The following is a 144,179-nucleotide window of genomic DNA, read 5'->3' on the forward strand; positions in this document are numbered from 1 at the left end:
CCAAAGCTGCCGAACATGTTTCTTTCTCTATTTCAATGGTATACTGCCTTGTATGACACACATTTACCACTCTAGTCTCCGTTAAATAAAGAATATAGGATTCATACAGTGTTTCATGTGATCTTAACCCGAATTTATGATTTCCAGGATCTTAGCTACCTTATCTACACTAAGAATTGACTTGAAGAATCTCTTTCAGCTGTTTTAAACGAGTTCTCATCTGTTTACAATCATTTTCTCTGAATTATCCATGTTTTCAGGCTGTTTCCTATATTCTGCCTTCTGGTAGGAGTATAATCTTTGCCCACTTGATCAAACAACTTCCTAAGCACTGTTATGAACAGAGGCAGCTCAGGAACATTGTCTCTCAACTGTGTTATAGAGTGTAGTACTACATTTCAGTGAAGTGTATGGCTTTCCAAAGCTGCCGAACGTGTTTCTTTCTCTATTTCAATAGTATACTGCCTTGTATGACACACATTTACCACTCTAGTCTCCTTTAAGTAAACAATATAGGATTCATACAGTGTTTCATGTGATCTTAACTCGAATTAAGCATTTCCCGGTTCTTAGCTACCTTTTCTACACTAAGAACTGATTTGGAGAATCTCTTTAAGCTGTTCTAAAAGAGTTCTCATCTGTTTACAGTCATTTTCTCTGAATTATTCATGTTTTCATGTAGTTTCCTATATTCTGCCTTCTTGTCCATGTACAGGCTTTGCCCACATATACAAACAACTTCCTACACATTGTTATGAACAGAGGCAGCTCAGGAACATTGTCTCTCAACTGTGTTATAGAGTGTAGTACCACATTTCAGTGAAGTGTATGGCTTTCCAAAGCTGCTGATCGTGTTTCTTTCTCTACTTCAATGGTATACTGCCTTGTATGACACACATTTACCACTCTAGTCTCCTTTAAGTAAAGAATATAGGATTCATAGAGTGTTTCATGTGATCTTAACTCGAATTAAGGATTTCCCGGATCTTAGCTACCTTTTCTACACTAAGAACTTACTTGGAGAATCTCTTTAAGCTGTTCTAAAAGAGTTCTCATCTGTTTACAGTCATTTTCTCTGAATTTTCCATGTTTTCAGGCTGTTTCCTATATTCTGCTTCTGGTACAAGTATAATCTTTGCCCACTTTATCAAACAACTTCCTACACACTGTTATGAACTGAGGCAGCTCAGGAACATTGTCTCTCAACTGTGTTATAGAGTGTAGTACTACATTTCAGTGAAGTGTAAGGTTTTCCAAAGCTGCCGAACGTGTTTCTTTCTCTATTTCAATGGTATTCTGCCTTGTATATCACACATTTACCACTCTAGTCTACTTTAAGTAAACAATTTAGGAATCATACAGTGTTTCATGTGATCTTAACTCGAAATAAGGATTTCCCGGATCTTAGCTCCCTTTTCTACACTAAGAACTTACTTGGAGAATCTCTTTAAGGTATTCTAAACGAGTTCTCATCTGTTTACAGAACTCGTCATTTTCTCTGAATTATTCATGTTTTCATGTACTTTCCTATATTTTGCCTTCTAGTCCATGTATAAGCTTTGCCCACATATACAAACAACTTCCTACACACTGTTATGAACAGAGGCAGCTCGGGAACATTGTCTTTCAACTGTGTTATAGAGTGTACTACTACATTTCAGTGAAGTGTATGGCTTTCCAAAGCTGCCGAACGTGTCTCTCTCTCTATTTCATTGGTATACTGCCTTGTATGACACACATTTACCATTCTAGTCTCCTTTAAGTAAAGAATATAGGATTCATACAGTGTTTCATGTGATCTTAACTCCAATTAAGGATTTCCCGGATCTTAGCTACCTTTTCTACACTAAGAACTGATTTGGAGAATGTCTTTAAGCTGTTCTAAACGAGTTCTCATCTGTTTACTGTCATTTTCTCTTAATTATTCATGTTTTCATGTAGTTTCCTATATTCTGCCTTCTAGTCCATGTATAAGCTTTGCCCACATATACAAACAACTTCCTACACACTGTTATGAACTGAGGCAGCTGGGGAACATTGTCTCTCAACTGTGTTATAGAGTGTAGTACTAAATTTCAGTGAAGTTTAAGGCTTCCCAAAGCTGCCGAACGTGTTTCTTTCTCTATTTCAATGATATTCTGCCTTGTATGACACACATTTACCACTCTAGTCTCCTTTAATTAAACAATACTGGATTCATACAGTGTTTCATGTGATCTTAACTCAAATGTTGGATTTCCCAGATCTTAGCTACCTTTTCTACACTAACAATTGACTTGGAGAATCTCTTTCAGCTCTTCTAAACCAGTTATCATCTGTTTACAATTATTTTCTCTGAATTATTCATGTTTTCATGTAGTTTCCTATATTCTGCCTTCTAGTCCATGTATAGGCTTTGCCCACATATACAAACAACTTCCTACACACTGTTATGAACAGAGGCAGCTCGGGAACATTGTCTCTCAACTGTGTTATAGAGTGCAGTACTACATTTCAGTGAAGTGTAAGGTTTTCCAAAGCTGCCGAACGTGTTTCTTTCTCTATTTCAATGGTATTCTGCCTTGTATATCACACATTTACCACTCTAGTCTACTTTAAGTAAACAATTTAGGAATCATACAGTGTTTCATGTGATCTTAACTCGAAATAAGGATTTCCCGGATCTTAGCTCCCTTTTCTACACTAAGAACTTACTTGGAGAATCTCTTTAAGGTATTCTAAACGAGTTCTCATCTGTTTACAGAACTCGTCATTTTCTCTGAATTATTCATGTTTTCATGTACTTTCCTATATTTTGCCCTCTAGTCCATGTATAAGCTTTGCCCACATATACAAACAACTTCCTACACACTGTTATGAACAGAGGCAGCTCGGGAACATTGTCTTTCAACTGTGTTATAGAGTGTACTACTACATTTCAGTGAAGTGTATGGCTTTCCAAAGCTGCCGAACGTGTCTCTCCCTCTATTTCATTGGTATACTGCCTTGTATGACACACATTTACCATTCTAGTCTCCTTTAAGTAAAGAATATAGGATTCATACAGTGTTTCATGTGATCTTAACTCCAATTAAGGATTTCCCGGATCTTAGCTACCTTTTCTACACTAAGAACTGATTTGGAGAATGTCTTTAAGCTGTTCTAAACGAGTTCTCATCTGTTTACTGTCATTTTCTCTTAATTATTCATGTTTTCATGTAGTTTCCTATATTCTGCCTTCTAGTCCATGTATAAGCTTTGCCCACATATACAAACAACTTCCTACACACTGTTATGAACTGAGGCAGCTGGGGAACATTGTCTCTCAACTGTGTTATAGAGTGTAGTACTAAATTTCAGTGAAGTTTAAGGCTTCCCAAAGCTGCCGAACGTGTTTCTTTCTCTATTTCAATGATATTCTGCCTTGTATGACACACATTTACCACTCTAGTCTCCTTTAAGTAAAGAATATAGGATTCATACAGTGTTTCATGTGATCTTAACTCGAATTAAGGATTTCCTGGATCTTAGCTACCTTTTCTACACTAAGAATTGACTTGGAGAATTTCTTTCAGCTGTTCTAAACGAGTTCTCATCTGTTTACAGTCATTTTCTCTGAATTATCCATGTTTTCATCCTGTTTCCTATATTCTGCCTTCTGGTACAAGTATAATCTTTGCCCACTTTATCAAACAACTTCCTACACATGGTTATGAACTGAGGCAGCTGGGGAACATTGTCTCTCAACTGTGTGATAGAGTGTAGTACTACATTACAGTGAAGTGTAAGGCTTTCCAAAGCTGCCGAACGTGTTTCTTTCTCTATTTCAATAGTATACTGCCTTGTATGACACACATTTACCACTCTAGTCTCCTTTAAGTAAACAATATAGGATTCATACAGTGTTTCATGTGATCTTAACTCGAATTAAGCATTTCCCGGTTCTTAGCTACCTTTTCTACACTAAGAACTGATTTGGAGAATCTCTTTAAGCTGTTCTAAAAGAGTTCTCATCTGTTTACAGTCATTTTCTCTGAATTATTCATGTTTTCATGTAGTTTCCTATATTCTGCCTTCTTGTCCATGTACAGGCTTTGCCCACATATACAAACAACTTCCTACACATTGTTATGAACAGAGGCAGCTCAGGAACATTGTCTCTCAACTGTGTTATAGAGTGTAGTACCACATTTCAGTGAAGTGTATGGCTTTCCAAAGCTGCTGATCGTGTTTCTTTCTCTACTTCAATGGTATACTGCCTTGTATGACACACATTTACCACTCTAGTCTCCTTTAAGTAAAGAATATAGGATTCATAGAGTGTTTCATGTGATCTTAACTCGAATTAAGGATTTCCCGGATCTTAGCTACCTTTTCTACACTAAGAACTTACTTGGAGAATCTCTTTAAGCTGTTCTAAAAGAGTTCTCATCTGTTTACAGTCATTTTCTCTGAATTTTCCATGTTTTCAGGCTGTTTCCTATATTCTGCTTCTGGTACAAGTATAATCTTTGCCCACTTTATCAAACAACTTCCTACACACTGTTATGAACTGAGGCAGCTCAGGAACATTGTCTCCCAACTGTGTTATAGAGTGTAGTACTACATTTCAGTGAAGTGTAAGGTTTTCCAAAGCTGCCGAACGTGTTTCTTTCTCTATTTCAATGGTATTCTGCCTTGTATATCACACATTTACCACTCTAGTCTCCTTTAAGTAAACAATTTAGGAATCATACAGTGTTTCATGTGATCTTATCTCGAAATAAGGTTTTCCCGGATCTTAGCTCCCTTTTCTACACTAAGAACTTACTTGGAGAATCTCTTTAAGGTATTCTAAACGAGTTCTCATCTGTTTACAGAACTCGTCATTTTCTCTGAATTATTCATGTTTTCATGTACTTTCCTATATTTTGCCTTCTAGTCCATGTATAAGCTTTGCCCACATATACAAACAACTTCCTACACACTGTTCTGAACAGAGGCAGCTCGGGAACATTGTCTTTCACCTGTGTTATAGAGTGTACTACTACATTTCAGTGAAGTGTATGGCTTTCCAAAGCTGCCGAACGTGTCTCTCTCTCTATTTCATTGGTATACTGCCTTGTATGACACACATTTACCATTCTAGTCTCCTTTAAGTAAAGAATATAGGATTCATACAGTGTTTCATGTGATCTTAACTCCAATTAAGGATTTCCCGGATCTTAGCTACCTTTTCTACACTAAGAACTGATTTGGAGAATGTCTTTAAGCTGTTCTAAACGAGTTCTCATCTGTTTACTGTCATTTTCTTTTAATTATTCATGTTTTCATGTAGTTTCCTATATTCTGCCTTCTAGTCCATGTATAAGCTTTGCCCACATATACAAACAACTTCCTACACACTGTTATGAACTGAGGCAGCTGGGGAACATTGTCTCTCAACTGTGTGATAGAGTGTAGTACTACATTACAGTGAAGTGTAAGGCTTTCCAAAGCTGCCAAACGTCTTTCTTATTCTATTTCAATGATATTCTGACTTGTATATCACACATTTAACACTCTAGTCTCCTTTAAGTAAACAATATAGGATTCATACAGTGTTTCATGTGATCTTAACTCGAATTAAGCATTTCCCGGTCTTAGCTCCCTTTTCTACACTAAGAACTGATTTTGAGAATCTCTTTAAGGTATTCTAAACGAGTTCTCATCTGTTTACAGTCGTTTTCTCTGAATTATTCATGTTTTCCTGTACTTTCCTATATTTTGCCTTCTGATACAAGTAAAATCTTTGCCAACTTTATCAAACAACTTCCTACACACTGTTATGAACTGAGGCTGCTGGGGAACATTGTCTCTCAACCGTGTTATAGAGTGTAGTACTACATTTCAGTGAAGTGTAAGGCTTTCCAAAGCTGCCGAACATGTTTCTTTCTCTATTTCAATGGTATTCTGCCTTGTATATCACACATTTACAAATCTAGTCTAATTTAAGTAAACAATATAGGAATCATACAGTCTTTCATGTGATCTTAACTCGAATGTAGAATTTCCCGGATCTTAGCTACCTTTTCTACACTAACAAATGACCTGCAGAATCTCTTTCAACTGTTCTAAACGAGTTCTCATCTGTTTACAGTCATTTTCTCTGAATTATCCATGTTTTCACGCTTTTTCCTATATTCTGCTTCTGCTACAAGTATAATCTTTGCCCACTTTATCAAACAACTTCCTACACACTGTTATGAACTGAGGCAGCTGGGGAACATTGTCTCTCAACTGTGTGATAGAGTGTAGTACTACATTACAGTGAAGTGTAAGGCTTTCCAAAGCTGCCAAACGTCTTTCTTATTCTATTTCAATGATATTCTGACTTGTATATCACACATTTACCACTCTAGTCTCCTTTAAGTAAACAATATAGGATTCATACAGTGTTTCATGTGATCTTAACTCGAATTAAGGATTTTCCGGATCTTAGCTACCTTTTCTACACTAAGAATTGCCTTGGAGAATCTCTTTCAGCTGTTCTAAACGAGTTCTCATCTATTTACAGTCATTTTCTCTGAATTATCCATGTTTTCACGGTTTTTCCTATATTCTGCTTCTGGTACAAGTATAATCTTTGCCCACTTTATCAAACAACTTACTACACACTGTTAGGAACTGAGGCAGCTGGGGAACGTTGTCTCTAAACTGTGTTATAGAGTGTAGTACTACATTTCAGCGAAGTGTAAGGCTTTCCAAAGCTGCCGAACGTGTTTCTTTCTCTATTTCAATGATATTCTGCCTTGTATATCACACATTTACCAGTCTAGTCTCCATTAAGTAAACAATATAGGATTCATACAGTGTTTCATGTGATCTTAACTCGAATTAAGGATTTCCCGGATCTTAGCTACCTTTTCTACACTAAGAACTGATTTGGAGAATCTCTTTTAGCTGTTCTAAAAGAGTTCTCATCTGTTTACAGCCATTTTCTCTGAATTATCCATGTTTTCACGCTTTTTCCTATATTCTGCTTCTGGTACAAGTATAATATTTGTCCACTTTTTAAAACAACTTCCTACACACTGTTATGAACTGAGGCAGCTCAGGAACATTGTCTCTCAACTGTGTTATAGAGTGTAGTACTACATTTCAGTGAAGTGTAAGGCTTTCCAAAGCTGCCGGAAGTGTTTCATTCTCTACTTCAATGGTATACTGCCATGTATGACACACATTTACCACTCTAGTCTCCTTTAAGTAAAGAATATAGGATTCATACAGTGTTTCATGTGATCTTAACTCGAATTAAGGATTTCCCTTATCGTAGCTACCTTTTCTACACTAAGAACTTACTTGGAGAGTCTCTTTAAGCTGTTCTAAACGAGTTCTCATCTGTTTACTGTCATTTTCTCTGAATTATCCATGTTTTCATGCAGTTTCCTATATTCTGGTTATGGTATAAATATAATCTTTGCCCACTTTATCAAACAACTTCCTACACACTGTTATGAACTGAGGCAGCTGGGGAACATTGTCTCTCAACTGTGTTATAGAGTGTAGTACTACATTTCAGTGAAGTGTAAGGCTTTCCAAAGCTGCCGAACGTGTTTCTTTCTCTATTTCAATGATATTCTGCCTTGTATATCACACATTTACCACTCTAGTCTCCTTTAATTAAACAATACTGGATTCATACAGTGTTTCATGTGATCTTAACTCAAATGTTGGATTTCCCAGATCTTAGCTACCTTTTCTACACTAACAATTGACTTGGAGAATCTCTTTCAGCTCTTCTAAACCAGTTATCATCTGTTTACAATTATTTTCTCTGAATTATTCATGTTTTCATGTAGTTTCCTATATTCTGCCTTCTAGTCCATGTATAGGCTTTGCCCACATATACAAACAACTTCCTACACACTGTTATGAACAGAGGCAGCTCGGGAACATTGTCTCTCAACTCTGTTATAGAGTGCAGTACTACATTTCAGTGAAGTGTATGGCTTTCCAAAGCTGCTGAATGTGTTTCTTTCTCTACTTCAATGGTATACTGCCTTGTATGACACACATTTACCACTCTAGTCTCCTTTAAGTAAAGTATATATTATTCATACAGTGTTTCATGTGATCTTAACTCGAATGTAATATTTCCCGGATCTTAGCTACTTTTTCTACACTTAGAATTGACTTGGAGAATCGCTTTTAGCTGTTCTAAAAGAGTTCTCATCTGTTTACAGTCATTTTCTCTGAATTATCCATGTTTTCATACTGTTTCCTATATTCTGCCTTCTGGTACAAGTATAATCTTTGCCCACTTTATCAAACAACTTCCTACACACTGTTAGGAACTGAGGCAGCTGGGGAACGTTGTCTCTAAACTGTGTTATAGAGTGTAGTACTACATTTCAGCGAAGTGTAAGGCTTTCCAAAGCTTCCGAACGTGTTTCTTTCTCTATTTCAATGATATTCTGCCTTGTATATCACACATTTACCACTCTAGTCTCCTTTAAGTAAACAATATTGGATTCATACAGTGTTTCATGTGATCTTAACTCAAATGTAGGATATCCCGGATCTTAGCTACATTTTCTATATTAACAATTGACTTGGAGAATCTCTTTCAGCTGTTTTAAAGGAGTTATCATCTGTTTACAATTATTTTCTCTGAATTATTCATATTTTCATGTAGTTTCCTATATTCTGCCTTCTAGTCCATGTATACGCTTTGCCCACATATACAAACAACTTCCTACACACTGTTATGAACAGAGGCAGCTCGGGAACTTTGTCTCTCAACTGTGTTATAGAGTGCAGTACTACATTTCAGTGAAGTGTATGGCTTTCCAAAGCTGCTGAACGTGTTTCTTTCTCTACTTCAATGGTATACTGCCTTGTATGACACACATTTACCACTCTAGTCTCCTTTAAGTAAAGTATATATTATTCATACAGTGTTTCATGTGATCTTAACTCGAATGTAATATTTCCCGGATCTTAGCTACCTTTTCTACACTAACAATTGACTTGGAGAATCTCTTTCAGCTGTTCTAAACGAGTTATCATCTGTTTACAATTATTTTCTCTGAATTATTCATGTTTTCATGTAGTTTCCTATATTCTGCCTTCTAGTCCATGTTTACGCTTTGCCCACATATACAAACAACTTCCTACACACTGTTATGAACAGAGGCAGCTCGGGATCATTGTCTCTCAACTGTGTTATAGAGTGTAGTACTACATTTCAGCGAAGTGTAAGGCTTTCCAAAGCTGCCGAACGTGTTTCTTTCTCTATTTCAATGATATTCTGCCTTGTATATCACATATTTACCAGTCTAGTCACCATTAAGTAAACAATATAGGATTCATACAGTGTTTCATGTGATCTTAACTCGAATTAAGGATTTCCCGGATCTTAGCTACCTTTTCTACACTAAGAATTGCCTTGGAGAATCTCTTTCAGCTGTTCTAAACGAGTTCTCATCTATTTACAGTCATTTTCTCTGAATTATCCATGTTTTCACGGTTTTTCCTATATTCTGCTTCTGGTACAAGTATAATCTTTGCCCACTTTATCAAACAACTTCCTACACACTGTTATGAACTGAGGCAGCTCGGGAACATTGTCTCTCAAGTGTGTTATAGAGTGTAGTACTACATTTCAGTGAAGTGTATGGCTTTCCAAATCTGCCGAACGTGTTTCTTTCTCTATTTCAATGGTATTCTGCCTTGTATATCACACATTTACTACTCTAGTCTCCTTTCAGTAAAGAATATAGGAATCAAACAGTGTTTCATGTGATCTTAACTCGAATTAAGGATTCCCCAGATCTTAGCTACCTTTAGTATACTAAGAACTTACTTGGAGAATCTCTTTAAGCTGTTCTAAAAGAATTCACATCTGTTTACAGTCATTTTCTCTGAATTATACATGTTTTCATGCAGTTTTATATATTCTACTTCTGGTACAAGTATAATCTTTGCCCAGTTTATCAAGCAACTTCCTACACACTGTTATCCACTGAGGCAGCTCGGGAACATTGTTTCTCAACTGTGTTTTACAGTGTAGTACTACATTTCAGTGAAGTGTAAGGCTTTCCAAAGCTGCCGAACGTGTTTCTTTCTCTATTTCAATGGTATTCTGCCTTGTATAACACACATTTACCACTCTAGTCTCCTTTAAGTAAAGAATATAGGATTCATACACTGTTTCATGTGATCTTAACTCGATTTAAGGATTTCCCGGATCTTAGCTTCCTTTTCTACACTAAGAACTGACTTGGAGAATCTCTTTCAACAGTTCTAAAGTAGTTCTCATGTTTACATTCATTTTCTCTGAATTATACATGTTTTCATGTAGTTTCCTATATTCTGCCTTTTTGTCCAGGCATAAGCTTTGCCCACTTTATCAAACCACTTCCTACACACTGTTATGAACAGAGGAAGCTCGGGAACATTGTCTCTCAACAGTGTTATAGAGTGTAGTACTACATTTCAGTGAAGTGTAAGGCTTTCCAAAGCTGCCGAACCTGTTTCTTTCTCTATTTCAATGATATTCTGCCTTGTATATCACACATTTACCACTCTAGTCTCCTTTAAGTAAACAATATAGGAATCATACAGTGTTTCATGTGATCTTAACTCAAATTAATGATTTCCCTTATCTTAGCTACCTTTTCTAAACTAAGAACTGATTTGGAGAATCTCTTTAAGCTGATCTAAAAGAGTTCTCATCTGTTTACTTTCATTTTCTATTAATTATAAATGTTTTCATGCAGTTTCCTATATTCTGGTTCTGGTACAAGTATAATCTTTGCCCGCTTTAACAAACAACTTCCTACACACTGTTATGAACTGAGGCAGCTCGGGAACATTGTCTCTCAACTGTGTTATAGAGTGTAGTACTACATTTCAGTGAAGTGTATGGCTTTCCAAAGCTGCTGAACGTGTTTCTTTCTCTATTTCAATGGAATACTGCATTGTATGACACACATTTACAACTCTAGTCTCCTTTAAGTAAAGAATATAGGATTCATACAGTGCTTCATGTGATCTAAACTCGAATTAATGATTTCCCGGATCTTAGCTACCTTTTCTACACTAAAAACTGACTTGGAGAATCTCTTTCAGCTGTTCTAAACGAGTTCACATTGGTTTACAGTCATTTTCTATGAATTATTCATGTTTTCATGTAGTTTCCTATATTCTGCCTTCTTGTCCATGTATAAGCTTTGCCCACATATACAAACTACTTCCTGAACACTGTTATGAACAGAGATAACTGAGGAACATTGTCTCTCAACTGTGTTATAGAGTGTAGTACTACATTTCTTTGAAGTGTATGGCTTTCCAAATCTGCCGAACGTGTTTCTTTCTCTATTTCAATGGTATTCTGCCTTGTATATCACACATTTACCACTCTAGTCTCCTTTAAGTAAAGAATATAGGAATCATACACTGTTTCATGTGATCTTATCTCAAATTAAGGATTTCCCAGATCTTAGCTACCTTTTCTACACTAAGAACTTACTTGAAGAATCTCTTTAAGATGTTCGAAAAGAGTTCTCATCTGTTTACAGTCATTTTCTCTGAATTATACATGTTTTCATGCAGTTTCCTATATTCTGCTGCTGGTACAAGATTAATCTTTGCACACTTTATCAAACAACTTCCTACACACTGTTATGAACAGAGGCAGCTCGGGAACATTGTCTCTCAACTGTGTTATAGAGTGTAGTACTACATTTCAGTGAAGTGTAAGGCTTTCCAAAGCTGCCGAACGTGTTTCTTTCTCTATTTCAATGGAATACTGCCTTGTATGACACACATTTACCACTCTAGTCTCCTTTAAGTAAAGAATATAGGATCATACAGTGTTTCATGTGATCTTAACTCAAATTAAGGATTTCCCAAATCTTAGCTACCTTTTCTACACTAAGAACTTACTTGAAGAATCTCTTTAAGGTGTTCGAAAAGAGTTCTCATCTGTTTACAGTCATTTTCTCTGAATTACACATGTTTTCATGCAGTTTCCTATATTCTGCTTCTGGTACAAGATTAATCTTTGCCCACTTTATCAAACAACTTCCTACACACTGTTATGAACAGAGGCAGCTCGGCAACATTGTCTATCAACTGTGTTATAGAGTGTAGTACTACATTTCAGTGAAGTGTAAGGTTTCCAAAGCTGCCGAACGTGTTTCTTTCTCTATTTCAACGGTATTCTGCCTTGTATATCACACATTTACCACTCTAGTCTCCTTTAAGTAAACAATATATGATTCATACACTGTTTCCTGTGACCTTAACTAGAATTAAGGATTTCCCGGATCTTAGCTACCTTTTCTACACCAAGAACTGATTTGGAGATTCTATTTAAGCTGTTCTAAACGAGTTCTCATCTGTTTACAGTCATTTTCTCTGAATTATTCATGTTTTCATGTAGTTTCCTATATTCTGCCTTCTTGTCCATGTATAAGCTTTGCCCACTTTATCAAACAACTTACTACACACTGTTATGAACTGAAGCAGCTGGGGAACATTGTCTCTCAACTGTGTTATAGAGTGTAGTACTACATTTCAGTGAAGCTTAACGCTTTCCAAAGCTGCCGAACGTGTTTCTTTCTCTATTTCAATGATATTCTGCATTGTATATCACACATTTACCACTCCAGTCTCCTTTAAGTAAACAATATAGGATTCATACAGTGTTTCATGTAAACTTAACTCGAATGAAGGATTTACCGGATCTTAGCTACCTTTTCTACACTAAGAACTCATTTGGAGAATCTCTTTAAGCTGTTCTAAAGGAGTTCTCATCAGTTTACAGTTATTTTCTCTGAATGATTCATGTTTTCATGTAGTTTTCTATATTCTGCCTTCTAGTCCATGTATAAGCTTTGCCCACATATACAAACAACTTCCTACACACTGTTATGAACTGAGGCAGCTCGGGAACATTTTCTCTCAACTGTGTTATAGACTGTAGTAGTACATTTCAGTGAAGTGTATGGATTTCCAAAGCTGCTGAATGTGTTTCTTTCTCTATTTCAACGGTATTTTGTCTTGTATATCATACATTTACCACTCTAGTCTCCTTTAAGTAAACAATATATGATTCATACAGTGTTTCCTGTGATCTTAACTCGAATTAAGGATTTCCCGGATCTTAGCTACCTTTTCTACACCAAGAACTGATTTGGAGAATCTATTTAAGCTGTTCTAAAGGAGTTCTCATCTGTTTACAGTCATTTTCTCTGAATTATTCATGTTTTCATGTAGTTTCCTATATTCTGCCTTCTTGTCCATGTATAAGCTTTGCCCACATATACAAACAACTTCCTACAAACTGTTATGAACTGAGGCAGCTGAAGAACATTGTCTCTTAACTGTGTTATAGAGTGTAGTACTACATTGCAGTGAACTGTAAGGTTTTCCAAAGCTGCTGAAGGTGTTTCTTTCTCTATTTCATTGGTATACTGCCTTGTATGACACACGTTTACCACTCTAGTCTCCTTTAAGTAAACAATATAGGATTCATACAGTGTTTCATGTGATCTTAACTCGAATGTAGGATTTCCCGGATCTTAGCTACATTTTCTACACTAAGAATTGCCTTGGAGAATCTCTTTTAACTGTTCTAAAAGAGTTCTCATCTCTTTACTGTCATTTTCTCTGAATTATCCATGTTTTCATGTAGTTTCCTATATTCTGGTTCTGGTACAAGTATAATCTTTGCCCACTTTATCAAACAACTTCCTACACAGTGTTATGAACTGAGGCAGCTGGGGAACATTGTCTCTCAACTGTGTTATAGAGTGTAGTACTACATTTCAGTGAAGTGTAAGGCTTTCCAAAGCTGCCGAACGAGTTTCTTTCTCTATTTCAATGATATTCTGCCTTGTATATCACATATTTACCACTCTAGTCTCCTTTCAGTAAACAATATAGGATTCATACAGTGTTTCATGTAAACTTAACTCGAATTAAGGATTTCCCGGATCTCAGCTTCCTTTTCTACACTAAGAACTGATTTTGAGAATTTCTTTAAGCTGTTCTAAACGAGTTCTCATGTGTTTACAGTCATTTTCTCTGAATTATTCATGTTTTCATGTAGTTTCCGATATTCTGCCTTCTAGTCCATGTATAAGCTTTGCCCACATATACAAACAACTTCCTACACACTGTTATGAACAGAGCCAGCTCTGGAACTTTGTGTCTCAACTGTGTTATAGACTGTAGTACTACATTTCAGTGAAGTGTATGGCTTTCCAAAGCTGCCGAAAGTGTTTCTTTCTCTATTTCAATGGTATACTGCTTTGTATGACACACATTTACCATTCTAGTCTCCATTAGGTAAACAATATAGGAATCATACAGTGTTTCATGTGATCTTAACTCGAATTAAGGATTGCCCGGATCTTAGCTACCTTTTCTACACTAAATACTTACTTGGAGAATCTCTTTCAGCTGTTCTAAAAGAGTCCTCATCTCTTTACAGTCATTTTCTGTGAATTATCCATGTTTTCATGCAGTTTCCTATATTCTGCTTCTGGTACAAGTATAATCTTTGCCCACTTTATCAAACAACTTCCTACACACTGTTATGAACTGAGGGAGCTCGGGAACATTGTCTCTCAACTGTGTTATAGAGTGTAGTACTACATTTCAGTGAAGTATATGCCTTTCCAAAGCTGCTGAACGTGTTTCTTTCTCTACTTCAATGGTATACTGCCTTTTATGACACACATGTACCACTCTAGTCTCCTTTAAGTAAACAATATAGGATTCATACAGTGTTTCATGTAAACTTAACTCGAATTAAGATTTCCGGGATCTTAGCTACCTTTTCTACACTAAGAACTGTTTTTGAGAATCTCTTTAAGCTGTTCTAAAAGAGTTCTCATCTGTTTACAGTCATTTTCTGTGAATTATCCATGTTTTCATGCAGTTTCCTATATTCTGCTTCTGGTACAAGTATAATCTTTGCCCACTTTATCAAACAACTTCCTACACACTGTTATGAACTGAGGCAGCTGGGGAACATTGTCTCTCAACTGTGTTATAGAGTCTAGTACTACATTTCAGTGAAGTGTATGGCTTTCCAAAGCTGCTGAACGTGTTTCTTTCTCTACTTCAATGGTATACTGCCTTGTATGACACACATTTACCCCTCTAGTCTCCTTTAAGTAAAGAATATAGGATTCATACAGTGTTTCATGTGATCTGAACTCGTATTAAGGATTTCCCGGATCTTAGCTACCTTTTCTACACTAAGAACTGATTTGGAGAATCTCTTTCAGCTGTTCTAAACGAGTTCTCCTGTGTTTACAGTCATTCTTTCTGAATTATTCATTTTTTCATGTATTTTCCTATATTCTGCCTTCTAGGCCATGTATAAGCTTTGCCCACATATACAAACAACTTCCTAAACACTGTTATGAACAGAGGAAGCTCGGGAACATTGTCTCTCAACTGTGTTATAGAGTGTAGTACTACATTTCATTGAAGTGTATGGCTTTCCAAAGCTGCCGAACGTGTTTCTTTCTCTATTTCAATGGTATACTGCCTTGTATGACACACATTTACCACTCTAGTCTCCTTTAAATAAACAATATAGGAATCATACAGTGTTTCATGTGATCTAAACTCGAATTTAGGATTTCCTGGATCTTAGCTACTTTTCTACACTGAGAATTGACTTGGAGAATCTCTTTCAGCTGTTTTAAACTAGTTCTCATCCGTTTACAGTCATTTTCTCGGAATTATCCTTGTTTTCAGGCAGTTTCCTATATTCTACTTCTGGTACAAGTATAATCTTTGCCCGCTTTACCAAACAACTTCCTACACACTGTTATGAACTGAGGCAGCTCGGGAACATTGTCTCTCATCTGTGTTATAGACTGTAGTACTACATCTCAGTGAAGTGCATGGCTTTCCAAATCTGCCGAACGTGTTTCTTTCTCTATTTCAATGGTATTCTGCTTTGTATATCACACATTTACTACTCTAGTCTCCTTTCAGTAAAGAATATAGGAATCAAACCGTGTTTCATGTGATCTTAACTCGAATTAAGGATTCCCCAGATCTTAGCTACCTTTAGTATACTAAGAACTTACTTGGAGAATCTCTTTAAGCTGTTCTAAAAGAATTCACATCTGTTTACAGTCATTTTCTCTGAATTATACATGTTTTCATGCAGTTTTATATATTCTACTTCTGGTACAAGTATAATCTTTGCCCAGTTTATCAAGCAACTTCCTACACACTGTTATCCACTGAGGCAGCTCGGGAACATTGTTTCTCAACTGTGTTATACAGTGTAGTACTACATTTCAGTGAAGTGTAAGGCTTTCCAAAGCTGCCGAACGTGTTTCTTTCTCTATTTCAATGGTATTCTGCCTTGTATAACACACATTTACCACTCTAGTCTCCTTTAAGTAAAGAATATAGGATTCATACAGTGTTTCATGTGATCTTAACTCGATTTAAGGATTTCCCGGATCTTAGCTACCTTTTCTACACTAAGAACTGACTTGGAGAATCTCTTTCAGCAGTTCTAAAGTAGTTCTCATGTTTACATTCATTTTCTCTGAATTATACATGTTTTCATGTAGTTTCCTATATTCTGCCTTTTTGTCCATGCATAAGCTTTGCCCACTTTATCAAACCACTTCCTACACACTGTTATGAACAGAGGAAGCTCGGGAACATTGTCTCTCAACAGTGTTATAGAGTGTAGTACTACATTTCAGTGAAGTGTAAGGCTTTCCAAAGCTGCCGAACCTGTTTCTTTCTCTATTTCAATGATATTCTGCCTTGTATATCACACATTTACCACTCTAGTCTCCTTTAAGTAAACAATATAGGAATCATACAGTGTTTCATGTGATCTTAACTCAAATTAATGATTTCCCTTATCTTAGCTACCTTTTCTAAACTAAGAACTGATTTGGAGAATCTCTTTAAGCTGATCTAAAAGAGTTCTCATCTGTTTACTTTCATTTTCTATTAATTATCCATGTTTTCATGCAGTTTCCTATATTCTGGTTCTGGTACAAGTATAATCTTTGCCCGTTTTAACAAACAACTTCCTACACACTGTTATGAACTGAGGCAGCTCGGAAACATTGTCTCTCAACTGTGTTATAGAGTGTAGTACTACATTTCAGTGAAGTGTGTGGCATTCCAAAGCTGCTGAACGTGTTTCTTTCTCTATTTCAATGGAATACTGCCTTGTATGACACACATTTACAACTCTAGTCTCCTTTAAGTAAACAATATAGGATTCATACAGTGCTTCATGTGATCTTAACTCGAATTAAGGATTTCCCGGATCTTGGCTACCTTTTCTACACTAAGAACTGACTTGGAGAATCTCTTTAAGGTGTTCTAAACGAGTTCTCATCTGTTTACAGTCATTTTCTCTGAATTATTCATGTTTTCATGTAGTTTCCTATATTCTGCCTTCTTGTCCATATATAAGCTTTGCCCACATATACAAACAACTTCCTACACACTGTTATGAACAGAGGCAGCTCGGGAACATTGTCGCTCAACTGTGTTATGGAGTGTAGTACTACATTTCAGTGAAGTGTAAGGCTTTCCAAAGCTGCCGAACGTGTTTCTTTCTCTATTTCAATGATATTCTGCCTTGTATATCACACATTTACCACTCTAAACTCCTTTCAGTAAAGAATATAGGAATCATACAGTGTTTCATGTGATCTTAACTCAAATTAAGGATTTCCCAGATCTTAGGTACCTTTTCTACACTAAGAACTTACTTGAAGAATCTCTTTAAGATGTTCGAAAAGAGTTCTCATCTGTTTACAGTCATTTTCTCTGAATTATACATGTTTTCATGCAGTTTCCTATATTCTGCTTCTGGTACAAGATTAATCTTTGCCCACTTTATCAAACAACTTTCTACACACTGTTATGAACTGAGGCAGCTCGGGCACATTGTCTCTCAACTGTGTTATAGAGTGTAGTACTACATTTCAGTGAAGTGTAAGGTTTCCAAAGCTGCCGAACGTGTTTCTTTCTCTATTTCAACGGTATTCTGCATTGTATATCACACATTTACCACTCTAGTCTCCTTTAAGTAAACAATATATGATTCATACAGTGTTTCCTGTGATCTTAACTCGAATTAAGGATTTCCCGGATCTTAGCTACCTTTTCTACACCAAGAACTGATTTGGAGAATCTATTTAAGCTGTTCTAAACGAGTTCTCATCTGTTTACAGTCATTTTCTCTGAATTATTCATGTTTTCATGTAGTTTCCTATATTCTGCCTTCTAGTCCCTGTATAAGCTTTGCCCACATATAAAAACAACTTCCTACACACTGTTATGAACAGAGGCAGCTCGGGAACATTGTCTCTCAACTGTGTTATAGACTGTACTACTACATGTCAGTGAAGTGTATGGCTTTCCAAAGCTGCCGAAATTGTTTCTTTCTCTATTTCAATGGTATACTGCTTTGTATGACACACATTTACCATTCTAGTCTCCTTTAAGTAAAGAATATAGGAATCATACAGTGTTTCCTGTGATCTTAACTCGAATTAAGGATTTCCCGGATCTTAGCTACTTTTATACACTAAGAATTGACTTGGAGAATCTCTTTCAGCTGTTCTAAAAGAGTTCTCATCTGTTTACAGTCATTTTCTCTGAATTATCCATGTTTTCATCCTCTTTCCTATATTCTGCCTTCTGGTACAAGTATAGTCTTTGCCCACTTTATCAAACAACTTACTACACACTGTTATGAACTGAGGCACCTGGGGAACATTGTCTCTTAACTGTGTTATAGAGTGTAGTACTACATTTCAGTGAAGTGTAACGCTTTCCAAAGCTACCGAACGTGTTTCTTTCTCTATTTCAATGATATTCTGCCTTGTATATCACACATTTACCACTCCAGTCTCCTTTAAGTAAACAATATAGGATTCATACAGTGTTTCATGTAAACTTAACTCGAATGAAGGAATTCCCGGATCTTAGCTACCTTTTCTACACTAAGAACTCATTTGGAGAATCTCTTTCAGCTGTTCTAAAGGAGTTCTCATCGGTTTACTGTCATTTTCTCTGAATTATCCATGTTTTCATCCTGTTTCCTATATTCTGCCTTCTGTTACAAGTATAATCTTTGGCCACTTTATCAAACAACTTCCTACACACTGTTATGATCTGAGGCAGCTGGGGAACATTGTCTCTCAACTGTGTTATAGAGGGTAGTACTACATTTCAGTGAAGTGTAAGGCTTTCCAAAGCTGCCGAACGTCTTTCTTTCTCTATTTCAATGATATTCTGCCTTGTATATCACACATTTACCACTCTAGTCTCCTTTAAGTAAACAATATAGGATTCATACAGTGTTTCATGTGATCTTAACTCGAATTAAGCATTTCCCGGATCTTAGCTACCTTTTCTACACTAAGAACTTACTTGGAGAATCTCTTTAAGCTGTTCTAAAAAAGTTCTCATCTGTTTACTGTCTTTTTCCCTGAATTATCCATGTTTTCATGCAGTTTCCTATATGCTGCTTCTGGTACAAGTATAGTCTTTGCCCACTTTATCAAACAACTTACTACACACTGTTATGAACTGAGGCAGCTGGGGAACATTGTCTCTTAACTGTGTTATAGAGTGTAGTACTACATTTCAGTGAAGTTTAAGGCTTTCCAAAGCTGCCGAACGTGTTTCTTTCTCTATTTCAATCATATTCTGTCTTGTATATCACACATTTACCACTCTAGTCTCCTTTAAGTGAACAATATAGGATTCATACAATGTTTCATGTGATCTTAACTCGAATTAATGATTTCCCGGATGTTAGCTACCTTTTCTACACTAAGAACTGATTTAGAGAATCTCTTTAAGCTGCTCTAAACGAGTTCTCATCTGTTTACAATTATTTTCTCTGAATTATTCATGTTTTCATGTAGTTTCCTATATTCTGCCTTCTAGTCCCTGTATAAGCTTTGCCCACATATACAAACAACTTCCTACACATTGTTATGAACAGAGGCAGCTCGGGAACATTGTCTCTCAACTGTGTTATAGACTGTAGTACTACATTTCAGTGAAGTGTATGGCGTTCCAAAGCTGCCGAAAGTGTTTCTTTCTCTATTTCAATGGTATACTGCTTTGTATGACACACATTTACCATTCTAGTCTCCTTTAAGTAAAGAATATAGGAATCATACAGTGTTTCATGTGATCTTAACTCGAATTAAGGATTTCCCGGATCTTAGCTACTTTTCTACACTAAAAATTGACTTGGAGAATCTCTTTCAGCTGTTCTAAAAGAGTTCTCATCTGTTTACAGACATTTTCTCTGAATTATCCATGTTTTCATCCTCTTTCCTATATTCTGCCTTCTGGTACAAGTATAGTCTTTGCCCACTTTATCAAACAACTTACTACACACTGTTATGAACTGAGGCAGCTGGGGAACATTGTCTCTTAACTGTGTTATAGAGTGTAGTACTGCATTTCAGTGAAGTGTAACGCTTTCCAAAGCTACCGAACGTGTTTCTTTCTCTATTTCAATGATATTCTGCCTTGTATATCACACATTTACCACTCTAGTCTCCTTTAAGTAAACAATATAGAATTCATACAGTGTTTCATGTGATCTTAACTCGAATTAAGGATTTCCCGGATCTTAGCTACCTTTTCTACACTAAGAACTGATTTGGAGAATCTCTTTAAGCTGCTCTAAATGAGTTCTCATCTGTTTACAATTATTTTCTCTGAATTATTCATGTTTTCATGTAGTTTCCTATATTCTGCCTTCTAGTCCATGTATAAGCTTTGCCCACATATACAAACAACTTCCTACACACTGTTATGAACAGAGGCAGCTCGGGAACATTGTCTCTCAACTGTGTTATAGACTGTAGTACTACATTTCAGTGAAGTGTATGGCTTTCCAAAGCTGCTGAAACTGTTTCTTTCTCTATTTCAATGGTATACTGCTTTGTATGACACACATTTACCATTCTAGTCTCCTTTAAGTAAAGAATATAGGAATCATACAGTGTTTCATGTGATCTTAACTCGAATTAAGGATTTCCCGGATCTTAGCTACTTTTCTACACTAAGAATTGACTTGGAGAATCTATTTAAGCTGTTCTAAACGAGTTCTCATCTGTTTACAGTCATTTTCTCTGAATTATTCATGTTTTCATGTAGTTTCCTATATTCTGCCTTCTAGTCCCTGTATAAGCTTTGCCCACATATAAAAACAACTTCCTACACACTGTTATGAACAGAGGCAGCTCGGGAACATTGTCTCTCAACTGTGTTATAGACTGTACTACTACATGTCAGTGAAGTGTATGGCTTTCCAAAGCTGCCGAAATTGTTTCTTTCTCTATTTCAATGGTATACTGCTTTGTATGACACACATTTACCATTCTAGTCTCCTTTAAGTAAAGAATATAGGAATCATACAGTGTTTCCTGTGATCTTAACTCGAATTAAGGATTTCCCGGATCTTAGCTACTTTTCTACACTAAGAATTGACTTGGAGAATCTCTTTCAGCTGTTCTAAAAGAGTTCTCATCTGTTTACAGTCATTTTCTCTGAATTATCCATGTTTTCATCCTCTTTCCTATATTCTGCCTTCTGGTACAAGTATAGTCTTTGCCCACTTTATCAAACAACTTACTACACACTGTTATGAACTGAGGCACCTGGGGAACATTGTCTCTTAACTGTGTTATAGAGTGTAGTACTACATTTCAGTGAAGTGTAACGCTTTCCAAAGCTACCGAACGTGTTTCTTTCTCTATTTCAATGATATTCTGCCTTGTATATCACACATTTACCACTCCAGTCTCCTTTAAGTAAACAATATAGGATTCATACAGTGTTTCATGTAAACTTAACTCGAATGAAGGAATTCCCGGATCTTAGCTACCTTTTCTACACTAAGAACTCATTTGGAGAATCTCTTTCAGCTGTTCTAAAGGAGTTCTCATCGGTTTACTGTCATTTTCTCTGAATTATCCATGTTTTCATCCTGTTTCCTATATTCTGCCTTCTGTTACAAGTATAATCTTTGGCCACTTTATCAAACAACTTCCTACACACTGTTATGATCTGAGGCAGCTGGGGAACATTGTCTCTCAACTGTGTTATAGAGGGTAGTACTACATTTCAGTGAAGTGTAAGGCTTTCCAAAGCTGCCGAACGTCTTTCTTTCTCTATTTCAATGATATTCTGCCTTGTATATCACACATTTACCACTCTAGTCTCCTTTAAGTAAACAATATAGGATTCATACAGTGTTTCATGTGATCTTAACTCGAATTAAGCATTTCCCGGATCTTAGCTACCTTTTCTACACTAAGAACTTACTTGGAGAATCTCTTTAAGCTGTTCTAAAAAAGTTCTCATCTGTTTACTGTCTTTTTCCCTGAATTATCCATGTTTTCATGCAGTTTCCTATATGCTGCTTCTGGTACAAGTATAGTCTTTGCCCACTTTATCAAACAACTTACTACACACTGTTATGAACTGAGGCAGCTGGGGAACATTGTCTCTTAACTGTGTTATAGAGTGTAGTACTACATTTCAGTGAAGTTTAAGGCTTTCCAAAGCTGCCGAACGTGTTTCTTTCTCTATTTCAATCATATTCTGTCTTGTATATCACACATTTACCACTCTAGTCTCCTTTAAGTGAACAATATAGGATTCATACAATGTTTCATGTGATCTTAACTCGAATTAATGATTTCCCGGATGTTAGCTACCTTTTCTACACTAAGAACTGATTTAGAGAATATCTTTAAGCTGCTCTAAACGAGTTCTCATCTGTTTACAATTATTTTCTCTGAATTATTCATGTTTTCATGTAGTTTCCTATATTCTGCCTTCTAGTCCCTGTATAAGCTTTGCCCACATATACAAACAACTTCCTACACATTGTTATGAACAGAGGCAGCTCGGGAACATTGTCTCTCAACTGTGTTATAGACTGTAGTACTACATTTCAGTGAAGTGTATGGCGTTCCAAAGCTGCCGAAAGTGTTTCTTTCTCTATTTCAATGGTATACTGCTTTGTATGACACACATTTACCATTCTAGTCTCCTTTAAGTAAAGAATATAGGAATCATACAGTGTTTCATGTGATCTTAACTCGAATTAAGGATTTCCCGGATCTTAGCTACTTTTCTACACTAAAAATTGACTTGGAGAATCTCTTTCAGCTGTTCTAAAAGAGTTCTCATCTGTTTACAGACATTTTCTCTGAATTATCCATGTTTTCATCCTCTTTCCTATATTCTGCCTTCTGGTACAAGTATAGTCTTTTCCCACTTTATCAAACAACTTACTACACACTGTTATGAACTGAGGCAGCTGGGGAACATTGTCTCTTAACTGTGTTATAGAGTGTAGTACTGCATTTCAGTGAAGTGTAACGCTTTCCAAAGCTACCGAACGTGTTTCTTTCTCTATTTCAATGATATTCTGCCTTGTATATCACACATTTACCACTCTAGTCTCCTTTAAGTAAACAATATAGAATTCATACAGTGTTTCATGTGATCTTAACTCGAATTAAGGATTTCCCGGATCTTAGCTACCTTTTCTACACTAAGAACTGATTTGGAGAATCTCTTTAAGCTGCTCTAAATGAGTTCTCATCTGTTTACAATTATTTTCTCTGAATTATTCATGTTTTCATGTAGTTTCCTATATTCTGCCTTCTAGTCCATGTATAAGCTTTGCCCACATATACAAACAACTTCCTACACACTGTTATGAACAGAGGCAGCTCGGGAACATTGTCTCTCAACTGTGTTATAGACTGTAGTACTACATTTCAGTGAAGTGTATGGCTTTCCAAAGCTGCTGAAACTGTTTCTTTCTCTATTTCAATGGTATACTGCTTTGTATGACACACATTTACCATTCTAGTCTCCTTTAAGTAAAGAATATAGGAATCATACAGTGATTCATGTGATCTTAACTCGAATTAAGTATTTCCCGGATCTTAGCTACTTTTCTACACTAAGAATTGACTTGGAGAATCTATTTAAGCTGTTCTAAACGAGTTCTCATCTGTTTACAGTCATTTTCTCTGAATTATTCATGTTTTCATGTAGTTTCCTATATTCTGCCTTCTAGTCCCTGTATAAGCTTTGCCCACATATAAAAACAACTTCCTACACACTGTTATGAACAGAGGCAGCTCGGGAACATTGTCTCTCAACTGTGTTATAGACTGTACTACTACATGTCAGTGAAGTGTATGGCTTTCCAAAGCTGCCGAAATTGTTTCTTTCTCTATTTCAATGGTATACTGCTTTGTATGACACACATTTACCATTCTAGTCTCCTTTAAGTAAAGAATATAGGAATCATACAGTGTTTCCTGTGATCTTAACTCGAATTAAGGATTTCCCGGATCTTAGCTACTTTTCTACACTAAGAATTGACTTGGAGAATCTCTTTCAGCTGTTCTAAAAGAGTTCTCATCTGTTTACAGTCATTTTCTCTGAATTATCCATGTTTTCATCCTCTTTCCTATATTCTGCCTTCTGGTACAAGTATAGTCTTTGCCCACTTTATCAAACAACTTACTACACACTGTTATGAACTGAGGCACCTGGGGAACATTGTCTCTTAACTGTGTTATAGAGTGTAGTACTACATTTCAGTGAAGTGTAAGGCTTTCCAAAGCTACCGAACGTGTTTCTTTCTCTATTTCAATGATATTCTGCCTTGTATATCACACATTTACCACTCCAGTCTCCTTTAAGTAAACAATATAGGATTCATACAGTGTTTCATGTAAACTTAACTCGAATGAAGGAATTCCCGGATCTTAGCTACCTTTTCTACACTAAGAACTCATTTGGAGAATCTCTTTCAGCTGTTCTAAAGGAGTTCTCATCGGTTTACTGTCATTTTCTCTGAATTATCCATGTTTTCATCCTGTTTCCTATATTCTGCCTTCTGTTACAAGTATAATCTTTGGCCACTTTATCAAACAACTTCCTACACACTGTTATGATCTGAGGCAGCTGGGGAACATTGTCTCTCAACTGTGTTATAGAGGGTAGTACTACATTTCAGTGAAGTGTAAGGCTTTCCAAAGCTGCCGAACGTCTTTCTTTCTCTATTTCAATGATATTCTGCCTTGTATATCACACATTTACCACTCTAGTCTCCTTTAAGTAAACAATATAGGATTCATACAGTGTTTCATGTGATCTTAACTCGAATTAAGCATTTCCCGGATCTTAGCTACCTTTTCTACACTAAGAACTTACTTGGAGAATCTCTTTAAGCTGTTCTAAAAAAGTTCTCATCTGTTTACTGTCTTTTTCCCTGAATTATCCATGTTTTCATGCAGTTTCCTATATGCTGCTTCTGGTACAAGTATAGTCTTTGCCCACTTTATCAAACAACTTACTACACACTGTTATGAACTGAGGCAGCTGGGGAACATTGTCTCTTAACTGTGTTATAGAGTGTAGTACTACATTTCAGTGAAGTTTAAGGCTTTCCAAAGCTGCCGAACGTGTTTCTTTCTCTATTTCAATCATATTCTGTCTTGTATATCACACATTTACCACTCTAGTCTCCTTTAAGTGAACAATATAGGATTCATACAATGTTTCATGTGATCTTAACTCGAATTAATGATTTCCCGGATGTTAGCTACCTTTTCTACACTAAGAACTGATTTAGAGAATCTCTTTAAGCTGCTCTAAACGAGTTCTCATCTGTTTACAATTATTTTCTCTGAATTATTCATGTTTTCATGTAGTTTCCTATATTCTGCCTTCTAGTCCCTGTATAAGCTTTGCCCACATATACAAACAACTTCCTACACATTGTTATGAACAGAGGCAGCTCGGGAACATTGTCTCTCAACTGTGTTATAGACTGTAGTACTACATTTCAGTGAAGTGTATGGCGTTCCAAAGCTGCCGAAAGTGTTTCTTTCTCTATTTCAATGGTATACTGCTTTGTATGACACACATTTACCATTCTAGTCTCCTTTAAGTAAAGAATATAGGAATCATACAGTGTTTCATGTGATCTTAACTCGAATTAAGGATTTCCCGGATCTTAGCTACTTTTCTACACTAAAAATTGACTTGGAGAATCTCTTTCAGCTGTTCTAAAAGAGTTCTCATCTGTTTACAGACATTTTCTCTGAATTATCCATGTTTTCATCCTCTTTCCTATATTCTGCCTTCTGGTACAAGTATAGTCTTTGCCCACTTTATCAAACAACTTACTACACACTGTTATGAACTGAGGCAGCTGGGGAACATTGTCTCTTAACTGTGTTATAGAGTGTAGTACTGCATTTCAGTGAAGTGTAACGCTTTCCAAAGCTACCGAACGTGTTTCTTTCTCTATTTCAATGATATTCTGCCTTGTATATCACACATTTACCACTCTAGTCTCCTTTAAGTAAACAATATAGAATTCATACAGTGTTTCATGTGATCTTAACTCGAATTAAGGATTTCCCGGATCTTAGCTACCTTTTCTACACTAAGAACTGATTTGGAGAATCTCTTTAAGCTGCTCTAAATGAGTTCTCATCTGTTTACAATTATTTTCTCTGAATTATTCATGTTTTCATGTAGTTTCCTATATTCTGCCTTCTAGTCCATGTATAGGCTTTGCCCACATATACAAACAACTTCCTACACACTGTTATGAACAGAGGCAGCTCGGGAACATTGTCTCTCAACTGTGTTATAGACTGTAGTACTACATTTCAGTGAAGTGTATGGCTTTCCAAAGCTGCTGAAACTGTTTCTTTCTCTATTTCAATGGTATACTGCTTTGTATGACACACATTTACCATTCTAGTCTCCTTTAAGTAAAGAATATAGGAATCATACAGTGTTTCATGTGATCTTAACTCGAATTAAGGATTTCCTGGATCTTAGCTACTTTTCTACACTAAGAATTGACTTGGAGAATCTATTTAAGCTGTTCTAAACGAGTTCTCATCTGTTTACAGTCATTTTCTCTGAATTATTCATGTTTTCATGTAGTTTCCTATATTCTGCCTTCTAGTCCCTGTATAAGCTTTGCCCACATATAAAAACAACTTCCTACACACTGTTATGAACAGAGGCAGCTCGGGAACATTGTCTCTCAACTGTGTTATAGACTGTACTACTACATGTCAGTGAAGTGTATGGCTTTCCAAAGCTGCCGAAATTGTTTCTTTCTCTATTTCAATGGTATACTGCTTTGTATGACACACATTTACCATTCTAGTCTCCTTTAAGTAAAGAATATAGGAATCATACAGTGTTTCCTGTGATCTTAACTCGAATTAAGGATTTCCCGGATCTTAGCTACTTTTCTACACTAAGAATTGACTTGGAGAATCTCTTTCAGCTGTTCTAAAAGAGTTCTCATCTGTTTACAGTCATTTTCTCTGAATTATCCATGTTTTCATCCTCTTTCCTATATTCTGCCTTCTGGTACAAGTATAGTCTTTGCCCACTTTATCAAACAACTTACTACACACTGTTATGAACTGAGGCACCTGGGGAACATTGTCTCTTAACTGTGTTATAGAGTGTAGTACTACATTTCAGTGAAGTGTAACGCTTTCCAAAGCTACCGAACGTGTTTCTTTCTCTATTTCAATGATATTCTGCCTTGTATATCACACATTTACCACTCCAGTCTCCTTTAAGTAAACAATATAGGATTCATACAGTGTTTCATGTAAACTTAACTCGAATGAAGGAATTCCCGGATCTTAGCTACCTTTTCTACACTAAGAACTCATTTGGAGAATCTCTTTCAGCTGTTCTAAAGGAGTTCTCATCGGTTTACTGTCATTTTCTCTGAATTATCCATGTTTTCATCCTGTTTCCTATATTCTGCCTTCTGTTACAAGTATAATCTTTGGCCACTTTATCAAACAACTTCCTACACACTGTTATGATCTGAGGCAGCTGGGGAACATTGTCTCTCAACTGTGTTATAGAGGGTAGTACTACATTTCAGTGAAGTGTAAGGCTTTCCAAAGCTGCCGAACGTCTTTCTTTCTCTATTTCAATGATATTCTGCCTTGTATATCACACATTTACCACTCTAGTCTCCTTTAAGTAAACAATATAGGATTCATACAGTGTTTCATGTGATCTTAACTCGAATTAAGCATTTCCCGGATCTTAGCTACCTTTTCTACACTAAGAACTTACTTGGAGAATCTCTTTAAGCTGTTCTAAAAAAGTTCTCATCTGTTTACTGTCTTTTTCCCTGAATTATCCATGTTTTCATGCAGTTTCCTATATGCTGCTTCTGGTACAAGTATAGTCTTTGCCCACTTTATCAAACAACTTACTACACACTGTTATGAACTGAGGCAGCTGGGGAACATTGTCTCTTAACTGTGTTATAGAGTGTAGTACTACATTTCAGTGAAGTTTAAGGCTTTCCAAAGCTGCCGAACGTGTTTCTTTCTCTATTTCAATCATATTCTGTCTTGTATATCACACATTTACCACTCTAGTCTCCTTTAAGTGAACAATATAGGATTCATACAATGTTTCATGTGATCTTAACTCGAATTAATGATTTCCCGGATGTTAGCTACCTTTTCTACACTAAGAACTGATTTAGAGAATATCTTTAAGCTGCTCTAAACGAGTTCTCATCTGTTTACAATTATTTTCTCTGAATTATTCATGTTTTCATGTAGTTTCCTATATTCTGCCTTCTAGTCCCTGTATAAGCTTTGCCCACATATACAAACAACTTCCTACACATTGTTATGAACAGAGGCAGCTCGGGAACATTGTCTCTCAACTGTGTTATAGACTGTAGTACTACATTTCAGTGAAGTGTATGGCGTTCCAAAGCTGCCGAAAGTGTTTCTTTCTCTATTTCAATGGTATACTGCTTTGTATGACACACATTTACCATTCTAGTCTCCTTTAAGTAAAGAATATAGGAATCATACAGTGTTTCATGTGATCTTAACTCGAATTAAGGATTTCCCGGATCTTAGCTACTTTTCTACACTAAAAATTGACTTGGAGAATCTCTTTCAGCTGTTCTAAAAGAGTTCTCATCTGTTTACAGACATTTTCTCTGAATTATCCATGTTTTCATCCTCTTTCCTATATTCTGCCTTCTGGTACAAGTATAGTCTTTTCCCACTTTATCAAACAACTTACTACACACTGTTATGAACTGAGGCAGCTGGGGAACATTGTCTCTTAACTGTGTTATAGAGTGTAGTACTGCATTTCAGTGAAGTGTAACGCTTTCCAAAGCTACCGAACGTGTTTCTTTCTCTATTTCAATGATATTCTGCCTTGTATATCACACATTTACCACTCTAGTCTCCTTTAAGTAAACAATATAGAATTCATACAGTGTTTCATGTGATCTTAACTCGAATTAAGGATTTCCCGGATCTTAGCTACCTTTTCTACACTAAGAACTGATTTGGAGAATCTCTTTAAGCTGCTCTAAATGAGTTCTCATCTGTTTACAATTATTTTCTCTGAATTATTCATGTTTTCATGTAGTTTCCTATATTCTGCCTTCTAGTCCATGTATAAGCTTTGCCCACATATACAAACAACTTCCTACACACTGTTATGAACAGAGGCAGCTCGGGAACATTGTCTCTCAACTGTGTTATAGACTGTAGTACTACATTTCAGTGAAGTGTATGGCTTTCCAAAGCTGCTGAAACTGTTTCTTTCTCTATTTCAATGGTATACTGCTTTGTATGACACACATTTACCATTCTAGTCTCCTTTAAGTAAAGAATATAGGAATCATACAGTGTTTCATGTGATCTTAACTCGAATTAAGTATTTCCCGGATCTTAGCTACTTTTCTACACTAAGAATTGACTTGGAGAATCTATTTAAGCTGTTCTAAACGAGTTCTCATCTGTTTACAGTCATTTTCTCTGAATTATTCATGTTTTCATGTAGTTTCCTATATTCTGCCTTCTAGTCCCTGTATAAGCTTTGCCCACATATAAAAACAACTTCCTACACACTGTTATGAACAGAGGCAGCTCGGGAACATTGTCTCTCAACTGTGTTATAGACTGTACTACTACATGTCAGTGAAGTGTATGGCTTTCCAAAGCTGCCGAAATTGTTTCTTTCTCTATTTCAATGGTATACTGCTTTGTATGACACACATTTACCATTCTAGTCTCCTTTAAGTAAAGAATATAGGAATCATACAGTGTTTCCTGTGATCTTAACTCGAATTAAGGATTTCCCGGATCTTAGCTACTTTTCTACACTAAGAATTGACTTGGAGAATCTCTTTCAGCTGTTCTAAAAGAGTTCTCATCTGTTTACAGTCATTTTCTCTGAATTATCCATGTTTTCATCCTCTTTCCTATATTCTGCCTTCTGGTACAAGTATAGTCTTTGCCCACTTTATCAAACAACTTACTACACACTGTTATGAACTGAGGCACCTGGGGAACATTGTCTCTTAACTGTGTTATAGAGTGTAGTACTACATTTCAGTGAAGTGTAAGGCTTTCCAAAGCTACCGAACGTGTTTCTTTCTCTATTTCAATGATATTCTGCCTTGTATATCACACATTTACCACTCCAGTCTCCTTTAAGTAAACAATATAGGATTCATACAGTGTTTCATGTAAACTTAACTCGAATGAAGGAATTCCCGGATCTTAGCTACCTTTTCTACACTAAGAACTCATTTGGAGAATCTCTTTCAGCTGTTCTAAAGGAGTTCTCATCGGTTTACTGTCATTTTCTCTGAATTATCCATGTTTTCATCCTGTTTCCTATATTCTGCCTTCTGTTACAAGTATAATCTTTGGCCACTTTATCAAACAACTTCCTACACACTGTTATGATCTGAGGCAGCTGGGGAACATTGTCTCTCAACTGTGTTATAGAGGGTAGTACTACATTTCAGTGAAGTGTAAGGCTTTCCAAAGCTGCCGAACGTCTTTCTTTCTCTATTTCAATGATATTCTGCCTTGTATATCACACATTTACCACTCTAGTCTCCTTTAAGTAAACAATATAGGATTCATACAGTGTTTCATGTGATCTTAACTCGAATTAAGCATTTCCCGGATCTTAGCTACCTTTTCTACACTAAGAACTTACTTGGAGAATCTCTTTAAGCTGTTCTAAAAAAGTTCTCATCTGTTTACTGTCTTTTTCCCTGAATTATCCATGTTTTCATGCAGTTTCCTATATGCTGCTTCTGGTACAAGTATAGTCTTTGCCCACTTTATCAAACAACTTACTACACACTGTTATGAACTGAGGCAGCTGGGGAACATTGTCTCTTAACTGTGTTATAGAGTGTAGTACTACATTTCAGTGAAGTTTAAGGCTTTCCAAAGCTGCCGAACGTGTTTCTTTCTCTATTTCAATCATATTCTGTCTTGTATATCACACATTTACCACTCTAGTCTCCTTTAAGTGAACAATATAGGATTCATACAATGTTTCATGTGATCTTAACTCGAATTAATGATTTCCCGGATGTTAGCTACCTTTTCTACACTAAGAACTGATTTAGAGAATCTCTTTAAGCTGCTCTAAACGAGTTCTCATCTGTTTACAATTATTTTCTCTGAATTATTCATGTTTTCATGTAGTTTCCTATATTCTGCCTTCTAGTCCCTGTATAAGCTTTGCCCACATATACAAACAACTTCCTACACATTGTTATGAACAGAGGCAGCTCGGGAACATTGTCTCTCAACTGTGTTATAGACTGTAGTACTACATTTCAGTGAAGTGTATGGCGTTCCAAAGCTGCCGAAAGTGTTTCTTTCTCTATTTCAATGGTATACTGCTTTGTATGACACACATTTACCATTCTAGTCTCCTTTAAGTAAAGAATATAGGAATCATACAGTGTTTCATGTGATCTTAACTCGAATTAAGGATTTCCCGGATCTTAGCTACTTTTCTACACTAAAAATTGACTTGGAGAATCTCTTTCAGCTGTTCTAAAAGAGTTCTCATCTGTTTACAGACATTTTCTCTGAATTATCCATGTTTTCATCCTCTTTCCTATATTCTGCCTTCTGGTACAAGTATAGTCTTTGCCCACTTTATCAAACAACTTACTACACACTGTTATGAACTGAGGCAGCTGGGGAACATTGTCTCTTAACTGTGTTATAGAGTGTAGTACTGCATTTCAGTGAAGTGTAACGCTTTCCAAAGCTACCGAACGTGTTTCTTTCTCTATTTCAATGATATTCTGCCTTGTATATCACACATTTACCACTCTAGTCTCCTTTAAGTAAACAATATAGAATTCATACAGTGTTTCATGTGATCTTAACTCGAATTAAGGATTTCCCGGATCTTAGCTACCTTTTCTACACTAAGAACTGATTTGGAGAATCTCTTTAAGCTGCTCTAAATGAGTTCTCATCTGTTTACAATTATTTTCTCTGAATTATTCATGTTTTCATGTAGTTTCCTATATTCTGCCTTCTAGTCCATGTATAGGCTTTGCCCACATATACAAACAACTTCCTACACACTGTTATGAACAGAGGCAGCTCGGGAACATTGTCTCTCAACTGTGTTATAGACTGTAGTACTACATTTCAGTGAAGTGTATGGCTTTCCAAAGCTGCTGAAACTGTTTCTTTCTCTATTTCAATGGTATACTGCTTTGTATGACACACATTTACCATTCTAGTCTCCTTTAAGTAAAGAATATAGGAATCATACAGTGTTTCATGTGATCTTAACTCGAATTAAGGATTTCCTGGATCTTAGCTACTTTTCTACACTAAGAATTGACTTGGAGAATCTCTTTCAGCTGGTCTAAACGAGTTCTCATCTGTTTACAGTCATTTTCTCTGAATTATCCATGTTTTCATCCTGTTTCCTATATTCTGCCTTCTGGTACAAGTATAATCTTTGCCCAATTTATCAAACAACTTCCTACACACTGTTATGAACTGAGGCAGCTGGGGAACATTGTCTCTCAACTGTGTTATAGAGTGTAGTACTACATTTCAGTGAAGTGTAAGGCTTTCCAAAGCTGCCGAACGTGTTTCTTTCTCTATTTCAATGATATTCTGCCTTGTATATCACACATTTACCAGTCTACTCTCCTTTAAGTAAACAATATAGGATTCATACAGTGTTTCATGTGATCTTAACTCGAATTAAGGATTTCCCGGATCTTAGCTACCTTTTCTACACTTAGAACTGATTTGGAGAATCTCTTTTAGCTGCTCTAAACGAGTTCTCATCTGTTTACAATTATTTCCTCTGAATTATTCATGTTTTCATGTAGTTTCCTATATTCTCCCTTCTAGTCCATGTATAAGCTTTGCCCACATATACAAACAACTTCCTACACACTGTTATGAACAGAGGCAGCTCGGGAACATTGTCTCTCAACTGTGTTAATAACTGTAGTACTACATTTCAGTGAAGTGTATGGCTTTCCAAAGCTGCCGAAAGTGTTTCTTTCTCTATTTCAATGGTATACTGCTTTGTATGACACACATTTACCATTCTAGTCTTTTTTAAGTAAAGAATATAGGAATCATACAGTGTTTCATGTGATCTTAACTCGAATTAAGGATTTCCCGGATCTTAGCTTCTTTTCTACACTAAGAATTGACTTGGAGAATCTCTTTCAGCTGTTCTAAAGGAGTTCTCATCAGTTTACAGTCATTTTCTCTGAATTATCCATGTTTTCATCCTGTTTCCTATATTCTGCCTTCTGTTACAACTATAATCTTTGCCCACTTTATCAAACAACTTCCTACACACTGTTATGATCTGAGGCAGCTGGGGAACATTGTCTCTCAACTGTGTTATAGAGGGTAGTACTACATTTCAGTGAAGTGTAAGGCTTTCCAAAGCTGCCGAACATCTTTCTTTCTCTATTTCAATGATATTCTGCCTTGTATATCACACATATACCACTCTAGTCTCCTTTAAGTAAACAATATAGGCTTCATACAGTGTTTCATGTGATGTTAACTCGAATTAAGCATTTCCCGGATCTTAGCTACCTTTTCTACACTAAGAACTTACTTGGAGAATCTCTTTAAGCTGTTCTAAAAAAGTTCTCATCTGTTTACTGTCTTTGTCCCTGAATTATCCATGTTTTCATGCAGTTTCCTATATGCTGCTTCTGGTACAAGTATAATCTTTGCCCACTTTATCAAACAACTTCCTACACACTCTTATGAACTGAGGCAGCTCAGGAACATTGTCTCTCAACTGTGTTATAGAGTCTAGTACTACATTTCAGTGAAGTGTATGGCTTTCCAAAGCTGCTGAACGTGTTTCTTTCTCTACTTCAATGGTATACTGCCTTGTATGACACACATTTACCCCTCTAGTCTCCTTTAAGTAAACAATATAGGATTCATACAGTGCTTCATGTGATCTTAACTCGAATTAAGGATTTCCCGGATCTTGGCTACCTTTTCTACACTAAGAACTGACTTGGAGAATCTCTTTAAGGTGTTCTAAACGAGTTCTCATCTGTTTACAGTCATTTTCTCTGAATTATTCATGTTTTCATGTAGTTTCCTATATTCTGCCTTCTTGTCCATATATAAGCTTTGCCCACATATACAAACAACTTCCTACACACTGTTATGAACAGAGGCAGCTCGGGAACATTGTCTCTCAACTGTGTTATAGACTGTAGTACTACATTTCAGTGAAGTGTATGGCGTTCCAAAGCTGCCGAAAGTGTTTCTTTCTCTATTTCAATGGTATACTGCTTTGTATGACACACATTTACCATTCTAGTCTCCTTTAAGTAAAGAATATAGGAATCATACAGTGTTTCATGTGATCTTAACTCGAATTAAGGATTTCCCGGATCTTAGCTACTTTTCTACACTAAAAATTGACTTGGAGAATCTCTTTCAGCTGTTCTAAAAGAGTTCTCATCTGTTTACAGACATTTTCTCTGAATTATCCATGTTTTCATCCTCTTTCCTATATTCTGCCTTCTGGTACAAGTATAGTCTTTGCCCACTTTATCAAACAACTTCCTACACACTGTTATGAACTGAGGCAGCTCGAGAACATTGTCTCTCAACTGTGTTATAGAGTGTAGTACTACATTTCAGTGAAATGTAAGGCTTTCCAAAGCTGCCGAACGTGTTTCTTTCTCTATTTCAATGGTATTCTTCCTTATATATCACGCATTTAACACTCTAGTCTCCTTTAAGTAAACAATATAGGAATCATACAGTGTTTCATGTGATCTTAACTCGAATTAAGGATTTCCCTTATCTTAGCTACCTTTTCTACACTAACAATTGACTTGCAGAATCTCTTTCAGCTGTTCTGAACGAGTTATCATCTGTTTACAGTCATTTTCTCTGAATTATCCATGTTTTCATGCAGTTTCCTATATTCTGCTTCTGGTACAAGGATAATCTTTGCCCACTTTATCAAACAACTTCCTTCACACTGTTATGTACTGAGGCAGCTCGGGAACATTGTCTCTCAACTGTGTTATAGTGTGTAGTAGTAAATTTCAGTGAAAAGTAAGGCTTTCCAAAGATGCCAAACGTGTTTCTTTCTCTATTTCAATGGTATTCTTCCTTATTATCACGCATTTAACACTCTAGTCTCCTTTAAGTAAACAATATAGGAATCATACAGTGTTTCATGTGATCTTAACTCGAATTAAGTATTTTTCGGATCTTAGCTACCTTTTCTACACTAAGAACTTACTTGGAGAATCTCTTTAAGCTGTCCTAAAAGAGTTCTCATCTGTTTACAGTCATTTTCTCTGAATTATCCATGTTTTCACGCTTTTTCCTATATTCTGCTTCTGGTACAAGTATAATATTTGCCCACTTTTTCCAACAACTTCCTACACACTGTTATGAACTGAGGCAGCTCGGGAACATTGTCTCTCAACTGTGTTATAGAGTGTAGTACCACATTTCAGTGAAGTGTAAGGCTTTCCAAAGCTGCCGAACGTGTTTCTTTCTCTACTTCAATGGTATACTGCCTTGTATGACACACATTTACCACTCTAGTCTCCTTTAAGTAAAGAATATAGGATTCATACAGTGTTTCATGTGATCTTAACTCGAATGCAGGATTTCCCGGATCTTAGCTACCTTTTTTACACTAAGAATTGCCTTGGAGAATCTCTTTCAGCTGTTCTAAACGAGTTCTCATCTGTTTACAGTCATTTTCGCTGAATTATCCGTGTTTTCATCCTGTTTCCTATATTCTGCCTTCTGGTACAAGTATAATCTTTGCCCAGTTTATCAAACAACTTCTTACACACTGTTATGAACTGAGGCAGCTGGGGAAAATTGTCTCTCAACGCTGTAATAGAGTGTAGTACTACATTTCAGTGAAGTGTAAGGCTTTCCAAAGCTGCTGAACGTGTTTCTTTCTCTATTTCAATGGTATACTGCCTTGTATGACAGACATTTACCACTCTAGTCTCCTTTAAGTAAACAATATAGGAATCATACAGTGTTTCATGTGATCTTAACTCGAATTAAGTATTTTTCGGATCTTAGCTACCTTTTTTACACTAAGAATTTACTTGGAGAATCGCTTTAAGCTGTTCTAAACGAGTTCTCATCTGTTTACAGTCATTTTCTCTGAATTATCCGTGTTTTCATCCTGTTTCCTATATTCTGCCTTCTGGTACAAGTATAATCTTTGCCCACTTTATCAAACAACTTCCTACACACTGTTATGAACTGAGGCAGCTCGAGAACATTGTCTCTCAACTGTGTTGTAGAGTGTAGTACTACATTTCAGTGAAATGTAAGGCTTTCCAAAGCTGCCGAACGTGTTTCTTTCTCTATTTCAATGGTATTCTTCCTTATATACCACGCATTTAACACTCTAGTCTCCTTTAAGTAAACAATATAGGAATCATACAGTGTTTCATGTAATCTTAACTCGAATTAAGTATTTTTCGGATCTTAGCTACCTTTTCTACACTAAGAACTTACTTGGAGAATCGCTTTAAGCTGTTCTAAAAGAGTTCTCATCTGTTTACAGTCATTTTCTCTGAATTATCCATGGTTCCACGCTTTTTCCTATATTCTGCTTCTGGTACAAGTATAATATTTGCCCACTTTTTCCAACAACTTCCTACACACTGTTATGAACTGAGGCAGCTCTGGAACATTGTCTCTCAACTGTGTTATAGAGTGTAGTAGTAAATTTCAGTGAAATGTAAGGCTTTCCAAAGATGCCAAACGTGTTTCTTTCTCTATTTCAATGGTATTCTTCCTTATTATCACGCATTTAACACTCTAGTCTCCTTTAAGTAAACAATATAGGAATCATACAGTGTTTCATGTGATCTTAACTCGAATTAAGTATTTTTCGGATCTTAGCTACCTTTTCTACACTAAGAACTTACTTGGAGAATCTCTTTAAGCTGTCCTAAAAGAGTTCTCATCTGTTTACAGTCATTTTCTCTGAATTATCCATGTTTTCACGCTTTTTCCTATATTCTGCTTCTGGTACAAGTATAATATTTGCCCACTTTTTCCAACAACTTCCTACACACTGTTATGAACTGAGGCAGCTCGGGAACATTGTCTCTCAACTGTGTTATAGAGTGTAGTACCACATTTCAGTGAAGTGTAAGGCTTTCCAAAGTTCCGAACGCGTTACTTTCTCTACTTCAATGGTATACTGCCTTGTATGACACACATTTACCACTCTAGTCTCCTTTAAGTAAAGAATATAGGATTCATACAGTGTTTCATGTGATCTTAACTCGAATGCAGGATTTCCCGGATCTTAGCTACCTTTTTTACACTAAGAATTGCCTTGGAGAATCTCATTCAGCTGTTCTAAACGAGTTCTCATCTGTTTACAGTCATTTTCGCTGAATTATCCGTGTTTTCATCCTGTTTCCTATATTCTGCCTTCTGGTACAAGTATAATCTTTGCCCAGTTTATCAAACAACTTCTTACACACTGTAATGAAATGAGGCAGCTGGGGAAAATTGTCTCTCAACGGTGTAATAGAGTGTAGTACTACATTTCAGCGAAGTGTAAGGCTTTCCAAAGCTGCCGAACGTGTTTCTTTCTCTATTTCAATGGTATTCTGCCTTGTATATCACACATTTACCACTCTAGTCTCCTTTAAGTAAACAATATAGGATTCATACAGTGTTTCATGTGATCGTAACTCGAATTAAGGATTTCCCGGATCTTTGCTACCTTTTCTACACTAAGAACTGATTTGGAGAATCTCTTTAAGCTGTTCTAAACGAGTTCTCATCTGTTTACAGTCATTTTCTCTGAATTATCCATGTTTTCATGCAGTTTCCTATATTCTGCTTCTGGTACAAGGATAATCTTTGCCCACTTTATCAAACAACTTCCTACACACTGTTATGAACTGAGGCAGCTCGAGAACATTGTCTCTCAACTGTGTTATAGAGTGTAGTACTACATTTCAGTGAAATGTAAGGCTTTCCAAAGCTGCCGAACGTGTTTCTTTCTCTATTTCAATGGTATTCTTCCTTATATATCACGCATTTAACACTCTAGTCTCCTTTAAGTAAACAATATAGGAATCATACAGTGTTTCATGTGATCTTAACTCGAATTAAGTATTTTTCGGATCTTAGCTACCTTTTTTACACTAAGAATTTACTTGGAGAATCGCTTTAAGCTGTTCTAAACGAGTTCTCATCTGTTTACAGTCATTTTCTCTGAATTATCCGTGTTTTCATCCTGTTTCCTATATTCTGCCTTCTGGTACAAGTATAATCTTTGCCCACTTTATCAAACAACTTCTTACACACTGTTATGAACTGAGGCAGCTGGGGAAAATTGTCTCTCAACCGTGTAATAGAGTGTAGTACTACATTTCAGTGAAGTGTAAGGCTTTCCAAAGCTGCTAAACGTGTTTCTTTCTCTATTTCAATGGTATACTGCCTTGTATGACAGCCATTTATCACTCTAGTCTCCTTTAAGTAAACAATATAGGATTCATACAGTGTTTCAGGTGATCTTAACTGGAATGTAGGATTTCCCGGATCTTAGCTACCTTTTCTACACTAACAATTGACTTGCAGAATCTCTTTCAGCTGTTCTGAACGAGTTCTCATCTGTTTACAGTCATTTTCTCTGAATTATCCATGTTTTCATTCAGTTTCCTATATTCTGCTTCTGGTACAAGGATAATCTTTGCCCACTTTATCAAACAACTTCCTACACACTGTTATGTACTGAGGCAGCTCGGGAACATTGTCTCTCAACTGTGTTATAGAGTGTAGTAGTAAATTTCAGTGAAATGTAAGGCTTTCCAAAGATGCCAAACGTGTTTCTTTCTCTATTTCAATGGTATTCTTCCTTATTATCACGCATTTAACACTCTAGTCTCCTTTAAGTAAACAATATAGGAATCATACAGTGTTTCATGTGATCTTAACTCGAATTAAGTATTTTTCGGATCTTAGCTACCTTTTCTACACTAAGAACTTACTTGGAGAATCTCTTTAAGCTGTCCTAAAAGAGTTCTCATCTGTTTACAGTCATTTTCTCTGAATTATCCATGTTTTCACGCTTTTTCCTATATTCTGCTTCTGGTACAAGTATAATATTTGCCCACTTTTTCCAACAACTTCCTACACACTGTTATGAACTGAGGCAGCTCGGGAACATTGTCTCTCAACTGTGTTATAGAGTGTAGTACCACATTTCAGTGAAGTGTAAGGCTTTCCAAAGCTGCCGAATGTGTTTCTTTCTCTATTTCAATGGTATACTGCCTTGTATGACACACATTTACCACTCTAGTCTCCTTTAAGTAAAGAATATAGGATTCATACAGTGTTTCATGTGATCTTAACTCGAATGCAGGATTTCCCGGATCTTAGCTACCTTTTCTACACTAAGAATTGCCTTGGAGAATCTCTTTCAGCTGTTCTAAACGAGTTCTCATCTGTTTACAGTCATTTTCTCTGAATTATCCGAGTTTTCATCCTGTTTCCTATATTCTGCCTTCTGGTACAAGTATAATCTTTGCCCACTTTATCAAACAACTTCTTACACACTGTAATGAAATGAGGCAGCTGGGGAAAATTGTCTCTCAACGGTGTAATAGAGTGTAGTACTACATTTCAGCGAAGTGTAAGGCTTTCCAAAGCTGCCGAACGTGTTTCTTTCTCTATTTCAATGGTATTCTGCCTTGTATATCACACATTTACCACTCTAGTCTCCTTTAAGTAAACAATATAGGATTCATACAGTGTTTCATGTGATCGTAACTCGAATTAAGGATTTCCCGGATCTTTGCTACCTTTTCTACACTAAGAACTGATTTGGAGAATCTCTTTAAGCTGTTCTAAACGAGTTCTCATCTGTTTACAGTCATTTTCTCTGAATTATCCATGTTTTCATGCAGTTTCCTATATTCTGCTTCTGGTACAAGGATAATCTTTGCCCACTTTATCAAACAACTTCCTACACACTGTTATGAACTGAGGCAGCTCGAGAACATTGTCTCTCAACTGTGTTGTAGAGTGTAGTACTACATTTCAGTGAAATGTAAGGCTTTCCAAAGCTGCCGAACGTGTTTCTTTCTCTATTTCAATGGTATTCTTCCTTATATACCACGCATTTAACACTCTAGTCTCCTTTAAGTAAACAATATAGGAATCATACAGTGTTTCATGTGATCTTAACTCGAATTAAGTATTTTTCGGATCTTAGCTACCTTTTCTACACTAAGAACTTACTTGGAGAATCGCTTTAAGCTGTTCTAAAAGAGTTCTCATCTGTTTACCGTCATTTTCTCTGAATTATCCATGGTTTCACGCTTTTTCCTATATTCTGCTTCTGGTACAAGTATAATATTTGCCCACTTTTTCCAACAACTTCCTACACACTGTTATGAACTGAGGCAGCTCGGGAACATTGTCTCTCAACTGTGTTATAGAGTGTAGTACTACATTTCAGTGAAGTGTAAGGCTTTCCAAAGCTGCCGAACGTGTTTCTTTCTCTACTTCAATGGTATACTGCCTTGTATGACACACATTTACCACTCTAGTCTCCTTTAAGTAAAGAATATAGGATTCATACAGTGTTTCATGTGATCTTAACTTGAATGCAGGATTTCCCGGATCTTAGCTACCTTTTCTACACTAAGAATTGCCTTGGAGAATCTCTTTCAGCTGTTCTAAACGAGTTCTCATCTGTTTACAGTCATTTTCTCTGAATTATCCGTGTTTTCATCCTGTTTCCCATATTCTCCCTTCTGGTACAAGTATAATCTTTGCCCACTTTATCGAACAACTTCTTACACACTGTTATGAACTGAGGCAGCTGGGGAAAATTGTCTCTCAACGGTGTAAGAGAGTGCATTACTACATTTCAGTGAAGTGTAAGGCTTTCCAAAGCTGCTGAACGTGTTTCTTTCTCTATTTCAATGGTATACTGCCTTGTATGACAGACATTTACCACTCTAGTCTCCTTTAAGTAAACAATATAGGATTCATACAGTGTTTCAGGCGATCTTAACTCGAATGTAAGATTTCCCGGATCTTAGCTACCTTTTCTACACTAACAATTGACTTGCAGAATCTCTTTCAGCTGTTCTAAACGAGTTCTCATCTGTTTACAGTCATTTTCTCTGAATTATCCATGTTTTCACGCTTTTTCCTATATTCTGCTTCTGGTACAAGTATAATATTTGCCCACTTTTTCCAACAACTTCCTACACACTGTTATGAACTGAGGCAGCTCGGGAACATTGTCTCTCAACTGTGTTATAGAGTGTAGTACTACATTTCAGTGAAGTGTAAGGCTTTCCAAAGCTGCCGAACGTGTTTCTTTCTCTACTTCAATGGTATACTGCCTTGTATGACACACATTTACCACTCTAGTCTCCTTTAAGTAAAGAATATAGGATTCATACAGTGTTTCATGTGATCTTAACTTGAATGCAGGATTTCCCGGATCTTAGCTACCTTTTCTACACTAAGAATTGCCTTGGAGAATCTCTTTCAGCTGTTCTAAACGAGTTCTCATCTGTTTACAGTCATTTTCTCTGAATTATCCGTGTTTTCATCCTGTTTCCCATATTCTCCCTTCTGGTACAAGTATAATCTTGGCCCACTTTATCGAACAACTTCTTACACACTGTTATGAACTGAGGCAGCTGGGGAAAATTGTCTCTCAACGGTGTAAGAGAGTGCATTACTACATTTCAGTGAAGTGTAAGGCTTTCCAAAGCTGCTGAACGTGTTTCTTTCTCTATTTCAATGGTATACTGCCTTGTATGACAGACATTTACCACTCTAGTCTCCTTTAAGTAAACAATATAGGATTCATACAGTGTTTCAGGCGATCTTAACTCGAATGTAAGATTTCCCGGATCTTAGCTACCTTTTCTACACTAACAATTGACTTGCAGAATCTCTTTCAGCTGTTCTAAACGAGTTCTCATCTGTTTACAGTCATTTTCTCTGAATTATCCGTGCTTTCATCCTGTTTCCTATATTCTGCCTTCTGGTACAAGTATAATCTTTGCCCAGTTTATCAAACAACTTCTTACACACTGTTATGAACTGAGGCAGCTGGGGAAAATTGTCTCTCAACGCTGTAATAGAGTGTAGTACTACATTTCAGTGAAGTGTAAGGCTTTCCAAAGCTGCTGAACATGTTTCTTTCTCTATTTCAATGGTATACTGCCTTGTATGACAGACATTTACCACTCTAGTCTCCTTTAAGTAAACAATATAGGATTCATACAGTGTTTCATGTGATCTTAACTCGAATGCAGGATTTCCCGGATCTTAGCTACCTTTTCTACACTAAGAATTGCCTTGGAGAATCTCTTTCAGCTGTTCTAAACGAGTTCTCATCTGTTTACAGTCATTTTCTCTGAATTATCCGTGTTTTCATCCTGTTTCCTATATTCTGCCTTCTGGTACAAGTATAATCTTTGCCCACTTTATCAAACAACTTCTTACACACTGTTATGAACTGAGGCAGCTGGGGAAAATTGTCTCTCAACGGTGTATTAGAGTGTAGTACTACATTTCAGTGAAGTGTAAGGCTTTCCAAAGCTGCTGAACGTGTTTCTTTCTCTATTTCAATGGTATACTGCCTTGTATGACAGCCATTTACCACTCTAGTCTCCTTTAAGTAAACAATATAGGATTCATACACTGTTTCAGGTGATCTTAACTCGAATGTAGGATTTCCCGGATCTTAGCTACCTTTTCTACACTAACAATTGACTTGCAGAATCTCTTTCAGCTGTTCTGAACGAGTTCTCATCTGTTTACAGTCATTTTCTCTGAATTATCCATGTTTTCATTCAGTTTCCTATATTCTGCTTCTGGTACAAGGATAATCTTTGCCCACTTTATCAAACAACTTCCTACACACTGTTATGAACTGAGGCAGCTCGGGAACATTGTCTCTCAACTGTGTTATAGAGTGTAGTAGTAAATTTCAGTGAAATGTAAGGCTTTCCAAAGCTGCCAAACGTGTTTCTTTCTCTATTTCAATGGTATTCTTCCTTATTATCACGCATTTAACACTCTAGTCTCCTTTAAGTAAACAATATAGGAATCATACAGTGTTTCATGTGATCTTAACTCGAATTAAGTATTTTTCGGATTTAGCTACCTTTTCTACACTAAGAACTTACTTGGAGAATCTCTTTAAGCTGTCCTAAAAGAGTTCTCATCTGTTTACAGTCATTTTCTCTGAATTATCCATGTTTTCACGCTTTTTCCTATATTCTGCTTCTGGTACAAGTATAATATTTGCCCACTTTTTCCAACAACTTCCTACACACTGTTATGAACTGAGGCAGCTCGGGAACATTGTCTCTCAACTGTGTTATAGAGTGTAGTACCACATTTCAGTGAAGTGTAAGGCTTTCCAAAGCTGCCGAACGTGTTTCTTTCTCTACTTCAATGGTATACTGCCTTGTATGACACACATTTACCACTCTAGTCTCCTTTAAGTAAAGAATATAGGATTCATACAGTATTTCCTGTGATCTTAACTCGAATGCAGGGTTTCCCGGACCTTAGCTACCTTTTCTACACTAAAAATTGCCTTGTAGAATCTCTTTCAGCTGTTCTAAACGAGTTCTCATCTGTTTACAGTCATTTTCTCTGAATTATCCGTGTTTTCATCCTGTTTCCTATATTCTGCCTTCTGGTACAAGTATAATCTTTGCCCAGTTTATCAAACAACTTCTTACACACTGTTATGAACTGAGGCAGCTGGGGAAAATTGTCTCTCAACGCTGTAATAGAGTGTAGTACTACATTTCAGTGAAGTGTAAGGCTTTCCAAAGCTGCTGAACGTGTTTCTTTCTCTATTTCAATGGTATACTGCCTTGTATGACAGACATTTACCACTCTAGTCTCCTTTAAGTAAACAATATAGGATTCATACAGTGTTTCAGGTGATCTTAATTCGAATGTAGGATTTCCCGGATCTTAGCTACCTTTTCTGCACTAACAATTGACTTGCAGAATCTCTTTCAGCTGTTCTAAACGAGTTCTCATCTGTTTACAGTCATTTTCTCTGAATTATCCGAGTTTTCATCCTGTTTCCTATATTCTGCCTTCTGGTACAAGTATAATCTTTGCCCACTTTATCAAACAACTTCTTACACACTGTAATGAAATGAGGCAGCTGGTGAAAATTGTCTCTCAACGGTGTAATAGAGTGTAGTACTACATTTCAGCGAAGTGTAAGGCTTTCCAAAGCTGCCAAACGTGTTTCTTTCTCTATTTCAATGGTATTCTGCCTTGTATATCACACATTTACCACTCTAGTCTCCTTTAAGTAAACAATATAGGATTCATACAGTGTTTCATGTGATCGTAACTCGAATTAAGGATTTCCCGGATCTTTGCTACCTTTTCTACACTAAGAACTGATTTGGAGAATCTCTTTAAGCTGTTCTAAACGAGTTCTCATCTGTTTACAGTCATTTTCTCTGAATTATCCATGTTTTCATGCAGTTTCCTATATTCTGCTTCTGGTACAAGGATAATCTTTGCCCACTTTATCAAACAACTTCCTACACACTGTTATGAACTGAGGCAGCTCGAGAACATTGTCTCTCAACTGTGTTATAGAGTGTAGTACTACATTTCAGTGAAGTGTATGGCTTTCCAAAGCTGCCGAACGTGTTTCTTTCTCTACTTCAATGGTATACTGCCTTGTATGACACACATTTACCACTCTAGTCCCCATTAAGTAAAGAATATAGGATTCATACAGTGTTTCATGTGATCTTAACTCGAATGCAGGATTTCCCGGATCTTAGCTACCTTTTCTACACTAAGAATTGCCTTGGAGAATCTCTTTCAGCTGTTCTAAACGAGTTCTCATCTGTTTACAGTCATTTTCTCTGAATTATCCGTGTTTTCATCTTGTTTCCTATATTCTGCCTTCTGGTACAAGTATAATCTTTGCCCACTTTATCAAACAACTTCTTACACACTGTTATGAACTGAGGCAGCTGGCGAAAATTGTCTCTCAACGGTGTAATAGAGTGTAGTACTACATTTCAGTGAAGTGTAAGGCTTTCCAAAGCTGCTGAAGGTGTTTCCTTCTCTATTTCAATGGTATACTGTCTTGTATGACAGCCATTTACCACTCTAGTCTCCTTTAAGTAAACTATATAGGAATCATACAGTGTTTCATGTGATCTTAACTGGAATGTAGGATTTCCCGGATCTTAGCTACCTTTTCTACACTAACAATTGACTTGGAGAATCTCTTTCAGCTGTTCTAAACGAGTTATCATCTGTTTACAATTATTTTCTCTGAATTATTCATGTTTTCATATAGTTTCCTATATTCTGCCTTCTAGTCCATGTATAAGCTTTGCCCACATATACAAACAACTTCCTACACACTGTTATGAACAGAGGCAGCTCGGGAACATTGTCTCTCAAGTGTGTTATAGAGTGTAGTACTACATTTCAGTGAAGTGTATGGCTTTCCAAAGCTGCTGAACGTGTTTCTTTCTCTACTTCAATGGTATACTGCCTTGTATGACACACATTTACCACTCTAGTCTCCTTTAAGTAAAGAATATAGGATTCATACAGTGTTTCATGTGATCTTAACTCGAATTAAGGATTTCCCGGATCTTAGCTACCTTTTCTACACTAAGAACTGATTTGGAGAATCTCTTTAAGCTGTTCTAAACGAGTTCGCATCTGTTTACAGTCATTTTCTCTGAATTATCCATGTTTTAATGCAGTTTCCTATATTCTGCTTCTGGTACAAGGATAATCTTTGCCCACTTTATCAAACAACTTCCTACACACTCTTATCAACTGAGGCAGCTCGGGAACATTGTCTCTCAAGTGTGTTATAGAGTGTGGTACTACATTTCAGTGAAGTGTAAGGCTTTCCAAAGCTGCCGAACGTGTTTCTTTCTCTATTTCAATGGTATTCTGCCTTGTATATCACACATTTCCACTCTAGTCTCCTTTAAGTAAACAATATAGGATTCATACAGTGTTTCATGTGATCTTAACTCGAATTAAGGATTTCCCTTATCTTAGCTACCTTTTATACACTACGAACTTACTTGGAGAATCTCTTTAAGCTGTTCTAAAAGAGTTCTCATCTGTTTACTGTCATTTTCTCTGAATTATCCATGTTTTCATGCAGTTTCCTATATTCTGGTTATGGTACAAGTATAATCTTTGCCCACTTTATCAAACAACTTCCTACACACTCTTATGAACTGAGGCAGCTGGGGAACATTGTCTCTCAACTGTGTTATAGAGTGTAGTACTAAATTTCAGTGAAGTGTAAGGCTTTCCAAAGCTGCCGAACGTGTTTCTTTCTGTATTTCTATGATATTCTGCCTTGTATATCACACATTTACCACTCTAGTCTCCTTTAAGTAAACAATATTGGATTCATACAGTGTTTCATGTGATCTTTACTCGAATGTAGGATTTCCCGGATCTTAGCTACCTTTTCTACACTAACAATTGACTTGGAGAATCTCTTTCAGCTGTTCTAAACGAGTTATCATCTGTTTACAATTATTTTCTCTGAATTATTCATATTTTCATGTAGTTTCCTATATTCTGCCTTCTAGTCCATGTATAAGCTTTGCCCACATATACAAACAACTTCCTACACACTGTTATGAACAGAGGCAGCTCGGGATCACTGTCTCTCAACTGTGTAATAGAGTGCAGTACTGCATTTCAGTAAAGTGTATGGCTTTCCAAAGCTGCTGAACGTGTTTCTTTCTCTACTTCAATGGTATACTGCCTTGTATGACAGACATTTACCACTCTAGTCTCCTTTAAGTAAAGAATATAGGATTCATACAGTGTTTCATGTGATCTTAACTCGAATGCAGGATTTCCCGGATCTTAGCTACCTTTTCTACACTAAGAATTGCCTTGGAGAATCTCTTTCAGCTGTTCTAAACGAGTTCTCATCTGTTTACAGTCATTTTCTCTGAATTATCCGTGTTTTCATCTTGTTTCCTATATTCTGCCTTCTGGTACAAGTATAATCTTTGCCCAATTTATCAAACAACTTCCGACACACTGTTATGAACTGAGGCAGCTCGGGAACATTGTCTCTCAAGTGTGTTATAGAGTGTGGTAATACATTTCACTGAAGTGTAAGGCTTTCCAAAGCTGTCGAACGTGTTTCTTTCTCTATTTCAATGGTATTCTGCCTTGTATATCACACATTTACCACTCTAGTGTCCTTTAAGTAAACAATATAGGATTCATACAGTGTTTCATGTGATCTTAACTCGAATTAAGGATTTCCCTTATCTTAGCTACCATTTCTACACTAAGAACTTACTTGGAGAATCTCTTTAAGCTGTTCTAAAAGAATTCTCATCTGTTTACGGTCATTTTCTCTGAATTATCCATGTTTTCATGCAGTTTCCTATATTCTGGTTATGGTACAAGTATAATCTTTGCCCACTTTATCAAACAACTTCCTACACACTCTTATGAACTGAGGCAGCTGGGGAACATTGTCTCTCAACTGTGTTATAGAGTGTAGTACTAAATTTCAGTGAAGTGTAAGGCTTTCCAAAGCTGCCGAACGTGTTTCTTTCTGTATTTCTATGATATTCTGCCTTGTATATCACACATTTACCACTCTAGTCTCCTTTAAGTAAACAATATTGGATTCATACAGTGTTTCATGTGATCTTTACTCGAATGTAGGATTTCCCGGATCTTAGCTACCTTTTCTACACTAACAATTGACTTGGAGAATCTCTTTCAGCTGTTCTAAACGAGTTATCATCTGTTTACAATTATTTTCTCTGAATTATTCATATTTTCATGTAGTTTCCTATATTCTGCCTTCTAGTCCATGTATAAGCTTTGCCCACATATACAAACAACTTCCTACACACTGTTATGAACAGAGGCAGCTCGGGATCACTGTCTCTCAACTGTGTAATAGAGTGCAGTACTGCATTTCAGTAAAGTGTATGGCTTTCCAAAGCTGCTGAACGTGTTTCTTTCTCTACTTCAATGGTATACTGCCTTGTATGACAGACATTTACCACTCTAGTCTCCTTTAAGTAAAGAATATAGGATTCATACAGTGTTTCATGTGATCTTAACTCGAATGCAGGATTTCCCGGATCTTAGCTACCTTTTCTACACTAAGAATTGCCTTGGAGAATCTCTTTCAGCTGTTCTAAACGAGTTCTCATCTGTTTACAGTCATTTTCTCTGAATTATCCGTGTTTTCATCTTGTTTCCTATATTCTGCCTTCTGGTACAAGTATAATCTTTGCCCAATTTATCAAACAACTTCCGACACACTGTTATGAACTGAGGCAGCTCGGGAACATTGTCTCTCAAGTGTGTTATAGAGTGTGGTAATACATTTCACTGAAGTGTAAGGCTTTCCAAAGCTGTCGAACGTGTTTCTTTCTCTATTTCAATGGTATTCTGCCTTGTATATCACACATTTACCACTCTAGTGTCCTTTAAGTAAACAATATAGGATTCATACAGTGTTTCATGTGATCTTAACTCGAATTAAGGATTTCCCTTATCTTAGCTACCATTTCTACACTAAGAACTTACTTGGAGAATCTCTTTAAGCTGTTCTAAAAGAATTCTCATCTGTTTACGGTCATTTTCTCTGAATTATCCATGTTTTCATGCAGTTTCCTATATTCTGGTTATGGTACAAGTATAATCTTTGCCCACTTTATCAAACAACTTCCTACACACTCTTATGAACTGAGGCAGCTGGGGAACATTGTCTCTCAACTGTGTTATAGAGTGTAGTACTAAATTTCAGTGAAGTGTAAGGCTTTCCAAAGCTGCCGAACGTGTTTCTTTCTCTATTTCTATGATATTCTGCCTTGTATATCACACATTTACCACTCTAGTCTCCTTTAAGTAAACAATATTGGATTCATACAGTGTTTCATGTGATCTTTACTGGAATGTAGGATTTCCCGGATCTTAGCTACCTTTTCTACACTAACAATTGACTTGGAGAATCTCTTTCAGCTGTTCTAAAGGAGTTATCATCTGTTTACAATTATTTTCTCTGAATTATTCATGTTTTCATGTAGTTTCCTATATTCTGCCTTCTAGTCCATGTATAAGCTTTGCCCACATATACAAACAACTTCCTACACACTGTTATGAAATGAGGCAGCTCGGGATCACTGTCTCTCAACTGTGTAATAGAGTGCAGTACTACATTTCAGTAAAGTGTATGGCTTTCCAAAGCTGCTGAACGTGTTTCTTTCTCTACTTCAATGGTATACTGCCTTGTATGACAGACATTTACCACTCTAGTCTCCTTTAAGTAAAGAATATAGGATTCATACAGTGTTTCATGTGATCTTAACTCGAATGCAGGATTTCCCGGATCTTAGCTACCTTTTCTACACTAAGAATTGCCTTGGAGAATCTCTTTCAGCTGTTCTAAACGAGTTCTCATCTGTTTACAGTCATTTTCTCTGAATTATCCGTGTTTTCATCTTGTTTCCTATATTCTGCCTTCTGGTACAAGTATAATCTTTGCCCAATTTATCAAACAACTTCCGACACACTGTTATGAACTGAGGCAGCTCGGGAACATTGTCTCTCAAGTGTGTTATAGAGTGTGGTAATACATTTCACTGAAGTGTAAGGCTTTCCAAAGCTGTCGAAGGTGATTCTTTCTCTATTTCAATGGTATTCTGCCTTGTATATCACACATTTACCACTCTAGTGTCCTTTAAGTAAACAATATAGGATTCATACAGTGTTTCATGTGATCTTAACTCGAATCAAGGATTTCCCTTATCTTAGCTACCATTTCTACACTAAGAACTTACTTGGAGAATCTCTTTAAGCTGTTCTAAAAGAATTCTCATCTGTTTACGGTCATTTTCTCTGAATTATCCATGTTTTCATGCAGTTTCCTATATTCTGGTTATGGTACAAGTATAATCTTTGCCCACTTTATCAAACAACTTCCTACACACTGTTATGAACTGAGGCAGCTCGAGAACATTGTCTCTCAACTGTGTTATAGAGTGTAGTACTACATTTCAGTGAAGTGTATGGCTTTCCAAAGCTGCCGAACGTGTTTCTTTCTCTACTTCAATGGTATACTGCCTTGTATGACACACATTTACCACTCTAGTCCCCATTAAGTAAAGAATATAGGATTCATACAGTGTTTCATGTGATCTTAACTCGAATGCAGGATTTCCCGGATCTTAGCTACCTTTTCTACACTAAGAATTGCCTTGGAGAATCTCTTTCAGCTGTTCTAAACGAGTTCTCATCTGTTTACAGTCATTTTCTCTGAATTATCCGTGTTTTCATCTTGTTTCCTATATTCTGCCTTCTGGTACAAGTATAATCTTTGCCCACTTTATCAAACAACTTCTTACACACTGTTATGAACTGAGGCAGCTGGCGAAAATTGTCTCTCAACGGTGTAATAGAGTGTAGTACTACATTTCAGTGAAGTGTAAGGCTTTCCAAAGCTGCTGAAGGTGTTTCTTTCTCTATTTCAATGGTATACTGTCTTGTATGACAGCCATTTACCACTCTAGTCTCCTTTAAGTAAACTATATAGGAATCATACAGTGTTTCATGTGATCTTAACTGGAATGTAGGATTTCCCGGATCTTAGCTACCTTTTCTACAATAACAATTGACTTGGAGAATCTCTTTCAGCTGTTCTAAACGAGTTATCATCTGTTTACAATTATTTTCTCTGAATTATTCATGTTTTCATATAGTTTCCTATATTCTGCCTTCTAGTCCATGTATAAGCTTTGCCCACATATACAAACAACTTCCTACACACTGTTATGAACAGAGGCAGCTCGGGAACATTGTCTCTCAAGTGTGTTATAGAGTGTAGTACTACATTTCAGTGAAGTGTATGGCTTTCCAAAGCTGCTGAACGTGTTTCTTTCTCTACTTCAATGGTATACTGCCTTGTATGACACACATTTACCACTCTAGTCTCCTTTAAGTAAAGAATATAGGATTCATACAGTGTTTCATGTGATCTTAACTCGAATTAAGGATTTCCCGGATCTTAGCTACCTTTTCTACACTAAGAACTGATTTGGAGAATCTCTTTAAGCTGTTCTAAACGAGTTCGCATCTGTTTACAGTCATTTTCTCTGAATTATCCATGTTTTAATGCAGTTTCCTATATTCTGCTTCTGGTACAAGGATAATCTTTGCCCACTTTATCAAACAACTTCCTACACACTCTTATCAACTGAGGCAGCTCGGGAACATTGTCTCTCAAGTGTGTTATAGAGTGTGGTACTACATTTCAGTGAAGTGTAAGGCTTTCCAAAGCTGCCGAACGTGTTTCTTTCTCTATTTCAATGGTATTCTGCCTTGTATATCACACATTTCCACTCTAGTCTCCTTTAAGTAAACAATATAGGATTCATACAGTGTTTCATGTGATCTTAACTCGAATTAAGGATTTCCCTTATCTTAGCTACCTTTTCTACACTACGAACTTACTTGGAGAATCTCTTTAAGCTGTTCTAAAAGAGTTCTCATCTGTTTACTGTCATTTTCTCTGAATTATCCATGTTTTCATGCAGTTTCCTATATTCTGGTTATGGTACAAGTATAATCTTTGCCCACTTTATCAAACAACTTCCTACACACTCTTATGAACTGAGGCAGCTGGGGAACATTGTCTCTCAACTGTGTTATAGAGTGTAGTACTAAATTTCAGTGAAGTGTAAGGCTTTCCAAAGCTGCCGAACGTGTTTCTTTCTCTATTTCTATGATATTCTGCCTTGTATATCACACATTTACCACTCTAGTCTCCTTTAAGTAAACAATATTGGATTCATACAGTGTTTCATGTGATCTTTACTCGAATGTAGGATTTCCCGGATCTTAGCTACCTTTTCTACACTAACAATTGACTTGGAGAATCTCTTTCAGCTGTTCTAAACGAGTTATCATCTGTTTACAATTATTTTCTCTGAATTATTCATATTTTCATGTAGTTTCCTATATTCTGCCTTCTAGTCCATGTATAAGCTTTGCCCACATATACAAACAACTTCCTACACACTGTTATGAACAGAGGCAGCTCGGGATCACTGTCTCTCAACTGTGTAATAGAGTGCAGTACTACATTTCAGTAAAGTGTATGGCTTTCCAAAGCTGCTGAACGTGTTTCTTTCTCTACTTCAATGGTATACTGCCTTGTATGACAGACATTTACCACTCTAGTCTCCTTTAAGTAAAGAATATAGGATTCATACAGTGTTTCATGTGATCTTAACTCGAATGCAGGATTTCCCGGATCTTAGCTACATTTTCTACACTAAGAATTGCCTTGGAGAATCTCTTTCAGCTGTTCTAAACGAGTTCTCATCTGTTTACAGTCATTTTCTCTGAATTATCCGTGTTTTCATCTTGTTTCCTATATTCTGCCTTCTGGTACAAGTATAATCTTTGCCCAATTTATCAAACAACTTCCGACACACTGTTATGAACTGAGGCAGCTCGGGAACATTGTCTCTCAAGTGTGTTATAGAGTGTGGTAATACATTTCACTGAAGTGTAAGGCTTTCCAAAGCTGTCGAACGTGTTTCTTTCTCTATTTCAATGGTATTCTGCCTTGTATATCACACATTTACCACTCTAGTGTCCTTTAAGTAAACAATATAGGATTCATACAGTGTTTCATGTGATCTTAACTCGAATTAAGGATTTCCCTTATCTTAGCTACCATTTCTACACTAAGAACTCACTTGGAGAATCTCTTTAAGCTGTTCTAAAAGAATTCTCATCTGTTTACGGTCATTTTCTCTGAATTATCCATGTTTTCATGCAGTTTCCTATATTCTGGTTATGGTACAAGTATAATCTTTGCCCACTTTATCAAACAACTTCCTACACACTCTTATGAACTGAGGCAGCTGGGGAACATTGTCTCTCAACTGTGTTATAGAGTGTAGTACTAAATTTCAGTGAAGTGTAAGGCTTTCCAAAGCTGCCGAACGTGTTTCTTTCTCTATTTCTATGATATTCTGCCTTGTATATCACACATTTACCACTCTAGTCTCCTTTAAGTAAACAATATTGGATTCATACAGTGTTTCATGTGATCTTTACTGGAATGTAGGATTTCCCGGATCTTAGCTACCTTTTCTACACTAACAATTGACTTGGAGAATCTCTTTCAGCTGTTCTAAAGGAGTTATCATCTGTTTACAATTATTTTCTCTGAATTATTCATGTTTTCATGTAGTTTCCTATATTCTGCCTTCTAGTCCATGTATAAGCTTTGCCCACATATACAAACAACTTCCTACACACTGTTATGAACAGAGGCAGCTCGGGATCACTGTCTCTCAACTGTGTAATAGAGTGCAGTACTACATTTCAGTAAAGTGTATGGCTTTCCAAAGCTGCTGAACGTGTTTCTTTCTCTACTTCAATGGTATACTGCCTTGTATGACAGACATTTACCACTCTAGTCTCCTTTAAGTAAAGAATATAGGATTCATACAGTGTTTCATGTGATCTTAACTCGAATGCAGGATTTCCCGGATCTTAGCTACCTTTTCTACACTAAGAATTGCCTTGGAGAATCTCTTTCAGCTGTTCTAAACGAGTTCTCATCTGTTTACAGTCATTTTCTCTGAATTATCCGTGTTTTCATCTTGTTTCCTATATTCTGCCTTCTGGTACAAGTATAATCTTTGCCCAATTTATCAAACAACTTCCGACACACTGTTATGAACTGAGGCAGCTCGCGAACATTGTCTCTCAAGTGTGTTATAGAGTGTGGTAATACATTTCACTGAAGTGTAAGGCTTTCCAAAGCTGTCGAACGTGTTTCTTTCTCTATTTCAATGGTATTCTGCCTTGTATATCACACATTTACCACTCTAGTGTCCTTTAAGTAAACAATATAGGATTCATACAGTGTTTCATGTGATCTTAACTCGAATTAAGGATTTCCCTTATCTTAGCTACCATTTCTACACTAAGAACTTACTTGGAGAATCTCTTTAAGCTGTTCTAAAAGAATTCTCATCTGTTTACGGTCATTTTCTCTGAATTATCCATGTTTTCATGCAGTTTCCTATATTCTGGTTATGGTACAAGTATAATCTTTGCCCACTTTATCAAACAACTTCCTACACACTCTTATGAACTGAGGCAGCTGGGGAACATTGTCTCTCAACTGTGTTATAGAGTGTAGTACTAAATTTCAGTGAAGTGTAAGGCTTTCCAAAGCTGCCGAACGTGTTTCTTTCTCTATTTCTATGATATTCTGCCTTGTATATCACACATTTACCACTCTAGTCTCCTTTAAGTAAACAATATTGGATTCATACAGTGTTTCATGTGATCTTTACTCGAATGTAGGATTTCCCGGATCTTAGCTACCTTTTCTACACTAACAATTGACTTGGAGAATCTCTTTCAGCTGTTCTAAACGAGTTATCATCTGTTTCCAATTATTTTCTCAGAATTATTCATGTTTTCATGTAGTTTCCTATATTCTGCCTTCTAGTCCATGTATAAGCTTTGCCCACATATACAAACAACTTCCTACACACTGTTATGAACAGAGGCAGCTCGGGATCACTGTCTCTCAACTGTGTAATAGAGTGCAGTACTACATTTCAGTAAAGTGTATGGCTTTCCAAAGCTGCTGAACATCTTTCTTTCTCTACTTCAATGGTATACTGCCTTGTATGACAGACATTTACCACTCTAGTCTCCTTTAAGTAAAGAATATAGGATTCATACAGTGTTTCATGTGATCTTAACTCGAATGCAGGATTTCCCGGATCTTAGCTACCTTTTCTACACTAAGAATTGCCTTGGAGAATCTCTTTCAGCTGTTCTAAACGAGTTCTCATCTGTTTACAGTCATTTTCTCTGAATTATCCGTGTTTTCATCTTGTTTCCTATATTCTGCCTTCTGGTACAAGTATAATCTTTGCCCACTTTATCAAACAACTTCTTACACACTGTTATGAACTGAGGCAGCTGGGGAAAATTGTCTCTCAACGGTGTAATAGAGTGTAGTACTACATTTCAGTGAAGTGTAAGGCTTTCCAAAGCTGCTGAAGGTGTTTCTTTCTCTATTTCAATGGTATACTGTCTTGTATGACAGCCATTTACCACTCTAGTCTCCTTTAAGTAAACAATATAGGATTCATACAGTGTTTCAGGTGATCTTAACTCGAATGTAGGATTTCCCGGATCTTAGCTACCTTTTCTACACTAACAATTGACTTGCAGAATCTCTTTCAGCTGTTCTAAACGAGTTCTAATCTGTTTACTGTCATTTTCTCTGAATTTTCCATGTTTTCACGCTTTTTCCTATATTCTGCTTCTGGTACAAGTATAATCTTTGCCCACTTTATCAAACAACTTCCTGCACACTCTTATGAACTGAGGCAGCTCGGGAACATTGTCTCTCAAGTGTGTTATAGAGTGTGGTACTACATTTCAGTGAAGTGTAAGGCTTTCCAAAGCTGCCGAACGTGTTTCTTTCTCTATTTCAATGGTATTCTGCCTTGTATATCACATATTTACCAGTCTAGTTTCCATTAAGTAAACAATATAGGATTCATACAGTGTTTCATGTGATCTTAACTCGAATTAAGGATTTCCCGGATCTTAGCTACCTTTTCTACAATAACAATTGACTTGGAGAATCTCTTTCAGCTGTTCTAAACGAGTTATCATCTGTTTACAATTATTTTCTCTGAATTATTCATGTTTTCATATAGTTTCCTATATTCTGCCTTCTAGTCCATGTATAAGCTTTGCCCACATATACAAACAACTTCCTACACACTGTTATGAACAGAGGCATCTCGGGAACATTGTCTCTCAAGTGTGTTATAGAGTGTAGTACTACATTTCAGTGAAGTGTATGGCTTTCCAAAGCTGCTGAACGTGTTTCTTTCTCTACTTCAATGGTATACTGCCTTGTATGACACACATTTACCACTCTAGTCTCCTTTAAGTAAAGAATATAGGATTCATACAGTGTTTCATGTGATCTTAACTCGAATGTAGGATTTCCCGGATCTTAGCTACCTTTTCTACACTAAGAATTGACTTGGGGAATCTCTTTTAGCTGTTCTAAAAGAGTTCTCATCTGTTTACAGTCATTTTCTCTGAATTATCCATGTTTTCATACTGTTTCCTATATTCTGCCTTCTGGTACAATTATAATCTTTGCCCACTTTATCAAACAACTTCCTACACACTGTTAGGAACTGAGGCAGCTGGGGAACGTTGTCTCTCAACTGTGTTATAGAGTGTAGTACTACATTTCAGCGAAGTGTAAGGCTTTCCAAAGCTGCCGAACGTGTTTCTTTCTCTATTTCAATGATATTCTGCCTTGTATATCACACATTTACCAGTCTAGTCTCCATTAAGTAAACAATATAGGATGCATACAGTGTTTCATGTGATCTTAACTCGAATTAAGGATTTCCCGGCCTTAGCTACCTTTTCTACACTAAGAACTGATTTGGAGAATCTCTTTAAGCTGTTCTAAACGAGTTCGCATCTGTTTACAGTCATTTTCTCTGAATTATCCATGTTTTAATGCAGTTTCCTATATTCTGCTTCTGGTACAAGGATAATCTTTGCCCACTTTATCAAACAACTTCCTACACACTCTTATCAACTGAGGCAGCTCGGGAACATTGTCTCTCAAGTGTGTTATAGAGTGTGGTACTACATTTCAGTGAAGTGTAAGGCTTTCCAAAGCTGCCGAACGTGTTTCTTTCTCTATTTCAATGGTATTCTGCCTTGTATATCACACATTTACCACTCTAGTGTGTTTTAAGTAAACAATAGAGGATTCATACAGTGTTTCATGTGATCTTAACTCGAATTAAGGATTTCCCTTATCTTAGCTACCATTTCTACACTAAGAACTTACTTGGAGAATCTCTTTAAGCTGTTCTAAAAGAATTCTCATCTGTTTACGGTCATTTTCTCTGAATTATCCATGTTTTCATGCAGTTTCCTATATTCTGGTTATGGTACAAGTATAATCTTTGCCCACTTTATCAAACAACTTCCTACACAATCTTATGAACTGAGGCAGCTGGGGAACATTGTCTCTCAACTGTGTTATAGAGTGTAGTACTAAATTTCAGTGAAGTGTAAGGCTTTCCAAAGCTGCCGAACGTGTTTCTTTCTCTATTTCTATGATATTCTGCCTTGTATATCACACATTTACCACTCTAGTCTCCTTTAAGTAAACAATATTGGATTCATACAGTGTTTCATGTGATCTTTACTCGAATGTAGGATTTCCCGGATCTTAGCTACCTTTTCTACACTAACAATTGACTTGGAGAATCTCTTTCAGCTGTTCTAAACGAGTTATCATCTGTTTCCAATTATTTTCTCAGAATTATTCATGTTTTCATGTAGTTTCCTATATTCTGCCTTCTAGTCCATGTATAAGCTTTGCCCACATATACAAACAACTTCCTACACACTGTTATGAACAGAGGCAGCTCGGGATCACTGTCTCTCAACTGTGTAATAGAGTGCAGTACTACATTTCAGTAAAGTGTATGGCTTTCCAAAGCTGCTGAACGTCTTTCTTTCTCTACTTCAATGGTATACTGCCTTGTATGACAGACATTTACCACTCTAGTCTCCTTTAAGTAAAGAATATAGGATTCATACAGTGTTTCATGTGATCTTAACTCGAATGCAGGATTTCCCGGATCTTAGCTACCTTTTCTACACTAAGAATTGCCTTGGAGAATCTCTTTCAGCTGTTCTAAACGAGTTCTCATCTCTTTACAGTCATTTTCTCTGAATTATCCGTGTTTTCATCTTGTTTCCTATATTCTGCCTTCTGGTACAAGTATAATCTTTGCCCACTTTATCAAACAACTTCTTACACACTGTTATGAACTGAGGCAGCTGGGGAAAATTGTCTCTCAACGGTGTAATAGAGTGTAGTACTACATTTCAGTGAAGTGTAAGGCTTTCCAAAGCTGCTGAAGGTGTTTCTTTCTCTATTTCAATGGTATACTGTCTTGTATGACAGCCATTTACCACTCTAGTCTCCTTTAAGTAAACAATATAGGATTCATACAGTGTTTCAGGTGATCTTAACTCAAATGTAGGATTTCCCGGATCTTAGCTACCTTTTCTACACTAACAATTGACTTGCAGAATCTCTTTCAGCTGTTCTAAACGAGTTCTTATCTGTTTACTGTCATTTTCTCTGAATTTTCCATGTTTTCACGCTTTTTCCTATATTCTGCTTCTGGTACAAGTATAATCTTTGCCCACTTTATCAAACAACTTCCTGCACACTCTTATGAACTGAGGCAGCTCGGGAACATTGTCTCTCAAGTGTGTTATAGAGTGTGGTACTACATTTCAGTGAAGTGTAAGGCTTTCCAAAGCTGCCGAACGTGTTTCTTTCTCTATTTCAATGGTATTCTGCCTTGTATATCACATATTTACCAGTCTAGTTTCCATTAAGTAAACAATATAGGATTCATACAGTGTTTCATGTGATCTTAACTCGAATTAAGGATTTCCCGGATCTTAGCTACCTTTTCTACACTAACAATTGACTTGGAGAATCTCTTTCAGCTGTTCTAAACGAGTTATCATCTGTTTACAATTATTTTCTCTGAATTATTCATGTTTTCATATAGTTTCCTATATTCTGCCTTCTAGTCCATGTATAAGCTTTGCCCACATATACAAACAACTTCCTACACACTGTTATGAACAGAGGCAGCTCGGGAACATTGTCTCTCAAGTGTGTTATAGAGTGTAGTACTACATTTCAGTGAAGTGTATGGCTTTCCAAAGCTGCTGAACGTGTTTCTTTCTCTACTTCAATGGTATACTGCCTTGTATGACACACATTTACCACTCTAGTCTCCTTTAAGTAAAGAATATAGGATTCATACAGTGTTTCATGTGATCTTAACTCGAATGTAGGATTTCCCGGATCTTAGCTACCTTTTCTACACTAAGAATTGACTTGGGGAATCTCTTTTAGCTGTTCTAAAAGAGTTCTCATCTGTTTACAGTCATTTTCTCTGAATTATCCATGTTTTCATACTGTTTCCTATATTCTGCCTTTTGGTACAATTATAATCTTAGCCCACTTTATCAAACAACTTCCTACACACTGTTAGGAACTGAGGCAGCTGCGGAACGTTGTCTCTCAACTGTGTTATAGAGTGTAGTACTACATTTCAGCGAAGTGTAAGGCTTTCCAAAGCTGCCGAACGTGTTTCTTTCTCTATTTCAATGATATTCTGCCTTGTATATCACACATTTACCAGTCTAGTCTCCATTAAGTAAACAATATAGGATGCATACAGTGTTTCATGTGATCTTAACTCGAATTAAGGATTTCCCGGATCTTAGCTACCTTTTCTACACTAAGAACTGATTTGGAGAATCTCTTTAAGCTGTTCTAAACGAGTTCGCATCTGTTTACAGTCATTTTCTCTGAATTATCCATGTTTTAATGCAGTTTCCTATATTCTGCTTCTGGTACAAGGATAATCTTTGCCCACTTTATCAAACAACTTCCTACACACTCTTATCAACTGAGGCAGCTCGGGAACATTGTCTCTCAAGTGTGTTATAGAGTGTGGTACTACATTTCAGTGAAGTGTAAGGCTTTCCAAAGCTGCCGAACGTGTTTCTTTCTCTATTTCAATGGTATTCTGCCTTGTATATCACACATTTACCACTCTAGTGTGTTTTAAGTAAACAATAGAGGATTCATACAGTGTTTCATGTGATCTTAACTCGAATTAAGGATTTCCCTTATCTTAGCTACCATTTCTACACTAAGAACTTACTTGGAGAATCTCTTTAAGCTGTTCTAAAAGAATTCTCATCTGTTTACGGTCATTTTCTCTGAATTATCCATGTTTTCATGCAGTTTCCTATATTCTGGTTATGGTACAAGTATAATCTTTGCCCACTTTATCAAACAACTTCCTACACAATCTTATGAACTGAGGCAGCTGGGGAACATTGTCTCTCAACTGTGTTATAGAGTGTAGTACTAAATTTCAGTGAAGTGTAAGGCTTTCCAAAGCTGCCGAACGTGTTTCTTTCTCTATTTCTATGATATTCTGCCTTGTATATCACACATTTACCACTCTAGTCTCCTTTAAGTAAACAATATTGGATTCATACAGTGTTTCATGTGATCTTTACTCGAATGTAGGATTTCCCGGATCTTAGCTACCTTTTCTACACTAACAATTGACTTGGAGAATCTCTTTCAGCTGTTCTAAACGAGTTATCATCTGTTTCCAATTATTTTCTCAGAATTATTCATGTTTTCATGTAGTTTCCTATATTCTGCCTTCTAGTCCATGTATAAGCTTTGCCCAGATATACAAACAACTTCCTACACACTGTTATGAACAGAGGCAGCTCGGGATCACTGTCTCTCAACTGTGTAATAGAGTGCAGTACTACATTTCAGTAAAGTGTATGGCTTTCCAAAGCTGCTGAACGTCTTTCTTTCTCTACTTCAATGGTATACTGCCTTGTATGACAGACATTTACCACTCTAGTCTCCTTTAAGTAAAGAATATAGGATTCATACAGTGTTTCATGTGATCTTAACTCGAATGCAGGATTTCCCGGATCTTAGCTACCTTTTCTACACTAAGAATTGCCTTGGAGAATCTCTTTCAGCTGTTCTAAACGAGTTCTCATCTCTTTACAGTCATTTTCTCTGAATTATCCGTGTTTTCATCTTGTTTCCTATATTCTGCCTTCTGGTACAAGTATAATCTTTGCCCACTTTATCAAACAACTTCTTACACACTGTTATGAACTGAGGCAGCAGGGGAAAATTGTCTCTCAACGGTGTAATAGAGTGTAGTACTACATTTCAGTGAAGTGTAAGGCTTTCCAAAGCTGCTGAAGGTGTTTCTTTCTCTATTTCAATGGTATACTGTCTTGTATGACAGCCATTTACCACTCTAGTCTCCTTTAAGTAAACAATATAGGATTCATACAGTGTTTCAGGTGATCTTAACTCGAATGTAGGATTTCCCGGATCTTAGCTACCTTTTCTACACTAACAATTGACTTGCAGAATCTCTTTCAGCTGTTCTAAACGAGTTCTAATCTGTTTACTGTCATTTTCTCTGAATTTTCCATGTTTTCACGCTTTTTCCTATATTCTGCTTCTGGTACAAGTATAATCTTTGCCCACTTTATCAAACAACTTCCTGCACACTCTTATGAACTGAGGCAGCTCGGGAACATTGTCTCTCAAGTGTGTTATAGAGTGTGGTACTACATTTCAGTGAAGTGTAAGGCTTTCCAAAGCTGCCGAACGTGTTTCTTTCTCTATTTCAATGGTATTCTGCCTTGTATATCACATATTTACCAGTCTAGTTTCCATTAAGTAAACAATATAGGATTCATACAGTGTTTCATGTGATCTTAACTCGAATTAAGGATTTCCCGGATCTTAGCTACCTTTTCTACACTAACAATTGACTTGGAGAATCTCTTTCAGCTGTTCTAAACGAGTTATCATCTGTTTACAATTATTTTCTCTGAATTATTCATGTTTTCATATAGTTTCCTATATTCTGCCTTCTAGTCCATGTATAAGCTTTGCCCACATATACAAACAACTTCCTACACACTGTTATGAACAGAGGCAGCTCGGGAACATTGTCTCTCAAGTGTGTTATAGAGTGTAGTACTACATTTCAGTGAAGTGTATGGCTTTCCAAAGCTGCTGAACGTGTTTCTTTCTCTACTTCAATGGTATACTGCCTTGTATGACACACATTTACCACTCTAGTCTCCTTTAAGTAAAGAATATAGGATTCATACAGTGTTTCATGTGATCTTAACTCGAATGTAGGATTTCCCGGATCTTAGCTACCTTTTCTACACTAAGAATTGACTTGGGGAATCTCTTTTAGCTGTTCTAAAAGAGTTCTCATCTGTTTACAGTCATTTTCTCTGAATTATCCATGTTTTCATACTGTTTCCTATATTCTGCCTTCTGGTACAATTATAATCTTTGCCCACTTTATCAAACAACTTCCTACACACTGTTAGGAACTGAGGCAGCTGGGGAACGTTGTCTCTCAACTGTGTTATAGAGTGTAGTACTACATTTCAGCGAAGTGTAAGGCTTTCCAAAGCTGCCGAACGTGTTTCTTTCTCTATTTCAATGATATTCTGCCTTGTATATCACACATTTACCAGTCTAGTCTCCATTAAGTAAACAATATAGGATGCATACAGTGTTTCATGTGATCTTAACTCGAATTAAGGATTTCCCGGATCTTAGCTACCTTTTCTACACTAAGAACTGATTTGGAGAATCTCTTTAAGCTGTTCTAAACGAGTTCGCATCTGTTTACAGTCATTTTCTCTGAATTATCCATGTTTTAATGCAGTGTCCTATATTCTGCTTCTGGTACAAGGATAATCTTTGCCCACTTTATCAAACAACTTCCTACACACTCTTATCAACTGAGGCAGCTCGGGAACATTGTCTCTCAAGTGTGTTATAGAGTGTGGTACTACATTTCAGTGAAGTGTAAGGCTTTCCAAAGCTGCCGAACGTGTTTCTTTCTCTATTTCAATGGTATTCTGCCTTGTATATCACACATTTCCACTCTAGTCTCCTTTAAGTAAACAATAGAGGATTCATACAGTGTTTCATGTGATCTTAACTCGAATTAAGGATTTCCCTTATCTTAGCTACCTTTTCTACACTACGAACTTACTTGGAGAATCTCTTTAAGCTGTTCTAAAAGAGTTCTCATCTGTTTACTGTCATTTTCTCTGAATTATCCATGTTTTCATGCAGTTTCCTATATTCTGGTTATGGTACAAGTATAATCTTTGCCCACTTTATCAAACAACTTCCTACACACTCTTATGAACTGAGGCAGCTGGGGAACATTGTCTCTCAACTGTGTTATAGAGTGTAGTACTAAATTTCAGTGAAGTGTAAGGCTTTCCAAAGCTGCCGAACGTGTTTCTTTCTCTATTTCTATGATATTCTGCCTTGTATATCACACATTTACCACTCTAGTCTCCTTTAAGTAAACAATATTGGATTCATACAGTGTTTCATGTGATCTTTACTCGAATGTAGGATTTCCCGGATCTTAGCTACCTTTTCTACACTAACAATTGACTTGGAGAATCTCTTTCAGCTGTTCTAAACGAGTTATCATCTGTTTACAATTATTTTCTCTGAATTATTCATATTTTCATGTAGTTTCCTATATTCTGCCTTCTAGTCCATGTATAAGCTTTGCCCACATATACAAACAACTTCCTACACACTGTTATGAACAGAGGCAGCTCGGGATCACTGTCTCTCAACTGTGTAATAGAGTGCAGTACTACATTTCAGTAAAGTGTATGGCTTTCCAAAGCTGCTGAACGTGTTTCTTTCTCTACTTCAATGGTATACTGCCTTGTATGACAGACATTTACCACTCTAGTCTCCTTTAAGTAAAGAATATAGGATTCATACAGTGTTTCATGTGATCTTAACTCGAATGCAGGATTTCCCGGATCTTAGCTACATTTTCTACACTAAGAATTGCCTTGGAGAATCTCTTTCAGCTGTTCTAAACGAGTTCTCATCTGTTTACAGTCATTTTCTCTGAATTATCCGTGTTTTCATCTTGTTTCCTATATTCTGCCTTCTGGTACAAGTATAATCTTTGCCCAATTTATCAAACAACTTCCGACACACTGTTATGAACTGAGGCAGCTCGGGAACATTGTCTCTCAAGTGTGTTATAGAGTGTGGTAATACATTTCACTGAAGTGTAAGGCTTTCCAAAGCTGTCGAACGTGTTTCTTTCTCTATTTCAATGGTATTCTGCCTTGTATATCACACATTTACCACTCTAGTGTCCTTTAAGTAAACAATATAGGATTCATACAGTGTTTCATGTGATCTTAACTCGAATTAAGGATTTCCCTTATCTTAGCTACCATTTCTACACTAAGAACTCACTTGGAGAATCTCTTTAAGCTGTTCTAAAAGAATTCTCATCTGTTTACGGTCATTTTCTCTGAATTATCCATGTTTTCATGCAGTTTCCTATATTCTGGTTATGGTACAAGTATAATCTTTGCCCACTTTATCAAACAACTTCCTACACACTCTTATGAACTGAGGCAGCTGGGGAACATTGTCTCTCAACTGTGTTATAGAGTGTAGTACTAAATTTCAGTGAAGTGTAAGGCTTTCCAAAGCTGCCGAACGTGTTTCTTTCTCTATTTCTATGATATTCTGCCTTGTATATCACAAATTTACCACTCTAGTCTCCTTTAAGTAAACAATATTGGATTCATACAGTGTTTCATGTGATCTTTACTGGAATGTAGGATTTCCCGGATCTTAGCTACCTTTTCTACACTAACAATTGACTTGGAGAATCTCTTTCAGCTGTTCTAAAGGAGTTATCATCTGTTTACAATTATTTTCTCTGAATTATTCATGTTTTCATGTAGTTTCCTATATTCTGCCTTCTAGTCCATGTATAAGCTTTGCCCACATATACAAACAACTTCCTACACACTGTTATGAACAGAGGCAGCTCGGGATCACTGTCTCTCAACTGTGTAATAGAGTGCAGTACTACATTTCAGTAAAGTGTATGGCTTTCCAAAGCTGCTGAACGTGTTTCTTTCTCTACTTCAATGGTATACTGCCTTGTATGACAGACATTTACCACTCTAGTCTCCTTTAAGTAAAGAATATAGGATTCATACAGTGTTTCATGTGATCTTAACTCGAATGCAGGATTTCCCGGATCTTAGCTACCTTTTCTACACTAAGAATTGCCTTGGAGAATCTCTTTCAGCTGTTCTAAACGAGTTCTCATCTGTTTACAGTCATTTTCTCTGAATTATCCGTGTTTTCATCTTGTTTCCTATATTCTGCCTTCTGGTACAAGTATAATCTTTGCCCAATTTATCAAACAACTTCCGACACACTGTTATGAACTGAGGCAGCTCGCGAACATTGTCTCTCAAGTGTGTTATAGAGTGTGGTAATACATTTCACTGAAGTGTAAGGCTTTCCAAAGCTGTCGAACGTGTTTCTTTCTCTATTTCAATGGTATTCTGCCTTGTATATCACACATTTACCACTCTAGTGTCCTTTAAGTAAACAATATAGGATTCATACAGTGTTTCATGTGATCTTAACTCGAATTAAGGATTTCCCTTATCTTAGCTACCATTTCTACACTAAGAACTTACTTGGAGAATCTCTTTAAGCTGTTCTAAAAGAATTCTCATCTGTTTACGGTCATTTTCTCTGAATTATCCATGTTTTCATGCAGTTTCCTATATTCTGGTTATGGTACAAGTATAATCTTTGCCCACTTTATCAAACAACTTCCTACACACTCTTATGAACTGAGGCAGCTGGGGAACATTGTCTCTCAACTGTGTTATAGAGTGTAGTACTAAATTTCAGTGAAGTGTAAGGCTTTCCAAAGCTGCCGAACGTGTTTCTTTCTCTATTTCTATGATATTCTGCCTTGTATATCACACATTTACCACTCTAGTCTCCTTTAAGTAAACAATATTGGATTCATACAGTGTTTCATGTGATCTTTACTCGAATGTAGGATTTCCCGGATCTTAGCTACCTTTTCTACACTAACAATTGACTTGGAGAATCTCTTTCAGCTGTTCTAAACGAGTTATCATCTGTTTCCAATTATTTTCTCAGAATTATTCATGTTTTCATGTAGTTTCCTATATTCTGCCTTCTAGTCCATGTATAAGCTTTGCCCACATATACAAACAACTTCCTACACACTGTTATGAACAGAGGCAGCTCGGGATCACTGTCTCTCAACTGTGTAATAGAGTGCAGTACTACATTTCAGTAAAGTGTATGGCTTTCCAAAGCTGCTGAACATCTTTCTTTCTCTACTTCAATGGTATACTGCCTTGTATGACAGACATTTACCACTCTAGTCTCCTTTAAGTAAAGAATATAGGATTCATACAGTGTTTCATGTGATCTTAACTCGAATGCAGGATTTCCCGGATCTTAGCTACCTTTTCTACACTAAGAATTGCCTTGGAGAATCTCTTTCAGCTGTTCTAAACGAGTTCTCATCTGTTTACAGTCATTTTCTCTGAATTATCCGTGTTTTCATCTTGTTTCCTATATTCTGCCTTCTGGTACAAGTATAATCTTTGCCCACTTTATCAAACAACTTCTTACACACTGTTATGAACTGAGGCAGCTGGGGAAAATTGTCTCTCAACGGTGTAATAGAGTGTAGTACTACATTTCAGTGAAGTGTAAGGCTTTCCAAAGCTGCTGAAGGTGTTTCTTTCTCTATTTCAATGGTATACTGTCTTGTATGACAGCCATTTACCACTCTAGTCTCCTTTAAGTAAACAATATAGGATTCATACAGTGTTTCAGGTGATCTTAACTCGAATGTAGGATTTCCCGGATCTTAGCTACCTTTTCTACACTAACAATTGACTTGCAGAATCTCTTTCAGCTGTTCTAAACGAGTTCTAATCTGTTTACTGTCATTTTCTCTGAATTTTCCATGTTTTCACGCTTTTTCCTATATTCTGCTTCTGGTACAAGTATAATCTTTGCCCACTTTATCAAACAACTTCCTGCACACTCTTATGAACTGAGGCAGCTCGGGAACATTGTCTCTCAAGTGTGTTATAGAGTGTGGTACTACATTTCAGTGAAGTGTAAGGCTTTCCAAAGCTGCCGAACGTGTTTCTTTCTCTATTTCAATGGTATTCTGCCTTGTATATCACATATTTACCAGTCTAGTTTCCATTAAGTAAACAATATAGGATTCATACAGTGTTTCATGTGATCTTAACTCGAATTAAGGATTTCCCGGATCTTAGCTACCTTTTCTACAATAACAATTGACTTGGAGAATCTCTTTCAGCTGTTCTAAACGAGTTATCATCTGTTTACAATTATTTTCTCTGAATTATTCATGTTTTCATATAGTTTCCTATATTCTGCCTTCTAGTCCATGTATAAGCTTTGCCCACATATACAAACAACTTCCTACACACTGTTATGAACAGAGGCATCTCGGGAACATTGTCTCTCAAGTGTGTTATAGAGTGTAGTACTACATTTCAGTGAAGTGTATGGCTTTCCAAAGCTGCTGAACGTGTTTCTTTCTCTACTTCAATGGTATACTGCCTTGTATGACACACATTTACCACTCTAGTCTCCTTTAAGTAAAGAATATAGGATTCATACAGTGTTTCATGTGATCTTAACTCGAATGTAGGATTTCCCGGATCTTAGCTACCTTTTCTACACTAAGAATTGACTTGGGGAATCTCTTTTAGCTGTTCTAAAAGAGTTCTCATCTGTTTACAGTCATTTTCTCTGAATTATCCATGTTTTCATACTGTTTCCTATATTCTGCCTTCTGGTACAATTATAATCTTTGCCCACTTTATCAAACAACTTCCTACACACTGTTAGGAACTGAGGCAGCTGGGGAACGTTGTCTCTCAACTGTGTTATAGAGTGTAGTACTACATTTCAGCGAAGTGTAAGGCTTTCCAAAGCTGCCGAACGTGTTTCTTTCTCTATTTCAATGATATTCTGCCTTGTATATCACACATTTACCAGTCTAGTCTCCATTAAGTAAACAATATAGGATGCATACAGTGTTTCATGTGATCTTAACTCGAATTAAGGATTTCCCGGCCTTAGCTACCTTTTCTACACTAAGAACTGATTTGGAGAATCTCTTTAAGCTGTTCTAAACGAGTTCGCATCTGTTTACAGTCATTTTCTCTGAATTATCCATGTTTTAATGCAGTTTCCTATATTCTGCTTCTGGTACAAGGATAATCTTTGCCCACTTTATCAAACAACTTCCTACACATTCTTATCAACTGAGGCAGCTCCGGAACATTGTCTCTCAAGTGTGTTATAGAGTGTGGTACTACATTTCAGTGAAGTGTAAGGCTTTCCAAAGCTGCCGAACGTGTTTCTTTCTCTATTTCAATGGTATTCTGGCTTGTATATCACACATTTACCACTCTAGTGTGTTTTAAGTAAACAATAGAGGATTCATACAGTGTTTCATGTGATCTTAACTCGAATTAAGGATTTCCCTTATCTTAGCTACCATTTCTACACTAAGAACTTACTTGGAGAATCTCTTTAAGCTGTTCTAAAAGAATTCTCATCTGTTTACGGTCATTTTCTCTGAATTATCCATGTTTTCATGCAGTTTCCTATATTCTGGTTATGGTACAAGTATAATCTTTGCCCACTTTATCAAACAACTTCCTACACACTCTTATGAACTGAGGCAGCTGGGGAACATTGTCTCTCAACTGTGTTATAAGGTGTAGTACTAAATTTCAGTGAAGTGTAAGGCTTTCCAAAGCTGCCGAACGTGTTTCTTTCTCTATTTCTATGATATTCTGCCTTGTATATCACACATTTACCACTCTAGTCTCCTTTAAGTAAACAATATTGGATTCATACAGTGTTTCATGTGATCTTTACTCGAATGTAGGATTTCCCGGATCTTAGCTACCTTTTCTACACTAACAATTGACTTGGAGAATCTCTTTCAGCTGTTCTAAACGAGTTATCATCTGTTTCCAATTATTTTCTCAGAATTATTCATGTTTTCATGTAGTTTCCTATATTCTGCCTTCTAGTCCATGTATAAGCTTTGCCCAGATATACAAACAACTTCCTACACACTGTTATGAACAGAGGCAGCTCGGGATCACTGTCTCTCAACTGTGTAATAGAGTGCAGTACTACATTTCAGTAAAGTGTATGGCTTTCCAAAGCTGCTGAACGTCTTTCTTTCTCTACTTCAATGGTATACTGCCTTGTATGACAGACATTTACCACTCTAGTCTCCTTTAAGTAAAGAATATAGGATTCATACAGTGTTTCATGTGATCTTAACTCGAATGCAGGATTTCCCGGATCTTAGCTACCTTTTCTACACTAAGAATTGACTTGGAGAATCTCTTTCAGCTGTTCTAAACGAGTTCTCATCTCTTTACAGTCATTTTCTCTGAATTATCCGTGTTTTCATCTTGTTTCCTATATTCTGCCTTCTGGTACAAGTATAATCTTTGCCCACTTTATCAAACAACTTCTTACACACTGTTATGAACTGAGGCAGCAGGGGAAAATTGTCTCTCAACGGTGTAATAGAGTGTAGTACTACATTTCAGTGAAGTGTAAGGCTTTCCAAAGCTGCTGAAGGTGTTTCTTTCTCTATTTCAATGGTATACTGTCTTGTATGACAGCCATTTACCACTCTAGTCTCCTTTAAGTAAACAATATAGGATTCATACAGTGTTTCAGGTGATCTTAACTCGAATGTAGGATTTCCCGGATCTTAGCTACCTTTTCTACACTAACAATTGACTTGCAGAATCTCTTTCAGCTGTTCTAAACGAGTTCTAATCTGTTTACTGTCATTTTCTCTGAATTTTCCATGTTTTCACGCTTTTTCCTATATTCTGCTTCTGGTACAAGTATAATCTTTGCCCACTTTATCAAACAACTTCCTGCACACTCTTATGAACTGAGGCAGCTCGGGAACATTGTCTCTCAAGTGTGTTATAGAGTGTGGTACTACATTTCAGTGAAGTGTAAGGCTTTCCAAAGCTGCCGAACGTGTTTCTTTCTCTATTTCAATGGTATTCTGCCTTGTATATCACATATTTACCAGTCTAGTTTCCATTAAGTAAACAATATAGGATTCATACAGTGTTTCATGTGATCTTAACTCGAATTAAGGATTTCCCGGATCTTAGCTACCTTTTCTACACTAACAATTGACTTGGAGAATCTCTTTCAGCTGTTCTAAACGAGTTATCATCTGTTTACAATTATTTTCTCTGAATTATTCATGTTTTCATATAGTTTCCTATATTCTGCCTTCTAGTCCATGTATAAGCTTTGCCCACATATACAAACAACTTCCTACACACTGTTATGAACAGAGGCAGCTCGGGAACATTGTCTCTCAAGTGTGTTATAGAGTGTAGTACTACATTTCAGTGAAGTGTATGGCTTTCCAAAGCTGCTGAACGTGTTTCTTTCTCTACTTCAATGGTATACTGCCTTGTATGACACACATTTACCACTCTAGTCTCCTTTAAGTAAAGAATATAGGATTCATACAGTGTTTCATGTGATCTTAACTCGAATGTAGGATTTCCCGGATCTTAGCTACCTTTTCTACACTAAGAATTGACTTGGGGAATCTCTTTTAGCTGTTCTAAAAGAGTTCTCATCTGTTTACAGTCATTTTCTCTGAATTATCCATGTTTTCATACTGTTTCCTATATTCTGCCTTCTGGTACAATTATAATCTTTGCCCACTTTATCAAACAACTTCCTACACACTGTTAGGAACTGAGGCAGCTGGGGAACGTTGTCTCTCAACTGTGTTATAGAGTGTAGTACTACATTTCAGCGAAGTGTAAGGCTTTCCAAAGCTGCCGAACGTGTTTCTTTCTCTATTTCAATGATATTCTGCCTTGTATATCACACATTTACCAGTCTAGTCTCCATTAAGTAAACAATATAGGATGCATACAGTGTTTCATGTGATCTTAACTCGAATTAATGATTTCCCGGATCTTAGCTACCTTTTCTACACTAAGAACTGATTTGGAGAATCTCTTTAAGCTGTTCTAAACGAGTTCGCATCTGTTTACAGTCATTTTCTCTGAATTATCCATGTTTTAATGCAGTGTCCTATATTCTGCTTCTGGTACAAGGATAATCTTTGCCCACTTTATCAAACAACTTCCTACACACTCTTATCAACTGAGGCAGCTCGGGAACATTGTCTCTCAAGTGTGTTATAGAGTGTGGTACTACATTTCAGTGAAGTGTAAGGCTTTCCAAAGCTGCCGAACGTGTTTCTTTCTCTATTTCAATGGTATTCTGCCTTGTATATCACACATTTCCACTCTAGTCTCCTTTAAGTAAACAATATAGGATTCATACAGTGTTTCATGTGATCTTAACTCGAATTAAGGATTTCCCTTATCTTAGCTACCTTTTCTACACTACGAACTTACTTGGAGAATCTCTTTAAGCTGTTCTAAAAGAGTTCTCATCTGTTTACTGTCATTTTCTCTGAATTATCCATGTTTTCATGCAGTTTCCTATATTCTGGTTATGGTACAAGTATAATCTTTGCCCACTTTATCAAACAACTTCCTACACACTCTTATGAACTGAGGCAGCTGGGGAACATTGTCTCTCAACTGTGTTATAGAGTGTAGTACTAAATTTCAGTGAAGTGTAAGGCTTTCCAAAGCTGCCGAACGTGTTTCTTTCTCTATTTCTATGATATTCTGCCTTGTATATCACACATTTACCACTCTAGTCTCCTTTAAGTAAACAATATTGGATTCATACAGTGTTTCATGTGATCTTTACTCGAATGTAGGATTTCCCGGATCTTAGCTACCTTTTCTACACTAACAATTGACTTGGAGAATCTCTTTCAGCTGTTCTAAACGAGTTATCATCTGTTTACAATTATTTTCTCTGAATTATTCATATTTTCATGTAGTTTCCTATATTCTGCCTTCTAGTCCATGTATAAGCTTTGCCCACATATACAAACAACTTCCTACACACTGTTATGAACAGAGGCAGCTCGGGATCACTGTCTCTCAACTGTGTAATAGAGTGCAGTACTACATTTCAGTAAAGTGTATGGCTTTCCAAAGCTGCTGAACGTGTTTCTTTCTCTACTTCAATGGTATACTGCCTTGTATGACAGACATTTACCACTCTAGTCTCCTTTAAGTAAAGAATATAGGATTCATACAGTGTTTCATGTGATCTTAACTCGAATGCAGGATTTCCCGGATCTTAGCTACATTTTCTACACTAAGAATTGCCTTGGAGAATCTCTTTCAGCTGTTCTAAACGAGTTCTCATCTGTTTACAGTCATTTTCTCTGAATTATCCGTGTTTTCATCTTGTTTCCTATATTCTGCCTTCTGGTACAAGTATAATCTTTGCCCAATTTATCAAACAACTTCCGACACACTGTTATGAACTGAGGCAGCTCGGGAACATTGTCTCTCAAGTGTGTTATAGAGTGTGGTAATACATTTCACTGAAGTGTAAGGCTTTCCAAAGCTGTCGAACGTGTTTCTTTCTCTATTTCAATGGTATTCTGCCTTGTATATCACACATTTACCACTCTAGTGTCCTTTAAGTAAACAATATAGGATTCATACAGTGTTTCATGTGATCTTAACTCGAATTAAGGATTTCCCTTATCTTAGCTACCATTTCTACACTAAGAACTCACTTGGAGAATCTCTTTAAGCTGTTCTAAAAGAATTCTCATCTGTTTACGGTCATTTTCTCTGAATTATCCATGTTTTCATGCAGTTTCCTATATTCTGGTTATGGTACAAGTATAATCTTTGCCCACTTTATCAAACAACTTCCTACACACTCTTATGAACTGAGGCAGCTGGGGAACATTGTCTCTCAACTGTGTTATAGAGTGTAGTACTAAATTTCAGTGAAGTGTAAGGCTTTCCAAAGCTGCCGAACGTGTTTCTTTCTCTATTTCTATGATATTCTGCCTTGTATATCACACATTTACCACTCTAGTCTCCTTTAAGTAAACAATATTGGATTCATACAGTGTTTCATGTGATCTTTACTGGAATGTAGGATTTCCCGGATCTTAGCTACCTTTTCTACACTAACAATTGACTTGGAGAATCTCTTTCAGCTGTTCTAAAGGAGTTATCATCTGTTTACAATTATTTTCTCTGAATTATTCATGTTTTCATGTAGTTTCCTATATTCTGCCTTCTAGTCCATGTATAAGCTTTGCCCACATATACAAACAACTTCCTACACACTGTTATGAACAGAGGCAGCTCGGGATCACTGTCTCTCAACTGTGTAATAGAGTGCAGTACTACATTTCAGTAAAGTGTATGGCTTTCCAAAGCTGCTGAACGTGTTTCTTTCTCTACTTCAATGGTATACTGCCTTGTATGACAGACATTTACCACTCTAGTCTCCTTTAAGTAAAGAATATAGGATTCATACAGTGTTTCATGTGATCTTAACTCGAATGCAGGATTTCCCGGATCTTAGCTACCTTTTCTACACTAAGAATTGCCTTGGAGAATCTCTTTCAGCTGTTCTAAACGAGTTCTCATCTGTTTACAGTCATTTTCTCTGAATTATCCGTGTTTTCATCTTGTTTCCTATATTCTGCCTTCTGGTACAAGTATAATCTTTGCCCAATTTATCAAACAACTTCCGACACACTGTTATGAACTGAGGCAGCTCGCGAACATTGTCTCTCAAGTGTGTTATAGAGTGTGGTAATACATTTCACTGAAGTGTAAGGCTTTCCAAAGCTGTCGAACGTGTTTCTTTCTCTATTTCAATGGTATTCTGCCTTGTATATCACACATTTACCACTCTAGTGTCCTTTAAGTAAACAATATAGGATTCATACAGTGTTTCATGTGATCTTAACTCGAATTAAGGATTTCCCTTATCTTAGCTACCATTTCTACACTAAGAACTTACTTGGAGAATCTCTTTAAGCTGTTCTAAAAGAATTCTCATCTGTTTACGGTCATTTTCTCTGAATTATCCATGTTTTCATGCAGTTTCCTATATTCTGGTTATGGTACAAGTATAATCTTTGCCCACTTTATCAAACAACTTCCTACACACTCTTATGAACTGAGGCAGCTGGGGAACATTGTCTCTCAACTGTGTTATAGAGTGTAGTACTAAATTTCAGTGAAGTGTAAGGCTTTCCAAAGCTGCCGAACGTGTTTCTTTCTCTATTTCTATGATATTCTGCCTTGTATATCACACATTTACCACTCTAGTCTCCTTTAAGTAAACAATATTGGATTCATACAGTGTTTCATGTGATCTTTACTCGAATGTAGGATTTCCCGGATCTTAGCTACCTTTTCTACACTAACAATTGACTTGGAGAATCTCTTTCAGCTGTTCTAAACGAGTTATCATCTGTTTCCAATTATTTTCTCAGAATTATTCATGTTTTCATGTAGTTTCCTATATTCTGCCTTCTAGTCCATGTATAAGCTTTGCCCACATATACAAACAACTTCCTACACACTGTTATGAACAGAGGCAGCTCGGGATCACTGTCTCTCAACTGTGTAATAGAGTGCAGTACTACATTTCAGTAAAGTGTATGGCTTTCCAAAGCTGCTGAACATCTTTCTTTCTCTACTTCAATGGTATACTGCCTTGTATGACAGACATTTACCACTCTAGTCTCCTTTAAGTAAAGAATATAGGATTCATACAGTGTTTCATGTGATCTTAACTCGAATGCAGGATTTCCCGGATCTTAGCTACCTTTTCTACACTAAGAATTGCCTTGGAGAATCTCTTTCAGCTGTTCTAAACGAGTTCTCATCTGTTTACAGTCATTTTCTCTGAATTATCCGTGTTTTCATCTTGTTTCCTATATTCTGCCTTCTGGTACAAGTATAATCTTTGCCCACTTTATCAAACAACTTCTTACACACTGTTATGAACTGAGGCAGCTGGGGAAAATTGTCTCTCAACGGTGTAATAGAGTGTAGTACTACATTTCAGTGAAGTGTAAGGCTTTCCAAAGCTGCTGAAGGTGTTTCTTTCTCTATTTCAATGGTATACTGTCTTGTATGACAGCCATTTACCACTCTAGTCTCCTTTAAGTAAACAATATAGGATTCATACAGTGTTTCAGGTGATCTTAACTCGAATGTAGGATTTCCCGGATCTTAGCTACCTTTTCTACACTAACAATTGACTTGCAGAATCTCTTTCAGCTGTTCTAAACGAGTTCTAATCTGTTTACTGTCATTTTCTCTGAATTTTCCATGTTTTCACGCTTTTTCCTATATTCTGCTTCTGGTACAAGTATAATCTTTGCCCACTTTATCAAACAACTTCCTGCACACTCTTATGAACTGAGGCAGCTCGGGAACATTGTCTCTCAAGTGTGTTATAGAGTGTGGTACTACATTTCAGTGAAGTGTAAGGCTTTCCAAAGCTGCCGAACGTGTTTCTTTCTCTATTTCAATGGTATTCTGCCTTGTATATCACATATTTACCAGTCTAGTTTCCATTAAGTAAACAATATAGGATTCATACAGTGTTTCATGTGATCTTAACTCGAATTAAGGATTTCCCGGATCTTAGCTACCTTTTCTACAATAACAATTGACTTGGAGAATCTCTTTCAGCTGTTCTAAACGAGTTATCATCTGTTTACAATTATTTTCTCTGAATTATTCATGTTTTCATATAGTTTCCTATATTCTGCCTTCTAGTCCATGTATAAGCTTTGCCCACATATACAAACAACTTCCTACACACTGTTATGAACAGAGGCATCTCGGGAACATTGTCTCTCAAGTGTGTTATAGAGTGTAGTACTACATTTCAGTGAAGTGTATGGCTTTCCAAAGCTGCTGAACGTGTTTCTTTCTCTACTTCAATGGTATACTGCCTTGTATGACACACATTTACCACTCTAGTCTCCTTTAAGTAAAGAATATAGGATTCATACAGTGTTTCATGTGATCTTAACTCGAATGTAGGATTTCCCGGATCTTAGCTACCTTTTCTACACTAAGAATTGACTTGGGGAATCTCTTTTAGCTGTTCTAAAAGAGTTCTCATCTGTTTACAGTCATTTTCTCTGAATTATCCATGTTTTCATACTGTTTCCTATATTCTGCCTTCTGGTACAATTATAATCTTTGCCCACTTTATCAAACAACTTCCTACACACTGTTAGGAACTGAGGCAGCTGGGGAACGTTGTCTCTCAACTGTGTTATAGAGTGTAGTACTACATTTCAGCGAAGTGTAAGGCTTTCCAAAGCTGCCGAACGTGTTTCTTTCTCTATTTCAATGATATTCTGCCTTGTATATCACACATTTACCAGTCTAGTCTCCATTAAGTAAACAATATAGGATGCATACAGTGTTTCATGTGATCTTAACTCGAATTAAGGATTTCCCGGCCTTAGCTACCTTTTCTACACTAAGAACTGATTTGGAGAATCTCTTTAAGCTGTTCTAAACGAGTTCGCATCTGTTTACAGTCATTTTCTCTGAATTATCCATGTTTTAATGCAGTTTCCTATATTCTGCTTCTGGTACAAGGATAATCTTTGCCCACTTTATCAAACAACTTCCTACACATTCTTATCAACTGAGGCAGCTCCGGAACATTGTCTCTCAAGTGTGTTATAGAGTGTGGTACTACATTTCAGTGAAGTGTAAGGCTTTCCAAAGCTGCCGAACGTGTTTCTTTCTCTATTTCAATGGTATTCTGGCTTGTATATCACACATTTACCACTCTAGTGTGTTTTAAGTAAACAATAGAGGATTCATACAGTGTTTCATGTGATCTTAACTCGAATTAAGGATTTCCCTTATCTTAGCTACCATTTCTACACTAAGAACTTACTTGGAGAATCTCTTTAAGCTGTTCTAAAAGAATTCTCATCTGTTTACGGTCATTTTCTCTGAATTATCCATGTTTTCATGCAGTTTCCTATATTCTGGTTATGGTACAAGTATAATCTTTGCCCACTTTATCAAACAACTTCCTACACACTCTTATGAACTGAGGCAGCTGGGGAACATTGTCTCTCAACTGTGTTATAGAGTGTAGTACTAAATTTCAGTGAAGTGTAAGGCTTTCCAAAGCTGCCGAACGTGTTTCTTTCTCTATTTCTATGATATTCTGCCTTGTATATCACACATTTACCACTCTAGTCTCCTTTAAGTAAACAATATTGGATTCATACAGTGTTTCATGTGATCTTTACTCGAATGTAGGATTTCCCGGATCTTAGCTACCTTTTCTACACTAACAATTGACTTGGAGAATCTCTTTCAGCTGTTCTAAACGAGTTATCATCTGTTTCCAATTATTTTCTCAGAATTATTCATGTTTTCATGTAGTTTCCTATATTCTGCCTTCTAGTCCATGTATAAGCTTTGCCCACATATACAAACAACTTCCTACACACTGTTATGAACAGAGGCAGCTCGGGATCACTGTCTCTCAACTGTGTAATAGAATGCAGTACTACATTTCAGTAAAGTGTATGGCTTTCCAAAGCTGCTGAACGTGTTTCTTTCTCTACTTCAATGGTATACTGCCTTGTATGACAGACATTTACCACTCTAGTCTCCTTTAAGTAAAGAATATAGGATTCATACAGTGTTTCATGTGATCTTAACTCGAATGCAGGATTTCCCGGATCTTAGCTACCTTTTCTACACTAAGAATTGCCTTGGAGAATCTCTTTCAGCTGTTCTAAACGAGTTCTCATCTGTTTACAGTCATTTTCTCTGAATTATCCGTGTTTTCATCTTGTTTCCTATATTCTGCCTTCTGGTACAAGTATAATCTTTGCCCAATTTATCAAACAACTTCCGACACACTGTTATGAACTGAGGCAGCTCGGGAACATTGTCTCTCAAGTGTGTTATAGAGTGTGGTAATACATTTCACTGAAGTGTAAGGCTTTCCAAAGCTGTCGAACGTGTTTCTTTCTCTATTTCAATGGTATTCTGCCTTGTATATCACACATTTACCACTCTAGTGTCCTTTAAGTAAACAATATAGGATTCATACAGTGTTTCATGTGATCTTAACTCGAATTAAGGATTTCCCTTATCTTAGCTACCATTTCTACACTAAGAACTCACTTGGAGAATCTCTTTAAGCTGTTCTAAAAGAATTCTCATCTGTTTACGGTCATTTTCTCTGAATTATCCATGTTTTCATGCAGTTTCCTATATTCTGGTTATGGTACAAGTATAATCTTTGCCCACTTTATCAAACAACTTCCTACACACTCTTATGAACTGAGGCAGCTGGGGAACATTGTCTCTCAACTGTGTTATAGAGTGTAGTACTAAATTTCAGTGAAGTGTAAGGCTTTCCAAAGCTGCCGAACGTGTTTCTTTCTCTATTTCTATGATATTCTGCCTTGTATATCACACATTTACCACTCTAGTCTCCTTTAAGTAAACAATATTGGATTCATACAGTGTTTCATGTGATCTTTACTGGAATGTAGGATTTCCCGGATCTTAGCTACCTTTTCTACACTAACAATTGACTTGGAGAATCTCTTTCAGCTGTTCTAAAGGAGTTATCATCTGTTTACAATTATTTTCTCTGAATTATTCATGTTTTCATGTAGTTTCCTATATTCTGCCTTCTAGTCCATGTATAAGCTTTGCCCACATATACAAACAACTTCCTACACACTGTTATGAACAGAGGCAGCTCGGGATCACTGTCTCTCAACTGTGTAATAGAGTGCAGTACTACATTTCAGTAAAGTGTATGGCTTTCCAAAGCTGCTGAACGTGTTTCTTTCTCTACTTCAATGGTATACTGCCTTGTATGACAGACATTTACCACTCTAGTCTCCTTTAAGTAAAGAATATAGGATTCATACAGTGTTTCATGTGATCTTAACTCGAATGCAGGATTTCCCGGATCTTAGCTACCTTTTCTACACTAAGAATTGCCTTGGAGAATCTCTTTCAGCTGTTCAAAACGAGTTCTCATCTGTTTACAGTCATTTTCTCTGAATTATCCGTGTTTTCATCTTGTTTCCTATATTCTGCCTTCTGGTACAAGTATAATCTTTGCCCAATTTATCAAACAACTTCCGACACACTGTTATGAACTGAGGCAGCTCGCGAACATTGTCTCTCAAGTGTGTTATAGAGTGTGGTAATACATTTCACTGAAGTGTAAGGCTTTCCAAAGCTGTCGAACGTGTTTCTTTCTCTATTTCAATGGTATTCTGCCTTGTATATCACACATTTACCACTCTAGTGTCCTTTAAGTAAACAATATAGGATTCATACAGTGTTTCATGTGATCTTAACTCGAATTAAGGATTTCCCTTATCTTAGCTACCATTTCTACACTAAGAACTTACTTGGAGAATCTCTTTAAGCTGTTCTAAAAGAATTCTCATCTGTTTACGGTCATTTTCTCTGAATTATCCATGTTTTCATGCAGTTTCCTATATTCTGGTTATGGTACAAGTATAATCTTTGCCCACTTTATCAAACAACTTCCTACACACTCTTATGAACTGAGGCAGCTGGGGAACATTGTCTCTCAACTGTGTTATAGAGTGTAGTACTAAATTTCAGTGAAGTGTAAGGCTTTCCAAAGCTGCCGAACGTGTTTCTTTCTCTATTTCTATGATATTCTGCCTTGTATATCACACATTTACCACTCTAGTCTCCTTTAAGTAAACAATATTGGATTCATACAGTGTTTCATGTGATCTTTACTCGAATGTAGGATTTCCCGGATCTTAGCTACCTTTTCTACACTAACAATTGACTTGGAGAATCTCTTTCAGCTGTTCTAAACGAGTTATCATCTGTTTCCAATTATTTTCTCAGAATTATTCATGTTTTCATGTAGTTTCCTATATTCTGCCTTCTAGTCCATGTATAAGCTTTGCCCACATATACAAACAACTTCCTACACACTGTTATGAACAGAGGCAGCTCGGGATCACTGTCTCTCAACTGTGTAATAGAGTGCAGTACTACATTTCAGTAAAGTGTATGGCTTTCCAAAGCTGCTGAACATCTTTCTTTCTCTACTTCAATGGTATACTGCCTTGTATGACAGACATTTACCACTCTAGTCTCCTTTAAGTAAAGAATATAGGATTCATACAGTGTTTCATGTGATCTTAACTCGAATGCAGGATTTCCCAGATCTTAGCTACCTTTTCTACACTAAGAATTGCCTTGGAGAATCTCTTTCAGCTGTTCTAAACGAGTTCTCATCTGTTTACAGTCATTTTCTCTGAATTATCCGTGTTTTCATCTTGTTTCCTATATTCTGCCTTCTGGTACAAGTATAATCTTTGCCCACTTTATCAAACAACTTCTTACACACTGTTATGAACTGAGGCAGCTGGGGAAAATTGTCTCTCAACGGTGTAATAGAGTGTAGTACTACATTTCAGTGAAGTGTAAGGCTTTCCAAAGCTGCTGAAGGTGTTTCTTTCTCTATTTCAATGGTATACTGTCTTGTATGACAGCCATTTACCACTCTAGTCTCCTTTAAGTAAACAATATAGGATTCATACAGTGTTTCAGGTGATCTTAACTCGAATGTAGGATTTCCCGGATCTTAGCTACCTTTTCTACACTAACAATTGACTTGCAGAATCTCTTTCAGCTGTTCTAAACGAGTTCTAATCTGTTTACTGTCATTTTCTCTGAATTTTCCATGTTTTCACGCTTTTTCCTATATTCTGCTTCTGGTACAAGTATAATCTTTGCCCACTTTATCAAACAACTTCCTGCACACTCTTATGAACTGAGGCAGCTCGGGAACATTGTCTCTCAAGTGTGTTATAGAGTGTGGTACTACATTTCAGTGAAGTGTAAGGCTTTCCAAAGCTGCCGAACGTGTTTCTTTCTCTATTTCAATGGTATTCTGCCTTGTATATCACATATTTACCAGTCTAGTTTCCATTAAGTAAACAATATAGGATTCATACAGTGTTTCATGTGATCTTAACTCGAATTAAGGATTTCCCGGATCTTAGCTACCTTTTCTACAATAACAATTGACTTGGAGAATCTCTTTCAGCTGTTCTAAACGAGTTATCATCTGTTTACAATTATTTTCTCTGAATTATTCATGTTTTCATATAGTTTCCTATATTCTGCCTTCTAGTCCATGTATAAGCTTTGCCCACATATACAAACAACTTCCTACACACTGTTATGAACAGAGGCATCTCGGGAACATTGTCTCTCAAGTGTGTTATAGAGTGTAGTACTACATTTCAGTGAAGTGTATGGCTTTCCAAAGCTGCTGAACGTGTTTCTTTCTCTACTTCAATGGTATACTGCCTTGTATGACACACATTTACCACTCTAGTCTCCTTTAAGTAAAGAATATAGGATTCATACAGTGTTTCATGTGATCTTAACTCGAATGTAGGATTTCCCGGATCTTAGCTACCTTTTCTACACTAAGAATTGACTTGGGGAATCTCTTTTAGCTGTTCTAAAAGAGTTCTCATCTGTTTACAGTCATTTTCTCTGAATTATCCATGTTTTCATACTGTTTCCTATATTCTGCCTTCTGGTACAATTATAATCTTTGCCCACTTTATCAAACAACTTCCTACACACTGTTAGGAACTGAGGCAGCTGGGGAACGTTGTCTCTCAACTGTGTTATAGAGTGTAGTACTACATTTCAGCGAAGTGTAAGGCTTTCCAAAGCTGCCGAACGTGTTTCTTTCTCTATTTCAATGATATTCTGCCTTGTATATCACACATTTACCAGTCTAGTCTCCATTAAGTAAACAATATAGGATGCATACAGTGTTTCATGTGATCTTAACTCGAATTAAGGATTTCCCGGCCTTAGCTACCTTTTCTACACTAAGAACTGATTTGGAGAATCTCTTTAAGCTGTTCTAAATGAGTTCGCATCTGTTTACAGTCATTTTCTCTGAATTATCCATGTTTTAATGCAGTTTCCTATATTCTGCTTCTGGTACAAGGATAATCTTTGCCCACTTTATCAAACAACTTCCTACACATTCTTATCAACTGAGGCAGCTCCGGAACATTGTCTCTCAAGTGTGTTATAGAGTGTGGTACTACATTTCAGTGAAGTGTAAGGCTTTCCAAAGCTGCCGAACGTGTTTCTTTCTCTATTTCAATGGTATTCTGGCTTGTATATCACACATTTACCACTCTAGTGTGTTTTAAGTAAACAATAGAGGATTCATACAGTGTTTCATGTGATCTTAACTCGAATTAAGGATTTCCCTTATCTTAGCTACCATTTCTACACTAAGAACTTACTTGGAGAATCTCTTTAAGCTGTTCTAAAAGAATTCTCATCTGTTTACGGTCATTTTCTCTGAATTATCCATGTTTTCATGCAGTTTCCTATATTCTGGTTATGGTACAAGTATAATCTTTGCCCACTTTATCAAACAACTTCCTACACACTCTTATGAACTGAGGCAGCTGGGGAACATTGTCTCTCAACTGTGTTATAGAGTGTAGTACTAAATTTCAGTGAAGTGTAAGGCTTTCCAAAGCTGCCGAACGTGTTTCTTTCTCTATTTCTATGATATTCTGCCTTGTATATCACACATTTACCACTCTAGTCTCCTTTAAGTAAACAATATTGGATTCATACAGTGTTTCATGTGATCTTTACTCGAATGTAGGATTTCCCGGATCTTAGCTACCTTTTCTACACTAACAATTGACTTGGAGAATCTCTTTCAGCTGTTCTAAACGAGTTATCATCTGTTTCCAATTATTTTCTCAGAATTATTCATGTTTTCATGTAGTTTCCTATATTCTGCCTTCTAGTCCATGTATAAGCTTTGCCCACATATACAAACAACTTCCTACACACTGTTATGAACAGAGGCAGCTCGGGATCACTGTCTCTCAACTGTGTAATAGAGTGCAGTACTACATTTCAGTAAAGTGTATGGCTTTCCAAAGCTGCTGAACTTCTTTCTTTCTCTACTTCAATGGTATACTGCCTTGTATGACAGACATTTACCACTCTAGTCTCCTTTAAGTAAAGAATATAGGATTCATACAGTGTTTCATGTGATCTTAACTCGAATGCAGGATTTCCCGGATCTTAGCTACCTTTTCTACACTAAGAATTGCCTTGGAGAATCTCTTTCAGCTGTTCTAAACGAGTTCTCATCTGTTTACAGTCATTTTCTCTGAATTATCCGTGTTTTCATCTTGTTTCCTATATTCTGCCTTCTGGTACAAGTATAATCTTTGCCCACTTTATCAAACAACTTCTTACACACTGTTATGAACTGAGGCAGCTGGGGAAAATTGTCTCTCAACGGTGTAATAGAGTGTAGTACTACATTTCAGTGAAGTGTAAGGCTTTCCAAAGCTGCTGAAGGTGTTTCTTTCTCTATTTCAATGGTATACTGTCTTGTATGACAGCCATTTACCACTCTAGTCTCCTTTAAGTAAACAATATAGGATTCATACAGTGTTTCAGGTGATCTTAACTCGAATGTAGGATTTCCCGGATCTTAGCTACCTTTTCTACACTAACAATTGACTTGCAGAATCTCTTTCAGCTGTTCTAAACGAGTTCTAATCTGTTTACTGTCATTTTCTCTGAATTTTCCATGTTTTCACGCTTTTTCCTATATTCTGCTTCTGGTACAAGTATAATCTTTGCCCACTTTATCAAACAACTTCCTGCACACTCTTATGAACTGAGGCAGCTCGGGAACATTGTCTCTCAAGTGTGTTATAGAGTGTGGTACTACATTTCAGTGAAGTGTAAGGCTTTCCAAAGCTGCCGAACGTGTTTCTTTCTCTATTTCAATGGTATTCTGCCTTGTATATCACATATTTACCAGTCTAGTTTCCATTAAGTAAACAATATAGGATTCATACAGTGTTTCATGTGATCTTAACTCGAATTAAGGATTTCCCGGATCTTAGCTACCTTTTCTACACTAACAATTGACTTGGAGAATCTCTTTCAGCTGTTCTAAACGAGTTATCATCTGTTTACAATTATTTTCTCTGAATTATTCATGTTTTCATATAGTTTCCTATATTCTGCCTTCTAGTCCATGTATAAGCTTTGCCCACATATACAAACAACTTCCTACACACTGTTATGAACAAAGGCAGCTCGGGAACATTGTCTCTCAAGTGTGTTATAGAGTGTAGTACTACATTTCAGTGAAGTGTATGGCTTTCCAAAGCTGCTGAACGTGTTTCTTTCTCTACTTCAATGGTATACTGTCTTGTATGACACACATTTACCACTCTAGTCTCCTTTAAGTAAACAATATAGGATTCATACAGTGTTTCATGTGATCTTAACTCAAATGTAGGATTTCCCGGATCTTAGCTACCTTTTCTACACTAACAATTGACTTGCAGAATCTCTTTCAGCTGTTCTAAAAGAGTTCTTATCTGTTTACAGTCATTTTCTCTGAATTTTCCATGTTTTCACGCTTTTTCCTATATTCTGCTTCTGGTACAAGTATAATCTTTGCCCACTTTATCAAACAACTTCCTACACACTCTTATGAACTGAGGCAGCTCGGGAACATTGTCTCTCAACTGTGTTATAGAGTGTAGTACTACATTTCAGTGAAGTGTAAGGCTTTCCAAAGCTGCCAAACGTGTTTCTTTCTCTATTTCAATGGTATTCTGCCTTGTATATCACATATTTACCAGTCTAGTTTCCATTAAGTAAACAATATAGGATTCATACAGTGTTTCATGTGATCTTAACTCGAATTAAGGATTTCCCGGATCTTAGCTACCTTTTCTACACTAACAATTGACTTGGAGAATCTCTTTCAGCTGTTCTAAACGAGTTATCATCTGTTTACAATTATTTTCTCTGAATTATTCATGTTTTCATATAGTTTCCTATATTCTGCCTTCTAGTCCATGTATAAGCTTTGCCCACATATACAAACAACTTCCTACACACTGTTATGAACAGAGGCAGCTCGGGAACATTGTCTCTCAAGTGTGTTATAGAGTGTAGTACTACATTTCAGTGAAGTGTATGGCTTTCCAAAGCTGCTGAACGTGTTTCTTTCTCTACTTCAATGGTATACTGCCTTGTATGACACACATTTACCACTCTAGTCTCCTTTAAGTAAAGAATATAGGATTCATACAGTGTTTCATGTGATCTTAACTCGAATGTAGGATTTCCCGGATCTTAGCTACCTTTTCTACACTAAGAATTGACTTGGGGAATCTCTTTTAGCTGTTCTAAAAGAGTTCTCATCTGTTTACAGTCATTTTCTCTGAATTATCCATGTTTTCATACTGTTTCCTATATTCTGCCTTTTGGTACAATTATAATCTTAGCCCACTTTATCAAACAACTTCCTACACACTGTTAGGAACTGAGGCAGCTGGGGAACGTTGTCTCTCAACTGTGTTATAGAGTGTAGTACTACATTTCAGCGAAGTGTAAGGCTTTCCAAAGCTGCCGAACGTGTTTCTTTCTCTATTTCAATGATATTCTGCCTTGTATATCACACATTTACCAGTCTAGTCTCCATTAAGTAAACAATATAGGATGCATACAGTGTTTCATGTGATCTTAACTCGAATTAAGGATTTCCCGGATCTTAGCTACCTTTTCTACACTAAGAACTGATTTGGAGAATCTCTTTAAGCTGTTCTAAACGAGTTCGCATCTGTTTACAGTCATTTTCTCTGAATTATCCATGTTTTAATGCAGTTTCCTATATTCTGCTTCTGGTACAAGGATAATCTTTGCCCACTTTATCAAACAACTTCCTACACACTCTTATCAACTGAGGCAGCTCGGGAACATTGTCTCTCAAGTGTGTTATAGAGTGTGGTACTACATTTCAGTGAAGTGTAAGGCTTTCCAAAGCTGCCGAACGTGTTTCTTTCTCTATTTCAATGGTATTCTGCCTTGTATATCACACATTTACCACTCTAGTGTGTTTTAAGTAAACAATAGAGGATTCATACAGTGTTTCATGTGATCTTAACTCGAATTAAGGATTTCCCTTATCTTAGCTACCATTTCTACACTAAGAACTTACTTGGAGAATCTCTTTAAGCTGTTCTAAAAGAATTCTCATCTGTTTACGGTCATTTTCTCTGAATTATCCATGTTTTCATGCAGTTTCCTATATTCTGGTTATGGTACAAGTATAATCTTTGCCCACTTTATCAAACAACTTCCTACACAATCTTATGAACTGAGGCAGCTGGGGAACATTGTCTCTCAACTGTGTTATAGAGTGTAGTACTAAATTTCAGTGAAGTGTAAGGCTTTCCAAAGCTGCCGAACGTGTTTCTTTCTCTATTTCTATGATATTCTGCCTTGTATATCACACATTTACCACTCTAGTCTCCTTTAAGTAAACAATATTGGATTCATACAGTGTTTCATGTGATCTTTACTCGAATGTAGGATTTCCCGGATCTTAGCTACCTTTTCTACACTAACAATTGACTTGGAGAATCTCTTTCAGCTGTTCTAAACGAGTTATCATCTGTTTCCAATTATTTTCTCAGAATTATTCATGTTTTCATGTAGTTTCCTATATTCTGCCTTCTAGTCCATGTATAAGCTTTGCCCAGATATACAAACAACTTCCTACACACTGTTATGAACAGAGGCAGCTCGGGATCACTGTCTCTCAACTGTGTAATAGAGTGCAGTACTACATTTCAGTAAAGTGTATGGCTTTCCAAAGCTGCTGAACGTCTTTCTTTCTCTACTTCAATGGTATACTGCCTTGTATGACAGACATTTACCACTCTAGTCTCCTTTAAGTAAAGAATATAGGATTCATACAGTGTTTCATGTGATCTTAACTCGAATGCAGGATTTCCCGGATCTTAGCTACCTTTTCTACACTAAGAATTGCCTTGGAGAATCTCTTTCAGCTGTTCTAAACGAGTTCTCATCTCTTTACAGTCATTTTCTCTGAATTATCCGTGTTTTCATCTTGTTTCCTATATTCTGCCTTCTGGTACAAGTATAATCTTTGCCCACTTTATCAAACAACTTCTTACACACTGTTATGAACTGAGGCAGCAGGGGAAAATTGTCTCTCAACGGTGTAATAGAGTGTAGTACTACATTTCAGTGAAGTGTAAGGCTTTCCAAAGCTGCTGAAGGTGTTTCTTTCTCTATTTCAATGGTATACTGTCTTGTATGACAGCCATTTACCACTCTAGTCTCCTTTAAGTAAACAATATAGGATTCATACAGTGTTTCAGGTGATCTTAACTCGAATGTAGGATTTCCCGGATCTTAGCTACCTTTTCTACACTAACAATTGACTTGCAGAATCTCTTTCAGCTGTTCTAAACGAGTTCTAATCTGTTTACTGTCATTTTCTCTGAATTTTCCATGTTTTCACGCTTTTTCCTATATTCTGCTTCTGGTACAAGTATAATCTTTGCCCACTTTATCAAACAACTTCCTGCACACTCTTATGAACTGAGGCAGCTCGGGAACATTGTCTCTCAAGTGTGTTATAGAGTGTGGTACTACATTTCAGTGAAGTGTAAGGCTTTCCAAAGCTGCCGAACGTGTTTCTTTCTCTATTTCAATGGTATTCTGCCTTGTATATCACATATTTACCAGTCTAGTTTCCATTAAGTAAACAATATAGGATTCATACAGTGTTTCATGTGATCTTAACTCGAATTAAGGATTTCCCGGATCTTAGCTACCTTTTCTACACTAACAATTGACTTGGAGAATCTCTTTCAGCTGTTCTAAACGAGTTATCATCTGTTTACAATTATTTTCTCTGAATTATTCATGTTTTCATATAGTTTCCTATATTCTGCCTTCTAGTCCATGTATAAGCTTTGCCCACATATACAAACAACTTCCTACACACTGTTATGAACAGAGGCAGCTCGGGAACATTGTCTCTCAAGTGTGTTATAGAGTGTAGTACTACATTTCAGTGAAGTGTATGGCTTTCCAAAGCTGCTGAACGTGTTTCTTTCTCTACTTCAATGGTATACTGCCTTGTATGACACACATTTACCACTCTAGTCTCCTTTAAGTAAAGAATATAGGATTCATACAGTGTTTCATGTGATCTTAACTCGAATGTAGGATTTCCCGGATCTTAGCTACCTTTTCTACACTAAGAATTGACTTGGGGAATCTCTTTTAGCTGTTCTAAAAGAGTTCTCATCTGTTTACAGTCATTTTCTCTGAATTATCCATGTTTTCATACTGTTTCCTATATTCTGCCTTCTGGTACAATTATAATCTTTGCCCACTTTATCAAACAACTTCCTACACACTGTTAGGAACTGAGGCAGCTGGGGAACGTTGTCTCTCAACTGTGTTATAGAGTGTAGTACTACATTTCAGCGAAGTGTAAGGCTTTCCAAAGCTGCCGAACGTGTTTCTTTCTCTATTTCAATGATATTCTGCCTTGTATATCACACATTTACCAGTCTAGTCTCCATTAAGTAAACAATATAGGATGCATACAGTGTTTCATGTGATCTTAACTCGAATTAAGGATTTCCCGGATCTTAGCTACCTTTTCTACACTAAGAACTGATTTGGAGAATCTCTTTAAGCTGTTCTAAACGAGTTCGCATCTGTTTACAGTCATTTTCTCTGAATTATCCATGTTTTAATGCAGTGTCCTATATTCTGCTTCTGGTACAAGGATAATCTTTGCCCACTTTATCAAACAACTTCCTACACACTCTTATCAACTGAGGCAGCTCGGGAACATTGTCTCTCAAGTGTGTTATAGAGTGTGGTACTACATTTCAGTGAAGTGTAAGGCTTTCCAAAGCTGCCGAACGTGTTTCTTTCTCTATTTCAATGGTATTCTGGCTTGTATATCACACATTTACCACTCTAGTGTGTTTTAAGTAAACAATAGAGGATTCATACAGTGTTTCATGTGATCTTAACTCGAATTAAGGATTTCCCTTATCTTAGCTACCATTTCTACACTAAGAACTTACTTGGAGAATCTCTTTAAGCTGTTCTAAAAGAATTCTCATCTGTTTACGGTCATTTTCTCTGAATTATCCATGTTTTCATGCAGTTTCCTATATTCTGGTTATGGTACAAGTATAATCTTTGCCCACTTTATCAAACAACTTCCTACACAATCTTATGAACTGAGGCAGCTGGGGAACATTGTCTCTCAACTGTGTTATAGAGTGTAGTACTAAATTTCAGTGAAGTGTAAGGCTTTCCAAAGCTGCCGAACGTGTTTCTTTCTCTATTTCTATGATATTCTGCCTTGTATATCACACATTTACCACTCTAGTCTCCTTTAAGTAAACAATATTGGATTCATACAGTGTTTCATGTGATCTTTACTCGAATGTAGGATTTCCCGGATCTTAGCTACCTTTTCTACACTAACAATTGACTTGGAGAATCTCTTTCAGCTGTTCTAAACGAGTTATCATCTGTTTCCAATTATTTTCTCAGAATTATTCATGTTTTCATGTAGTTTCCTATATTCTGCCTTCTAGTCCATGTATAAGCTTTGCCCACATATACAAACAACTTCCTACACACTGTTATGAACAGAGGCAGCTCGGGATCACTGTCTCTCAACTGTGTAATAGAGTGCAGTACTACATTTCAGTAAAGTGTATGGCTTTCCAAAGCTGCTGAACGTCTTTCTTTCTCTACTTCAATGGTATACTGCCTTGTATGACAGACATTTACCACTCTAGTCTCCTTTAAGTAAAGAATATAGGATTCATACAGTGTTTCATGTGATCTTAACTCGAATGCAGGATTTCCCGGATCTTAGCTACCTTTTCTACACTAAGAATTGCCTTGGAGAATCTCTTTCAGCTGTTCTAAACGAGTTCTCATCTGTTTACAGTCATTTTCTCTGAATTATCCGTGTTTTCATCTTGTTTCCTATATTCTGCCTTCTGGTACAAGTATAATCTTTGCCCACTTTATCAAACAACTTCTTACACACTGTTATGAACTGAGGCAGCTGGGGAAAATTGTCTCTCAACGGTGTAATAGAGTGTAGTACTACATTTCAGTGAAGTGTAAGGCTTTCCAAAGCTGCTGAAGGTGTTTCTTTCTCTATTTCAATGGTATACTGTCTTGTATGACAGCCATTTACCACTCTAGTCTCCTTTAAGTAAACAATATAGGATTCATACAGTGTTTCAGGTGATCTTAACTCGAATGTAGGATTTCCCGGATCTTAGCTACCTTTTCTACACTAACAATTGACTTGCAGAATCTCTTTCAGCTGTTCTAAACGAGTTCTAATCTGTTTACTGTCATTTTCTCTGAATTTTCCATGTTTTCACGCTTTTTCCTATATTCTGCTTCTGGTACAAGTATAATCTTTGCCCACTTTATCAAACAACTTCCTGCACACTCTTATGAACTGAGGCAGCTCGGGAACATTGTCTCTCAAGTGTGTTATAGAGTGTGGTACTACATTTCAGTGAAGTGTAAGGCTTTCCAAAGCTGCCGAACGTGTTTCTTTCTCTATTTCAATGGTATTCTGCCTTGTATATCACATATTTACCAGTCTAGTTTCCATTAAGTAAACAATATAGGATTCATACAGTGTTTCATGTGATCTTAACTCGAATTAAGGATTTCCCGGATCTTAGCTACCTTTTCTACACTAACAATTGACTTGGAGAATCTCTTTCAGCTGTTCTAAACGAGTTATCATCTGTTTACAATTATTTTCTCTGAATTATTCATGTTTTCATATAGTTTCCTATATTCTGCCTTCTAGTCCATGTATAATCTTTGCCCACATATACAAACAACTTCCTACACACTGTTATGAACAGAGGCAGCTCGGGAACATTGTCTCTCAAGTGTGTTATAGAGTGTAGTACTACATTTCAGTGAAGTGTATGGCTTTCCAAAGCTGCTGAACGTGTTTCTTTCTCTACTTCAATGGTATACTGCCTTGTATGACACACATTTACCACTCTAGTCTCCTTTAAGTAAAGAATATAGGATTCATACAGTGTTTCATGTGATCTTAACTCGAATGTAGGATTTCCCGGATCTTAGCTACCTTTTCTACACTAAGAATTGCCTTGGAGAATCTCTTTCAGCTGTTCTAAACGAGTTCTCATCTGTTTACAGTCATTTTCTCTGAATTATCCATGTTTTCACGCTTTTTCCTATATTCTGCTTCTGGTACAAGTATAATCTTTGCCCACTTTATCAAACAACTTCCTACACACTCTTATGAACTGAGGCAGCTCGGGAACATTGTCTCTCAAGTGTGTTATAGAGTGTGGTACTACATTTCAATGAAGTGTAAGGCTTTCCAAAGCTGCCGAACCTGTTTCTTTCTCTATTTCAATGGTATTCTGCCTTGTATATCACACATTTACCACTCTAGTCTCCTTTAAGTAAACAATATAGGATTCATACAGTGTTTCATGTGATCTTAACTCGAATTAAGGATTTCCCTTATCTTAGCTACCTTTTCTACACTAAGAACTTACTTGGAGAATCTCTTTAAGCTGTTCTAAAAGAGTTCTCATCTGTTTACGGTCATTTTCTCTGAATTATCCATGTTTTCATGCAGTTTCCTATATTCTGGTTATGGTACAAGTATAATCTTTTCCCATTTTATCAAACAACTTCCTACACACTGGTATGAACAGAAGCAGCTCGGGAACATTGTCTCTCAACTATGTTATAGAGTAGGGGTGTCGAACTGAATCAGAGAAGGGGCCAAAATCTAAAATCCAGCCTAAATCGTGCGCCGAATGGTTCACTGAACAGTCATAAACTGACAATGTCATAAACTGACAGCGGTGTGCAGTGATGACAGCGCAGTGCGGGCCACATTGCAAGGCCTGGCGGGCTAGATTTGGCCCGAGGGCCTTGTGTTTGACACATGTGTTATACAGTGTAGTACTACAATTGCAGTGAAGTGTAAGGCTTTCCAAAGCTGCCGAATGTGTTTTTTCTCTGTTTCAGTGGTATTCTGTCTTCTATGACACACATTTACCACTCTAGGCTCCTTTAAGTAAACGATATAGGATTCATACAGTGTTTCATGTGATCTTAACTCGAATTCAGGATTTCCCAGATCTTAAGCTACCTTTTCTAAACTAAGAACTGACTTGTAGATGCTCTTTGAGCTGTTCTAAACCAGTTCTCATATGCTTACATTATTTTTCTCTGAATTATTAATGTTTCATGTAGATTCCTATATTCTGCTTTCTTATCCAAGTATAAGCTTTTCCCACTTTATCAAACAACTTCCTACATACTGTTATGAATAGAAGCAGCTTGATAATATTGTCTCTCAACTATGTTATAGAGTGTAGTACTACATTGCAGTGAACTGTAAGGTTTTCCAAAGCTGCTGAATGTGTTTCTTTCTCTATTTCAATGGTATTCTGCCTTGTATGACACGCATTTACCACTCTAGGCTCCTTTAAGTAAACAATATAGGATTCATACAGTGTTTCATGTGATTTTAACTCGAATTAAGGATTTCCCTGATCTTAGCTACATTTTCTACACTAAGAACTGACTTGGAGAATCTCTTTCAGCTGTTCTAAATGAGTTCTCATTTGTTTACAGTAATTTTCTCTGAATTATTCATTTTTCATGTAGTTTCTTAAATTCTGCCTTTGTGTCCAAGTATAAGCTTTGCCCACTTTATCAAATAACTTCCTACACACTGTTATGAACAGAATAGGCTGTGGAACATTGTCTCTCAACTATGTTATAGAGTGTAGTAGTACATTGCAGTGAAGTGTAAGGCTTTCCAAAGCTGCCGAACGTGTTTTTTCTCTATTTCAATGGTATTCTGTCTTGTATGACACACATTTACCACTCTAGGCTCCTTTAAGAATACAATATAGGATTCATACAGTGTTTCATGTGATCTTAACTCGAATTTAGGATTTCCCGGATCTTAGCTACGTTTTCTACACTAAGAACTGACTTGGAGAATCTCTTTGAGCTGTTCTAAACGAGTTCTCATATGTTTACAGTCATTTTCTGGGAATTATTCATATTTTCATGTAGTTTCCTATATTCTGCCTTCTTGTCCAAGTATAAGCTTTGCCCACATTATCAAACAACTCCGCACACACTGTTATGAACAGAAGCAGCTCGGGAACAATGTCTCTCAACTATCTTATAGAGTGTAGAACTACATTGCAGTGAAGTGTAAGGCTTTCCAAAGCTGCCGAACGTGTTTCTTTCTCTATTTCAATGGTATTCTGCCTTGTATGATACATATTTATCACTCAAGGCTCCTTTAAGTAAACAATATAGGATTCATACAGTGTTTCATGTGATCTTAACTCAAATTAAGGATTTCACGGATCTTAGCTACCTTTACTACACTAATAACTGACTTGGAGATTCTCTTTCAGCTCTTCTAAACCAGTTCTCATCAGTTTACAGTCATTTTCTCTGAAATATTCATGTTTTCATGTAGTTTCCTATATTCTGCCTTCTTGTCCAAGTATAAGCTATGCCCACTTTATCAAACAACTTCCTACACACTGTTATGAACAGAAGCAGCTCGAGAACATTGCCTCTAAACTATGTTATAGTGTTTAGTACTACATTGCAGTGAAGTGTAAGGCTTTCCAAAGCTGCCAATCGTGTGTCTTTCTCTATTTCAATGGTATTCTGCATTGTATGACACATATTTAACACTCTAGGCTCCTTTAAGTAAACAATATAGGATTCATACAGTGTTTCATGTGATTTTAACTCGAATTAAGGATTTCCCTGATCTTAGCTACATTTTTTACACTAAGAACTGACTTGCAGATTCTCTTTCAGCTGTTCTAAACCAGTTCTCATCAGTTTACAGTCATTTTCACTGAATTTTTTATGTTTTCATTTAGTTTCCTATATTCTGACTTCTTGTCCAAGTATAAGCTTTGCCCACTTTATCAAACAACTTCCTACACACTGTTATGTACAGAAGCAGCTCCGGAACATTGTCTCTCAACTATCTTATAGAGTGTAGAACTACATTGCAGTGAAGTGTAAGGCATTCCAAAGCTGCCGAACTTGTTTCTTTCTCTATTTCAATGGTATTCTGTCTTGTATGACACACATTTACCACTCTAGGCTCCTTTAAGTAAACAATATAGGATTCATACAGTGTTTCATGTGATCTTAACTCGAATTAAGGATTTCCCGGATCTTAGCTACCTTTTCTACACTAAGAACTGACTTGGAGATTCTCTTTCAGCTGTTCTAAACCAGTTCTCATCAGTTTACATTCATTTTCTCTGAATTATTCATGTTTTCATGTAGTTTCCTAAATTCTGCCTTCGTGTCCAAGTATAAGCTTTGGCCACTTTATCAAACAACTTCCTACACACTGGTATGAACAGAAGCAGCTCGGGAACATTGTCTCTCAACTATGTTATAGAGTAGGGGTGTCGAACTGAATCAGAAAAGGTGCCAAAATCTAAAATCCAGCCTAAATCGCGCGCCGAATGGTTCACTGAACAGTCATAAACTGCCAATGTCATAAACTGACGGCGGAGTGCAGTTATGACAGCGCGGTGCGGGCCACATTGCAAGGCCTGGCGGGCTAGATTTGGCCCGAGGGCCTTGTGTTTGACACATGTCTTATACAGTGTAGTGCTACAATTGCAGTGAAGTGTAAGGCTTTCCAAAGGGGCCGAACGTGTTTCTTTCTCTATTTCAATGGTATTCTGTCTTGTATGACACACATTTACCACTCTAGGCTCCTTTAAGTAAACAATATAGGATTCATACAGTGTTTCATGTGATTTTAACTCGAATTAAGGATTTCCCTGATCTTAGCTACATTTTTTACACTAAGAACTGACTTGCAGATTCTCTTTCAGCTGTTCTAAACCAGTTCTCATCAGTTTACAGTCATTTTCACTGAATTATTTATGTTTTCATTTAGTTTCCTCTATTCTGACTTCTTGTCCAAGTATAAGCTTTGCCCACTTTATCAAACAACTTCCTACACACTGTTATGAACGGAAGCAGCTCCGGAACATTGTCTCTCAACTATCTTATAGAGTGTAGAACTACATTGCAGTGAAGTGTAAGGCATTCCAAAGCTGCCGAACTTGTTTCTTTCTCTATTTCAATGGTATTCTGTCTTGTATGACACACATTTGCCACTCTAGGCTCCTTTAAGTAAACGATATAGGATTCATACAGTGTTTCATGTGATCTTAACTCGAATTAAGGATTTTCCGGATGTAAAGCTACCTTTTCTACACTAAAAACTGACTTGTAGATTCTCTTTTAGCTGTTCTAAACCAGTTCTCATCTGCTTAGAGTATTTTTCTCTGAATTATTAATGTTTCATGTAGATTCCTATATTCTGCCTTATTGTCCAAGTATAAGCTTTTCCCACTTTATCAAACAACTTCCTACATACTGTTATGAATAGAAGCAGCTTCGTAATATTGTCTCTCAACTATGTTATAGAGTGTAGTACTACATTGCAGTGAACTGTAAGGTTTTTCAAAGCTGCTGAACGTGTTTCTTTCTCTATTTCAATGGTATTCTGCCTTGTATGACACGCATTTACCACTCTAGGCTCCTTTAAGTAAACAATATAGGATTCATACAGTGTTTCATGTGATTTTAACTCGAATTAAGGATTTCCCTGATCTTAGCTACATTTTCTACACTAAGAAGTGACTTGAAGAATCTCTTTCAGCTGTTCTAAATGAGTTCTCATTTGTTTACAGTAATTTTCTCTGAATTATTCATTTTTCATGTAGTTTCTTAAATTCTGCCTTCGTGTCCAAGTATAAGCTTTGCACACTTTACCAAATAACTTCCTACACACTGTTATGAACAGAATATGCTGCGGAACATTGTCTCTCAACTATGTTATAGAGTGTAGTAGTACATTGCAGTGAAGTGTAAGGCTTTCCAAAGCTGCCGAACGTGTTTTTTCTCTATTTCAATGGTATTCTGTCTTGTATGACACACATTTACCACTCTAGGCTCCTTTAAGAAAACAATATAGGATTCATACAGTGTTTCACGTGATCTTAACTCGAATTTAGGATTTCCCGGATCTTAGCTACCTTTTCTACACTAAGAACTGACTGGGAGAATCTCTTTCAGCTGTTCTAAACGAGTTCTCCTACGTTTACAGTCATTTTCTGGGAATTATTCATATTTTCATGTAGTTTCCTATATTCTGCCTTCTTGTCCAAGAATAAGCTTTGCCCACATTATCAAACAACTCCTCACACACTGTTATGAACAGAAGCAGCTCGGGAACAATGTCTCTCAACTATCTTATAGAGTGTAGAACTACATTGCAGTGAAGTGTAAGGCTTTCCAAAGCTGCCGAACGTGTTTCTTTCTCTATTTCAATGGTATTCTGCCTTGTATGATACATATTTATCACTCAAGGCTCCTTTAAGTAAACAATATAGGATTCATACAGTGTTTCATGTGATCTTAACTCAAATTAAGGATTTCACGGATCTTAGCTACCTTTACTACACTAATAACTGACTTGGAGATTCTCTTTCAGCTCTTCTAAACCAGTTCTCATCAGTTTACAGTCATTTTCTCTGAAATATTCATGTTTTCATGTAGTTTCCTATATTCTGCCTTCTTGTTCAAGTATAAGCTATGCCCACTTTATCAAACAACTTCCTACACACTGTTATGAACAGAAGCAGCTCGAGAACATTGCCTCTAAACTATGTTATAGTGGTTAGTACTACATTGCAGTGAAGTGTAAGGCTTTCCAAAGCTGCCAATCGTGTTTCTTTCTCTATTTCAATGGTATTCTGCATTGTATGACACATATTTAACACTCTAGGCTCCTTTAAGTAAACAATATAGGATTCATACAGTGTTTCATGTGATTTTAACTCGAATTAAGGATTTCCCTGATCTTAGCTACATTTTTTACACTAAGAACTGACTTGCAGATTCTCTTTCAGCTGTTCTAAACCAGTTCTCATCAGTTTACAGTCATTTTCACTGAATTATTTATGTTTTCATTTAGTTTCCTCTATTCTGACTTCTTGTCCAAGTATAAGCTTTGCCCACTTTATCAAACAACTTCCTACACACTGTTATGAACAGAAGCAGCTCCGGAACATTGTCTCTCAACTATCTTATAGAGTGTAGAACTACATTGCAGTGAAGTGTAAGGCATTCCAAAGCTGCCGAACTTGTTTCTTTCTCTATTTCAATGGTATTCTGTCTTGTATGACACACATTTACCACTCTAGGCTCCTTTAAGTAAACAATATAGGATTCATACAGTGTTTCATGTGATCTTAACTCGAATTAAGGATTTCCCTGATCTTAGCTACCTTTTCTACACTAAGAACTGACTTGGAGATTCTCTTTCAGCTGTTCTAAACTAGTTCTCATCAGTTTACATTCATTTTCTCTGAATTATTCATGTTTTCATGTAGTTTCCTAAATTCTGCCTTCGTGTCCAACTATAAGCTTTGGCCACTTTACAAACAACTTCCTACACACTGGTATGAACAGAAGGGGCTCGGGAACATTGTCTCTCAACTATGTTATAGAGTAGGGGTGTCGAACTGAATCAGAAAAGGGGCCAAAATCTAAAATCCAGCCTAAATCGCGCGCCGAATGGTTCACTGAACAGTCATAAACTGCCAATGTCATAAACTGACAGTGGAGTGCAGTTATGACAGCGCCGTGCAGGCCACATTGCAAGGCCTGGCGGGCTAGATTTGGCCCGAGGGCCTTGTGTTTGACACATGTGTTATACAGTGTAGTACTACAATTGCAGTGAAGTGTAAGGCTTTCCAAAGCTGCCGAATGTGTTTTTTCTCTGTTTCAGTGGTATTCTGTCTTGTATGACACACATTTACCACTCTGGTCTCCTTTAAGTAAACGATATAGGATTCATACACTGTTTCATGTGATCTTAACTCGAATGAAGGATTTCCCGGATCTTAGCTACCTTTTCTACACTAAGAAATGATTTGGAGAATCTCTTTAAGGTATTCTAAACGAGTTCTCATCTGTTTACAGTCATATTCTCTGAATTATTCATGTTTTCATGTAGTTTCCTATACTCTGCCTTCTAGTCCATGTATAAGCTTTGCCCACATATACAAACAACTTCCTACACACTGTTATGAACTGAGGCAGCTCGGGAACATTGTCTCTCAACTGTGTTATAGACTGTAGTACTACATTTCAGTGAAGTGTATGGCTTTCCAAAGCTGCCGAACGTGTTTCTTTCTCTATTTCAACGATATTCTGCCTTGTATATCACACATTTACCACTCTAGTCTCCTTTAAGTAAAGAATATAGGATTCATACAGTGTTTCATGTGATCTTAACTCGAATTAAGGATTTCCCGGATCTTAGCTACCTTTTCTACACTAAGAACTTACTTGGAGAATCTCTTTCAGCTGTTCTAAAAGAGTTCTCATCTCTTTACAGTCATTTTCTCTGAATTATCCATGTTTTCATGCAGTTTCCTATATTCTGCTTCTGGTACAAGTATAATCTTTGCCCACTTTATCAAACAACTTCCTACACACTGTTATGAACTGAGGAAGCTCGGGAACATTGTCTCTCAACTGTGTTATAGAGTGTAGTACTACATTTCAGTGAAGTGTATGGCTTTCCAAAGCTGCCGAACGTGTTTCTTTCTCTACTTCAATGGTATACTGCCTTGTATGACACACATTTACCATTCTAGTCTCCTTTAAGTAAAGAATATAGGATTCATACAGTGTTTCATGTGATCTTAACTCGAATGCAGGATTTCTCGGATCTTAGCTACCTTTTCTACACTAAGAATTGCCTTGGAGAATCTCTTTCAGCTGTTCTAAATGAGTTCTCATCTGTTTACAGTCATTTTCTCTGAATTATCCGTGTTTTCATCCTGTTTCCTATATTCTGCCTTCTGGTACAAGTATAATCTTTGCCCAGTTTATCAAACAACTTCTTACACACTGTTATGAACTGAGGCAGCTGGGGAAAATTGTCTCTCAATGCTGTAATAGAGTGTAGTACTACATTTCAGTGAAGTGTAAGGCTTTCCAAAGCTGCTGAACGTGTTTCTTTCTCTATTTCAATTGTATACTGCCTTGTATGACAGACATTTACCACTCTAGACTCCTTTAAGTAAACAATATAGGATTCATACAGTGTTTCATGTGATCTTAACTCGAATGCAGGATTTCCCGGATCTTAGCTACCTTTTCTACACTAAGAATTGCCTTGGAGAATCTCTTTCAGGTGTTCTAAACCAGTTCTCATCTGTTTACAGTCATTTTCTCTGAATTATCCGTGTTTTCATCCTGTTTCCTATATTCTGCCTTCTGGTACAATTATAATCTTTGCCCAGTTTATCATACAACTTCTTACACACTGTTATGAATTGAGGCAGCTGGGGAAAATTGTCTCTCAACGTGTAATAGAGTGTAGTACTACATTTCAGTGAAGTTTAAGGCTTTCCAAAGCTGCTGAACGTGTTTCTTTCTCTATTTCAATGGTATACTGCCTTGTATGACAGACATTTACCACTCTAGTCTCCTTTAAGTAAACAATATAGGATTCATACAGTGTTTCATGTGATCGTAACTCGAATTAAGGATTTCCCGGATCTTTGCTACCTTTTCTACACTAAGAACTGATTTGGAGAATCTCTTTAAGCTGTTCTAAATGAGTTCTCATCTGTTTACAGTCATTTTCTCTGAATTATCCATGTTTTCATGCAGTTTCCTATATTCTGCTTCTGGTACAAGGATAATCTTTGCCCACTTTATCAAACAACTTCCTACACACTGTTATGAACTGAGGCAGCTCGAGAACATTGTCTCTCAACTGTGTTGTAGAGTGTAGTACCACATTTCAGTGAAATGTAAGGCTTTCCAAAGCTGCCGAACGTGTTTCTTTCTCTATTTCAATGGTATTCTTCCTTATATACCACGCATTTAACACTCTAGTCTCCTTTAAGTAAACAATATAGGAATCATACAGTGTTTCATGTGATCTTAACTCGAATTAAGTATTTTTCGGATCTTAGCTACCTTTTCTACATTAAGAACTTACTTGGAGAATCTCTTTAAGCTGTCCTAAAAGAGTTCTCATCTGTTTACAGTCATTTTCTCTGAATTATCCATGTTTTCACGCTTTTTCCTATATTCTGCTTCTGGTACAAGTATAATATTTGCCCACTTTTTCCAACAACTTCCTACACACTGTTATGAACTGAGGCAGCTCGGGAACATTGTCTCTCAACTGTGTTATAGAGTGTAGTACCACATTTCAGTGAAGTGTAAGGCTTTCCAAAGCTGCCGAACGTGTTTCTTTCTCTACTTCAATGGTATACTGCCTTGTATGACACACATTTACCACTCTAGTCTCCTTTAAGTAAAGAATATAGGATTCATACAGTGTTTCATGTGATCTAAACTCGAATGCAGGATTTCCCGGATCTTAGCTACCTTTTCTACACTAAGAATTGCCTTGGAGAATCTCTTTCAGCTGTTCTAAACGAGTTCTCATCTGTTTACAGTCATTTTCTCTGAATTATCCGTGTTTTCATCCTGTTTCCTATATTCTGCCTTCTGGTACAAGTATAATCTTTGCCCAGTTTATCAAACAACTTCTTACACACTGTTATGAACTGAGGCAGCTGGGGAAAATTGTCTCTCAACGCTGTAATAGAGTGTAGTACTACATTTCAGTGAAGTGTAAGGCTTTCCAAAGCTGCTGAACGTGTTTCTTTCTCTATTTCAATGGTATACTGCCTTGTATGACAGACATTTACCACTCTAGTCTCCTTTAAGTAAACAATATAGGATTCATACAGTGTTTCAGGTGATCTTAATTCGAATGTAGGATTTCCCGGATCTTAGCTACCTTTTCTGCACTAACAATTGACTTGCAGAATCTCTTTCAGCTGTTCTAAACGAGTTCTCATCTGTTTACAGTCATTTTCTCTGAATTATCCGAGTTTTCATCCTGTTTCCTATATTCTGCCTTCTGGTACAAGTATAATCTTTGCCCACTTTATCAAACAACTTCTTACACACTGTAATGAAATGAGGCAGCTGGGGAAAATTGTCTCTCAACGGTGTAATAGAGTGTAGTACTACATTTCAGCGAAGTGTAAGGCTTTCCAAAGCTGCCGAACGTGTTTCTTTCTCTATTCCAATGGTATTCTGCCTTGTATATCACACATTTACCACTCTAGTCTCCTTTAAGTAAACAATATAGGATTCATACAGTGTTTCATGTGATCATAACTCGAATTAAGGATTTCCCGGATCTTTGCTACCTTTTCTACACTAAGAACTGATTTGGAGAATCTCTTTAAGCTGTTCTAAACGAGTTCTCATCTGTTTACAGTCATTTTCTCTGAATTATCCATGTTTTCATGCAGTTTCCTATATTCTGCTTCTGGTACAAGGATAATCTTTGCCCACTTTATCAAACAACTTCCTACACACTGTTATGAACTGAGGCAGCTCGAGAACATTGTCTCTCAACTGTGTTGTAGAGTGTAGTACTACATTTCAGTGAAATGTAAGGCTTTCCAAAGCTGCCGAACGTGTTTCTTTCTCTATTTCAATGGTATTCTTCCTTATATACCATGCATTTAACACTCTAGTCTCCTTTAAGTAAACAATATAGGAATCATACAGTGTTTCATGTGATCTTAACTCGAATTAAGTATTTTTCGGATCTTAGCTACCTTTTCTACACTAAGAACTTACTTGGAGAATCTCTTTAAGCTGTCCTAAAAGAGTTCTCATCTGTTTACAGTCATTTTCTCTGAATTATCCATGTTTTCACGCTTTTTCCTATATTCTGCTTCTGGTACAAGTATAATATTTGCCCACTTTTTCCAACAACTTCCTACACACTGTTATGAACTGAGGCAGCTCGGGAACATTGTCTCTCAACTGTGTTATAGAGTGTAGTACCACATTTCAGTGAAGCGTAAGGCTTTCCAAAGCTGCCGAACGTGTTTCTTTCTCTACTTCAATGGTATACTGCCTTGTGTGACACACATTTACCACTCTAGTCTCCTTTAAGTAAACAATATAGGAATCATACAGTGTTTCATGTGATCTTAACTCGAATTAAGTATTTTTCGGATCTTAGCTACCTTTTTTACACTAAGAATTTACTTGGAGAATCGCTTTAAGCTGTTCTAAACGAGTTCTCATCTGTTTACAGTCATTTTCTCTGAATTATCCGTGTTTTCATCCTGTTTCCTATATTCTGCCTTCTGGTACAAGTATAATCTTTGCCCACTTTATCAAACAACTTCTTACACACTGTTATGAACTGAGGCAGCTGGGGAAAATTGTCTCTCAACCGTGTAATAGAGTGTAGTACTACATTTCAGTGAAGTGTAAGGCTTTCCAAAGCTGCTGAACGTGTTTCTTTCTCTATTTCAATGGTATACTGCCTTGTATGACAGCCATTTACCACTCTAGTCTCCTTTAAGTAAACAATATAGGATTCATACAGTGTTTCAGGTGATCTTAACTGGAATGTAGGATTTCCCGGATCTTAGCTACCTTTTCTACACTAACAATTGACTTGCAGAATCTCTTTCAGCTGTTCTGAACGAGTTCTCATCTGTTTACAGTCATTTTCTCTGAATTATCCATGTTTTCATTCAGTTTCCTATATTCTGCTTCTGGTACAAGGATAATCTTTGCCCACTTTATCAAACAACTTCCTACACACTGTTATGTACTGAGGCAGCTCGGGAACATTGTCTCTCAACTGTGTTATAGAGTGTAGTAGTAAATTTCAGTGAAATGTAAGGCTTTCCAAAGATGCCAAACGTGTTTCTTTCTCTATTTCAATGGTATTCTTCCTTATTATCACGCATTTAACACTCTAGTCTCCTTTAAGTAAACAATATAGGAATCATACAGTGTTTCATGTGATCTTAACTCGAATTAAGTATTTTTCGGATCTTAGCTACCTTTTCTACACTAAGAACTTACTTGGAGAATCTCTTTAAGCTGTCCTAAAAGAGTTCTCATCTGTTTACAGTCATTTTCTCTGAATTATCCATGTTTTCACGCTTTTTCCTATATTCTGCTTCTGGTACAAGTATAATATTTGCCCACTTTTTCCAACAACTTCCTACACACTGTTATGAACTGAGGCAGCTCGGGAACATTGTCTCTCAACTGTGTTATAGAGTGTAGTACCACATTTCAGTGAAGTGTAAGGCTTTCCAAAGCTGCCGAACGTGTTTCTTTCTCTACTTCAATGGTATACTGCCTTGTATGACACACATTTACCACTCTAGTCTCCTTTAAGTAAAGAATATAGGATTCATACAGTGTTTCATGTGATCTAAACTCGAATGCAGGATTTCCCGGATCTTAGCTACCTTTTCTACACTAAGAATTGCCTTGGAGAATCTCTTTCAGCTGTTCTAAACGAGTTCTCATCTGTTTACAGTCATTTTCTCTGAATTATCCGTGTTTTCATCCTGTTTCCTATATTCTGCCTTCTGGTACAAGTATAATCTTTGCCCAGTTTATCAAACAACTTCTTACACACTGTTATGAACTGAGGCAGCTGGGGAAAATTGTCTCTCAACGCTGTAATAGAGTGTAGTACTACATTTCAGTGAAGTGTAAGGCTTTCCAAAGCTGCTGAACGTGTTTCTTTCTCTATTTCAATGGTATACTGCCTTGTATGACAGACATTTACCACTCTAGTCTCCTTTAAGTAAACAATATAGGATTCATACAGTGTTTCAGGTGATCTTAATTCGAATGTAGGATTTCCCGAATCTTAGCTACCTTTTCTGCACTAACAATTGACTTGCAGAATCTCTTTCAGCTGTTCTAAACGAGTTCTCATCTGTTTACAGTCATTTTCTCTGAATTATCCGAGTTTTCATCCTGTTTCCTATATTCTGCCTTCTGGTACAAGTATAATCTTTGCCCACTTTATCAAACAACTTCTTACACACTGTAATGAAATGAGGCAGCTGGGGAAAATTGTCTCTCAACGGTGTAATAGAGTGTAGTACTACATTTCAGCGAAGTGTAAGGCTTTCCAAAGCTGCCGAACGTGTTTCTTTCTCTATTTCAATGGTATTCTGCCTTGTATATCACACATTTACCACTCTAGTCTCCTTTAAGTAAACAATATAGGATTCATACAGTGTTTCATGTGATCGTAACTCGAATTAAGGATTTCCCGGATCTTTGCTACCTTTTCTACACTAAGAACTGATTTGGAGAATCTCTTTAAGCTGTTCTAAACGAGTTCTCATCTGTTTACAGTCATTTTCTCTGAATTATCCATGTTTTCATGCAGTTTCCTATATTCTGCTTCTGGTACAAGGATAATCTTTGCCCACTTTATCAAACAACTTCCTACACACTGTTATGAACTGAGGCAGCTCGAGAACATTGTCTCTCAACTGTGTTATAGAGTGTAGTACTACACTCAGTGAAATGTAAGGCTTTCCAAAGCTGCCGAACGTGTTTCTTTCTCTATTTCAATGGTATTCTTCCTTATATATCACGCATTTAACACTCTAGTCTCCTTTAAGTAAACAATATAGGAATCATACAGTGTTTCATGTGATCTTAACTCGAATTAAGTATTTTTCGGATCTTAGCTACCTTTTTTACACTAAGAATTTACTTGGAGAATCGCTTTAAGCTGTTCTAAACGAGTTCTCATCTGTTTACAGTCATTTTCTCTGAATTATCCGTGTTTTCATCCTGTTTCCTATATTCTGCCTTCTGGTACAAGTATAATCTTTGCCCACTTTATCAAACAACTTCTTACACACTGTTATGAACTGAGGCAGCTGGGGAAAATTGTCTCTCAACCGTGTAATAGAGTGTAGTACTACATTTCAGTGAAGTGTAAGGCTTTCCAAAGCTGCTGAACGTGTTTCTTTCTCTATTTCAATGGTATACTGCCTTGTATGACAGCCATTTACCACTCTAGTCTCCTTTAAGTAAACAATATAGGATTCATACAGTGTTTCAGGTGATCTTAACTGGAATGTAGGATTTCCCGGATCTTAGCTACCTTTTCTACACTAACAATTGACTTGCAGAATCTCTTTCAGCTGTTCTGAACGAGTTCTCATCTGTTTACAGTCATTTTCTCTGAATTATCCATGTTTTCATTCAGTTTCCTATATTCTGCTTCTGGTACAAGGATAATCTTTGCCCACTTTATCAAACAACTTCCTACACACTGTTATGTACTGAGGCAGCTCGGGAACATTGTCTCTCAACTGTGTTATAGAGTGTAGTAGTAAATTTCAGTGAAATGTAAGGCTTTCCAAAGATGCCAAACGTGTTTCTTTCTCTATTTCAATGGTATTCTTCCTTATTATCACGCATTTAACACTCTAGTCTCCTTTAAGTAAACAATATAGGAATCATACAGTGTTTCATGTGATCTTAACTCGAATTAAGTATTTTTCGGATCTTAGCTACCTTTTCTACACTAAGAACTTACTTGGAGAATCTCTTTAAGCTGTCCTAAAAGAGTTCTCATCTGTTTACAGTCATTTTCTCTGAATTATCCATGTTTTCACGCTTTTTCCTATATTCTGCTTCTGGTACAAGTATAATATTTGCCCACTTTTTCCAACAACTTCCTACACACTGTTATGAACTGAGGCAGCTCGGGAACATTGTCTCTCAACTGTGTTATAGAGTGTAGTACCACATTTCAGTGAAGTGTAAGGCTTTCCAAAGCTGCCGAACGTGTTTCTTTCTCTACTTCAATGGTATACTGCCTTGTATGACACACATTTACCACTCTAGTCTCCTTTAAGTAAAGAATATAAGATTCATACAGTGTTTCATGTGATCTAAACTCGAATGCAGGATTTCCGGGATCTTAGCTACCTTTTCTACACTAAGAATTGCCTTGGAGAATCTCTTTCAGCTGTTCTAAACGAGTTCTCATCTGTTTACAGTCATTTTCTCTGAATTATCCGTGTTTTCATCCTGTTTCCTATATTCTGCCTTCTGGTACAAGTATAATCTTTGCCCAGTTTATCAAACAACTTCTTACACACTGTTATGAACTGAGGCAGCTGGGGAAAATTGTCTCTCAACGCTGTAATAGAGTGTAGTACTACATTTCAGTGAAGTGTAAGGCTTTCCAAAGCTGCTGAACGTGTTTCTTTCTCTATTTCAATGGTATACTGCCTTGTATGACAGACATTTACCACTCTAGTCTCCTTTAAGTAAACAATATAGGATTCATACAGTGTTTCAGGTGATCTTAATTCGAATGTAGGATTTCCCGGATCTTAGCTACCTTTTCTGCACTAACAATTGACTTGCAGAATCTCTTTCAGCTGTTCTAAACGAGTTCTCATCTGTTTACAGTCATTTTCTCTGAATTATCCGAGTTTTCATCCTGTTTCCTATATTCTGCCTTCTGGTACAAGTATAATCTTTGCCCACTTTATCAAACAACTTCTTACACACTGTAATGAAATGAGGCAGCTGGGGAAAATTGTCTCTCAACGGTGTAATAGAGTGTAGTACTACATTTCAGCGAAGTGTAAGGCTTTCCAAAGCTGCCGAACGTGTTTCTTTCTCTATGCCAATGGTATTCTGCCTTGTATATCACACATTTACCACTCTAGTCTCCTTTAAGTAAACAATATAGGATTCATACAGTGTTTCATGTGATCGTAACTCGAATTAAGGATTTCCCGGATCTTTGCTACCTTTTCTACACTAAGAACTGATTTGGAGAATCTCTTTAAGCTGTTCTAAACGAGTTCTCATCTGTTTACAGTCATTTTCTCTGAATTATCCATGTTTTCATGCAGTTTCCTATATTCTGCTTCTGGTACAAGGATAATCTTTGCCCACTTTATCAAACAACTTCCTACACACTGTTATGAACTGAGGCAGCTCGAGAACATTGTCTCTCAACTGTGTTGTAGAGTGTAGTACTACATTTCAGTGAAATGTAAGGCTTTCCAAAGCTGCCGAACGTGTTTCTTTCTCTATTTCAATGGTGTTCTTCCTTATATACCACGCATTTAACACTCTAGTCTCCTTTAAGTAAACAATATAGGAATCATACAGTGTTTCATGTGATCTTAACTCGAATTAAGTATTTTTCGGATCTTAGCTACCTTTTCTACACTAAGAACTTACTTGGAGAATCTCTTTAAGCTGTCCTAAAAGAGTTCTCATCTGTTTACAGTCATTTTCTCTGAATTATCCATGTTTTCATGCTTTTTCCTATATTCTGCTTCTGGTACAAGTATAATATTTGCCCACTTTTTCCAACAACTTCCTACACACTGTTATGAACTGAGGCAGCTCGGGAACATTGTCTCTCAACTGTGTTATAGAGTGTAGTACCACATTTCAGTGAAGTGTAAGGCTTTCCAAAGCTGCCGAACGTGTTTCTTTCTCTACTTCAATGGTATACTGCCTTGTATGACACACATTTACCACTCTAGTCTCCTTTAAGTAAAGAATATAGGATTCATACAGTGTTTCATGTGATCTAAACTCGAATGCAGGATTTCCCGGATCTTAGCTACCTTTTCTACACTAAGAATTGCCTTGGAGAATCTCTTTCAGCTGTTCTAAACGAGTTCTCATCTGTTTACAGTCATTTTCTCTGAATTATCCGTGTTTTCATCCTGTTTCCTATATTCTGCCTTCTGGTACAAGTATAATCTTTGCCCAGTTTATCAAACAACTTCTTACACACTGTTATGAACTGAGGCAGCTGGGGAAAATTGTCTCTCAACGCTGTAATAGAGTGTAGTACTACATTTCAGTGAAGTGTAAGGCTTTCCAAAGCTGCTGAACGTGTTTCTTTCTCTATTTCAATGGTATACTGCCTTGTATGACAGACATTTACCACTCTAGTCTCCTTTAAGTAAACAATATAGGATTCATACAGTGTTTCAGGTGATCTTAATTCGAATGTAGGATTTCCCGAATCTTAGCTACCTTTTCTGCACTAACAATTGACTTGCAGAATCTCTTTCAGCTGTTCTAAACGAGTTCTCATCTGTTTACAGTCATTTTCTCTGAATTATCCGAGTTTTCATCCTGTTTCCTATATTCTGCCTTCTGGTACAAGTATAATCTTTGCCCACTTTATCAAACAACTTCTTACACACTGTAATGAAATGAGGCAGCTGGGGAAAATTGTCTCTCAACGGTGTAATAGAGTGTAGTACTACATTTCAGCGAAGTGTAAGGCTTTCCAAAGCTGCCGAACGTGTTTCTTTCTCTATTTCAATGGTATTCTGCCTTGTATATCACACATTTACCACTCTAGTCTCCTTTAAGTAAACAATATAGGATTCATACAGTGTTTCATGTGATCGTAACTCGAATTAAGGATTTCCCGGATCTTTGCTACCTTTTCTACACTAAGAACTGATTTGGAGAATCTCTTTAAGCTGTTCTAAACGAGTTCTCATCTGTTTACAGTCATTTTCTCTGAATTATCCATGTTTTCATGCAGTTTCCTATATTCTGCTTCTGGTACAAGGATAATCTTTGCCCACTTTATCAAACAACTTCCTACACACTGTTATGAACTGAGGCAGCTCGAGAACATTGTCTCTCAACTGTGTTATAGAGTGTAGTACTACACTCAGTGAAATGTAAGGCTTTCCAAAGCTGCCGAACGTGTTTCTTTCTCTATTTCAATGGTATTCTTCCTTATATATCACGCATTTAACACTCTAGTCTCCTTTAAGTAAACAATATAGGAATCATACAGTGTTTCATGTGATCTTAACTCGAATTAAGTATTTTTCGGATCTTAGCTACCTTTTTTACACTAAGAATTTACTTGGAGAATCGCTTTAAGCTGTTCTAAACGAGTTCTCATCTGTTTACAGTCATTTTCTCTGAATTATCCGTGTTTTCATCCTGTTTCCTATATTCTGCCTTCTGGTACAAGTATAATCTTTGCCCACTTTATCAAACAACTTCTTACACACTGTTATGAACTGAGGCAGCTGGGGAAAATTGTCTCTCAACCGTGTAATAGAGTGTAGTACTACATTTCAGTGAAGTGTAAGGCTTTCCAAAGCTGCTGAACGTGTTTCTTTCTCTATTTCAATGGTATACTGCCTTGTATGACAGCCATTTACCACTCTAGTCTCCTTTAAGTAAACAATATAGGATTCATACAGTGTTTCAGGTGATCTTAACTGGAATGTAGGATTTCCCGGATCTTAGCTACCTTTTCTACACTAACAATTGACTTGCAGAATCTCTTTCAGCTGTTCTGAACGAGTTCTCATCTGTTTACAGTCATTTTCTCTGAATTATCCATGTTTTCATTCAGTTTCCTATATTCTGCTTCTGGTACAAGGATAATCTTTGCCCACTTTATCAAACAACTTCCTACACACTGTTATGTACTGAGGCAGCTCGGGAACATTGTCTCTCAACTGTGTTATAGAGTGTAGTAGTAAATTTCAGTGAAATGTAAGGCTTTCCAAAGATGCCAAACGTGTTTCTTTCTCTATTTCAATGGTATTCTTCCTTATTATCACGCATTTAACACTCTAGTCTCCTTTAAGTAAACAATATAGGAATCATACAGTGTTTCATGTGATCTTAACTCGAATTAAGTATTTTTCGGATCTTAGCTACCTTTTCTACACTAAGAACTTACTTGGAGAATCTCTTTAAGCTGTCCTAAAAGAGTTCTCATCTGTTTACAGTCATTTTCTCTGAATTATCCATGTTTTCACGCTTTTTCCTATATTCTGCTTCTGGTACAAGTATAATATTTGCCCACTTTTTCCAACAACTTCCTACACACTGTTATGAACTGAGGCAGCTCGGGAACATTGTCTCTCAACTGTGTTATAGAGTGTAGTACCACATTTCAGTGAAGTGTAAGGCTTTCCAAAGCTGCCGAACGTGTTTCTTTCTCTACTTCAATGGTATACTGCCTTGTATGACACACATTTACCACTCTAGTCTCCTTTAAGTAAAGAATATAAGATTCATACAGTGTTTCATGTGATCTAAACTCGAATGCAGGATTTCCGGGATCTTAGCTACCTTTTCTACACTAAGAATTGCCTTGGAGAATCTCTTTCAGCTGTTCTAAACGAGTTCTCATCTGTTTACAGTCATTTTCTCTGAATTATCCGTGTTTTCATCCTGTTTCCTATATTCTGCCTTCTGGTACAAGTATAATCTTTGCCCAGTTTATCAAACAACTTCTTACACACTGTTATGAACTGAGGCAGCTGGGGAAAATTGTCTCTCAACGCTGTAATAGAGTGTAGTACTACATTTCAGTGAAGTGTAAGGCTTTCCAAAGCTGCTGAACGTGTTTCTTTCTCTATTTCAATGGTATACTGCCTTGTATGACAGACATTTACCACTCTAGTCTCCTTTAAGTAAACAATATAGGATTCATACAGTGTTTCAGGTGATCTTAATTCGAATGTAGGATTTCCCGGATCTTAGCTACCTTTTCTGCACTAACAATTGACTTGCAGAATCTCTTTCAGCTGTTCTAAACGAGTTCTCATCTGTTTACAGTCATTTTCTCTGAATTATCCGAGTTTTCATCCTGTTTCCTATATTCTGCCTTCTGGTACAAGTATAATCTTTGCCCACTTTATCAAACAACTTCTTACACACTGTAATGAAATGAGGCAGCTGGGGAAAATTGTCTCTCAACGGTGTAATAGAGTGTAGTACTACATTTCAGCGAAGTGTAAGGCTTTCCAAAGCTGCCGAACGTGTTTCTTTCTCTATGCCAATGGTATTCTGCCTTGTATATCACACATTTACCACTCTAGTCTCCTTTAAGTAAACAATATAGGATTCATACAGTGTTTCATGTGATCGTAACTCGAATTAAGGATTTCCCGGATCTTTGCTACCTTTTCTACACTAAGAACTGATTTGGAGAATCTCTTTAAGCTGTTCTAAACGAGTTCTCATCTGTTTACAGTCATTTTCTCTGAATTATCCATGTTTTCATGCAGTTTCCTATATTCTGCTTCTGGTACAAGGATAATCTTTGCCCACTTTATCAAACAACTTCCTACACACTGTTATGAACTGAGGCAGCTCGAGAACATTGTCTCTCAACTGTGTTGTAGAGTGTAGTACTACATTTCAGTGAAATGTAAGGCTTTCCAAAGCTGCCGAACGTGTTTCTTTCTCTATTTCAATGGTGTTCTTCCTTATATACCACGCATTTAACACTCTAGTCTCCTTTAAGTAAACAATATAGGAATCATACAGTGTTTCATGTGATCTTAACTCGAATTAAGTATTTTTCGGATCTTAGCTACCTTTTCTACACTAAGAACTTACTTGGAGAATCTCTTTAAGCTGTCCTAAAAGAGTTCTCATCTGTTTACAGTCATTTTCTCTGAATTATCCATGTTTTCATGCTTTTTCCTATATTCTGCTTCTGGTACAAGTATAATATTTGCCCACTTTTTCCAACAACTTCCTACACACTGTTATGAACTGAGGCAGCTCGGGAACATTGTCTCTCAACTGTGTTATAGAGTGTAGTACCACATTTCAGTGAAGCGTAAGGCTTTCCAAAGCTGCCGAACGTGTTTCTTTCTCTACTTCAATGGTATACTGCCTTGTGTGACACACATTTACCACTCTAGTCTCCTTTAAGTAAACAATATAGGAATCATACAGTGTTTCATGTGATCTTAACTCGAATTAAGTATTTTTCGGATCTTAGCTACCTTTTTTACACTAAGAATTTACTTGGAGAATCGCTTTAAGCTGTTCTAAACGAGTTCTCATCTGTTTACAGTCATTTTCTCTGAATTATCCGTGTTTTCATCCTGTTTCCTATATTCTGCCTTCTGGTACAAGTATAATCTTTGCCCACTTTATCAAACAACTTCTTACACACTGTTATGAACTGAGGCAGCTGGGGAAAATTGTCTCTCAACCGTGTAATAGAGTGTAGTACTACATTTCAGTGAAGTGTAAGGCTTTCCAAAGCTGCTGAACGTGTTTCTTTCTCTATTTCAATGGTATACTGCCTTGTATGACAGCCATTTACCACTCTAGTCTCCTTTAAGTAAACAATATAGGATTCATACAGTGTTTCAGGTGATCTTAACTGGAATGTAGGATTTCCCGGATCTTAGCTACCTTTTCTACACTAACAATTGACTTGCAGAATCTCTTTCAGCTGTTCTGAACGAGTTCTCATCTGTTTACAGTCATTTTCTCTGAATTATCCATGTTTTCATTCAGTTTCCTATATTCTGCTTCTGGTACAAGGATAATCTTTGCCCACTTTATCAAACAACTTCCTACACACTGTTATGTACTGAGGCAGCTCGGGAACATTGTCTCTCAACTGTGTTATAGAGTGTAGTAGTAAATTTCAGTGAAATGTAAGGCTTTCCAAAGATGCCAAACGTGTTTCTTTCTCTATTTCAATGGTATTCTTCCTTATTATCACGCATTTAACACTCTAGTCTCCTTTAAGTAAACAATATAGGAATCATACAGTGTTTCATGTGATCTTAACTCGAATTAAGTATTTTTCGGATCTTAGCTACCTTTTCTACACTAAGAACTTACTTGGAGAATCTCTTTAAGCTGTCCTAAAAGAGTTCTCATCTGTTTACAGTCATTTTCTCTGAATTATCCATGTTTTCACGCTTTTTCCTATATTCTGCTTCTGGTACAAGTATAATATTTGCCCACTTTTTCCAACAACTTCCTACACACTGTTATGAACTGAGGCAGCTCGGGAACATTGTCTCTCAACTGTGTTATAGAGTGTAGTACCACATTTCAGTGAAGTGTAAGGCTTTCCAAAGCTGCCGAACGTGTTTCTTTCTCTACTTCAATGGTATACTGCCTTGTATGACACACATTTACCACTCTAGTCTCCTTTAAGTAAACAATATAGGATTCATACAGTGTTTCATGTGATCTAAACTCGAATGCAGGATTTCCCGGATCTTAGCTACCTTTTCTACACTAAGAATTGCCTTGGAGAATCTCTTTCAGCTGTTCTAAACGAGTTCTCATCTGTTTACAGTCATTTTCTCTGAATTATCCGTGTTTTCATCCTGTTTCCTATATTCTGCCTTCTGGTACAAGTATAATCTTTGCCCAGTTTATCAAACAACTTCTTACACACTGTTATGAACTGAGGCAGCTGGGGAAAATTGTCTCTCAACGCTGTAATAGAGTGTAGTACTACATTTCAGTGAAGTGTAAGGCTTTCCAAAGCTGCTGAACGTGTTTCTTTCTCTATTTCAATGGTATACTGCCTTGTATGACAGACATTTACCACTCTAGTCTCCTTTAAGTAAACAATATAGGATTCATACAGTGTTTCAGGTGATCTTAATTCGAATGTAGGATTTCCCGGATCTTAGCTACCTTTTCTGCACTAACAATTGACTTGCAGAATCTCTTTCAGCTGTTCTAAACGAGTTCTCATCTGTTTACAGTCATTTTCTCTGAATTATCCGAGTTTTCATCCTGTTTCCTATATTCTGCCTTCTGGTACAAGTATAATCTTTGCCCACTTTATCAAACAACTTCTTACACACTGTAATGAAATGAGGCAGCTGGGGAAAATTGTCTCTCAACGGTGTAATAGAGTGTAGTACTACATTTCAGCGAAGTGTAAGGCTTTCCAAAGCTGCCGAACGTGTTTCTTTCTCTATTCCAATGGTATTCTGCCTTGTATATCACACATTTACCACTCTAGTCTCCTTTAAGTAAACAATATAGGATTCATACAGTGTTTCATGTGATCGTAACTCGAATTAAGGATTTCCCGGATCTTTGCTACCTTTTCTACACTAAGAACTGATTTGGAGAATCTCTTTAAGCTGTTCTAAACGAGTTCTCATCTGTTTACAGTCATTTTCTCTGAATTATCCATGTTTTCATTCAGTTTCCTATATTCTGCTTCTGGTACAAGGATAATCTTTGCCCACTTTATCAAACAACTTCCTACACACTGTTATGTACTGAGGCAGCTCGGGAACATTGTCTCTCAACTGTGTTATAGAGTGTAGTAGTAAATTTCAGTGAAATGTAAGGCTTTCCAAAGATGCCAAACGTGTTTCTTTCTCTATTTCAATGGTATTCTTCCTTATTATCACGCATTTAACACTCTAGTCTCCTTTAAGTAAACAATATAGGAATCATACAGTGTTTCATGTGATCTTAACTCGAATTAAGTAATTTTCGGATCTTAGCTACCTTTTCTACACTAAGAACTTACTTGGAGAATCTCTTTAAGCTGTCCTAAAAGAGTTCTCATCTGTTTACAGTCATTTTCTCTGAATTATCCATGTTTTCACGCTTTTTCCTATATTCTGCTTCTGGTACAAGTATAATATTTGCCCACTTTTTCCAACAACTTCCTACACACTGTTATGAACTGAGGCAGCTCGGGAACATTGTCTCTCAACTGTGTTATAGAGTGTAGTACCACATTTCAGTGAAGTGTAAGGCTTTCCAAAGCTGCCGAACGTGTTTCTTTCTCTACTTCAATGGTATACTGCCTTGTATGACACACATTTACCACTCTAGTCTCCTTTAAGTAAACAATATAGGATTCATACAGTGTTTCATGTGATCTAAACTCGAATGCAGGATTTCCCGGATCTTAGCTACCTTTTCTACACTAAGAATTGCCTTGGAGAATCTCTTTCAGCTGTTCTAAACGAGTTCTCATCTGTTTACAGTCATTTTCTCTGAATTATCCGTGTTTTCATCCTGTTTCCTATATTCTGCCTTCTGGTACAAGTATAATCTTTGCCCAGTTTATCAAACAACTTCTTACACACTGTTATGAACTGAGGCAGCTGGGGAAAATTGTCTCTCAACGCTGTAATAGAGTGTAGTACTACATTTCAGTGAAGTGTAAGGCTTTCCAAAGCTGCTGAACGTGTTTCTTTCTCTATTTCAATGGTATACTGCCTTGTATGACAGACATTTACCACTCTAGTCTCCTTTAAGTAAACAATATAGGATTCATACAGTGTTTCAGGTGATCTTAATTCGAATGTAGGATTTCCCGGATCTTAGCTACCTTTTCTGCACTAACAATTGACTTGCAGAATCTCTTTCAGCTGTTCTAAACGAGTTCTCATCTGTTTACAGTCATTTTCTCTGAATTATCCGAGTTTTCATCCTGTTTCCTATATTCTGCCTTCTGGTACAAGTATAATCTTTGCCCACTTTATCAAACAACTTCTTACACACTGTAATGAAATGAGGCAGCTGGGGAAAATTGTCTCTCAACGGTGTAATAGAGTGTAGTACTACATTTCAGCGAAGTGTAAGGCTTTCCAAAGCTGCCGAACGTGTTTCTTTCTCTATTCCAATGGTATTCTGCCTTGTATATCACACATTTACCACTCTAGTCTCCTTTAAGTAAACAATATAGGATTCATACAGTGTTTCATGTGATCGTAACTCGAATTAAGGATTTCCCGGATCTTTGCTACCTTTTCTACACTAAGAACTGATTTGGAGAATCTCTTTAAGCTGTTCTAAACGAGTTCTCATCTGTTTACAGTCATTTTCTCTGAATTATCCATGTTTTCATGCAGTTTCCTATATTCTGCTTCTGGTACAAGGATAATCTTTGCCCACTTTATCAAACAACTTCCTACACACTGTTATGAACTGAGGCAGCTCGAGAACATTGTCTCTCAACTGTGTTGTAGAGTGTAGTACTACATTTCAGTGAAATGTAAGGCTTTCCAAAGCTGCCGAACGTGTTTCTTTCTCTATTTCAATGGTATTCTTCCTTATATACCACGCATTTAACACTCTAGTCTCCTTTAAGTAAACAATATAGGAATCATACAGTGTTTCATGTGATCTTAACTCGAATTAAGTATTTTTCGGATCTTAGCTACCTTTTCTACACTAAGAACTTACTTGGAGAATCTCTTTAAGCTGTCCTAAAAGAGTTCTCATCTGTTTACAGTCATTTTCTCTGAATTATCCATGTTTTCACGCTTTTTCCTATATTCTGCTTCTGGTACAAGTATAATATTTGCCCACTTTTCCCACAACTTCCTACACACTGTTATGAACTGAGGCAGCTCGGGAACATTGTCTCTCAACTGTGTTATAGAGTGTAGTACTACATTTCAGTGAAGTGTAAGGCTTTCCAAAGCTGCCGAACGTGTTTCTTTCTCTACTTCAATGGTATACTGCCTTGTATGACACACATTTACCACTCTAGTCTCCTTTAAGTAAAGAATATAGGATTCATACAGTGTTTCATGTGATCTTAACTTGAATGCAGGATTTCCCGGATCTTAGCTACCTTTTCTACACTAAGAATTGCCTAGGAGAATCTCTTTCAGCTGTTCTAAACGAGTTCTCATCTGTTTACAGTCATTTTCTCTGAATTATCCGTGTTTTCATCCTGTTTCCCATATTCTCCCTTCTGGTACAAGTATAATCTTTGCCCACTTTATCGAACAACTTCTTACACACTGTTATGAACTGAGGCAGCTGGGGAAAATTGTCTCTCAACGGTGTAATAGAGTGCATTACTACATTTCAGTGAAGTGTAAGGCTTTCCAAAGCTGCTGAACGTGTTTCTTTCTCTATTTCAATGGTATACTGCCTTGTATGACAGACATTTACCACTCTAGTCTCCTTTAAGTAAACAATATAGGATTCATACAGTGTTTCAGGCGATCTTAACTCGAATGTAAGATTTCCCGGATCTTAGCTACCTTTTCTACACTAACAATTGACTTGCAGAATCTCTTTCAGCTGTTCTAAACGAGTTCTCATCTGTTTACAGTCATTTTCTCTGAATTATCCGTGCTTTCATCCTGTTTCCTATATTCTGCCTTCTGGTACAAGTATAATCTTTGCCCAGTTTATCAAACAACTTCTTACACACTGTTATGAACTGAGGCAGCTGGGGAAAATTGTCTCTCAACGCTGTAATAGAGTGTAGTACTACATTTCAGTGAAGTGTAAGGCTTTCCAAAGCTGCTGAACGTGTTTCTTTCTCTATTTCAATGGTATACTGCCTTGTATGACAGACATTTACCACTCTAGTCTCCTTTAAGTAAACAATATAGGATTCATACAGTGTTTCAGGTGATCTTAATTCGAATGTAGGATTTCCCGGATCTTAGCTACATTTTCTACACTAACAATTGACTTGCAGAATCTCTTTCAGCTGTTCTAAACGAGTTCTCATCTGTTTACAGTCATTTTCTCTGAATTATCCGAGTTTTCATCCTGTTTCCTATATTCTGCCTTCTGGTACAAGTATAATCTTTGCCCATTTTATCAAACAACTTCTTACACACTGTTATGTAATGAGGCAGCTGGGGAAAATTGTCTCTCAACGGTGTAATAGAGTGTAGTACTACATTTCAGCGAAGTGTAAGGCTTTCCAATGCTGCCGAACGTGTTTCTTTCTCTATTTCAATGGTATTCTGCCTTGTATATCACACATTTACCACTCTAGTCTCCTTTAAGTAAACAATATAGGATTCATACAGTGTTTCATGTGATCGTAACTCGAATTAAGGATTTCCCGGATCTTAGCTATCTTTTCTACACTAAGAACTGATTTGGAGAATCTCTTTAAGCTGTTCTAAACGAGTTCTCATCTGTTTACAGTCATTTTCTCTGAATTATCCATGTTTTCATGCAGTTTCCTATATTCTGCTTCTGGTACAAGGATAATCTTTGCCCACTTTATCAAACAACTTCCTACACTCTGTTATGAACTGAGGCAGCTCGAGAACATTGTCTCTCAACGGTGTAATAGAGTGTAGTACTACATTTCAGTGAAATGTAAGGCTTTCCAAAGCTGCCGAACGTGTTTCTTTCTCTATTTCAATGGTATTCTTCCTTATATATCACGCATTTAACACTCCAGTCTCCTTTAAGTAAACAATATAGGAATCATACAGTGTTTCATGTGATCTTAACTCGAATTAAGTATTTTTCGGATCTTAGCTACCTTTTCTACACTAAGGACTTACTTGGAGAATCGCTTTAAGCTGTTCTAAAAGAGTTCTCATCTGTTTACAGTTATTTTCTATGAATTATCCATGTTTTCACGCTTTTTCCTGTATTCTGCTTCTGGTACAAGTATAATATTTGCCCACTTTTTCCAACAACTTCCTACACACTGTTATGAACTGAGGCAGCTCGGGAACATTGTCTCTCAACTGTGTTATAGAGTGTAGTACCACATTTCAGTGAAGTGTAAGGCTTTCCAAAGCTGCCGAACGTGTTTCTTTCTCTACTTCAATGGTATACTGCCTTGTATGACACACATTTACCACTCTAGTCTCCTTTAAGTAAAGAATATAGGATTCATACAGTGTTTCATGTGATCTTAACTTGAATGCAGGATTTCCCGGATCTTAGCTACCTTTTCTACACTAAAAATTGCCTTGGAGAATCTCTTTCAGCTGTTCTAAACGAGTTCTCATCTGTTTACAGTCATTTTCTCTGAATTATCCGTGTTTTCATCCTGTTTCCCATATTCTCCCTTCTGGTACAAGTATAATCTTTGCCCACTTTATCGAACAACTTCTTACACACTGTTATGAACTGAGGCAGCTGGGGAAAATTGTCTCTCAACGGTGTAATAGAGTGCATTACTACATTTCAGTGAAGTGTAAGGCTTTCCAAAGCTGCTGAACGTGTTTCTTTCTCTATTTCAATGGTATACTGCCTTGTATGACAGACATTTACCACTCTAGTCTCCTTTAAGTAAACAATATAGGATTCATACAGTGTTTCAGGTGATCTTAATTCGAATGTAGGATTTCCCGGATCTTAGCTACCTTTTCTACACTAACAATTGACTTGCAGAATCTCTTTCAGCTGTTCTAAACGAGTTCTCATCTGTTTACAGTCATTTTCTCTGAATTATCCGAGTTTTCATCCTGTTTCCTATATTCTGCCTTCTGGTACAAGTATAATCTTTGCCCATTTTATCAAACAACTTCTTACACACTGTTATGTAATGAGGCAGCTGGGGAAAATTGTCTCTCAACGGTGTAATAGAGTGTAGTACTACATTTCAGCGAAGTGTAAGGCTTTCCAATGCTGCCGATCGTGTTTCTTTCTCTATTTCAATGGTATTCTGCCTTGTATATCACACATTTACCACTCTAGTCTCCTTTTAGTAAACAATATAGGATTCATACAGTGTTTCATGTGATCGTAACTCGAATTAAGGATTTCCCGGATCTTAGCTATCTTTTCTACACTAAGAACTGATTTGGAGAATCTCTTTAAGCTGTTCTAAACGAGTTCTCATCTGTTTACAGTCATTTTCTCTGAATTATCCATGTTTTCATGCAGTTTCCTATATTCTGCTTCTGGTACAAGGATAATCTTTGCCCACTTTATCAAACAACTTCCTACACACTGTTATGAACTGAGGCAGCTCGAGAACATTGTCTCTCAACGGTGTAATAGAGTGTAGTACTACATTTCAGTGAAATGTAAGGCTTTCCAAAGCTGCCGAACGTGTTTCTTTCTCTATTTCAATGGTATTCTTCCTTATATATCACGCATTTAACACTCCAGTCTCCTTTAAGTAAACAATATAGGAATCATACAGTGTTTCATGTGATCTTAACTCGAATTAAATATTTTTCGGATCTTAGCTACCTTTTCTACACTAAGAACTTACTTGGAGAATCGCTTTAAGCTGTTCTAAAAGAGTTCTCATCTGTTTACAGTCATTTTCTATGAATTATCCATGTTTTCACGCTTTTTCCTGTATTCTGCTTCTGGTACAAGTATAATATTTGCCCACTTTTTCCAACAACTTCCTACACACTGTTATGAACTGAGGCAGCTCGGGAACATTGTCTCTCAACTGTGTTATAGAGTGTAGTACCACATTTCAGTGAAGTGTAAGGCTTTCCAAAGCTGCCGAACGTGTTTCTTTCTCTACCTCAATGGTATACTGCCTTGTATGACACACATTTACCACTCTAGTCTCCTTTAAGTAAAGAATATAGGATTCATACAGTGTTTCATGTGATTTTAACTCGAATTAAGGATTTCCCTGATCTTAGCTACATTTTTTACACTAAGAACTGACTTGCAGATTCTCTTTCAGCTGTTCTAAACCAGTTCTCATCAGTTTACAGTCATTTTCACTGAATTTTTTATGTTTTCATTTAGTTTCCTATATTCTGACTTCTTGTCCAAGTATAAGCTTTGCCCACTTTATCAAACAACTTCCTACACACTGTTATGAACAGAAGCAGCTCCGGAACATTGTCTCTCAACTATCTTATAGAGTGTAGAACTACATTGCAGTGAAGTGTAAGGCATTCCAAAGCTGCCGAACTTGTTTCTTTCTCTATTTCAATGGTATTCTGTCTTGTATGACACACATTTACCACTCTAGGCTCCTTTAAGTAAACAATATAGGATTCATACAGTGTTTCATGTGATCTTAACTCGAATTAAGGATTTCCCGGATCTTAGCTACCTTTTCTACACTAAGAACTGACTTGGAGATTCTCTTTCAGCTGTTCTAAACCAGTTCTCATCAGTTTACATTCATTTTCTCTGAATTATTCATGTTTTCATGTAGTTTCCTAAATTCTGCCTTCGTGTCCAAGTATAAGCTTTGGCCACTTTATCAAACAACTTCCTACACACTGGTATGAACAGAAGCAGCTCGGGAACATTGTCTCTCAACTATGTTATAGAGTAGGGGTGTCGAACTGAATCAGAAAAGGGGCCAAAATCTAAAATCCAGCCTAAATCGCGCGCCGAATGGTTCACTGAACAGTCATAAACTGCCAATGTCATAAACTGACGGCGGAGTGCAGTTATGACAGCGCGGTGCGGGCCACATTGCAAGGCCTGGCGGGCTAGATTTGGCCCGAGGGCCTTGTGTTTGACACATGTGTTATACAGTGTAGTACTACAATTGCAGTGAAGTGTAAGGCTTTCCAAAGGGGCCGAACGTGTTTCTTTCTCTATTTCAATGGTATTCTGTCTTGTATGACACACATTTACCACTCTAGGCTCCTTTAAGTAAACAATATATGATTCATACAGTGTTTCATGTGATCTTAACTCGAATTAAGGATTTACCGGATCTAAAGCTACCTTTTCTACACTAAGAACTGACTTGTAGATTCTCTTTTAGCTGTTCTAAATCAGTTCTCATCTGCTTAGAGTATTTTTCTCTGAATTATTAATGTTTCATGTAGATTCCTATATTCTGCCTTCTTGTCCAAGTATAAGCTTTTCCCACTTTATCAAACAACTTCCTACTTACTGTTATGAACAGAAGCAGCTCGGGAACATTGTCTCTCAACTATGTTATAGAGTGTAGTACTACATTGCAGTGAAGTGTAAGGCTTTCCAAAGGGGCCGAACGTGTTTCTTTCTCTATTTCAATGGTATTCTGTCTTGTATGACACACATTTACCACTCTAGGCTCCTTTAAGTAAACAATATAGGATTCATACAGTGTTTCATGTGATCTTAACTCGAATTAAGGATTTCCCGGATCTTAGCTACCTTTTCGACACTAAGAACTGACTTGGAGATTCTCTTTCAGCTGTTCTAAACCAGTTCTCATCAGTTTACATTCATTTTCTCCGAATTATTCATGTTTTCATGTAGTTTCCTAAATTCTGCCTTTGTGTCCAAGTATAAGCTTTCGCCACTTTATCAAACAACTTCCTACACACTGGTATGAACAGAAGCAGCTCGGGAACATTATCTCTCAACTATGTTATAGAGTAGGGGTGTCGAACTGAATCAGAAAAGGGGCCAAAATCTAAAATCAAGACTAAATCGCACGCCGAATGGTTCACTGAACAGTCATAAACTGCCAATGTCATAAACTGACAGCGGAGTGCAGTGATGACAGCGCGGTGCGGGCCACATTGCAAGGCCTGGCGGGCTAGATTTGGCCCGAGGGCCTTGTGTTTGACACATGTGTTATACAGTGTAGTACTACAATTGCAGTGAAGTGTAAGGCTTTCCAAAGCTGCCGAATGTGTTTTTTCTCTGTTTCAGTGGTATTCTGTCTTCTATGACACACATTTACCACTCTAGGCTCCTTTAAGTAAACGATATAGGATTCATACAGTGTTTCATGTGATCTTAACTCGAATTCAGGATTTCCCGGATCTTAAGCTACCTTTTCTAAACTAAGAACTGACTTGTAGATTCTCTTTTAGCTGTTCTAAACCAGTTCTCATATGCTTACATTATTTTTCTCTGAATTATTAATGTTTCATGTAGATTCCTATATTCTGCCTTCTTGTCCAAGTATAAGCTTTTCCCACTTTATCAAACAACTTCCTACATACTGTTATGAATAGAAGCAGCTTGGTAATATTGTCTCTCAACTATGTTATAGAGTGTAGTACTACATTGCAGTGAACTGTAAGGTTTTCCAAAGCTGCTGAACGTGTTTCTTTCTCTATTTCAATGGTATTCTGCCTTGTATGACACGCATTTACCACTCTAGGCTCCTTTAAGTAAACAATATAGGATTCATACAGTGTTTCATGTGATTTTAACTCGAATTAAGGATTTCCCTGATCTTAGCTACATTTTCTACACTAAGAACTGACTTGGAGAATCTCTTTCAGCTGTTCTAAATGAGTTCTCATTTGTTTACAGTAATTTTCTCTGAATTATTCATTTTTCATGTAGTTTCTTAAATTCTGCCTTCGTGTCCAAGTATAAGCTTTGCCCACTTTATCAAATAACTTCCTACACACTGTTATGAACAGAATAGGCTGCGGAACATTGTCTCTCAACTATGTTATAGAGTGTAGTAGTACATTGCAGTGAAGTGTAAGGCTTTCCAAAGCTGCCGAACGTGTTTTTTCTCTATTTCAATGGTATTCTGTCTTGTATGACACACATTTACCACTCTAGGCTCCTTTAAGAAAACAATATAGGATTCATACAGTGTTTCATGTGATCTTAACTCGAATTTAGGATTTCCCGGATCTTAGCTACCTTTTCTACACTAAGAACTGACTGGGAGAATCTCTTTCAGCTGTTCTAAACGAGTTCTCCTACGTTTACAGTCATTTTCTGGGAATTATTCATATTTTCATGTAGTTTCCTATATTCTGCCTTCTTGTCCAAGTATAAGCTTTGCCCACATTATCAAACAACTCCGCACACACTGTTATGAACAGAAGCAGCTCGGGAACAATGTCTCTCAACTATCTTATAGAGTGTAGAACTACATTGCAGTGAAGTGTAAGGCTTTCCAAAGCTGCCGAACGTGTTTCTTTCTCTATTTCAATGGTATTCTGCCTTGTATGATACATATTTATCACTCAAGGCTCCTTTAAGTAAACAATATAGGATTCATACAGTGTTTCATGTGATCTTAACTCGAATTAAGGATTTCCCTGATCTTAGCTACATTTTTTACACTAAGAACTGACTTGCAGATTCTCTTTCAGCTGTTCTAAACCAGTTCTCATCAGTTTACAGTCATTTTCACTGAATTATTTATGTTTTCATTTAGTTTCCTCTATTCTGACTTCTTGTCCAAGTATAAGCTTTGCCCACTTTATCAAACAACTTCCTACACACTGTTATGAACAGAAGCAGCTCCGGAACATTGTCTCTCAACTATCTTATAGAGTGTAGAACTACATTGCAGTGAAGTGTAAGGCATTCCAAAGCTGCCGAACTTGTTTCTTTCTCTATTTCAATGGTATTCTGTCTTGTATGACACACATTTGCCACTCTAGGCTCCTTTAAGTAAACGATATAGGATTCATACAGTGTTTCATGTGATCTTAACTCGAATTAAGGATTTTCCGGATCTTAAGCTACCTTTTCTACACTAAGAACTGACTTGTAGATTCTCTTTTAGCTGTTCTAAACCAGTTCTCATCTGCTTACAGTATTATTCTCTGAATTATTAATGTTTCATGTAGATTCCTATATTCTGCCTTCTTGTCCAAGTATAAGCTTTTCCCACTTTATCAAACAACTTCCTACTTACTGTTATGAACAGAAGCAGCTCGGGAACATTGTCTCTCAACTATGTTATAGAGTGTAGTACTACATTGCAGTGAAGTGTAAGGCTTTCCAAAGGGGCCGAACGTGTTTCTTTCTCTATTTCAATGGTATTCTGTCTTGTATGACACACATTTACCACTCTAGGCTCCTTTAAGTAAACAATATAGGATTCATACAGTGTTTCATGTGATCTTAACTCGAATTAAGGATTTCCCGGATCTTAGCTACCTTTTCTACACTAAGAACTGACTTGGAGATTCTCTTTCAGCTGTTCTAAACTAGTTCTCATCAGTTTACATTCATTTTCTCTGAATTATTCATGTTTTCATGTAGTTTCCTAAATTCTGCCTTCGTGTCCAAGTATAAGCTTTGGCCACTTTATCAAACAACTTCCTACACACTGGTATGAACAGAAGGGGCTCGGGAACATTGTCTCTCAACTATGTTATAGAGTAGTGGTGTCGAACTGAATCAGAAAAGGGGCCAAAATCTAAAATCCAGCCTAAATCGCGCGCCGAATGGTTCACTGAACAGTCATAAACTGCCAATGTCATAAACTGACAGCGGAGTGCAGTTATGACAGCGCCGTGCAGGCCACATTGCAAGGCCTGGCGGGCTAGATTTGGCCCGAGGGCCTTATGTTTGACACATGTGTTATACAGTGTAGTACTACAATTGCAGTGAAGTGTAAGGCTTTCCAAAGCTGCCGAATGTGTTTTTTCTCTGTTTCAGTGGTATTCTGTCTTGTATGACACACATTTACCACTCTAGGCTCCTTTAAGTAAACGATATAGGATTCATACAGTGTTTCATGTGATCTTAACTCGAATTCAGGATTTCACGGATCTTAAGCTACCTTTTCTAAACTAAGAACTGACTTGGAGATTCTCTTTCAGCTGTTCTAAACCAGTTCTCATCAGTTTACATTCATTTTCTCTGAATTATTCATGTTTTCATGTAGTTTCCTAAATTCTGCCTTCGTGTCCAAGTATAAGCTTTGGCCACTTTATCAACCAACTTCCTACACACTGGTATGAACAGAAGCAGCTCGGGAACATTGTCTCTCAACTATGTTATAGAGTAGGGGTGTCGAACTGAATCAGAAAAGGGGCCAAAATCTAAAATCCAGCCTAAATCGCGCGCCGAATGGTTCACTGAACAGTCATAAACTGCCAATGTCATAAACTGACGGCGGAGTGCAGTTATGACAGCGTGGTGCGGGCCACATTGCAAGGCCTGGCGGGCTAGATTTGGCCCGAGGGCCTTGTGTTTGACACATGTGTTATACAGTGTAGTACTACAATTGCAGTGAAGTGTAAGGCTTTCCAAAGGGGCCGAACGTGTTTCTTTCTCTATTTCAATGGTATTCTGTCTTGTATGACACACATTTACCACTCTAGGCTCCTTTAAGTAAACAATATAGGATTCATACAGTGTTTCATGTGATTTTAACTCGAATTAAGGATTTCCCTGATCTTAGCTACATTTTTTACACTAAGAACTGACTTGCAGATTCTCTTTCAGCTGTTCTAAACCAGTTCTCATCAGTTTACAGTCATTTTCACTGAATTATTTATGTTTTCATTTAGTTTCCTCTATTCTGACTTCTTGTCCAAGTATGAGCTTTGCCCACTTTATCAAACAACTTCCTACACACTGTTATGAACAGAAGCAGCTCCGGAACATTGTCTCTCAACTATCTTATAGAGTGTAGAACTACATTGCAGTGAAGTGTAAGGCTTTCCAAAGCTGCCGAATGTGTTTTTTCTCTGTTTCAGTGGTATTCTGTCTTGTATGACACACATTTACCACTCTAGGCTCCTTTAAGTAAACGATATAGGATTCATACAGTGTTTCATGTGATCTTAACTCGAATTCAGGATTTCCCGGATCTTAAGCTACCTTTTCTAAACTAAGAACTGACTTGTAGATTCTCTTTTAGCTGTTCTAAACCAGTTCTCATATGCTTACATTATTTTTCTCTGAATTATTAATGTTTCATGTAGATTCCTATATTCTGCCGTCTTGTCCAAGTATAAGCTTTTCCCACTTTATCAAACAACTTCCTACATACTGTTATGAATAGAAGCAGCTTGGTAATATTGTCTCTCAACTATGTTATAGAGTGTAGTACTACATTGCAGTGAACTGTAAGGTTTTCCAAAGCTGCTGAACGTGTTTCTTTCTCTATTTCAATGGTATTCTGCCTTGTATGACACGCATTTACCACTCTAGGCTCCTTTAAGTAAACAATATAGGATTCATACAGTGTTTCATGTGATTTTAACTCGAATTAAGGATTTCCTGATCTTAGCTACATTTTCTACACTAAGAACTGACTTGGAGAATCTCTTTCAGCTGTTCTAAATGAGTTCTCATTTGTTTACAGTAATTTTCTCTGAATTATTCATTTTTCATGTAGTTTCTTAAATTCTGCCTTCGTGTCCAAGTATAAGCTTTGCCCACTTTATCAAATAACTTCCTACACACTGTTATGAACAGAATAGGCTGCGGAACATTGTTTCTCAACTATGTTATATAGTGTAGTAGTACATTGCAGTGAAGTGTAAGGCTTTACAAAGCTGCCGAACGTGTTTTTTCTCTATTTCAATGGTATTCTGTCTTGCATGACACACATTTACCACTCTAGGCTCCTTTAAGAAAACAGTATAAGATTCATACAGTGTTTCATGTGATCTTAACTCGAATTTAGAATTTCCCGGATCTTAGCTACCTTTTCTACACTAAGAACTGACTTGGAGAATCTCTTTGAGCTGTTCTAAACGAGTTCTCATATGTTTACAGTCATTTTCTGGGAATTATTCATATTTTCATGTAGTTTGCTATGTTCTGCCTTCTTGTCCAAGTATAAGCTTTGCCCACATTATCAAACAACTCCGCACACACTTTTAGGAACAGAAGCAGCTCAGGAACATTGTCTCTCAACTATCTTTTAGAGTGTAGAACTATATTGCAGTGAAGTGTAAGGCTTTCCAAAGCTGACAAACGTGTTTCTTTCTCTATTTCAATGGTATTCTGTATTGTATGACACACATTTACCACTCTAGGCTCCTTTAAGTAAACAATATAGGATTCATACAGTGTTTCATGTGATCTTAACTCAAATTAAAGATTTCCCGGATCTTAGCTACCTTTTCTACTCTAAGAACTGACTTGTAGATTCTCTATCAGCTGTTATAAACCAGTTCTCATCAGTTTACATTCATTTTCTCTGAATTATTCATGTTTTCATGTAGTTTCCTAAATTCTGCCTTTGTGTCCAAGTATAAGCTTTTCCCACTTTATCAAACAACTTCCTACACACTGGTATGAACAGAAGCAGCTCGGGAACATTGTCTCTCAACTATGTTATAGAGTAGGGGTGTCGAACTGAATCAGAAAAGGGGCCAAAATCTAAAATCCAGCCTAAATCGCGCGCCAAATGGTTCACTGAACAGTCATAAACTGACAATGTAATAAACTGACAGCGGAGTGCAGTGATAACAGCGCGGTGCGGGCCACATTGCAAGCCATGGCGGGCTGGATTTGGCCAGCGGGCCTTGTGTTTGATGCATGTGTTATACAGTGTAGTACTACATTGCAGTGAAGTGTAAGGCTTTCCCAAGCTGCCGAATGTGTTTTTTCTCTATTTCAATGGTTTTCTGTCTTTTATGACACACATTTACCACTCTAGGCTCCTTTAAGTAAACAATATAGGATTCATACAGTGTTTCATGTGATCTTAAGTCGAATTCAGGATTTCCCGGATCTTAAGCTACCTTTTCTACACTAAGAACTGACTTGTAGATTCTCTTTTAGCTGTTCTAAACCAGTTCTCATCTGCTTACAGTATTTTTCTCTGAATTATTAATGTTTCATGTAGATTCTATATTCTTCCTTCTTGTCCAAGTATAAGCTTTGCCCACTTTATCAAACTACTTCCTACATACTGTTATGAATAGAAGCAGCTTGGTAACATTGTCTCTCAACTATGTTATAGAGTGTAGTACTACATTGCAGTGAACTGTAAGGTTTTCCAAAGCTGCTGAACCTGTTTCTTTCTCTATTTCAATGGTATTCTGCCTTGTATGACACACATTTACCACTCTAGGCTCCTTTAAGTAAACAATATAGGATTCAAACAGTGTTTCATGTGATTTTAACATGAATTAAGGATTTCCCTGATCTTAGCTACATTTTCTACACTAAGAACTGACTTGGAGAATCTCTTTCTGCTGTTCTAAAAAGTTCTCATTTGTTTACAGAAATTTTCTCTGAATTATCCATTTTTTCATGAAGTTTCTAATATTCTGCCTTCGTGTCCAAGTATGAGCTTTGCCCACTTTATCAAATAAATTCCTACACACTGTTATGAGCAGAATAGGCTGCGGAACATTGTCTCTCAACTATGTTATAGAGTGTAGTAGTACATTGCAGTGAAGTGTAAGGCTTTCCAAAGCTGCCGAACGTGTTTTTTCTCTATTTCAATGGTATTCTGTCTTTTATGACACACATTTACCACTCTAGGCTCCTTTAAGTAAACGATATAGGATTCATACAGTGTTTCATGTGATCTTAACTCGAATTCAGGATTTCACGGATCTTAAGCTACCTTTTCTAAACTAAGAACTGACTTGGAGATTCTCTTTCAGCTGTTCTAAACCAGTTCTCATCAGTTTACATTCATTTTCTCTGAATTATTCATGTTTTCATGTAGTTTCCTAAATTCTGCCTTCGTGTCCAAGTATAAGCTTTGGCCACTTTATCAAACAACTTCCTACACACTGGTATGAACAGAAGCAGCTCGGGAACATTGTCTCTCAACTATGTTATAGAGTAGGGGTTTCGAACTGAATCAGAAAAGGGGCCAAAATCTAAAATCCAGCCTAAATCGCGCGCCGAATGGTTCACTGAACAGTCATAAACTGCCAATGTCATAAACTGACGGCGGAGTGCAGTTATGACAGCGCGGTGCGGGCCACATTGCAAGGCCTGGCGGGCTAGATTTGGCCCGAGGGCCTTGTGTTTGACACATGTGTTATACAGTGTAGTACTACAATTGCAGTGAAGTGTAAGGCTTTCCAAAGGGGCCGAACGTGTTTCTTTCTCTATTTCAATGGTATTCTGTCTTGTATGACACACATTTACCACTCTAGGCTCCTTTAAGTAAACAATATAGGATTCATACAGTGTTTCATGTGATTTTAACTCGAATTAAGGATTTCCCTGATCTTAGCTACATTTTTTACACTAAGAACTGACTTGCAGATTCTCTTTCAGCTGTTCTAAACCAGTTCTCATCAGTTTACAGTCATTTTCACTGAATTATTTATGTTTTCATTTAGTTTCCTCTATTCTGACTTCTTGTCCAAGTATAAGCTTTGCCCACTTTATCAAACAACTTCCTACACACTGTTATGAACAGAAGCAGCTCCGGAACATTGTCTCTCAACTATCTTATAGAGTGTAGAACTACATTGCAGTGAAGTGTAAGGCTTTCCAAAGCTGCCGAATGTGTTTTTTCTCTGTTTCAGTAGTATTCTGTCTTGTATGACACACATTTACCACTCTAGGCTCCTTTAAGTAAACGATATAGGATTCATACAGTGTTTCATGTGATCTTAACTCGAATTCAGGATTTCCCGGATCTTAAGCTACCTTTTCTAAGCTAAGAACTGACTTGTAGATTCTCTTTTAGCTGTTCTAAACCAGTTCTCATATGCTTACATTATTTTTCTCTGAATTATTAATGTTTCATGTAGATTCCTATATTCTGCCGTCTTGTCCAAGTATAAGCTTTTCCCACTTTATCAAACAACTTCCTACATACTGTTATGAATAGAAGCAGCTTGGTAATATTGTCTCTCAACTATGTTATAGAGTGTAGTACTACATTGCAGTGAACTGTAAGGTTTTCCAAAGCTGCTGAACGTGTTTCTTTCTCTATTTCAATGGTATTCTGCCTTGTATGACACGCATTTACCACTCTAGGCTCCTTTAAGTAAACAATATAGGATTCATACAGTGTTTCATGTGATTTTAACTCGAATTAAGGATTTCCCTGATCTTAGCTACATTTTCTACACTAAGAACTGACTTGGAGAATCTCTTTCAGCTGTTCTAAATGAGTTCTCATTTGTTTACAGTAATTTTCTCTGAATTATTCATTTTTCATGTAGTTTCTTAAATTCTGCCTTCGTGTCCAAGTATAAGCTTTGCCCACTTTATCAAATAACTTCCTACACACTGTTATGAACAGAATAGGCTGCGGAACATTGTTTCTCAACTATGTTATATAGTGTAGTAGTACATTGCAGTGAAGTGTAAGGCTTTCCAAAGCTGCCGAACGTGTTTTTTCTCTATTTCAATGGTATTCTGTCTTGCATGACACACATTTACCACTCTAGGCTCCTTTAAGAAAACAGTATAGGATTCATACAGTGTTTCATGTGATCTTAACTCGAATTTAGAATTTCCCGGATCTTAGCTACCTTTTCTACACTAAGAACTGACTTGGAGAATCTCTTTGAGCTGTTCTAAACGAGTTCTCATATGTTTACAGTCATTTTCTGGGAATTATTCATATTTTCATGTAGTTTGCTATATTCTGCCTTCTTGTCCAAGTATAAGCTTTGCCCACATTATCAAACAACTCCGCACACACTTTTAGGAACAGAAGCAGCTCAGGAACATTGTCTCTCAACTATCTTTTAGAGTGTAGAACTATATTGCAGTGAAGTGTAAGGCTTTCCAAAGCTGACAAACGTGTTTCTTTCTCTATTTCAATGGTATTCTGTATTGTATGACACACATTTACCACTCTAGGCTCCTTTAAGTAAACAATATAGGATTCATACAGTGTTTCATGTGATCTTAACTCGAATTAAGGATTTCCCGGATCTTAGCTACCTTTTCTACTCTAAGAACTGACTTGTAGATTCTCTATCAGCTGTTATAAACCAGTTCTCATCAGTTTACATTCATTTTCTCTGAATTATTCATGTTTTCATGTAGTTTCCTAAATTCTGCCTTTGTGTCCAAGTATAAGCTTTTCCCACTTTATCAAACAACTTCCTACACACTGGTATGAACAGAAGCCGCTCGGGAACATTGTCTCTCAACTATGTTATAGAGTAGGGGTGTCGAACTGAATCAGAAAAGGGGCCAAAATCTAAAATCCAGCCTAAATCGCGCGCCAAATGGTTCACTGAACAGTCATAAACTGACAATGTAATAAACTGACAGCGGAGTGCAGTGATAACAGCGCGGTGCGGGCCACATTGCAAGGCATGGCGGGCTGGATTTGGCCAGCGGGCCTTGTGTTTGATGCATGTGTTATACAGTGTAGTACTACATTGCAGTGAAGTGTAAGGCTTTCCCAAGCTGCCGAATGTGTTTTTTCTCTATTTCAATGGTTTTCTGTCTTTTATGACACACATTTAACACTCTAGGCTCCTTTAAGTAAACAATATAGGATTCATACAGTGTTTCATGTGATCTTAAGTCGAATTCAGGATTTCCCGGATCTTAAGCTACCTTTTCTACACTAAGAACTGACTTGTAGATTCTCTTTTAGCTGTTCTAAACCAGTTCTCATCTGCTTACAGTATTTTTCTCTGAATTATTAATGTTTCATGTAGATTCTATATTCTGCCTTCTTGTCCAAGTATAAGCTTTGCCCACTTTATCAAACTACTTCCTACATACTGTTATGAATAGAAGCAGCTTGGTAACATTGTCTCTCAACTATGTTATAGAGTGTAGTACTACATTGCAGTGAACTGTAAGGTTTTCCAAAGCTGCTGAACCTGTTTCTTTCTCTATTTCAATGGTATTCTGCCTTGTATGACACACATTTACCACTCTAGGCTCCTTTAAGTAAACAATATAGGATTCAAACAGTGTTTCATGTGATTTTAACATGAATTAAGGATTTCCCTGATCTTAGCTACATTTTCTACACTAAGAACTGACTTGGAGAATCTCTTTCTGCTGTTCTAAAAAGTTCTCATTTGTTTACAGAAATTTTCTCTGAATTATCCATTTTTTCCATGAAGTTTCTAATATTCTGCCTTCGTGTCCAAGTATGAGCTTTGCCCACTTTATCAAATAAATTCCTACACACTGTTATGAGCAGAATAGGCTGCGGAACATTGTCTCTCAACTATGTTATAGAGTGTAGTAGTACATTGCAGTGAAGTGTAAGGCTTTCCAAAGCTGCCGAACGTGTTTTTTCTCTATTTCAATGGTATTCTGTCTTTTATGACACACATTTACCACTCTAGGCTCCTTTAAGAAAACAATACAGGATTCATACAGTGTTTCAAGTGATTTTAACTCGAATTAAGGATTTACTGGATCTTAGCTACCTTTACTACACTAAGAACTGACTTGGATATTCTCTTTCAGCTGTTCTAAACCAGTTCTCATCAGTTTACAGTCATTTTCACTGAATTATTTATGTTTTCATTTAGTTTCCTATATTCTGACTTCTTGTCCAAGTATAAGCTTTGCCCACGTTATCAAACAACTTCCTACACACTGTTATGAACAGAAGCAGCTCCGGAACATTGTCTCTCCACTATCTTATAGATTGTAGAACTACATTGCAGTGAAGTGTAAGGCATTCCAAAGCTGCCGAACTTGTTTCTTTCTCTATTTCAATGGTATTCTGTCTTGTATGACACACATTTGCCACTCTAGGCTCCTTTAAGTTAACGATATAGGATTCATACAGTGTTTCATGTGATTTTAACTCGAATTCAGGATTTTCCGGATCTTAAGCTACCTTTTCTACACTAAGAACTGACTTGTAGATACTCTTTTAACTGTTCTAAACCAGTTCTCATCTGCTTACAGTATTTTTCTCTGATTTATTAATATTTCATGTAGATTCCTATATTCTGCCTTCTTGTCCAAGTATAAGCTTTTCCCACTTTATCAAACAACTTCCTACTTACTGTTATGAACAGAAGCAGCTCGGGAACATTGTCTCTCAACTATGTTATAGAGTGTAGTACTACATTGCAGTGAAGTGTAAGGCTTTCCAAAGCTGCAGAACGAGTTTCTTTCTCTATTTCAATGGTATTCTGTCTTGTATGACACACATTTACCACTCTAGGCTCCTTTAAGTAAACAATATAGGATTCATACAGTGTTTCATGTGATCTTAACTCGAATTAAGGATTTCCCGGATCTTAGCTACCTTTTCTACACTAAGAACTGACTTGGAGATTCTCTTTCAGCTGTTCTAAACCAGTTCTCATCAGTTTACATTCATTTTCTCTGAATTATTCATGTTTTCATGTAGTTTCCTATATTCTGCCTTCGTGTCCAAGTATAAGCTTTGGCCACTTTATCAAACAACTTCCTACACACTGGTATGAACAGAAGCAGCTCGGGAACATTGTCTCTCAACTATGTTATAGAGTAGGGGTGTCGAACTGAATCAGAAAAGGGGCCAAAATCTAAAATCCAGCCTAAATCGCGCGCCGAATGGTTCACTGAAGTGTACTACATTTCAGTGAAGTGTAAGGCTTTCCCAAGCTGCCAAACTTGTTTCTTTCTCTATTTCAATGGCATTCTGAATTGCATGACACATATTTAGCATTCTAGGCTCCTTTAAGTAAGCAATATAGGATTCATACCGTGTTTCATGTGATTTTAACTCGAATTAAGGATTTCCCTGATCTTAGCTACATTTTCTACAATAAGAACTGACTTGGGGAGTCTCTCGAAGATGGCGGAAGAATAGATGGGCAGATTCTGAGCCCTCTCCCGAAGCAGAAAGAGAGAGCAACTGATGGTCTTGTGCTGTGAGTGTTTATTAGCAAGCTGGGAGACAGCGAACACCAGAAGAAACTGCTGGGGGGCTGCTGACGGAGGTGCCCCTCACAGGGAAGCACCCACGCGGGCTGTGTCCCTGCCCGGAGCTACCTACCGGCTTGCACAGGGAAACCTCACCATCTTGAGAGGAAGATAGGATGGTGTCAGAGGCCTGAATATCCACAGCTGCAGCGACCACCAAGCAGCTGTGCCCCTCAGAACGCGGATCCCAGGCGGTGCGAACACCTGACTGCATTGGAATACCCCACTGTGGGGCAAAAAGGAGAGAGAGAGAACTACACAACCAGACATCCTAGATAATGGGAAGACCGAAAAACAGTCCGCAAATGAAAGAAAAGCAGGCTTCACCAGAAAAGGAAGTAAACGAGATAGACTCAAGCAACCTACCAGAGCAAGAATTCAGAGTAATGATCATAAGATGGCTAAAAAGAATGGAAGACAAATTTGACAATATGAGTAAGACCCAAGAGGAAATGAAGAAGAACCAAGAAGAAATGAAAAATGACATTGCTACTGTAAAGAACTCAATAGAAAGCATCAAGAGTAGATTAGAAGAAGCAGAGGACCGCATCAGTGAGCTAGAAGACAAGATGGAAAAAAATACCCAATTAGAACAGCTTCTGGAAAAAAAAATTAAAAAACGGGAGGAAAGTCTAAGGGAACTTTGGGACAATACAAAACAAAACAATATTAGAATAATAGGGGTTCCAGAAGGAAAGGGAATTGAGGAAGACATGGAAAACGTATTTCAAGAAATAATGACAGAAAACTTTCCTGAGATAGAGAAGAAAAAACCCACACAAATCCAAGATGCTCCCAGAGTCCCAAGCAAAATGAACCCCAGAAAACCCACCCCTAGGCACATTATAATTAAGCTGGCAAATACCAACAACAAAAAAAGAATTTTAAAAGCAGCCAGAGAGAGACAGAAAGTTACATATAAAGGAGCCCCCATCAGACTAGCAACTGATTTCTCCACAGAAACTTATCAGGCCAGAAGGGAATGGGATGAAATATACAACGTCATGCAAAGGAAGGGTCTGAATCCAAGAATACTGTACCCAGCAAGGCTATCAATCAAAAGTGAAGGTGAAATCAGAAGCTTCACAGACAAAAACAGACTAAGGGAATTTATCTCCATCAAACCAGCAATGCAAGAAATGCTAAAGGGTCTACTGTAAAATTAAAGAAATTGAAAGCAAAGAAAGAACACAGGGGTATAGAATAAAAATGGCGTCAAATCAGTATCTATCAATAATAACTTTAAATGTAAATGGACTAAATGCTCCAATTAAAAGACATAGGGTAACGGATTGGATAAGAAAACAAGACCCATATATCTGTTGTCTACAAGAAACCCACCTCAGAAAAAAGGATGCACACAGACTGAGGGTTAAGGGATGGAAAAAGGTTTTCCAGGCGAATGGAAATGAAAAAAAAGCTGGGGTAGCAATACTTATATCTGACAAATTAGATCTCAGAGTGAAGGACATAACAAGAGATAATGAAGGCCACTTCATGATACTAAAGGGAGCAATACAACAAGAAGAAATAACCCTGGTAAATATATATGCACCTAATACGGGAGCACCCCAATATATAAAAAAACTGCTGGAGGACATTAAGGGAGAAATTAATAGCAATACAATCATAGTAGGAGATTTTAATACCCCACTGTCACCCTTTGACAAATCATCTAAACAAAAAATCAGCAAAGAAATATCAATCCTAAATGACTCGCTAGACCAGATGGAATTAATCGACATTTTCAGAACATTCCACCCCAAAGCCACAGAATATACATACTTCTCAAGCGCACATGGGACATTCTCAAAGATAGACCACATTTTGGGACATAGGCAAAGTCTCTTCAAATTCAAAAAGATAGAAATCATATCAAGCATCTTCTCAGATCATAGTGCCATAAAACTGGAAATTAACTACAATGAAAAAAATCCAAATAAATCAAACACATGGAGACTAAACAGCATGCTATTAAACAAGGACTGGGCTACCAAAGAAATCAAGGAAGAAATTAAAAACATCCTAGAAACAAATGACAATGAAAACACAACTATCCAAAATCTATGGGACACAGCAAAGGCAGTTTTGAGAGGGAAGTTCATATCCCTACAAGCCTATTGCAATAAACTGGAAAAAAGGGTAACAAATGATCTAACTCTACAACTCAAAGAGTTAGAAAAAGAGCAACAAGAAAAGCCCAGGGTAAGCAGAAGGAAGGAAATAACAAAAATCAGAGCGGAGATAAACGACATAGAGACCAAAGAAACAATACATAAGATCAACAAAACCAAGAGCTGGTTCTTTGAAAGAATAAACAAGATAGATGGACCTCTAGCCAGACTAACCAAGAAACAAAAAGAGAGGACTCAAATAAACAAAATCAGAAATGAAACAGGTGAAATAACAACAGACCCCGCTGAAATACAAAGGATTGTTACAAAATACTACGAACAACTCTATTCCAACAAACTGAAACCTGGAGGAAATGGACATATTCCTAGAAAAATACAACCTTCCAAAACTCAATCAGGAAGATTCTAAAAATCTCAATAGAGCAGTGACTTGGGAAGAAATTGAAACAGTCATCAAAAAGCTTCCAGCAAACAAAAGCCCAGGGCCAGATGGCTTCACAGGAGAGTTTTACCAAACATTCAAGGAAGAACTAAAACCTATCCTCCTCAGACTATTCCAAAAAATTCAAGAGGAAGGAACACTTCCAAACTCCTTCTATGAAGCCAGCATCACCCTAATACCAAAACCAGATAAAGACAACTCAATGAAAGAGAATTACAGGCCAATATCCCTCATGAACATAGATGCCAAAATCCTCAACAAAATTCTAGCAAATCGGCTCCAGCAGAGCATCACAAAGATCATACACCATGACCAAGTAGGATTTATTCCAGGAATGCAAGGTTGGTACAATATCCACAAATCAATAAACGTGATTCCTCACATAAACAAGTTGAAAGATAAAAATCATATAGTCATATCAATTGATGCAGAAAAAGCATTTGATAAAATCCAACACCCTTTCCTGATAAAAACTCTCAACAAGGTGGGAGTACAAGGATCACACCTCAACATAATAAAAGCTATATATGATAAACCCACAGCCAACATCATACTCAATGGGCAAAAACTAAAACCATTCCCTCTAAGATCAGGAACAAGACAGGGATGCCCACTATCGCCACTCCTCTTTGACATAGTACTGGAAGTACTAGCCATTGCAATTAGACAAGAGGAAGAAATAGAAGGCATCCAAATTGGAAAAGAAGAAGTAAAGTTATCCTTATTTGCAGACGACATGATACTGTATATAAAAAACCCAAAAGACTCCATTAAAAAACTAATTGGCTTAATAAATGAATTTGGCAATGTAGCAGGATACAAAATTAACGCCAAGAAATCTATGCCATTTCTATACACCAACAGCGAATTTATAGAAACAGAGACTAAAAAAGCAATTCCATTTACCATCGCACCAAAAAAATTAAGATACCTAGGAATAAACTTAACTAAGGAAGTAAAGGACCTATATGCGGAAAACTACACGACACTGAAAAAAGAGATAGAGGAAGATGTAAACAGATGGAAGAACATACTATGTTCATGGATTGGTAGAATCAACATCATCAAAATGTCCATACTTCCTAAAGCAATCTATAGGTTCAATGCACTCCCCATTAAAATACCAACGGCATATTTCACAGACCTAGAAAGAACTCTCCAAAAGTTCATTTGGAACAATAAAAGACCCCAAATAGCCACAGCAATCCTGAGAAAGAAGAGTAAAGTAGGAGGGATCTCAATACCAGACTTCAAACTGTATTACAAAGCCACTGTTCTCAAAACAGCCTGGTACTGGCACAAAAACAGACATATAGATCAATGGAATCGAATCGAGAACCCAGATATCAACCCAAATCACTATGCTCAATTAATATTTGACAAAGGAGGCACAAATATACAATGGAGTCAAGACAGTCTCTTCAATAAATGGTGTTGGGAAAATTGGACAGATACATGCAAAAGAATGAAACAAGATCACCAACTTACACCATACACAAAAATAAACTCGAAATGGATACAGGACTTAAACATCAGATGGGAAACCATAAAAATACTAGAAGCATCCACAGGCAACAAAATCTCAGACATATGCCAAAATAACTTCTTCACTGATACTGCCCCTAGGGCAATGGAAGCTAAAGAGAAAATAAACAAATGGGACTACATCAAAATAAAAAGCTTTTTTACAGCAAAAGAAACCATCAACAAAACAACAAGAAAGTCCACTGTGTAGGAGAACATATTTGCAAATGTTACCACTGATAAAGGTTTAATCTCCAACATCTACAAACAGCTTATACAACTAAATAAAAGGAAGATGAATGATCCAATTAAAAAATGGGCAATGGACCTAAATAGAATATTTTCAAAAGAAGACAGAAGGAAGGCCAAAAGGCACATGAAAACATGCTCAAAGTCACTAATTATCCGAGAGATGCAAATCAAAACAACAATGCGGTACCATCTCACACCTGTCAGAATGGCCAACATCAACAAATCAACAAACGACAAGTGTTGGCGAGGTTGTGGAGATAAAGGAACCCTCGTGCACTGCTGGTGGGAATGTAGAGTGGTGCAACCACTGTGGAGAACAGTATGGAGTTTCCTCAAAAAACTGAAAATGGAACTCCCATTTGACCCAGTAATCCCACTCCTAGGAATATATCCCAAGAAACTAGAAACACCAATCAGAAAGGATATATGCACCCCTATGTTCATAGCAGCACAGTCTACAATAGCTAGAATCTGGAAACAGCCTAGGTGCCCATAAGCAGATGATTGGATCAAAAAACTTTGGTACATCTACACAATGGAATACTATGCTGCCATAAAAAAGAAGGAATTCTCATCATTTGCAGCAACCTGGATAGAACTAGAGAACATCATGCTGAGTGAAATAAGCCTGTCAATGAAAGAGAAATACCACATGGCCTCACTCATTTATGGATATTAAAAAACATTATAAACTGACAAACCAAAAGATAGATATAGAGACAGTAAAGCAACAAGTAGACTGTAAAATTACAGCGGGGAGAGTAGGGAGATCTGGGGGAGATAAGAGCTCAACCAAAGGACGTGTATACATGCATATAAGTACAACCAATGGACACAAAACTCGGAGGAGGGAGGGTACGTATGGGGGGGGGGCAATGTTAAAATATGTACACAGATAATAATTTAATAAAAAAAAAAAAAACTGTAGCCCTAGAGACCTCAAGAGAGCCTTTAAATGTTAAGTAAAAAAACTGTTCCTTAAAAAAAAAAAAAAAAAAAAGAACTGACTTGGAGAATCTCTTTCAGCTGTTCTAAACGAGTTCTCATTTCTTTAGAGTAATTTTCTCTGAATTATCCATTTTTTCATGTACTTTCTTATATTCTGCCTTCGTGTCCAAGTATAAGCTTTGCCCACTTTATCAAATAACTTCCTACACACTGTTATGAACAGAAGCAGTTCAAGAACATTGTCTCTCAACTATGTTATAGAGTGTAGTAGTACATTGCAGTGAAGTGTAAGGCTTTCCAAAGCTGCCGAACGTGTTTTTTCTCTATTTCTATGGTATTCGGTCTTGTATGACACACATTTACCACTCTAGGCTCCTTTAAGTAAACAATATAGGATTCATACAATGTTTCATGTGATCTTAACTGAAATTAAGGATTTCCCGGATCTTAGCTACGTTTTCTACACTAAGAACTGACTTGGAGATTCTCTTTCAGCTGTTCTAAACCAGTTCTCATCTGTTTACAGTCATTTTCTGGCAATTATTCATATTTTTATGTAGTTTACTATAATCTGCCTTCTTGTCCAAGTATAAGCTTTGCCCACATTATCAAACAAGTCAGCACACACTGTTATGAACAGAAGCAGCTCGGGAACATTGTCTCTCAACTATCTTATAGACTGTAGTACTACATTGGAGTGAAGTGTAAGGCTTTCCAAAGGGGCCGAACATGTTTCTTTCTCTATTTCAATGGTATTCTGCCTTGTATGATACACATTTACAACTCTAGGCTCCTTTAACTAAACAATATAGGCTTCATACAGTGTTTCATGTGATCTTAAGTCGAATTAAGGATTTCCCGGATCTTAGCTACCTTTTCTACACTAAGAACTGATTTGGAGAATCTTTTTCAGCTGTTCTAAACTAGTTCTCATCTGTTTACAGTTATTTTCTCTTAATTATTCATGTTTTCATGTAGTTTCCTATATTCTTCCTTCTTGTCCAAGTATAAGCTTTGCCCACATATACAAACAACTTCCTACACACTTTTATGAACAGAAGCAGCTCGGGAACATTGTCTCTCAAATAAGTTATAGAATGTAGTACTACATTGCAGTGAAGTGTAAGACTTTCCAAAGCTGCAAAACGTGTTTTTTCTCTATTTCAATGGTATTCTGTCTTGAATGACACAAATTTACCACTCTAGGCTCCTTTAAGTAAACAATATAGGATTCATACAGTGTTTCATGTGATCTGAACTCGAATTAAAGATTTCCCGGATCTTAGCTACCTTTTCTACACTAAGAACTGACTTGGAGAATCTCTTTCACCTGTTCTAAACGAGTTCTCATCTGCTTACAGTCATTTTCTGGAAATTATTCATATTTTCATGTAGTTTCCTATATTCTGCATTCTTGTCAAAGTATAAGCTTTGCCCACATTATCAAACAACTCCGCACACACTGTTTTTAACAGAAGCAACTCGGGAACATTGTCTCTCAACTATGTTATAGACTGTAGTTCTACATTCCAGTGAAGTGTAAGGCTTTCCAAAGCTGCCGAACGTGTTTCTTTCTCTATTACAATGGTATTCTGCCTTGTATGATACACATTTACCACTCTAGGCTCCTTTAAGTAAACAATATAGGATTCATACAGTGTTTCATGTGATCTTAACTCAAATTAAGGATTTCCAGGAACTTAGCTGCCTTTTCTACACTAAGAACTGAATTGGAGAATCTCTTTAAGCTGTCCTAAACGTGTTCTCATCTGTTTACAGTCATTTTTTGGGAATTATTCATATTTTCATGTAGTTTCCTATATTCTGCCTTCTTGTCAAAGTATAAGCTTTGCCCACATTATCAAACAACTCCGCACACACTGTTTTGAACAGAAGCAGCTCGGAAACATTGTCTCTCAACTATCTTATAGAGTGTAGTACTACTTTGCAGTGAAGTGTAAGGCTTTCCAAAGCTGCCGAACGTGTTTCTTTCTCTATTTCAATGGTATTCTGCATTGTATGACACACATTTACCACTCTAGGCTCCTGTAAGTATACAATATAGGATTCATACTATGTTTCATGTGATCTTAACTCGAAACAAGGATTTCCCGGATCTTAGCTACCTTTTCTACACTAAGAACTGACTTGGACAATCTCTTTCAGCTGATCTAAACTACTTCTTATCTGTTTACACTCATTTTCTCTGAATTATTCATGTTTTCATGTAGTTTCCTATATTCTACCTTCTTGTCCAAGTATAAGGTTTGCCCACATATACCAACAACTTCCTACACACTGTTATGAACAGAAGAAGCTCGGGAACATTGTCTCTCAACTATGTTATAGAGTGTAGTACTGCATTGCAGTGAACTGTAAGGCTTTCCAAAGCTGCCGAACGAGTTTCTTTCTCTATTTCAATGGTATTCTGCCTTGTATGACACAAATTTACCACTCTAGGCTCCTAAAAGTAAACAATATAGGATTCATACTATGTTTCATGTGATCTTAACTGAAATTAAGGATTTCCCGGATCTTAGTTACCTTTTCTAAACTAAGACATGAATTGGAGAATCTCTTTCAGCTGTTCTAAAGGAGTACTCATCTGTTTACAGTCATTTTCTGGGAATTATTCATATTTTCATGAAGTTTCCTATATTCTGCCTTCTTGTCCAGGTATAATCCTTCCCACATTATCAAACAACTCCGTACACACTGTAATGAACAGAATTAGCTCGGGAACATTGTCTCTCTAGTATGTTATAGAGTGTAGTTCTACATTGCAGTAAAGGGTAAGGATTTCCAAAGCTGCCGAACTTGTTTCTTTTCTCTTTTTCAATGGTATTCTGCCTTGTATGACACACATTTACCACTCTAGGCTCATTTCAGTAAACAATATAGGATACATACAGTGTTTCATGTGATCTTAACTCGAATTAAGGATTTACCAAATCTTAGCTACCTTTTCTACACTAAGAACTGATTTGCAGAATCTCTTTCATCTGTTCTAAACGATTTCTCATTTGTGTACAGTAATTTTCCCTGAATTATTCATTTTTTCATGTAGTTTCCTATATTCTGCCTTCTTGTCCAAGTATAAGCTTTGCCCACATATACCAACAACTTCCTACACACTGTTATGAACAGAAGAAGCTCGGGAACATTGTTTCTCAAATATGTTATAGTGTGTAGTACTACACTGCAGTGAAGTGTAAGGCTTTCCAAGGCTGCCGAACGTGTTTCTTTCTCTATTTCAATGGTATTCTGCCTTGTATGATACATGTTTATCACTCATGTCTCCTTTAAGTAAACAATATAGGATTCATACAGTGTTTCATGTGATCTTAACTCGAATTAAGGATTTCCCGGATCTTAGCTACTCTTTCTAAACTAAGAACTGACTTGGAGTTTCTCTTTCAGCTGTTCTAAACCAGTTCTCATCAGTTTACATTCATTTTCTCTGAATTATTCATGTTTCCATGTAGTTTCCTAAATTGTGCCTTCGTGTCCAAGTATAGGCTTTGCCCACTTTATCAAACAACTTCCTACACACTGTTATGAACAGAAGCAGCTCAGGAACATTGTCTCCCAACTATGTGATAGAGTAGGGGTGTCGAACTCAATCAGAGAAGGGGCCAAAATCTAAAATCCTGCCTAAATCGCGAGCCGAATGGTTTACTGAACAGTCATAAACTGACAATGTCATAAACTGACAGCGGAGTGCAGTGATGACAGCGCGGTGCGGGCCACATTGCAAGGCATGGCGGGCTGGATTTGGCCCGTGGGCCTTGTGTTTAACACATGTGTTATACAGTGTAGTACTACATTGCAGTGAAGTGTAAGGCTTTCCAAAGCTGCCGAATGTATTTTTTCTCTATTTCAATGGTATTCTGTCTTGTATGACACACATTTACCACTCTAGGTTCCTTTAAGTAAAGGATATAGGATTCATACAGTGTTTCATGTGATCTTAACTCGAATTAAGGATTTCCTGGATCTTAGCTACCTTTTCTACACTAAGAACTGACTTGTATATTCTCTTTCAGCTGTTCTAAACCAGTTCTCATCTGCTTACACTCTTTTTCTCTGTATTATTAATGTTTCATGTAGATTCCTATATTCTGCCTTCTTGTCCAAGTATAAGCTTTTCCCACTTTATCAAACAACTTCCTACATACTGTTATGAATAGAAGCAGCTTGGTAACATTGTCTCTCAACTATGTTATAGAGTGTAGTACTACATTGCAGTGAACTGTAAGGTTATCCAAAGCTGCTGTACCTGTTTCTTTCTCTATTTCAATGGTATTCTGCATTGTATGACACACATTTACCACTCTAAGCTCCCTTAAGTAAACAATATAGGATTCATACAGTGTTTCATGTGATTTGAACTCAAATTAAGGATTTCCTGGGTCTTAGCTACCTTTTCTACACTAAGAACTGACTTGGAGAATCTCTTTCAGCTGTTCTAAAGGAGTTCTCATCTGTTTACAGTCATTTTCTGGGAATTATTCATATTTTCATGTTGATTCTTATATTCTGCCTTCTTGTCCAATTATAAGCTTTGCCCACTTTATCAAACAACTTCCTAACACTGTTGTGAACAGAAGCAGCTCGGGAACATTGTCTCTAAACTATGTTATAGTGTTAATAATACATTGCATTGAAGTGTAAGGCTTTCCAAAGCTGCCAAACGTGTCTCTTTCTCTATTTCAATGGTATTCTGCATTGTATGACACACATTTAACACTCTAGGCTCCTTTAAGTAAACAATATAGGGTTCATACAGTGTTTCATGTGATTTTAACTCAAATTAAGGATTTCCCTGATCTTAGCTACATTTTCTACACTAAGAACTGACTTGGAGAATCT

Source organism: Pipistrellus hanaki, assembly GCF_964339955.1.
Source record: "Pipistrellus hanaki genome assembly, chromosome: 3".
Taxonomy (NCBI): Eukaryota; Metazoa; Chordata; class Mammalia; order Chiroptera; family Vespertilionidae; genus Pipistrellus; species Pipistrellus hanaki.